This window comes from Azolla caroliniana, unplaced genomic scaffold (assembly GCF_043228905.1).
Source record: "Azolla caroliniana isolate FFs.n. ecotype wild unplaced genomic scaffold, voAzoCaro1.0.p SCAF_12, whole genome shotgun sequence".
Classification (NCBI taxonomy): domain Eukaryota; kingdom Viridiplantae; phylum Streptophyta; class Polypodiopsida; order Salviniales; family Salviniaceae; genus Azolla; species Azolla caroliniana.
In genome coordinates, this window is record NW_028230447.1 from 6536969 (window position 1) to 6681147 (window position 144179).

General features: G+C 41.6%; 6 protein-coding genes and 1 pseudogene across 8 annotated transcripts; 5 read left to right on the forward strand and 2 right to left on the reverse strand.

The window, feature by feature from the left end:
* The first annotated feature begins 853 nt into the window (after positions 1–853).
* On the forward strand, positions 854–2072 carry LOC147856973 (uncharacterized; annotated as a pseudogene).
* A 20405-nt stretch (positions 2073–22477) lies between these two features.
* Positions 22478–24050, forward strand: LOC147856974 (glyoxylase I 4-like). The gene is made up of 3 exons (XM_087328721.1): positions 22478–22802; positions 23098–23203; positions 23438–24050. Exons 1-3 carry the CDS (start codon positions 22645–22647, stop codon positions 23711–23713), a joined length of 540 nt encoding a protein of 179 aa, XP_087184847.1. The 5' UTR covers positions 22478–22644; the 3' UTR covers positions 23714–24050.
* Positions 24051–30194: 6144 nt separating this feature from the next.
* LOC147856975 (uncharacterized) lies at positions 30195–33657 on the forward strand. 3 transcript variants are annotated; one of them, XR_015530601.1, is made up of 4 exons: positions 30195–30689; positions 30792–30999; positions 31454–33488; positions 33590–33657. XR_015530601.1 is itself a non-coding variant. In XM_087328470.1 (3 exons), the coding sequence occupies exon 3, from the start codon at positions 31636–31638 to the stop codon at positions 33112–33114; it is 1479 nt and encodes a 492-aa protein (XP_087184596.1). In that variant the 5' UTR covers positions 30195–30689; positions 30792–30999; positions 31454–31635; the 3' UTR covers positions 33115–33657. The 3 variants fall into 3 exon arrangements, 2 of the variants coding, with proteins under 2 accessions (XP_087184596.1, XP_087184597.1); XM_087328470.1 differs by having other exon boundaries at positions 31454–33657; XM_087328471.1 differs by having other exon boundaries at positions 30195–30999; positions 31454–33657.
* Positions 33658–40671: 7014 nt separating this feature from the next.
* Positions 40672–51606, reverse strand: LOC147856976 (protein sym-1-like). Its single transcript, XM_087328961.1, has 7 exons — positions 51212–51606; positions 50406–50493; positions 50226–50320; positions 49974–50046; positions 49788–49880; positions 49580–49666; positions 40672–41070 (listed from the first exon to the last, which is right to left on the reverse strand). The coding sequence occupies exons 1-7, from the start codon at positions 51589–51591 to the stop codon at positions 40966–40968; spliced, it is 921 nt and encodes a 306-aa protein (XP_087185087.1). The 5' UTR covers positions 51592–51606; the 3' UTR covers positions 40672–40965.
* Positions 51607–61554: 9948 nt separating this feature from the next.
* LOC147856977 (fasciclin-like arabinogalactan protein 4) lies at positions 61555–63386 on the forward strand. Its single transcript, XM_087328899.1, has one exon. The coding sequence runs from the start codon at positions 61583–61585 to the stop codon at positions 62960–62962; it is 1380 nt and encodes a 459-aa protein (XP_087185025.1). The 5' UTR covers positions 61555–61582; the 3' UTR covers positions 62963–63386.
* A 1679-nt stretch (positions 63387–65065) lies between these two features.
* On the reverse strand, positions 65066–90331 carry ATR (Ataxia telangiectasia-mutated and RAD3-like protein). Its single transcript, XM_087328740.1, has 16 exons — positions 90165–90331; positions 89497–89641; positions 89299–89411; positions 75713–76050; positions 75485–75606; positions 75254–75398; positions 74417–75085; positions 73987–74059; positions 73624–73918; positions 72364–73542; positions 68024–71441; positions 67379–67936; positions 66302–66931; positions 65803–65997; positions 65430–65614; positions 65066–65134 (listed from the first exon to the last, which is right to left on the reverse strand). Exons 1-15 carry the CDS (start codon positions 90325–90327, stop codon positions 65447–65449), a joined length of 8211 nt encoding a protein of 2736 aa, XP_087184866.1. The 5' UTR covers positions 90328–90331; the 3' UTR covers positions 65066–65134; positions 65430–65446.
* A 2061-nt stretch (positions 90332–92392) lies between these two features.
* Positions 92393–93274, forward strand: LOC147856979 (uncharacterized). Its single transcript, XM_087328110.1, has one exon. It carries the CDS (start codon positions 92438–92440, stop codon positions 93269–93271), a length of 834 nt encoding a protein of 277 aa, XP_087184236.1. The 5' UTR covers positions 92393–92437; the 3' UTR covers positions 93272–93274.
* Positions 93275–144179: the final 50905 nt, after the last annotated feature.

A 144179-nucleotide genomic window follows, 5' to 3' on the forward strand; every position in this document is an offset into this window, starting at 1 on the left:
TCTATAGTACTATTGTCTTTTCCTTCTAGTTGTGCTTAAATTCGGCCTAAATGGTCGTGGTTGCAAATCATATTGTGGCTTTTGTGCCTTATAAAGAAATCTTGTTTGGTGAACCTTGGCTCTTCTAATTCCTTGTCATGTTAATCTTTCGCACATTGTTCCTACCCCTTTGTGCTCGGAACACCACAAGGGAGAAGCTTCAATTCCTCCTTTTACTCCCTAGTCTGAGACCCTCGTGGTCCCGCCCAAGCTGACACGTAAGCACAGATTTTCGTGACATCGTGAACCATCTATTGGAGTAGGAAACATTCGACAACACCATAAACCATCTACATGTGGCACAGTAAATATCACCATCAGCTCTATCATCTTCAGGTCCGCACATCTGATTTCTTGTGGAGAGAAGGCAAAGGTTTTCCCATATCTCTCAAGCATCATCCAAAACCTTTCTTCTTCGTCAGAGAGAAGGAAGTCCTCCATTTTGACTTAAAGTTTCCCTCTATCATGATATGACTCCAAAAAAATTCGAACCCATGACCTTATATTACATGGGTTGAACCCTTACCGTTAGACCATGCATTATAATACAAAAATTATTATTTTCATTTATTATTTCACCGTAGGAAATTCATGTATATTCCATATTACTCTAGAACATTCTAGAAACTTCAGGAGTACTCCTGAGAGTACTATAAATAGAGGCACATAGCATTATTCAGAACCAATTCGGTTCAACGCCAATCTTAAGCCTCCTAGCTACTCTTTGTATCTTCTCTTCATATAATATACCACTTGTTATCATCATTGTGTGTGTGTGTGTGTGTGTGTGTGTGTGTGTGTGTGTGTGTGTGTGTGTAATAGTACCGGATTGCTTATTGCAAATGGTGTTTCCTTATGGCTCAATACTAACGGCTTTACATGTAGAAAACACAATGGAAATAGTGTAATTGACTATGTGCTACTTTCCGAAGGTATTTTGGATCGTATACAAAAACTCTCACTGAGGGAATGGACATCGAAATCCGATCATAGGAATTTATGCATTGATCTCAAATGTATGCATAGGTTTGATTGCGAGAAGGTCATTGAAGATAGTAAACAAACGAAATTCAGCATGAATCTTAAGCGACCGCCCATGTATTCCAAGATGGTTGAGGATATGTTACAAATAAAAAAGACACAACATGGTGCCACACTAGAATGCAAATGGGAAGCTTTTAAGAATGTCATTCTCTCTTGTACAAACAAATGTTTTTCGACCAACCGCACATCATGGAAATGCACCAAGAAATGTAACAAAAAATGGTTTGATAAAGAATGTCATGAAGCTCAAAAGTGCCTTATGGTTTTGGATGTAGTTAAGGATAATGAAAATTACCAAAAGCATTTGCATGACTATAAAAGGCTTATTCAAAGAAAGAGACGAATATGGGAAGTTACTCAACAACTTCTCCAAACGCAAGAGAAAGCACATGCATGTGCTAAATTTTGGGGAAATCTAAAGGGGAAATGTGTTGAGAGTTATGGTGACTTAACTCTTCACGACTTGTCTATGCATTGTAAGAATTTATATGAGTTATCTCTTGCCGGAAAGATGATGTGTTATGGTTCTCTTTCACATATGTCTCCCTTCTTTACAATTGAAGATATATGCATAGGACTTAAGAAATTGGCCTCTCGAAAGGCAAGCGATCTTCAATGTATAAAAGTTGAAATGCTCAAATGGATGGGAAAGGAAGCACATATATGGATATGCAATATGTTTTATGATGCATTGCAACATGGTATGCCATATGATTGGACTACAAATTGGATCAAACCATTACATAAAGGTGGAGATGTAAATAATGTTAACAACTATCGAACCATCATGGTTGGCTCATTAATGGCAAAATTATTTGGATGTATAATGGAATCAAAGATAAGTGTATGGGCAGAAAAAAATGGTAAGAGAGCTTATGGACAAGCTGGTTTTCGAAAACACCATAGCACCATTGATCATCTTGTCACTCTTCGAGTATTAATGGAGGAAAGTCGCCTTAGAGGTAAAGGTCTATATTGTTGCTTTGTAGTCTTCAAGAAAGCTTTTGATATGGTACCTCATGACCACCTTTGGAAGCGAATGGAAGAACTTGAGGTGCCAAGTGAATATATGCTTGCAATTTCCCAAATATATGAGAAGGTTATATGTTGTGTGCTTATGAGAGATAGACTTTCAGATATTTTCAAAAGCACTATTGTTGTTAAGCAAGGATGCCCACTCTCACCAACATTATTTGGTCTATGCATTGATGAATTAGAAGAAATGGTTACCAACTTTGTAAAGGAAGAATGTGTTGAAGAAGTTGCCATTGGGAATGTTGTGATTATGCTTTTGTTATATGCAGATCATGTAGTGCTTTTTGCAAATACTTTAGGAGATGCACAAAAGCTTATGAAGGCATTGGAAAATTTTGCATGCATACTAGATTAAGTGTCAACAGCTCTAAAACAAAGATTATGCTTGTGAAGAGTCAAAAAAGAGATAAACCATGCATTATGTACAACAATGAGCCACTTGAATGTGTGGAAAGCTTCAAATATCTTGGCCTTGAAGTTCCTTCAAATCATAAATGGAATGAATGTGCTACACACCGCTTAGAGGCGGGTAAGCGAGCATATTATGCATTTGAGAACACATGCAGTCTTGGAGATATTAAGTGTTGGGTCCTCAAGAAATATCTTTTTGACACTTTGGTGACCCCGGTTCTTCTCTATGGGGTGGAAGTATGGGGCGGTAGCATCCCTAAATCTACATGGAAAGAGTTTGAAAATGTCCAAAACATTTTCTTACAAAGTTTCTACGAGTTAAGAAACAGACACCCTACACCCTCCTCCTTGAGACAGGATCACTTCCCATTGAGATCATGGCCATGGAAAGGGTTGTTGAATACATTCTTAAGGTTCAAAGAGGCCCCTCATATCGACTTCCTAGAATTACATGGGAAGCGAGCAAAAAGATCCAAAAGACGCATAAAAGCGAATTTTTGTGTTCCGGTTGGATGCAAGATTTAGAAAAATGGTTTGGTAGATGGGATGCAAGACACTTGCTTCATGGTGTGTCACTAGATTCCTTTGTAAATGAGGCCTTTTTGCAATGCCAATGTATCATGACATGGGACAAATGTGGTGGCACACGCTTCACACATTATATTACAAATGTTGCACTTAACTACAAAACCATATTCTTTGCGGAACAGGGAAGCCGTACACATCGATACATGTTAGAGCTCATCCCGATATCTGCCATTCGAACCATTACTTCCATGTGACTTAGCTCGCACGCATTGAGATGTGAGACAGGGTGTTGGGGCACAAGTGATGAGAGTGGCCGACTATGCACACTTTGCCCTAAACAAGTTCGAGAGTCTGAGTATCACACTTTGATACAATGCTCTGCCTTTGATCATATTCGACCATGCTTTCCACATCTCTTCGATCAAGCCCAATCCTTGCACGAATTTCTCTCACAACCACGATGTGCACTCTCGATTGCAACATTCATTGATAAAGTTCTTGAACATCAAGAGTCGCCACTCACCTTCACACGTATCATGTGAAATGTAATATTTTTGGTCTCATAGGTCATTTTGACCTCCGAAGACGAGAATATACTCTATCTATCTCTCTCTCTTAGTATTAATTCTCCTTGTCTCTAGTACTATCTTTGACATTTAGACCCGAATTTCTCATCCTCTTACCCCTCCTTCCCTTCAAACTAATCGTCTTATCCTTCCTACTAAATGGTAATTGTTAGCGCTCAAGAATACCAATCTGTTTTCTCGAAGCCCCTATGCTTAAAAGAGAAGTTTGTAGCACTAGAACAAGAAAATCAATGTTTGTTGAGGGATCTTCAATAAATAGCTCTAGAAAAACAACAACAACATGGGGCGCTAACGTTACGTGTGCAACAACTTGAAACAACTACTGTGTCACTACAATAACAGGGATTAAGCACTCAAGGGACTCCCAAAGAACCCAAGATTGGTCTTCCTATGAAGTTTGATGGAACACGAACACAATTTATAGGATTTCTTAATCAGGTAGGTTTGGTCATTCCAATGCATCCTTCTCGATATCCCACCAATGCATCACGAGTGGGACTAGTAGGCACGCTACTTAGTGGCACAACTTTTACATGGTTCGCCCCTTTATTAGAAAAAGGCTCTCCATTGTTAAATAATTTTAAAGAGTTTATTAGCGAGTTTAAAGCATGTTTTGGAGATATTGATAGCGTTAGGATGGCAATCAACAAAATCTGAAGACTGCGTCAAGGTGATCGGCCAGCCTCCGCTTATGCCGCGGATTTCCGTCTTCTCGCCACCGATATTCCCTGGGATGACCAAGCATTGATGGAGCAATTTCTCTATGGCCTACGTAATAATGTCAAGGATTTACTCTGGACTTTCCCCAAAGAACCAAAGTCGCTCACAGAAGCAATCAGTCGAGCGGTACAATGCAATAACTGCCTTTTCGAACGACGTTCAAAATGTCAGTTCCAGATCTCAAGGACAATATCAGAGCCCACCTACACCTCAGTTGTAGCAAAACCTTTTCCAAGAGAGTCATATAATGTGTCTCCAGAAAATACTCCAACTCTGATGGAAATCGACACCACACGTTGTCACGGACCATTATCAGAAGGGGAAAAGCAACAACGCCAAGCAAATCAACTATGTCTTTATTGTGGTGGACCGGGGCATATTGTAGTGAACTATCCTCATAGGCCAAGAAGATAAGTAAATCAAATAGTTGCTAGTACTAATAGTACTAAAGCCAAGTTTATTTCATTAGGAGTGTCAGATAGTCCTAATAGCACAAGCCTATCAAACAAATTTGAAGTCCTTAGTCAATTAGAAGAAGAGTTAAACAACTAAGTCCAGCCAAAATAGGAGCCGTTTGGTTGGACAGTCCTAGATCTAAGCAAGTTAGAAATGTCTTCCTAGCTCAAGTAACAATTAGTACTAAAAGTAATCCTTCAGTACATGTCTTAACACTCTTAGATTCCGGAGCCAATTCCTGCTTCATGGATAAGGATTTTGCCAAAGCTCATCAGATATCCCTAAGAAAACTCCCTTGCCCAACTTCTATAGTAGTCATTGATGGTCGCCCCATTGCTTCCAGAAATATCGTAGAAGAGTCAGAGACGATTAATGTTGTTCTAAATAATTTGGCATGTTTAGTATCATTTAATATAATTAGTAGTCCAAAGCATCCAATTGTTTTTGGGTTACCATGTTTCGAATTACACAATCCGGACGTAGATTGGAGCCACCGTGGGGACCGATCTATAACTTGTCACCTACCGAGATTGAAGTTCTTCGAGCCTACATAGAAGAAAATTTGGCAAACAAGTTCATTCGACATTCAAAATCTCTAGCCGATGCACCTATTTTCTTTGTCAAGAAAAAAAATGGATCGCTTCGTCTAGTCATGGATTACCGTGGCTTGAATAAGGTCACCAGGAATAGGTATGCACTTCCCTTGATCTCGAATCTTTTAGAAAGAATTAATGGTGCAAAGTTTTTACAAAAATCGACTTACGAGGAGCATATAACCTCGTACGGATTCAACCGGGAGACGAATGGAAGACAACTTTTCGCACCCGATATGGGCACTTCGAGTATACGTTTATGCCATTCAGCCTCACCAGTGCGCTAATGGTTTTCCATCACATGGAAAATGATATATTGTGAGATCTTTTGGACATCTGTTTGATCATCTACTTGGATGATCTGCTAATTTATTCAGAGACACAAGAGAAGCATGATTCTCATGTACTATTAGTACTAAGACGATTATAAGAACATGGTCTTTATGCAAAGCTGGAAAACTGTAGCTTTGACTGTAATCAGGTGGAAATTATAGGCTATGTCATCTCATCGGAAGGCATCTCTATGGATCCAGCTAAAGTCCAAACTATGTTGGAGTGGCAGACTCCACGTTCATTGCAAGATGTACAATGCTTTTTAGGATTCGAAAACTTCTATCGCAATTTTATACAGCACTACTCAAAGCTTAGTTTGCCGCTCACACAGCTTACAAAGAAGGGGCAATCGTTTGTTTGGACTAAGGACGCGGACACGGCTTTTGAGGGTCTCAAGAAAGCATTTACTTCACTCCTCTTTTAGCTCATGTTGATCCACAAAAACCATTTATCATTGAAGCAGACACGTCTGATTTCACACTCGATAGTATTTTGTCATAGCAAGGTGACGATGAGAAGCTACATCCCTTGGCTTTCCACTCACGCAAATTCGACGCCGCCGAAATCAACTACGAGATACACGACAATGAGCTCTTAGCAATAGTGGACTCTTTTGCAAAATGGAGGCATTTTTTAGAAGGATCTTCGTATCAAGTCACTGTATTCAATGATCACAAGAATCTTGCATACTTCTAGAATGCTAGTGTATTAAATAGACGACAAGCTCGATGGGCCCAATTCCTCACGTGTTTTGACTTCAAGATTACATATCGTCCAGGCAAGCAACAAGGGAAGTCAGATGCATTATCACGACACTCGTATCTAGCTTCTCGTCATGGTGATCTGGCCTTCAACAATAAAAAGCAAGTAATCATGGGTCCGACACGACTTCAAGCAACGTGGGTCTTTGACACTCCATTGGATTCCCGCATTATCGATACCGTACATGAAGATTTGAAGACAAATGTTTTCGCTCAAGCTATTCTAGATCAAATCAATCCTTCTCAAGCATCTTGTTCACGATCACAACAACCAGGTATAGATTATCAGCAATTGGAATGTCATAAAGGATTACTCTTCTTTAAGAAACTTTTGTATGTTCCCAATGACAAAACTGTCATGACACATATAGAGCCAGACATTTTGGTAGTACTAAAACATTGGATTTAGTACACCGATCATTTTGATGGCCTCATATGCGAAGATTTGTCGAAGACTATGTTCGGACATGTGATACATGTTGTAGAGCGAAGATGCCACGACATCATCCATATGCTTTATTGGAGCCATTACCGAACCGAAGCAAACCATGGCAATCTATTTCTCTCAATTTTATCATAGATCTTCCGGACTCAAGGGGCTTCAATGCAATCTTAATAGTGGTAGATCGATATACTAAGATGGCACATTTCGTGCCCTGTACTAAAGAAATCACTAGTAAAGAAACCGTTGGAATTGTTATGCGTGAAGTATTTCGGCATCATGGTCTTCCCGACAGTGTCATCAGTGATCGTGGACCGCAATTCCTCTCTAAATTTTGGAAGCATCTCTTTAAAATGCTCATATCACCTGCAATCTCTCCTCCGGCTATCATCCCCAAATAGATGGACAAGCAGAACGCACATATCAAACATTGGAGCAGTATCTTCTGTGTTTCCTAACTTATCAACAAGATGACTAGGCAAATATTCTACACTTTGTTGAATTTGCTTATAATAATTCTATCCACTCATCTACTAGGGTTACACCATTCTACGCTTATATCGACTATCATCCTCATTGGTGTGTGTTAGAAACTCCTGAGTTACATACAAATCCTAGTGTAGAGGATCATTTGGAGCGGTTACAACAAATTCAGGCAGAAATATCTAGGTCCCACCTACATCGCGCCCATCAAACACAGAAGGACTATGCGGATCGTCATCGGCTTCCATCCTCTTTTAATATTGGAGATCGAGTATGGCTATTACGATGGCACATCAAGACTACTTGACCATGTGACAAACTGGATTATCGGCGATTAGGCCCTTTCCGTATTAACGAAAAAAGTAATGATGTTACTTTTCGCCTTGATCTACCTCCACAACTACGGATACATCTAGTATTTCATAGTTCTCTCCTAGAACCCTACCAAGACAACACTATCCCAAATCATATTACACCACCTCCACCCCCGATTGAACTTGAAGATGGACCTCAGTACGTGGTTGTTGCCATCCTCAACTCCAAGATTGTTTGCAACAAGCTCTATTATTTGGTTGATTGGCTAGGATATAGTCCAAGCGAGCGTACTTGGGAACCAGTGACGAATTTGGCGAATGCTCGAGCTCTTCTTGAAGACTTCCATCATTGATATCCGTACAAACCAGGTCCTCAATCAAAGACGACTCGTAACACTCGTTGTTTAAAGGGGGGGAATAGAGTCATGATATGGCTCCAAAAGGATTCAAACCCATGAACTTTTGTTACATAAGTTGAACCCTTACCATTAAACTATGCATTGTAATATGAAAGGTATTATTTTCATTTATTATTTTACCATAGGAAATGCATGTATATTCGAGATTACTCTGGAACATTCTAGAAACTTCAGGAGTACTCTTGAGAGTACTATAAATAGAGGCACATAGTATTATTCAGAACCAATTCGGTTCAACGCCAGTCTTAAGCCTCCTAGCTACTCATGTATCTTCTCTTCATATAATATACCACTTGTTATCATTATTCTCTTCTCTCTCTCTCTCTCTCTCTCTCTCTCTCTCTCTCTCTCTCTCTCTCTCTTGGATGTAGTTAAGGATAAAGAGAATTACCAAAAGCATTTGCATGAGTATAAAAGGCTTATTAAAAGAAAGAGACGAATATGGGAAGTTACTCAACAATTTATCCAAATGCAAGAGCAAGCACATGCATGTGCTAAATTTTGGGGAAATCTAAAGGGAAAACGTGTTGAGAGTTATGGTGACTTAACTCTTCACGACTTGTCTATGCATTGTAAGAATTTATATGAGTTATCTCTTTCTGGAAAGATGATGTGTTATGGTTCTCTTTCACATATGCCTCCCTTCTTTACAATTGAAGATATATGCATAGGACTTAAGAAATTGGCCTCTCGAAAGGTAAGCGATCTTCAATGTATAAAGGCTGAAATGCTCAAATGGACGGGAAAGGAATCACATATATGGATAAGCGATATGTTTAATGATGCATTGCAACATGCTATGTCGTACGATTGGACTACAAATTGGATCAAACCTTTACATAAAGGTGGAGATATAAATAATGTAAACAACTATCGAACCATCATGGTTGGCTCATTAATGGCAAAATTATTTGGATGTATAATGGAATCAAAGATAAGTGTATGGGCTGAAAAAAGTGGTAAGAGAGCTTATGGACAAGTTGGCTTTCGGAAACACCATAGCACCATTGATCACCTTATCACCCTTTGAGTATTAATGGAGGAAAGTCGCCTTAGAGGTAAAGGTTTATGTTGTTGCTTTGTAGACTTCAAGAAAGCTTTTGATATGGTACCTTGTGAGCATCTTTGGAGGCGAATGGAAGAACTTGAGGTGCCAAGTGAATATATGCTTGCAATTTCCCGAATTTATGAGAAGGTTATATGTTGTGTTCGCATGAGAGATAAACTTTCAGATTTTTTCAAAAGCACTATTGATGTTAAGCAAGGATGCCCACTCTCACCAACACTATTTGGTCTATGCATTGATGAATTGGAAGAAATGGTTACCAAGTTTGCAAAGGAAGAATGTGTTGAAGAAGTTGCCATTGGGAATGTTGTGATTATGCTTTTGCTATATGCAGATCATGTAGTGCTTTTTGCAAATACTTTAGGAGATGCACAAAAGCTTATGAAGGCATTGGAAAAAAATTTGCATGCATACTAAATTAAGTGTCAATAGCTCTAAAACAAAGATTATGCTTGTGAAGAGCCAAAAAAGAGATAAACCATGCATTATGTACAACAATGAGCCACTTGAATGTGTGGAAAGCTTCAAATATCTTGGCCTTGAAGTTCCTTCAAATCATAGATGGAATGAATGTGCTACACGCCGCTTAGAGGCAGGCAAGCGAGCATACTATGCATTTGAGAACACATGCAATCTTGGAGATATTAAGTGTTGGGTCCTCAAGAAATATCTTTTCGACACTTTGGTGACACCAATTCTTCTCTATGGGGTGGAAGTATGGGGCGGTAGCATCCCTAAATCTATGTGGAAAGAGTTTGAAAATGTCCAAAAGCATTTTCTTACCAAGTTTCTACAAGTTAAGAAACAAACGCCCTACACCCTCCTCCTCCTTGAGACGGGATCACTTCCCATTGAGATCATGGCCATGGAAAGGGTTGTTGAATACATGCTTAAGGTTCAAAAAAGTCCCTCACATCGACTTCCTAGAATTGTGTGGGAAGCAAGCAAAAAGATCCAAAAGACACATGAAAGCAAAATTTTGTGTTCCAGTTCGATGCAAGATATAGAAAAATGGTTTGGTAGATGGGTTGCAAGACACTTGCTTCATGATGCATCATTAGATTGCTCTGTAAATGAGGCATTTTTGCAACGCCAATGTATCATGACATGGGACAAATGTGGAGGCTCACGCTTCACACATTATACTACACATGTTGCACCTAACTACAAAACCATATTCTTTGCGGAATAGGGAAATCGTACACATCCATACATGTTAGAGCCCATACCGTTATCTTCCATTCGAACCATTGCTTCCATGCGACTTAGCTCACATGCATTACGATGTGAAACAAGGCGTTGGGGTACAAGTGATGAGAGTGGTCGGCTATGCACACTTTGCCCTAAACAAGTTCGCGAGTCTGAGTATCACACTTTGATACAATGCTCTGCCTTTGATCATATTCGACCATGCTTTCCACATCTCTTCGATCGAGCCCAATCTTTGCATGAATTCCTCTCACAACCACAATGTGCACTCTCAATTGCAACATTCATTGGTAAAGTTCTTGAACATCGAGAGTCACTACTCACTTTCACATGTACCACGTGAAATGTAATATTTTTGGTCTCATAGGTCATATTTGACCTCCGAAGACGATAATATAATCTATCTATCTATCTATCTCTGTCGTGAGTCTCCACAGACTTTTCCCCTTCTTAGTACTAATCCTCATTCTTCCTCTCTATCTTTAGTACTAATTCTCCCTATCTCTAGTACTATCTCTAACACCCTCTTGATTCGTTAGTGATGGTATGGCTAATCCCTTTTGGGTCTCTAGGGATCTTTGGTAACTTTCTTCATCCTTTGCCAACTATCCTCCGGTAACGGAATAGCTACTAGCTTGACCTTCTTATCAATTGTTTTATATTTTGTATTTACTTTGACCAACTCCTCCATAATGCTTCATTAGCCTTCGTCGATGCCAGTATACATGTTGATGGAGTTGACTAGAATAGTATGTTGGTCATGAGGACTCATGTCCATGATATTCTCTATTTCTCCAATTGTATCGTTAAATGAGGCGTCCTCTATGACCCATGATATGTTCCCTTCTTCTTCTAATATTCCGTGTTCTTTTAATGAATCTTCAAATATTCACACTTGGCGCTTCTCTCACTCATTGATTGTAGTCATCCCACACATGCCAGTAGGTGTTACAGATAATTTTCCTTCATGCCTTCTTCTTCTTGAGGGCTTGCTTTTGGTCAAACTATCTTTGCCTCATTATTCAATAGTCCAACTTAAAAAGTTGAGCCCTCATCTCCGAGGCTATCTTGGTTCCTCTCATGATTAGTTCTCATTGTCAAGAATTGTACAAACTTTGGACCATCAAGACTCTTTACTCGAGCAAAAGCCGCTCCACTGTCGAACACCTTAGTCTCCATCCTTGATGATGTAATATAGGGTTTCCCAAGAATCACATAATGGGAAGTCGAATCTTGCAAAAAGAAGTGTTGATGGATCCCTACATCCCCAATTGTGACTTGAATGTTGGGGCATACTCCATAAAGATCTTCCATTGCCTTTGTCGTAGTACGAATCTTCCATCCATGGTTCGTGTTGATAGAACATCTTCCGTTCTTGTAGAAATTCGTTGACATGAGGTTTTATCTCCAATCCGTGTTCTATATGGGTCACAACCGTCTCTTTCTTCTCTCCAATTTTCAGCAAAGTTTTTGTTGTTGCCAATGGGGTCGTGTGTAATGAATATCCACTAGATCTTCTTCTTTCTCTTCCATTCTTGCCAGTGTTATGGCATTGGTCATCACCTTTGTTGAAATTTCCTCTTCCTCATCCGCTTGTTGTCTTTTCCATTTAATAAGATCTACGATGGTCTCATGGAACTCCTTATTTGACTTCCAAGAAATTCTCTCAACATAAGGTTAATATGTCTATTGAGCACCCTTTCTTCGAGAACCTTCCTTAAGTTAGTTTTTTGTTCTATATCCAACCTCAATTTGTATGTTGGCATGAATCTATCCTTTCCCTTCTTGGCATTCTCTTCAAATCCCATTTGCATGGTTTGAGTGGGTTCTTCGGCTCTCTTGTTTGAGCTTCCATCTTCTTGACATATGGACTTGATCATCTCTTCCTTCTTCTTAGCGCTCCTTGTGTCATGTTTCTTAGAAGGGCCTTCTTCTAGATCCATCCGCTTCCACTTCTTATCCATTGTTCGCCAAAGGCCGAACGAAGTGTGAAAGGGCCAAAGGATGAAATAATTATATTGTCAAATTATGTAAAGACGAAATATTTATGCATTGCCGAAATATGTAGATTTAATGTAAATAAATAATGGTAGATCCACAATGATGTATCTAATGACATTGTAATTTCTAGATCTGAAAAGGTATGTCCGATGGTATTTCGGATGACATTGTGACTTCGATGACTTTCCTATATAAAGGGGACATGTGAATTGTATCAAGGGGACTTAATAGAGAGATATTTTTTGGTTATACATTGTCTGTGTCTATGTTGTATTTTGATTTCATAGAATAAGTGTTGTGTTGTTATTAGCCAATTCAGCCATAGTCAATTCGACCATCAACCTGCCTATGGTTCATTACCATCTCTGCCCACTACCTTCGATGAAGGATATCTTGAGAGAAGATATCCAACCCTTGTTACTAGGGAGTAACAGTGTATGTGTATATACTTGTGTGTGGAGATATTTGTTTGGATAGTAGATGTGTATGCATAAAGAAATAATTGTAAAGGAATGTGTTGGTAAATAGTTTGTGGAATAAACATATCAACTAAACTATCAAATTTGTAATAATTGAAAGGGGATTTCGTCATTTCCAGATGAGACAGATAGAGACAAAACATACACTACAACAACCCACCTAACAATGAGACATACCCAAAAAACATATAATCAAAATGAAATAACAAAATGTTCCATCTAAAATTCTACCAACAGTGTAAACCTTGATGTCACGATCAATGTAACTATAGAACAAGGTGCTTCCATCCACGTTCCGATTCAAACTCACACAATATGGCTTCCCTATTCTAATTGCCTATGAATTATCAAATATAAGGAAAAGCGCAAGATCATTCCCACCAACAAGATATTTTGCTTACATATAGTACTTTTAGGGTATATTTGAGTTGCAAACTAAATGATATATACACAACCAAACTTATGAAAAATAATAATTACCTATCCTTTTCTTTCTTTCTTTTTTTCCAAAAAAAAACTACTTCCATTAGTTAAGCAATGTACAAAGGATAATTTACAACTCATATCTTACAAGACATCTTGCATGTCGAAGGAAAACAATATGTGTAGATGAAACAACAAAAAAAAAAACAACTCCAAAGCACCACATCATTCGATGTGTATAGCATTACTCGAACGCATATTCTCCACGTGAGCCTCATACAAATAGAATTCAACATAGATGTCCTCCATTCACTCCTCATGGCAGCACCCATCTAGATGTTAGGTACACTTGGAGGGAACAGCCACTGTGGTGGTTGATAATTCCACTTCACTTTACCATCCATTATCTGCAACATCGACAAACCGCTCCATTTCAGCAAGAAACGAGCTCTAGCTTCTTCACTTGCGTCAGATGGCCCTTGAAGACTTTCAAACTCACCTCGCAACGTAGAAATAAGATTGAACCAGATCATCATTAAATTCTCAACCGGTGGGGTTCGTTTACCTGCGAAAATCTCCTTGCACTTAGATACCCACACTTGCCAGACCGTAAGGCCGACCACTAATACCCATATGTCCACGCAGCGTTCCTGTAAGAAGAATAAACCTCCTTGCGTTGGTTGCACAGATCCTTGCATCACCTTTAAAGTGCTTATGTAGCACCATATATAAGGAGAAGTACAAGATCTCTCTCTCTCTCTCTCTCCAACCATCTCCAAAACACCACCTAAGGTTTTGGACTTTTCAGCGAAACCAATAGTTGCATGATACATGATTTGTAAACATGTGAAACAGGTAATATGTCGCATTCCCTTTTTTATATTTACGTGAGGTGTCAAGAAATACCTTTTTTTACCGATCTTTCAAGAACATATCACGCATGCATACATGATTTTTTAAGACACTGCCCAAATCTACAAGTAATAATTTTAAGAATGTAAAATCAACATTCATGTATTCAATCTATGATCAATTTATCCAATTCTTAGATAAGATAACGGGAATCCATGCAATTATAATTATATTATGCTTCATTGTATATAATGTTAAATTCGAATCCCACTTAACAAATTGACGATTTTGATACATGATTTGTAAACATTGAATTTTGATCAATATGTTGGATGAAGTATATATATAAATATAGGGGTTAGTCATTTTGTACATTATTTTGTAAAATTGGCATTGCCTATTACCTACCATTTTTGTAAAGACCTGAAATTTTGTTCACGTTAAAAAACAGTTACGCATGTGGCACCCCTTTGTGTGAAATGACTTATGATGTGCTTTTTTTATACGGAGAGTTCAAAATGTGACCCGGTATTAGAAATTGCCTCTTCTACTATCTTTGAGCATTTTGTCATGCCAATCTACATTGGAACAATGCTACTAATTTAGAGGTGTATATGCCTTGTAGCTTTTCATCACAAAGTTCAACATATTATTAACCTTAGAAGTTATGGTAAACATCTTGGGTTGTTTGTCCATACATACATATATACTTGAGTGAGGAAATGGCTAGCTAGTATCCAATAGAAGTTGTTTCTCAAACAACATTGGGGGTTGGAATAGACATCAAAGTTGCCCATAATTTCTTATGTAAGCAAGGGCATTGTCTCACATATGCACAATTAATTAGGAGCCGAGAACATGTCAAAGAGCACTTGATGGACCAATTCACTGGTTTATCATTAGGTTGTGTGATTCAAGCCAATGTAACCTAATGATAATAGGGTGGTATGGAAAACCAATGAAATTAAGGAAAACTCTTGTTGATGTGTGTTGAGCCAAATAAGCAACATTCTCGTCTTTCAAGTGAGCTAGTCGAAGATGCACATCAACCACCTCAACCAAAATAGGAATAGGTGTTTGACAATCTCGATGCCAACTTCCTCTATAGTACCCAAATCAACCAAGCAGGTTTTGTGGAGGACTGTGGAGTTGTCTTGTATTGGAACAAGGACCTTAAAACTCAATGAAGGACCAAATGTATTCTCAAAGTCTTGGCAAATGTGCATGGCTCATAGTACAACTAGATAAGCTTGTTTGTGATGGGTTGATAGGATCCAACATTGCTACTTTTTTACGACTAATGATGCAATATACTAACACATAAATTATTAGATTGTATCACATTGGTCGTGACTCCAAGTAGGACAAACAACCCAAGATTCAACATTACAACTCATATAAAAAAACATTTTATGTATGTATGGACTTTCCTTATAGTCCTAGATTTGTCAACATGATTGTGTCTAGTTTACCCAACCACAATGACAATAGATGTTATACCCACTCGAGGGGACAACATTCATAAATATGTGGGTGAACATGGCACATGAATTTCCATTGAAGGGGGTTTCAGTAATAAGGGTATAACTATAAAGGAGAAATATTGAAACTCCACTCATGGTTTTTGTTTTCTACACGTCTTTAAAGCACAAAATATAGAGATTATTGTTTTCCTTTGATAATTTAATATATATTCTCTTTTTAACTTGCTATGATGCACAAGATTTAAAGACAACAAGTCCTCTTTGTTAATTTAATATATCCCATAGAAACATTTGTAGCTACACTCCTTGTTTCGATCAAATAATTATAAGCCAATGATAAACTATACTTATAATGCAGGTTGTTAATATTTATATAGCTGTGGTAGATGCTATATAGGGACATTGCTATTATGTACATATATTTATAATATGTATAACTATAAATATGTAATAGGTATGAAAGAAAAGCATGCTTTGATTATTTTTATATAGAGGTAGGTATTGTGTGCAATCAATCAATTGTATATATTGGTCCCGTCATATCTTTTTACCAATAAATAATAAATGTAGATACCAGCCTTTACAAGTTGAAGTAATGAATGTATGAGCAAAAAATGGAATGAGCACACAAATATTAATGAAGGCATTATATATCAATAGCCATAATTGAATAATTAGGTATGCAAACCGATATGATAAGGAGTATATACATATATAAATATATATCGATAAGGATATATTATATTTTAATATATAGATAGATATTTATACTAGAGAGGAGTACATATTTGTGTAACGGAAAGGATATAGAAAATTATAAAGATATGAAATGGTGGTACATCAAAGGACGATACTTTAGACCACGTTTTTTCTTTTATTTGTGAACTCTTACATGGTGACTCATCATTGTTTATTTTTCTGGCTAGGTCTACAAATTGGGTGCTCAAATGAGCCCTTTAGTATTTACACGAAGGGCTACGTCATATGTACCCACGTGATGAACATCATTAACATACATAAATAGGTGTTGCAATATATGACCTCATTAAAAGTTGCAGAAAGCGATATATCGGCATATTGTAAACCATACAAGTTATGACTAAATTGAGTTCTTATCTTGAATGCCTTTGCATCTACACATCAAATACACCTCTAAGGCTACAACTTACAAGTTACAACCACCGTCTATGTGTCTAATACATAACCTAAATGCATAACTTCATTCCCTCAATCCTTTTCATTTTGTTTCAAAAGTAAGACATTAAGGTTTCGAGCGAGCCAAAACATCAACATATAGAGCCATTAGGAGAAGTGTGATGTGTATGTGTGAATGAGTACAAGTGCATATAGTTGATGGGGTTTACGGGGATTATTTAAAGGTTGGGACTAAGATATAAGTATGGGGTAGGTAGGTTTCTACCAAGTGATACACAACCCAAAGTAACCATGTTTTGACAATAGAGTTCTAATATAAATCTTTCTAGGCACACATAAGCATAGTATGCACAGAAAGTGGTCGACGCAAACCCAAACATGATTTTTATACCTATGGTTTATGGTTAGGTCGAGCACCACACCTTGCTAGTTGTCATGCTTGTACATGCAAGCTTCTTTATGTGCCTTCATACATTGGGCATAGAAAACTAATAAAGTAGAATAAAGACATTATCACTTTCTCAACCTTTTTTAATCTCACTTTTATGCCCCACAATGTCTCCGCTAGGAAATAAACATGTCAAGTGCTCAAAACTTCAAAAGAAAAGAATTGACCATTCCACTCCAAGTATAATATCCTATTTAATATATATATCTGAAATAATTGATTGTAAATATGAGTAGTTTAAGGTAATGCGGCATTATTGATGCTCATATATTGAAAAACAAATAGATGAAAAACCACTAGCTTGGAATGGTTTTTTTAATGCCAAATATACTGCAATAGCATTAGTCACTTGAAGACTGGAGTGTATTGTATGCCATTTATTATGTGTGAAGTGTTAATAATCTAAACAATGCTCAATAAAGCATGGGCATATATGTAATTTAAAGTTTTAATTACCACAATATTGTGATATTGTCAAGAATGGGGGTAGCTACATGGGAAGAGGGACTCTCAAAGTTGTGTCATAGCTACAGGGACGAGAACATGTTAAATCACCAATAGCCTAGACAAATACTCCATGGAGGAATGAATTTTGACTTGCTCCAATAAACAAAACTACCACATTATACTCCCTTCAGCTTTTGTAGAAATGCTCTAACTCCATGTCTACCATCAAATACAAACGCATTATTGATGTTCCAATTATGATGCAACCCCCAATATCACAAAAATAGGAAAATGATCTCCATCTCCGATTTTATGTCAATCTTTGTGAATTGTTTAAACACTCATTGTCGTCGACCCAAAAAACAATACACAACAAAACTTGTGAAGTCTAAGATATGTAACTCCAAATTTGACGAGCAATTGAACATTGTATGAAATGATGAATACCAACTTCTGCTTGAACTATGTAAAAGATGTTATTGCTAGTCCACATCTACTTAGAGCTAATCCAAAGGCAAACCTCCAATCAACACTCTCCAAATGAAGACCTTCGCGAGAAATGAACATTTGGAATGAGATCTTTTTGCAACACTAAGGTATCTTGACATGGGAGAAATGTGGAGGCTCACATTTCACACATTATACCACATATGTTGTAGCTAACTACAAAACTATATTCTTCGCCGAGCGGGAAAACTGCACACATCGATACATGTTAGAGCCCATTCTATGCAATTTGGCTCACTTGCACTATGATGTGAGATGGAGCATCAGGGCACTAGTGATAAGAATAGTTGAATATGCATTTTTTTCCTAAAACAAGTTTTTGGAGTATGAGTCACTTTTTGATACAATGTTCTACCTTTGATCACATTCAACTATGCTTTCCACACAACTTCAATCAAACCCAATCATTGCATGAATTTCTTTCACAGTTACAATGTTTACTCTCAATTGCAACATTGATTAGTAAAGTTCTTGACCATCGAGAGTCACTGCTCATAGGTCATATTTTACCTTTGAATATGAGAATACAACCTCTCTCCCTCCTTCAAATATGCAAGAGATAAGATATATGCATCACAATGCTAAGGTAATATTATGTGTATAGCATGCAACATACACTAGATTTCATATCATGGGAATATGTTATACACAATTACAAATATTCAATAATCTCTTTTTTTATTCAAGGTAAGGTCGTTAGTTAATTTGGCATGTCATGGGCATCTTTATTTTTCTCTCTCTTTCTTCTTGTCTTGCTTGCTTGTTTAAAGGTTTTCAAACATTAGCCTCTCATGGATTGGGAGATGTACTAATAAGACCATGGAAAATAGAATTTTAGCATGCTATTTGACATGCAAAATTTGTAAGGGCCTTTCACATGAAAATGGAAATTTAAACTTTATATGTCACTTGATGGGCATTTTTACTATGTGTATGTTTTTGACAAGCAAAATGGCCTTTGCCAGGCATGACACCCGTCAAATGGTCATATTTCAATATTGAGCCATCTTCGTGATTAATATAGCACTTCCATATTCATGTGTCCTTTAGTGACAAATTTTGAGTCTTCTATCCGAGTTTTATTACACTTTTTAGGGATTGCACGCACTAGCACATGCATACTTATCATTTATTTTACCATACGTTCACACTTTGTTATCTTGTCCTTTAGAGCTAGAAGTTTTGGATAGATTCTAATGACAAGACTTACATAGCAAACACTTTTTCTAGATTTGTTCAATTTAGCTTCTTTACCCAAGTCCCACACCCGAAACAATGACACACACTCATTAGAGATAACCTTCTATCTTGTATGTAATATCCGTGTTATTGAGTTGTGTGCAACATATCATTCATTTCCTAATGTAAATTATGAATGTTATCAAGACATCAAGTTGTTGCATTACCAGGTTTGGATGTACCAAGAACGCGTCATTTGTCAAGGGTGGGTGTTGTTAAGTGATATGTTGAGAAATAACCATGGCACAGACATTTGTGCTTGTTCGTCTAGCACAATATGTATCCCACTATCTCCAAATGACAATATGGCTTTGCCATATTAATTGGTGCCTCAAAATTGGTGTTAAGCCTTTCAACGGTCTCCTCTTAAGTTGACATCATCTATTGGCACTTACGAACTTATATTTTCTTTCTATTCAAACATCTTTATTTTGTTCAATGCTTTCTAGTCTTGATATATTTTTTCCATTACCTTCCTATAAGTTATTTATTCTTCAATTTTTCTAGTTTTAGTCTTTTAACATACTAATTACACATTGTTTCATATGATTCCAAACGTATCTTGTTTGGCGTGGCATATTTCATATTTTCTTCAACCCCTTTAACTTCTAATTTCATTTGATTATCTTCCTCCTCTAATCCGCCAAGGATGAAGGTTTCGATATTTATTAGTTGTTAGGCTCTTTCACTTGGATATGTTTTGCTTTGCCCATGAACTTTACTTCTTCTCCCAATCTCTTAGTTCTACATAAAACAAACATAGGATTACACTTAGCTACTCATTATTGCAGTCACCCAATGTTAAACCTTGGACCATGCGTATGACCTCAACCTCTCATCTATCCTTGGTGCATCCTATTGAAACTAGTGTTATTTGTGTCTCTATTTGTTGCAAAACTATCAATGAGCCCTTCGCTTTATACTTGTGGCATATCCTCATGTCGATAATGCCTCACATTTGCTTTTGCGTGGTTTTTGGGTTCTACATTGGATGCACTATACATATATCCATGTTTCATCCATATCTGGTTGGGAACTTTGTTCATTAGAGCGTTGATATACACTACTAAAGCCACAAAGACCTTGATATTTACTTTTTATTCAACGCATCTTTCAACTCTTACATAATCAAGGCAATATCTCCAAATACATTAAACTCAATGCGACATATTGGAATGTGTCACACAAGAGGGCAAGGTCTAAGGTTCCAATGAACATGCAACAAGTATGAATGCAATGGAAGAAAGATGTTGGCGCATTTGAATTAGTGCTTTGCAGTTGAAGAGAAATGGCAAAAGAAAATTGAGGACTAATAACCAACCAATCATTGGTCCTTGTATTAAGTGAAAATAAGTAAACAATAGGTTGAATCTTGGAAATCATATAATTAAGCAAAGCAAGGGGGAGTAGAGGAAGGGCATGCTCATTGTGTTAAGAGTATGATCCATATGTAATGAGTGTAAATTCCAGTATAATACAACATGTTATTGAGTGGTCTATTTTATTATTGAGCGAGTCACAAGTCATCTACCATGTGTGTAAAATGCATCATTTTAAGGAGGGTGTTTGTGTGTGTGTGATAGAGATATATAGTTATGATATCTTTTTAACGTCCACTATTATGATCCTTTGACTAACCAAGAGCATGACCATTGAATCAAGATATTGAATTATGCCCACCTTTGACAAACAACCTATTCTTATTAGTACTTGATGATGTAGGAACATGGTTAGTTTCCTCTAAATTGGGAGCAAGCATATGTTGTCAGAAAATTTTGGATTACTTTTCTAATCATAATCTTACGTACCATATCGAAAGCTAATTTTAATGGTATCGTATTTTAGTCCTTTATGTGACACATATTGTAGAGTTGGGCCGTCAATTCTCTATTTCCAATAAAATATCACTAGATATATTTATTTCATAGTTCCAAACTAGTGAAGAATCCTTACAAATACTTTGTATCACATCTTGCAACAATAAACAAAAACCATAAAATCCTACTCCCCCCAACTAATAATAAGACCACAAATGAAAAAGATCTTACAACGGTCGACTTTTTTCATAACACTAAATATTGTTTCAATTCAACCCCTTTACTAAACAATTTTGTTCCTTTAAAGAGCATAGAATCATCTCAATAGTCCATGTGTCATGTGACATGTGTTGTTGGTCCTCCGGTTGTCCTTGCACTGGTCTTTGTTGCAAAGTACCTCTTAATAATGTTTTGAAAGCTTTCCATCTATAAGTTTGCACCTACATCATATAATTATTAATAACACATTTAAAATATATTTTCCCACATCTGACATGAAACAAGCTTTAGATGACACTTTTTTTAGTTTAAATATCACATTTTGTCTTGATACAAGTTTGTTTTGTTCGACCATTGTACTATCGTAGAGTCTTGGATTACTTTAATAATGCACATGTCACTTATTGCATCAGTTGGAGGTCCTTTGGTTGTCCCAACTCCTTAATCTATATTACTCTTATCTTTTTCGGAAAGTAACTCTCAGCATTTTCAAAAGTGCTCCACTCAATAGGAAAGCTTGTAATAAATTGTACCATATCACGTGATCCTTAACAAAAATGAATATATATGTATAACTTCCCTAGTAATGTATATATGTAAGAGTTCCACATGAAAATCTACAAATGAAAATATCTTTTTCCTTTCATTACGTCAGAAGGTTGCATCATTTTGAGCCTCAAATCTCGATATAACATGGTGTGTCCCACATGTTAATGTATTTTTCTACACTATATTTATTTTCACAAAGATATATTGTCTTCGTATAACGTGAATTTCTCTACAAGAACTTGATACGTTAAAAAAGAAAATTATGATAAGGAAAAGAAAAAATAATTAAACTGACATGGAGATGCATGCTTTTGTCAAACCTACGTGGGATCTAGGTAAGGAAACACCTTTACAGCTAAGGTGATCTGGCCCATGTCGATCCTATTAGTTATATAATCTCTCCATCCTCTTCTTCTTCATTACAATTCATTCTCTTCTACTTCATCATCATTGTCTACATATCAGTTTAGGATATCATCTTCTTCTTAACAATTTATTGCTTTTAGTATCTAGTCATCTAATTTTCAATCGCTCACACACATTCCAAATCAGTCTTAAGATAAATTTACACTTATACTTGGAAAATGAAGACCAAAGGTGTTTCTCGTGCATTACCTCTCTCCTCGATCAACCATATTTCAGTGCTATGCTCAAGTGTAGAGAAATCGGTTGCGTTTTATGAACAAGTTCTTGGGTTTGCTCCTATTAAACGACCCGGTTCTTTCAACTTTGATGGTGCATGGTAAATATCACACAAATTTATGCTTTGCAACCAATATTAGCTACAACAATACCAATATCTTGGCATTGTATTGTAATATATGTGTTTGGGCAACACAAGCATGACATGGGATTTATAAGTTAATGAGTCTTACATTAAATTTATCATTTTTTGAATCTTTTAGTATATTTTTATGATTGTTTTGAATATTGGATATATATCTTTATTTGTTTGCTTGAATGGGTAAGTTTAGAATATGCACCTTTGTATTTTTTTCAATCAATCAAGTCAACATTGGATGTTTTGTATGTTATAGGTTGTTCAATTATGGTATTGGGATTCACTTAATCGAGGCACCTCACCCTAGCGTTCTCCCCAAAAAGTCAGATATTAATCCAAAGGATAATCACATCTCTTTCCAAGTAAGGCCGAGCACATCATGCTTTGTGTGCATACATATCTATCTATCTATATATATATATTATTGTTGAGACTCTCTTTAGTAATGAATCCTTTGAAATATTCATGTAGTCAATTGTTTAAAGTCTAAGGGACTTAGGAAACTTATCACTAACTTCTTAGAATTTAGGGAACGATTATTATTTCACATGATTTTTTAGGTCGAATGTAATAATATGACATATGACCCCTTACAGTGCCAAGAAGGTATTCAACAAGTGGAGCAAAGGCTCAAGGACTTAGGGGTTAGGTATCTAAAGCTACAAGTAATAGAAGGGGGCGTGTTAGTGGATCAAATCTTCTTCCATGATCCAGATGGTTTCATGATTGAGGTTTGCACATGTGACAACCTTCCTGTCGTGCCCCTCAATTCAACAAGTAATAATGGAGGATCAGCATGTCGTACGATGCTCTCAAGATCTTGCAGTACTACACAACTAAGTGAATTGGGTGTCGATCAACTCACTACTTAAAATTCGTGGAGACTTAACATACTAATTCAACTTTGTCAGTGGCATCTTATTCATGTGATCCCTTTCAATGAGTAGTTATTCTTGGTATAATTTCTTTGATATGTAAACTTATTTTCTCTCTTCCTCTCTCATAGGTTATAGTTATTCTAGTTGAAGGTCTTATGCAAATCCATATTGATTGTCACCCCTTCTAGTTATCTCTTACCTCTCAATTTAAACCCTTAAAACAATTGTCAATCTTTCATAGTGTTAAACCATGTCACGATCATTTTCTTGACCCCATTCTTATTTAATGTATTGGCACGTATATTCATAATACAAAACAGTTCAGAGTGAAGTTTTGGACTTCGTAATGGTAGTTTCCTTGTATTTCAATCAAACATATACTCAAATCATCATATAATTGTAGGTACTGCAGTTTTTTGGTACCACCAAAATGGAATATAAATTAATAGTGATAGTAAGTGTTGTTACAAATGATATTGTATCAATTTTTGGAGTTTTGGAAAAAGGAACATTATATTGTAATGTGTTTTGACACCAACAAATTACCATATAACTAAAATTTAAGAATCAACTCTATGGTTATGTATGCATTTCTTCACCTAAAAGAACAATATGAGAGTTCATGTTGATCCAACTAGAAACTCGTCTGGATTTAAAAAAAATGGAACCAATTATCATTTGTTGCACTACCGTGGTTTTTTTGCTATCTAGTTTGGTTGAGTGAGGAAAACCCCCATCTCAAGAAGATATGGCATAACAATTTTTTATCTTCCCCATCTCAAGAAGATAGTGCTCCATGAAGGTTATTCTTAATTTAGATGAATTTTGTTTTTTTCAAGCCTTTTTAGGTGCCAAGCGGTGATATGGCTATTTCATTAAAAATTTGAACTCAATCTTTGACCTTTTAAGGACTATGAATATTCCAATAAGTCTCATGTTTTCCAAATTAATGCTTTTCCAATGATAGGAATCGACTTCCTTTGGGAAACTTTGAAAAGTTGACGTTTATAGACATGTCACAACTTTCACATCACAAATTCAAATTGAGTCCTTTTTTCTCTTTAGTGTTCTAGAACGTTCCATTAATATTGTTTCAATTGATAGGTCATATAACATGATTTTGATAACAACCATAGTTTAAAATTTAGGCACTACGCAATTCGGAAGTACATTGATTCCATGATGTTTCTTAGACAATCTAATTTTGAGTCCAATTTTTTATTTATGTACCTCTTGTGCTTGCACCATCCACGATTGTTAGAAATATTGAGAATTGACTAGATAGGCATATAGAGTTACACTCACAAAGATGTAAGAAATGTCACAACTTTCACATCACAAATTCGAATCAAGTCCTCTCTCTTTGGTGTTCTAGAACATTCCACTAATATTATTTCAATGATAGATCAAATAACATGATTTTGGTAGCCATAGTTAAAAAATTTAGACATTATGCGATTTGGAAATACATTGAGGCCATGAGATTTCTTAGACAATCTAATTTGGAGTCCAACTTTTTATTTATGTGCCTCTTGTGCTTGCACAATCCACAATTGTTAGAAACATTGAGAATTAACTAGATAAGCATATAGAGTTAAACTCACAAAGATGTATATTAGAAAACAAACTTTTAAATGTCACATTAAATGTGCAAGTCAATTGATAATAGGTGGGCAATTCATTTCCTATCAATTGACATGTCATTTAACATGACCTACCTCTCTAGCTACAAGATAGAGCTAGATAATATTTATCTTAAAGACAATGACACATAGTTCAAGATTAAGTACATCTTAAATTGTCAATAGAGAATATTCTTCTAACAAACCTAACTAGTCAATCTTATTACCCTACTTCCCGTGTTCCTAAATACATTCTAGCCTACATTGACACATGATCCACCCATAGGGTTAGGTTGCACAGTAACTATTCCTCATATGGGGTGCTATCACACCATGTGCACTCTACGAATATAATGAGAATAAATTGACAACTTGGGGTTGATCATTCATTATATTTAACACAAATACCATGCATAAACATCAACACTATTATTTGCCTCTTTTTCTAATGGGGTGACAAGTTCAGCTTGTGACATAAACTAATAATATATGAAGATAAGTGGACCCAACCAATAAGATGAGGGTTACCTCTAGTGTTGCCTTTTGACGGTCGTTTTGAACGTTTTTTGGCAAATTTAACCGTATACGAAGGTTAATTGAAAAATGAAACCATCAATCTTGACGGGCATATGTTTTATGAAAACGTAAAAATGAAGGCTTAAAATTTCCTAAGACCGTCAAATTTTGCTAAGACCAATACAATAGTATTATAGTCCTAGCCTCTAAGAACAATGTTAACGTTCCGGACCTCGGTTACATTGGGACTTTATTTAGTTTGTATAAAAAAAAAGGTAAAAAAACAAATGTTTCTCTAGAGTCTAAATTATGAATCTCCTCTTCCCGAATCCCCATCTAAAACTTTCCTTTCCCTTTTCCCCCCTTTTCCCCCTGTTTGTTTGTTGCTCGGAGCTCCCTCAGCCCTACACCTTGCTGGAAGCTCGCTGCTCACCATCCCTACTCGAAGGTTGTTGCTCATTGCCTGCCACTCATAGATTCAACAACATACCTGTAGGAGGAGCATCTTCGTCGAATGTTGCCATGGGTTGTATCGGCTCAATCTGAGGCAGATGAACCACTAGTGCCTGATCCATGCTCTCCCCACCCTTAGACATGTCAATTGCACAACTGCTCCAATGTCTTCTAATGAAAACCCTTTAACAAATCATCAGTCAAGATGCATGCATCACACATCATTACCACTATTAGGGGAGAATTGGTTCATGACATACCTCTCTTGAGTTGGATATATCTCACCGTTATCGGAATTCAACCAGTTTTTGTACTTGGACCTAGCATCCATCTACCACCATTCAAGGAAAAGAAAACATAAGTAATCAAACATTTTCTGAATTTAATACTCAAACACACACAATATTAACTTTAATCAAGCAAAGCGTTACACCGTAAACCATTAATAATCAATAAGTTTTTGCAAGTCTATTTAATGATCAATGAGCTAAACTTGGGCCACATTCTAATATCAAGCATTAAAATCATAATATCAACCGTAAACCATTCATAATCAATATCAAGCTAATATCATAATAGCATTAATAATCAATATCAAGCTAATATCATAATAGCATTAATAATCAATATCAAGCTAATATCATAATAACATTAATAATCAATATCAAGCTAATATCATAATAACATTAATAATCAATATCAAGCTAATGTCATAATATCATTAATAATCAATATCAAGCTAATTAAATTCAGTATCAAGCTAATATTAACACACTCCAACCATAAACCATTAACATTCTAAGATCACATATCAATAAACATGTTCTAAATAGTTTCTGTGAATAAACTTATTCATTGTATCAACCAAACCCTAAACAGTTTCTACAATCATACTATCACACTAAACCCTAAACCTTCTCCCTATCATTCTAATATCAAGCCATAATATCACATTAAAATCATAATATCAACCAAAACCTTCTCCCAAACCCTAATCCCTCAACATGAAAAAGTTGACCACATAAAAAAAAAAAAATCAAAAAATGTAGAGACAAACACAAATACATACCTGAGAAATAGTAGGTCACCGATAGCAGAAGTGATTGTCTTACCCATGGCCTCTTTGTGCACACCTTGCACACATATGGAAAGAAAAGAGAAGAGCATGAGAAAGGAATGCCTGCAGAAAAATCGCTTTCCCGAAAAAAAACCCTATCAATTTTGTTTGAAAAATTGAGAGATAATGACAGGTTTTAGGGTTTTATAGTCGTCGGTTAAAAGGTTGGGCGACCACATGGCCACATTAAAACTCAGTTGGGCAACCACATGGCCACATTAAAACTCGGTTGGGTGACCAAACTAAAATGGTAGGTTGGACAACCACATTTTAACTCGGTTGGGCGACCAAACTGAAATGGCAAGTTGGGCAACCACATTTAAACTCGGTTGGGCAACCAAACTGAAATGGTAGGTTGGGCGACCACATATGTTACAGAGGTTGGGCAACCAAAATATGTAGGTTGGGTGACCTCTGACAACATTTTTGGTCGCACGTTTTTTTATTATCCAAATCGGATGGTGCAGATCGCATGCGCCATGCTTCGAGCGACCTGCATCGTCCAGGGGCGCGATTCCCTCACCAACCCTATTAATGATTTGTGTGATAATAGACACGTCGGTTATGTATGTATGCATAGAACATAATAAACGTGTTCGTGCAAGCATTCAAACGTTTGAAAACGAACATGTTTGAAAAGGAAAAAATAAATGCTATATTTAAAATGACATATTTTGGTTCAATCTCTATAGTTCATACTCATTTTTTTTTGTAAAGTTCTAAAGTGAGGAGGATAGAGATGTCTTGATTTCTTAAGAAGAAGCATCCCAAAGGAATGCATGTGATACAACACAAATATTGCAACCATGCTTATGTTGGTGGTTCATAATGGATTAGAGTCCACTTATTGGGATTGAGAGTGAATCAATATATAATATAGACCATAGTCAATCCAATCCAACTTTGAGGTGATTTACCATACACGTTTGATTGAATTATTCTCGAATGCGATTGCACGTATGATAGGTAATGGTTCATTTCGTTGGATGTAAATTATAGTACGTAATATTCGTGTTCGTTAGCCCAAACATTCGTTTTCATACGTTTGAAAACGAATGCATATGTTATTAAAACATTCTTGTGTTTTTTTTTAAACACTTTTTACCTTAACTTTCTTACCCTAAAAAACAAAATACCTTGTAATAAATCATAGATTGACATATTCACATTCGTCGGGTTTCTCATTCAAATGCAAACGAATACGAATACGAATGGGTGGTCATTTATCTTGACATTAAAAATAGTACTTCAAACTAATCATATCATCAAAGTTCATACTAATCATATTTGTATAATAAATATAAAAATATTCGTTTTTAAAAAATTAATTAATTAATTGATTGATTAAAATAAGTTTCATAAACTCTCTTGACACTCTAATCTAAATTAATGAATAATTGTCCTTTTTTTGTTGAAATATATTTATTTAAATAAATAAATAATTTTATTTTATTTTATTCCAAAAAAAAGATTATATATATATTTATTTTGCAAAACGAATGGTTTTTTAATATTCTCGGGGCCATTTTGTATTCTCGAATATTGAGAATATTGCGCATGGAGAATACCACGAATCTCACGCATGTGTTAATCTATGTAAATAAATAATGAGTGCAAAAAGTATGGTATTTACCATACTTAGAGGATGTTTTTCCATACACGAATGATACGAATGTTAAAGAATGCGAATGCTCGAATGATACGTATGGTTCATACTTGCCATGTAATATTTGCTGTTGAGGAGGCCATACAGAAGAGAGAGAGAGAAAGCAAAGCAGAAGATATTTCTTCTTCTTCTTCTTTCTGTCTGTCTAGGGTTTAGCAGGTCCCTTCAGACGCAGAGAATGGTACCTCTATCTTCTTTCCTTCTTCGTCTCCCTCGTCTTCTTCTACACAAAAGTATGTATTCATTCTCTCTCTCTCTCTCTCTCTCTCTCTCTCTCTCTCTTCCCTTATTGCATGTTTTTTTTTCTGTATCAGATGGAATTAGGGCTCATGCATTTACCGTCTCTACGCACAGCGATGTTATTTGCTTCCACAGTCTCACTTCTTCTTCTTCTTCTTCTTCTTCGTCATTGTCGTCGATTCCCCTCATTTTATCTATCACTAGATGGATCGGTTCTTTCCTTCTGAGATGAACGCTTTGTCCACGCGATTTCTTGTACTAGATCCATATGCCTCTTTCTATCTTTTCCTTACTTGTAGCCAATCGATGCTTTAATCCTTCGAGAAATCATGTAAATTTGTACATGCGTAACCTTTCTTTTTATCCATGTTTTACAACAGGACATGAAATCGCGCAAATAAAGTGCAATGATTCTTGTTTTAAAAAAATCCTGTTCTTTTCTCGTTTCTTTTGCTCAAAGTAAGAGATCAATCAATGTTTTCCATACGTGAAATGAGTGTTCACTTAAACGCAGGAAAGTACTAGCAATAAAAATGGAGTTAGAATGGATGTATCAATCTTTTATTTATTTATTTATCAATGATGAAAACCCATAGAAATTTCATTCAAAAACCTTCAATCCTTGTTCCTTACGTTGATGCCAAAAAAGTGGACAGAATCTAAAGTCCAATCTGTGGATCCCTCTGGCACACTTGAAGACATAATGTAAGGTCTTTCATAGATACTAGATACATCAGAAAACTTTATATTTTCTCACAGTAGGGTCAACTGTTATCACTAATATGGTACAAACCCGGATGATAATTGCAGAAAAATGCAAGCTTGCGTACAACGTAAGATATTGGTAGACCATGTATATGTACCACATGTTCTCGTTGAGGATGGTAGACCACGTGTAAAGAGGACATATTGCTGCTAATAGACATCTGCAAACAGTTGAGATAGTGCCACAAGTTAAACTAATGCAACGACAACAGACTAAGGTGCCAAATTATATCCAGTGGGGGATTTATGCATTTGTCAATCGAGCTCATTGAAAGTTCACACCTGAAGAGGAGTATCAGACAAGATGACCAGCACCATGGGGATAAAAGAATGTCCTTTATCTCCCACTTTCTGTAGGAATTAGATCGACGAGATTGCAAACTACATTGATGGATTGGATTGACCTTGTGCAAGTATTGCCTGAGTACTCAAACCCACATCTCTATATGCAGACGATGTATTTTGATCTTGGACTCCTCAAAAAGCCTACAAAACATCTAGATGCTCCACATTCAATTTGTAAAAGAAAAAGAAACCTCTGTGAACCTTGGTAAGATCAGGATTGTGATATTTAACACAACTCAGGCACAGGTAAATATGTGGGTCACCAATTTCTATCAAGTGGCAGCATTCAAGGAAACTATTTATCTCTGTAATTGGCATCCACTACCATAATCTCTAGTGTTTTTACAGCTTTGGGGACACTAGAGAGGCAGTTCCAGGTTATGTACGGTTTCAAGAACACGGCACCAGGATATAATTGTTCAATACATTGGTCACACCAACCCTCATGTATGGAGCAGGGATATGGGAAGCAAGTCTCCGCAATTCATAAGATGACAAAACATTGAAATGTCATTAGTTTCATATATCATTGAAGACACCCCACACTCCATCCTTGGTGGGTTCTTATAGTAGTGGTAATTGAAGTTATATTAGATAGAAGGGAAGGGGCAAGTAGCTGAGATGTATATCATAGTGACCTCAGCCTGCACACATGCCTAGAATGTTGATATAGATTTTCTTGTTTTATGATACATTATATAACAGAAATATTGTTACATACCCACACCAAGCCCTCATGTATATGTTGTACATGTCCAATACAAAACAGTTAATCTCCAATAGCATTGTGTGCAAGCATCCACTACCTCCAATTATTGGAAGACGAGTATGATAGTATGTTTTTTTATGCATGGGCAACTTGGGGAATTGATTTTTACAGTTCCAAGGGCCTAACCAGCATCTTAGGTCACTATCCAGTTGGTTGATTTCATTTAATTTCTCCTTCTACTTGTAAGCACTTCAAGTAATTTCTAAGTTCTAACATATCATTTGTAAACTTTTGGAAACAGAAATTCCAACTGTTCAGGTGTAATCAACCAGCCATTATGTGATCAAAGTAATGAATAAAACCATTTTGAAGGGAATGTGCATATCAAGCTGGCGATTTCTGACATGTTCGAGTGACATCTAATAATACTTGCCCCAGATTATTACTAAGAAGATCCTCTGTGGTTTTTCTTCTACTTACCATATGAATTCAGATAGGACCCTAACAGTGTGCCCTGTTTGCCGTGTAGTTACAGAATACAATTTAAATACTGAAATATCATGTGTACATTGCTCAGCTAGATTTACAATCCCTGAGAACTCCGACATTAATGGCAGTTTATCAGAAATTGTAGCATCAGAAGAGAGCGACCAACAAGAAGAGATGCAAATAAAACTTGAAGGATTGGAACTTGTAACACATTATTTGTCCGAAGATGGAAATCCCAGTGAATCACAAATGCCTTCAGGTATAAAAAAAAGGAAAAAGTTTAAAAGATTGAATGACCTTGTTCTAAGTGAAGGAAAAGGGTCTTTTGATGATGAAGTTGCACGGGATAAACTTGGAAACTCTGAATTTAAAAAGCTGGACGAACCTGTAATTTGTAAAGAAAACAGGAATCCCAGAGAAGTTAAAGCAACGGTAGATAATAGTGGAAACTCCTTATCAGAAGAAATGATGAGTGGATTTAAACAGGTTTTGATGGAGGAAATAAGGAAGCAAGTTCTCAATACCTTAGCCGAATCTATGGGAGATATACAGGTGGTCCGTATTGAAGAAATAAATCCATGCACAAGCAATGACCTTTATGCTGAAATCAACCAGAAGTACTGTGCTAAGATAAAACTGATGACCACGTTATCTGTACCGATCACTCTCGAAAGGAGTGAAGATGATGAAGTAGAGAAGAAGGATCGAGATGAATGTGTGGCAAGGAAGGACACTGATAATCATGTAATGAAGCATTTGGATCCACAACAACAGATGCTGAAGCATGTGACTTGTGATGATGAACTTGCTGGGTCTTTGAACAGTGAAGAAGTACCAGAAACTTGGTTTTATGACTTTGGATGTCTTAGGAGTGAGAAAATGTTTGTGAGCGGGCAAGTTTGGGTTTCTTATAACCACAGAGATGGGATGCCTAGAGACTTCTTACAGATCAAAAAAGTAGTGAATGTCAATCCTTTTAGGGTGCAAGTGACTTTACTCAAACCTGTAAACAAGATCTCAACTGAATCTCCCTCGACATGTGGGTGCTACAGAGCTGATGACAAATTAAGAATGATCAGTGACGTTGATTGCTTTTCTCATATGGTGACGTGTGTAAGTCCAAGAGGAACTACTGGAATCTATCCTGTCAAGGGTCAAGTATGGGCACTTTACAAGAACATGGAAACAAATTTGAGTGGAGGAATTAACTATGAAATTGTGGAGGTTTCTCGTGTCATGAACCATCATATTTCTCTAATTCCACTCGTGAAATATAGAAGATACAGAACAGTGTTCCTTGAACAATCGGCTATGGAATTCCAAGTATCAAAGAAAAATGAGCTTATCCGATTCTCACATGAAATACCAGCCTATAAACTTATAGGGACAATTGGTTTAGAAGGATGCTTTGAACTCGATCCAGCTGCCATTCCACCTCAACTTATTGACGATGATTTAGAAGAGATGCTTTAATTACCTCTTTCTTTTCCTACATATGAATGAAGAAATGTACTATAATGTACCTCAAATAATCTCCCTCTCTTTTTCTTCCATGCTGGCTTGATTAGTGCACACAGCCGTCCTTTTTATGATGATGTATATATACGTACATATATAGAGTTAAGAATGTTCGATGAATTGGGACAAAGGTCAAGGAGATTGCTAAAGATGGGTACGAAAGAGATCGATCTCTTGGTAATGCTTCGATAGACATGTACGCAAAATGTGCCTTGCTTATGCTATCACGACTTGTATTGAGGATCTACAAAGTCAACACCTACTTTGTGGATCAAATGCTGTGTAGTATGGAGGGGTATTCTGGTGATTTTAGGAACTTATGGATTTGGGTAATTACCAAAAACAGACGGTATTTTTGTGTTTTTCCCTAAAAGACATCATAATTAAAGAAAGACTCAGCAAACTGACCATCCCTTTTTTTCTTTTGCAGCTTTCATTCTTATGACTAAGATCTGCAGTGTATTCCAAAAGCTGAATGAAAAAGATCTTCATATTTTTTAATATTTTTACCCAGGTCTCAACGATTAATTCTGCTACTGTTATTTCATCTCAATTAGGATTAGAACTCATCCGCCAATTTAGGTTTTATTGCATATATTGATGCAAATCATTTTCCTTTTTGGAAACAAATATACTCATTTTTTTCAATCATGAAATTTGTAGACTCATTCACCAATTATAGGCTTGATTGTGTATATTGGAGCGATAAGGAGTGATGCAAATTCTTCCCTTGAAGAAAATATTTTCGATTGCTAAAATTGGTAGGTGAAGGTGGTGTTCTATTGATATGATATAATTTGTGTCTCTACACTGGAACTGGGAGTTTATAAACCATATTTGCTGATTCTTCAGAGATACCCAAGTCCATGCATCCCAGTGGTGAACACATTAGTCTGTGAGGTTTATCTTAGGGAAACTGTACAGCCTCTACAAAGAGTGGAAACCCAGAGATTCCCCATAACCAGATCACCAACGATATTCTAGATGGTAACACTACCAGGTGACACTATCAATTTTCAAACTAATTACATTTTCTCAACAAGATTGTGGACAGAAACAATGCTTTTGAAAGTCAGTTTAACTACACTTATGTGTAGTAAGTAAATGCTAGACTAGATATTTGATGCATGTAAATCATGAGTAGCATATATAGGACTGGTGACTTGAGCACTGTGTAGTTCTAGACAGTACAATAGTCAATATTATTCTGAGATGGTCAATAAGTAAATATGACAACGAAATGTTTGTGGTGGTAGATATTGACGAGAATGCGTTAACTACAGCAAATTGTCAAAGATTTACAATGTTATGGACAACCAAGAAAGTGAGTTCTGTTTCTTTTTTTTCTCACTTGTGTGGATCGCTAGCACATCTTTTCATATGCAATGACAAACCAACTGTCTTGGAATTGCTATGCTTATCTTGAACTTTAAGAGAGTTGTTTTATAACACTCGTGGCTTGTGGTTTATCAAGATAGGTGATTGATGGTGTCTCTTGATTGAGAAAGATTGTGCAAATGTGAACTTTGGGTAGGCCTCTTTAATTGATTAATCACAACCATGTGAGGAGGGACTGGTTGAATTGCATCTGTGTTTTGAATCACATCAGGATGTGGTTTAGAGCATTGCATCATTTCTTTGAAGGTGTATTCATTGCGTTGGGGTGGTGCCCACCCATGTTCGTGTGATTGTGGATAGTTGTTCCTTGTTGTGGTTGTCTCAACATGTGGTATCATTAGTTCATTGTTTGCATTTGTTTGGGAGTGACATGATTGTTGCAAGTGTTTGGGCATGTTGATGCGAGTGCAATTAGTTCTTTATTCCACTTGTATTTGCATGTAATTCAATTTCTCAAATAGTTATGCAATTTCCCCTCAATATTCTCAAGCAACTTTTTGGTTCCCATCAAGGGAGAGTAGATTAGGTAGTAAAGTATTAATGGCCAATCACAAATAATAATGTGCAAATTATTGAACATAAATCAATGAGATAAAACTAATCAAACACCTATATTCTTGCAAATATGGAGATTGGTTCAGAATTTCTTGTGGTTTGGTAAAATGGAGTGTCATCCTCAAAGTGAAATGGGATGTTATTACCTTACGTCGTTCTAAGGGAGGATTGACTATTATTGATCTAGGAGACCAATCAAGAGCATTGTTAACTAAGTTGATTGTTAGAGGATTTACTTTGGGTCATTAGATATGGAAAGTATTGTTGCTTGACCATTGTTTGGAATGCTCTCCTCGCTTAGGTACACCTTGGTCAAAGGATATAAATTGGATATCTATGGATGGGAGAAAAAATTTATTCAAAGTATTTTTTCTGCATGGAAACATGTCTTACCTAGTTTGCTCCACAATAAACCCAACCCTGTGTATTATGATGAGTATCTCAGACAAAGAGTAGTCTGGAACTCGTTGTTTACAACATTGACAAATGGTTTAGTGTCGGGTTCTAAATGGTGGTTGGCATGGGGAAAAATGGCAGGTCTTCCTAACTCAGTCAAGACCTAGTAGGTTTTTTTCTCGCACTCCTCACGCCCCTGAGAAGAGCAAAAACAAGTATTAGCTAGCATGCATTAAGGACAATTAATGTATCATCAAATTCAGGAAGCTATGAACAGAGTCACCATACCACCCAATCGCTCTTCCCATAGTTGGGTTGGTGTTTTCTCAAGAGTGGAAGTACTCTTGACTCTAAAGGGGTATTTTGAGGATAAGACCTTCACTTTTTTTATGTGGATAACGCAAATCAATTGTCTCAGTCACAGGAAATGCTAATCGATTATCCTTATGTTGTTGAACACAAGATAAGGGTAATCGGATACGTCGATCGCAAATGGTATATTGATCCACCAATAGAGGATATAAGTTCACATTAGAAGTTGTGGGTGTTGGTGGTTCATATTAGATTGGGAACTAGTTGATGATCAATGGACAAATCCATTTACTGGCAACAACTTTAATTTTTTCCAATTTTTTGTACAGTTGGTTGGAAAGATGTGCTCTCAGATAGATGGGACATGTTACCAGCTGCATTTTAATATTGGAGTCAACAAGGTATTATTCCAAAGTTTCTTGCTAAGTTTTGGGTTAACCTATGGGCAAGAAAACAACCACGACAAATACTACATGTACGGTGGTTACTTGTGCATCAAGCCTTGCTTGTTGGCACATGGCTGAGTAAGATGGGCATACCATCCAACTCGTTATCATTTACAAGCTGAAACTCAAAAACATTGTCTATGGGCCTACATTGAGTCTTAATTTTAATTAGTATGGCAATGCCTCGTTCGAATATTTGCTCACTGCTTTCCCCATTGGTATTAACATGGGGCATGGTGGTTTGGACGTCACTTGTTCCCTCTATTTTCCATTACAACGCCAAATTTATGGACCATGGTTTTCACACCAAATTAGGAAGTGTTCATGCACTTCCATTAGTGTCTATGAAGTTTTTAAGGATAAGGAAAGACGTACAACCATTATGGGAGATACCGAGTAGTACTACTTTATATACATCTAGAAAGCAATTGAATTGGTTAAAAGTATTTGGTTGGACATTTGTTCACACTTCGAAGGGTCAATGGGATTGTATTGTTGGAGATTCTGACAATAAAACTGCACGCCGCGATGAGTTTTCTTACTTACTTGGTGGACATCTACTCCACTTATAACCTTGAAGAATGGCACTCCTTTTTGGCACTTTAAAACTTTGTAAATTGTTTACAGTAATGAATGGATCTCTTTCTATAAATTAAAAAAAATAAAAAATCAAACACACATAGCAATCAAAACACATTGTAAATTGTTTACCGTAATGAATGGATATCTTTTTATAAATAAAAAATAAAAAAATCAAACACAAATAGGAATTGAAACTTAGTACTTTATGGGGAAAAAAAAGGAATCAAAACTTAGTAAATTGTTTACACCCATGAATGGATATCTTTGTATAAATCAAAAATCAAAAAACACATTGGAATGAGAACGTTGTAAATTGTTTACACCAATGAAATGAATATCTTTTTATAAATGAAAAATGAAACAATCAAACACCTCTGATCTAATTTCCCAGGTCGTTAACATGTAAATTCAGAGATCTATTCATGTAATTAGTGCCCTCCATTCTCAGATCATTAACATGTAAATTCATAGATCTATTCATGTAATCTAATGACCTTGATTTTAAGATCATTAACATGTAAATTCATAGATCTATTCATGTAATCTAATGACCTCGATTTTAAGATCATTAACATGTAAATTCATAGATCTATTAATGTAATCTAATGACCTCGATTTTAAGATCATTAACATGTAAATTCATAGATCTATTCATGTAATCTGATGACCTTGATTCTCAGATCATTGACATGTAAATTCAGAGATCTATTAATATAACTTCAATGAAGTGTCTCTCCTCTGATATCAATGAAAACATATTCCAATAGTAGAAAGATTTGAATGGGGAAACTTTTAGGGTTGATTTAGATTATATACGCATTCATTAGAGTCTGAGAGTATTAGATGTACAAGATGTGAACCATATAAACTAAGAGAAAGTCAGGCATATCCATCCAGTACGGTTAGCTTAGCTAAACCAAGGGTAATTATATGGAGGGAAGGGCACCTTTATATGAAGGGAAATTATTGGGATTTTGAAGGCTTGTTAATTGAATTTATAGCTTTCTCTTCTTCTTCTTCTTTTCTTCTTCTTTCTCTTTCTCCTTCTCCTTCTCCTTCTTCTTCTTCTTCTTCTTCTTCTTCTTCTACTTGTGCATCTTCTTGGATGGAACAAAGAATTTCCATATCCTTTTGCATATATTTGGAGCAAGACTTGTGGGTTTTCTTCTTCTTTATGGCCATTGTTGAGTGGGTTTGGGCTGTTAATGATGTCTCTTTGTTAGTCTTCTTGTTTTTGTTCTTGTTGTACTCTTCCAATTCTTCTTGATAGTAGTTGAGATGAGAGTAGAAACTAGTGTTGAGAGGAGCCCCATCATAATGTGAAATTGGGCCAAAAAAGAAGCACTCAGGGATGCCAAAGCTCATAGATCCCATGGAGGTCTTGTGGGAGAGAAGATAAGGTTGTGTAAAAAACCGAGGAAAGAGAGAGAGAGAGAGAGAGAGGATAAGGACTTACAAAGACTACAGAAAAAAACTTGAGAAATGAGAGATATGGAGATAAGGATTTATATAAGAAAAGAGTAGACTCTAGAGAAAAAAAAGGGGAGGGGGGGACAAAGAGAAGTGGGATTAGGCCTTCTTTATGAGGATAAATGTGACACATCACATCCTCTTCACTTTCTCTATCCATATACACAAAGACTAGTTTTTCTTTTCCTTTTCATTTGCTACAGCACTCGGGGATCCGCTTACAAAACAAGCGGCCCAACGAATAGGAACGAGTCCGTCCATCTCTACATATTGGACGTGGTTTCAGATAGTGATAATCAGTACAATATATATATATCTTGATTTACCATTGTATGCTTCAGTGAATCATTTGAGCCCCAACACATTTTTCCATTGAGGATTTTGCAACTTTGGTCAGGAGCAAGGAACCTACGACATAACATCATAGTTGCAAACCTTTTTTTGATACATAACAAATCGATTTATCTAAACCATACTTCCCTTTTCACTTTACACTTTGGCTTTCACATGGTATGCAATTTTGAATGGAAGAATACATAATATGTACATTGTAGTACATATTCTTCATCGCTTTAACTTTTCGTATTTTTTTGGTAATTAGGCTTCTAATCAAACAAGGTAGTAAACTAAAAATATGTAACCTTACATTGCAATTCCTTGATCTAGGCGAGAAAAATCTCCTCAAACGTCTAATATCCTTTCTTCTTTTCTTTGGAATACACTAGTGCCTCATCATTGTATATTTTTAATGCGTCCTCGAAAGAAACGTACTCATTGTTGGGCCCATTTCACACTAAAGTGGAGGAGAGGATTTTGACTTTAATACCTTGCCCACCATTGCCTCTAAAATTGGATTCAAGTATTTTTGCATCCCCCACAAAGTGCACCCTAGGTCAGGGGAAGAAGATAAACGTATTTTAAGAGACTAATTGTCACTCGTCATTGAATGCCTAAGTTACACTAAGATGCAATTGTATAGATTATTTTCACTATCCCTCACAATTCATTGCCAACTTTCTACTCTAACACACTTAACTGAAAGTCACATTAGTTGATGGAATTACTTTTAAATTCACGTTGCCAACTTTCTACTCTAACATACTTAACACAAAGTCACATTGGTTCATGGAATTATTTTTTAATTCGTTGAGTAAAATTGAGTCATACTTAAATTTATTTATTTTTCCGAAGAAAGGGTGCTTCCCATTAGTTAGGTAAAGTGTCTTTACAATCCAATATGTACACCATTAATGTAATCATAGACACTCAAAAGTTCTGTCTACCACATTACCCTATATGGCACACTCCTCTTTATTTATCATTGAACTCCTCTAAAACCAATACTAATCATGCACAGTAAAACGATATTGTAATCTTCATATATTCCAAGAGCACCAATTTGTGTTGATCATCCCGACACCTACAAAATTTCAGAAAAATACCACTTCCCTTCCTAGTTGGACTGCTAGGGCAAATATAGCCATTAAGGCGTGGCGTAACACCACTTTAGCACGCCGTTTACAAAGTCCACCAAGGGCAAGTTTGACCATGACTGTTGGAAGGAGAGTTATATATATTATATATTATAACAATTGACTTGTTCGTTAATTTTTTCAATTGATTGAATAAAATTCAGGATTCTATATATATTGGTGTGTACACTCCAAATGCCCTTAGATTTCCCCCTTTCGATGACAAAATAAATTTTGTTACTCGTAAGGGTTCTCATTTTTCTTTACTATTACTGCCTATCTATAGCATAAGCATCAACATTTTTCTTATTATTGTAAATAACATTGTTGCAATCATAATCTTCAACTCCATTCTCTCATTTTCACACCACTTTTATTGATACACCAAAATCAATGTGTGAGCATCAAAATCATTATGTATCACAACATGTTTAGTGCCCATATGGCAAGCAAGACTGTAAATAGCATGCGACAAAGGCTTATGTTAATATTTTTAATGCACATTATTTTTAGTGACCATATGAAAAGACTAACATCAATACACATTATTTTTAATGCTGAAATTTAGTAGTTACATTACTAGAAGGCTCTCTTCAGGTTTGGAGGACAACCAATAATGATTTGAAGCCCTCCTGAATTCATTACATTGTGTTCTTTCCTCTTAAGAGTATCACAAATCTCTGAATCAGATTCTTGAGGTAAGTAACACAGACACAAAATATATACACAATCACAAAAAACCAACTGCTTAGTACTATATATACACAATCACAAAAAATCAACTGCTTAGTACTAGGGTAAGAAATCTTTTGATCCTAAATGGAACTAAACGAGAGATCACAAATAGCATTAGCCCATAACTCCATCCTGATAGACACATAGAAAATAAAGATATAGATTGATTTGAGTAATGAGCACTTATAATGGAATAAGTGGTTCTAAGTGTGCAAAAATAGCTTTTATATTCCCCTCAACCATATAAAAGGGACACTTAAACCTCGCAGTAGAAAGACTCCCTCCCATATCAGAACATGTCATCTCCTCCAAAACAGAAAAGATCAAATTGTCAATCTACTCCAATCTAATACCTAAAGGCATCTATATCTCATAAAACTATTTAGCAAAAATTGCACTTGGAGCAAATAATTTCCCTTGAAATTTTATCATTATGTGGTTTATTTCTCGGAAGTTTCATCACTTTGGACAGGCAAAACATGTTTATGAGTTGCAACTGACAAATATGTATTCCATGCCAAAGCAATAACATTTGCTGCCAACACCTGGCAACCACGTAACAAAAGATTAGATGTTCTCTCTCTCTCTCTCTCTCTCTCTCTCTCTCTCTCTCTCTCTCTCTCTCTCTCTCTACGCCTTTGATCATATTCGACCATGCTTGCCATATATCTTCGACCAAGCCCAATCCTTGCACAAATTTCTCTCACAACCACAATATGCACTCTCGATTGCAACATTCATTGTTAAGTTCTGGAACATCGAGAGTCGCTACTCACTTTCACACGTATCACATGAAATGTAATATTTTTGGTCTCATAAGTCATATTTCACCTCCGAAGACGATAGTATACTCTCTCCCTCTCTCATGATGATCAGCTACAAATTGGGAAGGGCCAAGATCATGATGAATTTGTTGGTAAGCACTTTATCTATGCCCGTCACACCTTGCTCCCATCGCTAGCACACATCTTTAATAGAGCCATGTGTGAAGGTTTCCCTACTAGATGGACTCAGCACACCATTGTGCCAATCCTCAAGAGTGGAGACCCATTGATGCCAACCAACTATAGGACAATCATGATTGGCCATTACTTGGCTAAACTATATGGCTCAATTCTAGAATCAGAATTACGTATATGGGCAGAGTGGAATGGCTGCCATTCAGTTGGACAGGCAGGCTTTCCGAAGGGGTTCACAACTTTGGATCACATATTCACCCTCCGGGCCCTTATTGAGGAGGACAGAGCCCATAATAAGAGGATTTACTGCTGCTTTGTGGATTTCCGAAAAGCCTTTGACACTGTGCCACGTGCTCGGCTTATGCAGCGGCTAGAAGCCCTTGGTGTTCCTACAGATATGCAATGGGGAATCTATACACTATGAATCTGTGTCAGGAAAAGTGTGATCTCCCAAGGGTTTGTCAGAGGCTGTGGCTAGCACAATCGGAGTGAAGCCAGGATGCCCACTATCACCCACTCTCTTCGGTCTCTATATAGATGAGGTATCACATTACATAGAGAGATTGGGGGGTTTGGGAGCACGCCTAGCAGGTATAGCTATACAAATATTACTATATGTTGATGATATTGTGTTGATTTCTAACTCTCCGGAGGGACTACAAAGACATCTAAATGCCTTAAAACTATTTTGTACGGACAAAGGTTTGTCAATCAACATGGATAAAACTAACGTGATAGTGTTTAACACCACTCAAACATGGGTAACAAGATCAGAACCGGCATTCTTCTTGGGAGCAGAAAAGGTGGAATACACATACCTAGGAGTAACATTTACAAGGCCTAGGTTCTCCTTACAAGAGGCTGCTTGTGCCTGACTTTCTCATGGATATGCAACCCTTGGCGCTCTCAAGAGACAATGTGCACATCACGAACTAAGTTGTGGTTATTTGATACACTTGTCACACCAACTCTTCTCTATGGGGTAGAAACATGGGGATCGAGTGTTAACAAGGCAAATCATTGGAAAGATTTAGAGAGACCTTTAGTGTCAATGATTGCTCACATGATAAGGAGCAAATGATCGGTGCCCCACGATATAATCCAGGCAAAGATGGGAGCAGCACCTATAATCACCGAGGCATTGTTCCAATCAATGACATGTATCTAACGTCTTTGGGAGTTCCCTAAACGAAGGTACCCAATGTTGGCACTTATGTCATCAAGACAACTGGCTGAAAATGGAGACATTCATTGTTAATATGCTGAAATGCAACAATCGTTCCAGTCACATGGCATGAGTATAAATGCCCTACCCCTGTTCCAATATAGCTTGGACTGTCCTCATCTAAATATGAGCAAAGTGGAAAAGAATAGAGTGATCCGAACTGATATTATTAACTTGAAAAACAAGATAACATGGATCAGCCCCAAAATACCACTTGGTACGAAGATGGCCCACTATAAGACACACTTCTTACACACATCGGAGGATGGATTCATCATGACTCCACCTTATATGGACATACATCTATCCTATGCATTGCGTAGTGTGATAGGGCAGCTGCGAACTTCATCACATGACTACCTCTAGAAGAGAGAATTTGCCAATTGTGTCATCAAGGAGTGGAATCCGAAGAACACTATGTTTGTCATTGTAGTGTCTTTTATGCAATCAGAAGGAGACATCATTGCCTCTTTAAACAAGGCTTTGGCCCACTACGAAAGGTAATGGAATATGAGGACCAACGGTGCCTAGGACTTTTCTTGCTAGAGCTCAAGCAACATCGGGAAAAGTTGTTGAAGAATACAGCCACACAAGCTCATCCACAAAGAGCAATCACAACTTTCTTTAGCCCCATCACTCCTACTAATGCTACAAGTCAATCATGGGATACACAAATGGGCTCCTAACCAGGACATAACAAAGGGGTTACAATTGATTGGGCAATAGCAATTTCCCGTGCACGTAGGCCCCGACCCCATGGACCACAACCTCAACACCCTTGTTATTGACATATAAAAGCCATTATCTCCCACCATCGTAGGTGCTTCCCTCACTTCGAAGACATTTCCATTCCGGACCGACCTATGCTAGAGATCTTTCCGAAAACCAGATTCCCTCATCTCTTTTTATCTTATATACTTTTATATTTACAGAGTATAACTTTATTTATTTATTTGTTGTTCTCAAAGACGAGACAACACTTAAGATGTAATCTCCATTTTGGCCTCTTAAAAGACGTTAATATATCTTTCTTTCTTTCTTTCTTTCTTTCTTTCCTTCTTTCTCTCTCTCTTATTCGGTCTTATAGGCCATTTTGGCCTCTTAAAAGACATTAATATATCTTTCTTTCTTTCTTTCTCTAACTTGAGGATCTCACATGTGCCAAAAACCAGATTCCCTCATTAATTTTCTTTTCATGTTATTTACTGTGTAATATTTATTTTATTTTGATTTGTTCTCAAAGACGAGACAACACTTAAGATGTAATCTCTTATTTGGTCTTATAGGACGTTAATATTTTGGCTTCTTAAAAGACGTTAATATATCTTTCTTTCTTTCTTTCTTTCTTTTCTCTCTCTGTCTAGCTTGATTACTTGGTGATACCTTGTGAGCATCTGCAAATGGAAGAACTCAAGGTGCCGAGTGAATATATGTGTATGGTGTGTGTGTATGGGAGACAAAGAAGGCATATAAAGAGTTGCAAATTCTAGAGAGAGAAGAATGTAGGAAGAAAGAAAGAAGAAGAAAGATATATTAACGTCTTTTAAGAGGTCAATGGCCTATAAGACCAAACAAGAGATTACATCTTAAGTGTTGTCTCGTCTTTGAGAACAACAAACCAACAAATCAAGGCACAGAATTTAGAAGACTGTACAAGATTGTAGGAAGAGAGAATGTAGAAAGAAAGATTTATTCTAGGCATAGAATGTAGAAGAGAGATAATAAAGATGAAAGAGAGTACAAGTCTGGAGCTGCCACCCTCCACCTCCTCTAAGCTCTAGAATGGTGATCCAACATTGAGTTGATTGAAGAGCTTATCAATGAATTGCCTCGGAAGTGGCTTAGTAAACAAATCAGCCACATTTTCTTGAGTAGGACAATAGGCCAAATTGATGACTTATGATTTCATTAATTCACGAACAAAGTGATAGTGCACTTCAATATGTTTTGTTCTACCATGAAATGATGAGCTATGTGCCAATGCACGGGGACTTTGGCTATAAATGGAAATAACTTGGCAATAACTCTAGATCCCTAACAAATCTTCCATTTCCCATCACCAAAGGTTGTGTGAAATCCATCATCATCTAGCTGTCCTGTGCTAATCAAGCTCTTCTTGAGCTGAGGTACATGCCGTACATGCTGAAGTGTGAAAGCAGAACCATGCTGAAACTGTAATTGCACAATGCCAATACCTGCAATTTCACATGCATAGTTGTCCCCAAGATGGACAACACCATGTCGACACCCTGTGTCATCTGAAAACCACTCACAATGAGGGGTGACGTGAAAAGAAGCACCGGAATCGAGTATCCATTTTCACGTCAGTCGTCTAAAACCATTTTTAGGCTCTGATGATAACACCGTCACAATCCAAGATCTTGTAACATTAGAGAATTTTTCTTACAAACTTCATGTTCCTGAACAAATTCTTGATTCTCGTACTAAACGTTTACGTTCCAAAGAGATTCAGCTATTCAAGATCAAATGGATGGATAAACCTATTGATGATGCCACATGGGAACGCGAGCATACTCTTAAAGCATAATTTCCTCACTGCATATTGCAAGAGTGCAATCTTTTAAAGTAGCAGAGTATGTTATGTACACATAACGTTGGTGAGGGTGGTAGGTCACTAATGTTTACATTAGTGAAGGGTAATGTTCACTAATGTTAAAAACGGGGCTAATGTGATTGGATAGAAGGAATGATCGGTGCATGCACTATCATGATTTGGGCAACCAATGAATGGAGACCCTTTTAGAAAGGCACATCTATTCAAGGGGCCTAGGAAAAGGTATAATTACGAGACTTAGCTACCCTCATAAGCACATTACGTCTGAAGGCTGCTGTCTTAAACACCGGTGGTGCGGGCTAGGCTTTCGTCTCGACGATCGTGTTTATCTCTTCCAAGGTATTAGTCATCCTAATATCCGGCGGTATGGGACGTCAGTGGTAGGTTGGCTATGTCTAGATCATAGCTCGGGGGTGGTCGGTGGAACGGGTTCTTCTATCCAATCTATTTTCCTTCTTTTACTTTACTTTGGTCTATTGATTAGTAATAGACTCTTAACAGATGATGTTGGACAGCAAAATGACTCTCTTGATGGGCATATGCAGCCACCTACTCATGCTGAAAACAGGGCTGGAAATGATATACAGCAGCCCATTAACAATGAAGATGTCAATGTACCACCTGATGTAGATCCATTGCCGGATAATGTGGACCATTGGGTAAGAAGATCTACACATCCTAGGAAGCAAGTGAATAGATATGACCCTTCTATACATTACATCATGTTATCAGATGAGGGTGGGCCTCTTACTTATCAAGAGGCGAAACTATGTGAGCACAAAAAGAAGTGGGAGTTAGCCATGCAAGAAGAGAAAACCCTTGCATGCAAATGATACTTGGGATTTGGTTTATTTGTCCAAAGAGAGGAAGGCCATTCCAAACAAGTGGGTATACAAAATCAAAATTGTTGATGGCAAACTCAAGTATAAGGCAAGGCTAGTTGCTAAGGGATATGCCCAAAAAGAGGGCATTGATTTCCAAGTGGTTTTGTCTCCAATGATTAAGATGACCACACTACGTGTCTTGTTTGTTCTCATAGCCACCTTGGATTTGGAATTATTCCAAATGGATGTTAAAACTGTCTTTTTGCATGGTGATTTACACGAAGAGCTGTACATGAAACAGCCAAAAGGATATGCCATTCCTGGAAAAGAGCATCTGGTATGCAAGGTGAAAAGGAGCTTATATGGGCTGAAACAAGGCCCCAAGCAATGGTATAAGAAGTTTGATGCATTTATGCTCGAACATGGGTTCAAAACAAGCCATGTTTGAGCCATCCAACGTCTTTTCATGCGTCAAAGAATTCTTACTCCTTGCTGAAAATCTTAGCAGTCATTAACTCGTTACTCTTCACACTGATAGAGGGGGTGGGGTGAGTACATGTCTCAAGAGTTCAATGCTTTCTTGAAGGACAGAGGTATTGTCCATCAATGCACCACTCCATACAACCAACAAAATGGTTTGGCTGAGAAAAAGAATAGATCCAACCCTCGACAATCCAACCTTGGGTGACGCAAACCATCTTTTTCCTTAACAAAGAAGATGGTGCACCAACAAGGGATCTAGATTGCCAAAAGACTTTTCGCCAAATTCCCATCAATATAATCTCAAAGAGCCTCAAACTCTAATAGCAAAATATTTAAAATTGCTCCCGCAGAGGCCCTTTATTTGATTGCAAAGCAATGGGTGAATCATAAGGTTGATGCTCGAGGTATATAATGGCCTTCACACTGTTGAAGACATCTATGAATGCTTGATATTAGTCATAGTGGGGCCTCTGATAGAGAAAGAGTATAAATTGGGCGCAACGGTAACTCATTCTTTGGTTTTAGATCAATGGGACATTCATAAGGTTGATGCTTGAGTGTATTGGCCTTCAATTTGTCGAGACATCTACGAATTCTTGATTCTTGGTCAATAGTACGATCTCTGACTTGTCATCCCTTGTCGCATAACCTCCGTAGAGAGATTGTAGAGATCCAATGGGGTTCTGAATCAGACTTTGAAGTAACGGTGCACGATCTTTGTGAGACTCCTTAATTACCTGTTTCCTCCGATCAATCTCTAGCTTATGAAGTCCTCAACATTGTTCTGTAGTCCATGCCAGAATTTGTCCATCAATGCTTCATTCCATGGAATATCGCAAGCCAAAATGTGAAAATTTGTTGGGCATGCCAAGGCAAGGGAGTCCTCTCGTCAAAATCAGCGAATATTGCTGATTGCCATTGTCATCTATCTGCATCTCCAAAGCTTACTGAAAATTCCTTGATAAAACTTTCAAAAACTTCCAGCAAAGGAAACTTCTTCTCTAGCAACAATGCAAATCATGTTTGTGTCATCCTGTCAACAAAGTTCCAACTAGCCCAACTCAAGTTGCATCGGTTGGATGTTGGACTATGGATGTGAAACACTAGATGCGTCTTGTTTACGAATCATTGAAACCAGGATCGAGTACGTCAAATTTTCTTGGTAGTCTGACCTTCAATTCTTTGGATGATGTTGGTTGTCTTGAATAGATTGGAGCTTGAAGTTGATAGGCTTGGTTAACTCATCATGTTGTGTCTTTAAGGGAATTGTTGTAAATCTTCCAATTGTTTGTGGTTCTCCTACTCTAGTGCCACGAATTTATTTGTGAGGCACTCCAACTTAGAGAGAACATGCAAGTACTCTTGCCTGCTAACAACCTCCATGGTGACGAGAACTCCATAAGATTTCACAAGAAAATAAAGAAACAAACAAATATAGGGATTCCAGTTCAAACTCTGAGCCAAAGCCAAAAACTAAATTGAATAGGAAAGGAAAATAAGAAGAAAGGGAACATAAACAGAAAAGACTGTGTGGTATGAAACAAGGGCAAGATTTACAAAGGTGCATCAAAGATTGGAGTTTCACAGGATGGTTCAGACAATACAATGCCTCTTCTATATATCGTATATCATTGTGTTATGCATGGGCACCACAGGGCCGTCAAGCATGGTTATCACTTGGCTATTATGCATATATGCCACTTATCAATCATGTACAACTAGGAGATGTTACGGTAACTATTCCGCAAGAAGTCACGATACATGAGTGTGTGCCATACTATAATGAAATTATCTTAGTAAAATATTCTATTGATTGAGACTTGGAATATGTACAAAGGAGGTCATGAGTTTGAGACCCCAAATGCAACAACACATAGTCCCACAGAAATATTAATTCTGGAGCTGCCAAGAATTCAAGACGCCCTTGGAAATTATTTGGGCCATTTCGGTTCTACATGATCAAGTGACAACTTGAAATATTTGGGAGGGTGCCAACATTCTCCAAAATGCTGAGAATCTACATGGATGAAATCTCCGACTATACATTACGAGGTGGGGAAGAGGTAGCCCAATGAATACCATGCTTTACATTGACAACGATATCATGATTTCAAAGTTGCATTAAGTCTACAATGCCATTTACAGAAAGGAGGTCATGAGTTTGAGACCCCAAATGCAACAACACAGTCCCACAGAAATATTAATTCTGGAGCTGCCAAGAATTCAAGACGCCCTTGGAAATGATTTGGGCCATTTCAGTTCTACATGATCAAGTGACAACTTGAAATATTTGGGAGGGTGCCAACATTCTCCAAAATGCTGAGAATCTACATGGATGAAATCTCCGACTATACATTACGAGGTGGGGAAGAGGTAACCCAATGAATACCATGTTTTACATTGACAACGATATCATGATTTCAAAGTTGCATTAAGTCTACAATGCCATTTACAGCTCTTCATTGTGGAGAAGAGAATAATGCATTTTATCTAGAGTATGAGAGAGTCGTCACTGGATAGACCCATGTGCAAAGCATTTCCAGCCTCTAGGCCACTTGCTGAATTACCTGAGAGTGGGTCATGGTACTCACAAGTCAGAGAGTGGTTTATAAGAAATGCATAGGCTAGATGTGGAGAAACTTGCTCCCTTCTAGTCTGATTCACATTACATCCACCTCCCTCACAATGAGAGAAATACGCAGCTTTGAGTTGTTGGCATTCTCAACGCAGAGAGGATCTTTCAATGCCCAAAGAGGGCATGGAGAGTGAGGAGCATTTCATCTATAGATGCAAGCCATCAAAGGCATCAAAGGCAGATATGAGGATCTATTCTTCAGATATGCTACAGCCCTTCATGAAGTCTAGAGTTCAATCTCAGTTTGGTCACTTCTTATAGGCCATTTTGGCCTCTTAAAAGACGTTAATATATCTTTCTTTGTTTCTATTTTCCTTTTTCCAAATTCCCAAAATATTCCTCTCTCAACATACCTGAAGTTGCTGAGGAACAAGAAGGAAATTAAAAAACTGGAATGGAATCCATATTTTCCAGTTTGTTATGACAGCACTAAGCCAGTCCTATAAACAGAAATATGGAAAAACGATAAGAAAACATTAACAAGATATGTTAAGACATTTGATTATGAAAATAAGAAGAGAGAATATCAAAGAAACACAAAGACGTTTTATATCTACTAACCTGCCTCAATTTTGGAACAATTTCTTTCACATGGCCTTCCAAAACCATCAAGGATGAGAAGAATACTCCAATAAACACGGGGGAAAAAATGAACTGAGAAGGGCAGTAATGTTAAAACGGATAACTTCGTCTTCACCAAACTAAAATAAAGGACGTACTTTTGCAAAGAAAAATCTTAATGTGCACCTGATCTAGCAGGAGTCTTAGACCAGCTTTAGGTATTCCAGGCCCTGGTACTATTTTGCTCAAGGAAAGATACCTAGCAAGATAGAAACCATGTATATGTAAATGCACTTACCTAGGATATCTTTACAAGAAAACTCAATACACATTCTTTGTTGACCACATAGCTTGGGTGTGGTTGGGAAATACAGAGAAACTAAGGGTTACTTCAGAGTTTTTCCTTAAAAAAGACTTCCAAATTTTGAGGTAACATACCAGAAGTGAAGAGTGGGAGCAACTAGCACAAAACCAAGCAATGTGAAAATGCTGAGTCGCTTAATGTCTACAGTCTCACGTTTCTCAACAAGCAACTGCATTGCACCAGTAACTAACTCTGCATAAATTAAGCTTGATCAAAAATTTCTCTCGCGATTAATCGCATAATAGTTTGATTACCTGGGCAACGATATCACCAAACAAAGTTAGTAAAGCTGAAGTAAAAGCCTTTGTTGCAATTGGATGATTATTGAGCAGCACCAAATACCTATGCATTATCCATCAACCATCAGAAGATTCAAAAAGCACACGACTTACAAATCAACTACTCCATTCACGTCCATAGTAATAGCTCAATTAAGAAGAATTCATTTGGGAAAAAGATTATTATCTATAGCCTCTTACATGGTTAACTTATTAATGGAAGCTCTGCTTATAGTTCCTGTGTTTTGATTAATTTCCCCAAATACCCCTGATCAACTCCAAAGAGGGAAAACAACGGGATGAATCAGTCATACAATATCTTGAATAGCACATATAATGACTTGAGAGGGAGATTGACCAAGGGTATTAGGGGTATAAAATGACAGTGTATTTCAGTTTTTTTCCCTTTATCAATTATGTTTTGCAGCTAGTTAACTCTAATTTCCTGGATATAGACCAAACTTCAGACATGCGGTTGGAATTTTCTAAACATCCACACATTGTCTAAGTTGAGAGCTCTCTCTTATGTGTCCAGAATACAAATTCAATACATATGCATATTTCTATGTATTCAAGTGCACACACACATATATACAGACATACATACATACATAATGTATAGAAATGCACATTCGCGTACATATGCATATGTCTATGTATACATGTAGACACACACACACATATACATAAGTGTACATAACACAAACAAATACACGTACATGAGGCACCAAAGACATATTCACAGGCAAACCATACACGCATGAGTGAAACAATGGCTTTACCAGGAAAAGATAGATTTGGGAGGAGTATCATCTCCATTGTTGAAGCTACCATCTCCTCCACCGTTACCATCACCATTGCCATCACCATTGCCGTTACCATTACCATTACCATGGTCATCCCCACCTTCAGCTCTCACCTGGAACTTCCCGCTTACTGTGACGACACCACGTCTGTGAGATGCAGACACCTTCTGGGGAGAAAGGCAGTTCCAGGAGGCGATAGGGGGGTAAGGGTAAGCCGGAGAGATGGCGAGGCGGGCGAGAGAGGAAGGGAAGCATCTGGAGGGAGAAGGAGGAGGAGGAGGAGGAGGAGGAGAAGGGAAGCGAGGAAGCTTGAGAGCACGGTTCGTGGTGCAGGCCCTCGCCATAGCCATAGCCATAGCCACAGCTACAGCCAATTGGCCTTCTTCTTCTTTCTTCTTCTTGCTTCTTCTTCTTTCTTCGTTCTTCTTTCTTCTTCTTTATTCTTCTTTCTTTTGAAATCCCAAGGGAATGAGAATGTTGGTCTTGTGCCCCCCCCCCCACCAACAAACACTTTTCCGTGGGTCGTCCCGTGACCCGTCCATCCGTAACAATCGGCAACGGTTCGGTTCGAGAGTGTCAAAACCGAACCGTTTCAAATTTTTGAAACTTGACCTGACCCTGAACCGAACCGAACTACGAAAACCGTTAAAAAACATTTCAAACCCTTAAAACCACGGTTTCATGGCTCCGTTTCGGGTTTTTTTTTTTTCCCCCCCTAAAAAATATCCTCCATTGGTATTAAAATTAAAGGAAACTATATACATATATTGTGTTGCATCTGTTCAAAACTAATACAACCCCTCCTCGGTTTAAATGGTTCGGTTTCGGTTTTCAACTTAAGTCTTTTACATTTTCAAAATTTTGAAGATTTTCCTAAAATGTGAGAATAAGGTTTGAAATTTTAATTTTTAATTTTAATTTTTAATTTTAAAATAAATTTAAAAAAATCGTTTAAACCGCGGTTTCTAACTGTTGAAACCGAACCATTTAAACCGTTAAGCCATTAATTCATGGTTTTGCGGTTCGGTTCGATTCAAACCGAATCGTTGCCGATTGGTATCCATCGGTTGGTTGGTTGGTCAATTGGCCATATGATCAGTCTATAAGTCAGTGAGTTGGCCAGTCAATTTATTGATTGGCTAGTCAATTGGTCGATTAGTTGGGCGGATAGTCGATTTGTCGATTGGCAGGTCAGTTGGTTGGGTCGATTGATTGATTGCCCAAGTCGGTCGACCTTTCATTCACCATATCTAACCAATTATTACACCCCCTTGATAAAAATATCACATCCATGCTTATCAATGGCCTCGCTTGATCAATCCCATTGACCAAATAATACCCTGTGTCAACCTACCAAGCTGAATAGATACCCTACTACTCGGGCACAACCACTAAAGTAGTGTCGCCATCGTACATACCCTTGAGTTGCCTCCATCGACAATCGTATGCCTTGCATAAACAACCCTCCTCGGGGTGATCTGCCTAATTCTCACTATTTCAATTGCACTTGTCGTTCCATCACATATGTTGTTGGCCTTCTTTCGATATATTCTTCATTTAGGGTGTTAATTGAAACAACCTAGAACAACTGATTTTTATTTATTTTTTGCTATTTCATGGTTTGAACGTTTTGATAATGTAAGCACATTTTCTTCTTTTGTATACATGTTGGAAATCACCATACTATCCTAGTCAATCACAACATTACAATTGACCAATCATAGTAGTACCATGGTCAAGGAAATGGTAAGACGTACAAACTGCTCAAACACCTTATATCACATTTTGTGGTCCCAAAGTTCGATATTGAGTCTTTATTCTTCTTTGTATATATTGTATTGCCAATATTTCCAACCCCCTTGCATGAAGGAGTTTTGAATAGATGGAATATAAATAGTCAAGGATGAAAGCTCTTAATTCAAAATAAAAAACATAACATTGTTTTATATCAAATAGAACAATATTCCCATCCACATCCCCCCTGGGTAGAGTCACTTCCACGCATAGTAAAGACATGTAACATGAATGAAAATCAAGAAATTCACTACTAATTAAGGTTATAAATACCAAGAGCAACAATATATACAGTATGTAAAGAAATGGAGAGTGCAGATGACCTTGTGCAACAGATGTGTGTGTGTGTGTGTGTGTGTGTGTGTGTGCGTGCGTGCGTGTGTAAGACAAACAGAGACAAAGAACAAAAAGCTATATTAGCAAGAGATAAAATTACATCCAATAGTAACTTGGTTACAAAAGAGTCGGTTTAAATACTAACTAGCTTAGGGCAACTGCCTTTCTACTATTTACAAAACTAGCATGAACCTAGAGTGTCTATTGCTAGTGTGAAAGCCATTGCATTGGGGAAGTTGGGTTTGATTCTCAACACGCCCCTTCAAACACAACTTTTGGTCGTTGGAAGGTCGTATTGCTGTTTGGTTCATTTCGGCTTTCTGAAATCCTCGGGTCTATGTCCGCATCGTCGAACGGATCGGCTTCCTACCTCAACTGCTCCTTTGGTTGTCTTTGATAGACTGATTGGTTGTTATTTGGTTGTTGCGTTGTGCTCATCATTGTACTCCCCCTCAAGCTCAGCAATGTGGCTATCGTTAGGCCAAGGTCCAACATGAATTGCCTGAGCTTGTCAACTCCTAAGGCTTTTGTGAAGATGTCGGCAACCTAAAGGTTCATGTTGATGTATTGTAGGTCAACAGCTCCAGCCTGAACGCAATCTCAGATGAAGTGGTAGTGCACTTCGATATGCTTCGTGCGCGCATGGAACACCAAGTTCCGAGCCAAATGAATATTGCTCATGTTGTCACAGTACAAGAGAATCGGATCCTTGATGGGAACACTTAGATCCTTCAATATTCTTTTCAGCCAAACGGCTTCACATGCTGTGATAGCCACACCCCTATATTTAGCTTCTATGCTCGACAGTGTGAGTGTCAACTGCTTTTTGCTACTCCAAGAGATGGCTCTACTACCGAGGGAGAAGACGAATCCTGAAGTGGATTGTCAGTTGGCCTTGTAGCCGGCCCACTATGCATCTGTGTACCCTTCGAATCGAACGACCGTGTTCAACTTATACATGATGTTGTAATCCATCGTCCCACTAACGTACATGAGTACTCTCTTAGCGTAATCCTGACGAATATCTCGAGGCTGCTACATGAACTGGCTAAGTAGACCGACTGAATAGTTGAGGTCGAGACATGTGATGGTAAGATAGATTAAGCTACCGACCAACTGACGATATTGAGTCGGCTTGCACTCTTCTGTTCTTGAATCGGCATCAAGCTTGAGGTTTTGATCGAGAGGGGTTGTATCACACTCTGTCATCTTGAACTTGTAAAGCAAGTTGAGGGTGTAGTGTCGTTGGGAGATCATGATCCCGACTTGTGTCCGAATTACTTCTATACCGAGGAAGTAATGGAGCTCCTGCATGTCTTTCATTTCAAATCTGTCAGACATAAGTGATTTAACCTTATTAACGTCGACTAAATTCTTTCCTTCGATGACCCGATCATCCACCTACAAGATGATGACGATCAGGATTTTGGAATTGCTTCTTACGTAGAGGGAGTTGTCCGATTTCGACATTCAGAAGCCGATTTGGTGAAGATATTGAGTAATCTTCGAGTGCCAAGTACATAGTGCTTGCTTGAGTTCATACAAAAACTTCTTGAGTCGACAAACTACGGTCGGATGATTGGTCGATTCGAAACTAGGTGGTTTGAATCATGAACACCTCCTCTTCTAATTCGTCTCAAAGAAAGGCGTTATTCAAGTCCATTTGATGGAGATGCCACCCTCTAGCAACTGCGAGTGCATTGATTGTCTGAACAGTCGTCATCTTTGCCATCGGGGCAAATATCTCCTTGTAATCGACTCCATACATTTGAGCATATCCTTTTGCTACAAGTCATGCTTTGTAGCGATTTATTGAACCATCAACATTATATTTTACTTGGTAGATCCACCTGCAACCAATTGCTTTCTTGTGCAGTGAGTGGGGGACGAGATCACACGTCTCGTTCTTGCATAGCTCCTGCATTTCCTCGTTCATGGCTTCGACCCATCGTGGATCCTTGGTTGCTTCAAAAAATGTTTCCAGTTCTCAAATTGTCGCCACCTTCATCATAAAGGCATAGTGATATGTTATGTAGTCATTGTGGCCGAATCGGCTAACCAGGTTCTTCTCTCAGGTGGAGTGATGGAGTTTCTCATTTGTTGCAACTATGGCTTTCTTAACTCCATTCGTCCGAATAATTGGAGCATCAAGGCCTTCGAACTCACTATCGAGTGAGTGAGTTGATTCATTATCGTTTGGATCTTCATATTCCGGCATCTTGGCCTTCCCTTTGTCCATCTTCAGACTCAGTCGAGATGCGCTTTGATTGCTCAGAGGCTCTTCAAGTCCACTCAACCTGGTTGTAGTTGGACTTTCTTCGAACATGTGCCTCAACTGATTGTCCTCTTCTATCTCTTGGTTGGCCGAGTTCAGTTCAACTGGGGTTTGAGTTGTCTCTAGTTCGTACCATGATGTCAACTCATCGAAAATGGCGTCCCGACTCACTCGAACTTTTCGGGTAGGTGGATTATAACACTTGTATCCCTTTTGTTCGAGTGAGTACCCTATGAGGATACATTTCTCCGACTTAGGATCAAGCTTTTGTTGTTTTTTGTCAAGAATATGTACATAAGCAATTGAACCGAATATCCTGATGTGGGATAAATCCGGCTTCTTTCCGAAGAACATCTCATGGGGTGTGACACATCACAGTTGAGCAAGTTTTGATCAGACTACCACACGCTTTGATAACATGTAAAGAAATGGAGAGTGCAGATGATCTTGTGCAGTGGAAGGAACTGTGTGTGTGTGTGTAAGACAAACAGAGACAAAGAACAAGAAGTTATATTAGCAAGAGATAAAATTACATCCAACAATAACTTGGTTACAAAACGGTTGGTTTAAATACCAACTAGCTTAGGGCAACTGCCCTTTCTACTATTTACAAAACTAGCCTGAACCTAGAGTGTTTGTTGCTAGTGTGAAAGCCATTGCATTGGGGAAGTTGTGTTTGATTCTCAACACAATAGTCTATAGAGCTCATGTTCAAACAAGGCATAATTGTCTTCAACCAAAGAATCAAATCCATTAACCCATGTTGTTTAAATAGTATTTGTGATGTATATTCTTGTCAGATTGTTGATCGTGGAAAAGCTTGATATAGCAAGAACAAGTCGACAATGAACTTGAATATATATATATATTATAAATTTTTGTTGAATGAACTTGATTACAATGCTTGATAAATGATACCTCAATACAAGGCATGACAACATAAGGGATTTTGATATAAGATTACACTACAATAAAATACCTGCATGCATGAATGGATAACCTAAAAGCTCAAGATCTCAAATGACACTGGCTCACATTAGTGTAAACAAGAGGGCTTGGAGAAATATAGTACTACACGCCACATTAAAATAAGCATAATGAGAATCTTCTACAAGAAAGCAAAAGGGAGGGTAGAACCTATAATCAAACGAGTTCTAGAATATTCTAGAAAAGTTTAGGGTCTTTCATGTTTTTGACAAGACCTATTTATGAAAGGCAATACGAGCTCAAAGCTAAGTTTGGGTTGAGAAAGCAACACATAGTTGAGCCCATAACTATTGAACACTTCTTCGACCAATAAAGTATCTCATGTTAGGTAAACTCCACAAAGTATAATAGGAACCCCTTTTATTCCCATAGCCATCCTCTATTTTTCTAGGCAAATTTGTGTTCTTTTCTAGTATTCCTTGGCATCACTCTTAAGTCACGAATGGTGAACAAAAAGTGTGTGTCTTTGAATAAGAAAATAAAAGCTTTTCTGATTCAATATTTTGCCTACTATGGTTTGTATATGTGTAAGGCAATGTTGTATTGTGTTCAAAACTAGTATAACATAAATAAATTACAAAGCCATGTATGATACACAATCACTTCAAACACTTTTTCGACTCAATGTTTTGCATAGTATCGTTCATTAGCAATTTTGTTTACATTACAATATAAAGGCAAAAAGCAATTATTTCAAAGCCAAAATCTCAATGGTTTTTTATTTGTGAGCATGACATGCAATGCTTCATGTTGTTTTTTGAGTTATTTTGGCAATGTCTTGCTTGTTACACTCTATCTCTCATGGTGTGTAAAGTTTACACTTCTCGATTTGCATAAATATTTTGGTTCCTTGGTGCTTTTCTATTTTACCATTTCCTTGTGACATGCAAGGTTTGAACTTGTACGTTTCAAATGAAAGCCATCCGAATACAATGCTTGTACTTTCTAAGATGGATGTTATACATGAAAACAAAACATTTAAAGGAAAGTTAATTAGAATGCTCAAGCTACACAAATCTCAATTGTCTTCTTCTTTGCATTTGTTTGTAAGATGGGCCTAATAAAAGCTAGTGCTTGTTAAATCTTGGCGGCTTTTTTTCTTTTTGATCCTCGATGGGTCTTATTACACAATGGGTAGGAAAATGCATCACATTGTGGATGAAGAAAACCCTTTGACACCTCAGGTTTCATATGAATCATAGTGGATAGCATACTCCCTCCCTCTCTCTCAACAGCTAATGAAAACAAAAGAGGATTTCCTCTTCCACCCTAGATGATTTCCAATAAAGGTACTCCAAGCACAAGATGGTGGGCCTAGATATAAATAAGAAAACGAAACTAGTGTGAATCCACCTTTTGAAGTATGAGACTTTCGGTTGAGTCAAAACGTTCCTCTTCTTTCCTTTTGCAATAGGGTGGTTCTTGTGGCTCAACAAGTAGAATTCCTGCTTTGCAATGAGAGTTGCCAATGAGCCAAGTTGCGGATTTGGAAGAGGCATTGACAAGGCTAGCGTTTGAACCTAATTAAATGTGATCATTACTACATTTGCATAAATGCTCATGAAAATTGGTGGTAAACCGTAAGTTATCTTTGTGTAAAAGTTCCTACACTTCATAGAAACTTAATGTTAATATAGCTAACACTTTAGACAATTATTTCCAATGGAATAATTGTGGTTTTTGTATGAAATACAACAAATAGGTACATTAAAAACATGAGTACAGTATGTGTATATACGCACATAAAACTACAAAAACATTCGTTGTACTGAAAAGAGATATTGACTTGTTGGCAATTATTGAGAAAAAGGTTTTGGAGTGCCAAGGAACATGCGAGTGAGTGCATGAGTGACTTCACTCTATAATGGGGTCATAGTGTGGATTTTTCTCACCTATGCATTCAGTGCCATGGTTTTGCGAGAGTGTGTTCACCAAGGAGAGCGTAGGTTGAATCACATAGTATGGCTTCTTCTTGCCACACCATACTTAACCACGTGTTATTGTGCACTCGTGGGGTTGCAGATCCTCCCACTCAGAATCCAAACCTCTTGTAGCCGATGGTACTTAACTAATGGATTGTCTCTTATAATGCATTTAGCTTACCCTAGTGGTTAAGTTTAAAAGTTAGACTATTAAATAGTCTACCCTAAGTGTTGGGTTTGAGACCCAATTTTCTCACCTCTCTATTACTTCGTGGAGATCCTCTTAATTTAATAGAGGATGCCAATGTGGGAATGTAAGGGTTGAACCCATGGACAAACTAAGTTGTGCATTCATATGGGCTCTTCCTTTCCTATCTTGTTTTTTATATTGTAATTAGCTTACCCTATTGGTAAGTTGTTACACTACGAGCCACTACCAAATTTTACTCACCTCTCTATTATAGATACTTCACACATATCTCTTAATTTACTAGATGCCAATGTGGGAATGTAAGGGTTGAACCCATGGACAAACTAAGTTGTGCATTCATATGGGCTCTTCCTTTCCTATCTTGTTTTTTATATTGTAATTAGCTTACCCTATTGGTAAGTTGTTACACTACGAGCCACTACCATATTTTACTCACCTCTCTATTATAGATACTTCACACATATCTCTTAATTCACTAGATGCCACTGTGAAATGTAGGGGTTGAACCCATGACCTCTTGGTCTCCATTGGGCAACGTTACCAACTGAGCTACATCCATCTGGGCTCTCTCTCTCTCTCTCTCTCTCTCTCTCTCTCTCTGCCTTTGATCATATTCGACCATGCTTTCCACATCTCTTCGATCGAGCCGAATCCTTGCCCGAATTTCTCTCACAACCACAATGTGCACTCTCAATTGCAACATTCATTGGTAAAGTTCTTGAACATCAAGAGTCGCTACTCACCTTCACACGTATCACGTGAAATGTAATATTTTTGGTCTCATAGGTCATGTTTGACCTCCGAAGAAGATAATATAATCTATCTATCTATCTCTGGAATGTAGGGGTTGAACCCATGATCTTATGGTCTCCATTGCTCTAGCTACATCCATATCGTCTCTCTCTCTCTCTCTCTCTCTCTCTCTCTCGGCGCAACGAGGTTGAATATTCGGCGTTGTTTCTATTTGACCTGAAACCGATTGATCTAGCCATGAGTAGGTTGAATCGAGCTCTCCACCGAGGCCTTAGAGGACCGAACTCACGTATGTGGCAAAATACGGGGATGACTCTTGGCTAGGGGTGAATCAAAGAGCTACGACTCCGTTGTTCCTTTGTTGAAGTCTGAAGGACCACAAGAAGAGGGAAAAGGAGTCCTCCTCTGGCCTTTCGCCCCACAAGCGTGAGAACGCTTTTTCAATAACTAGCTCATAACGGTGAAACTGGCTTACCCTTTGAGAGTAATGCCCACACCGTGGGAAGTCGTGAAAGCTTCTCTCCCTTTATTGCGGTCGAGTGCCCCAGCAAGCAAGCATGCCCTCAACGACGAGGAATAAAGTGGGTCAGCCCCCAAGATGAAAGTAGGTGAAGTTTGGTAGGCGATTAGCTAATGCCAACCCGGCTTCAACAAGCAAGCAAGAATGCGCCAGGATAGGTGCCCCGGGACCAACACTTAAACAATCCAGGGTCCCACCACCAAAAGGTCTTGTTCCCACTGTCCTTGTTGCTTTATGTTGCATTCCAGAACCACCCCATCAATTCATCTATGCATGTAGAAATAACTATTTGTTACTCTAAGCTTCAACATGCCTTTCTTGAGTAATCTCGAATCCCTTTGCACGTGCCATCTCTTCCTCTCTCTCTCTCTCTCTCTCTCTCATGTAGGGGGTTGAACTCATCACCTAATGATCTCCATTGGACAACCATTGCCAACTTAAGTTGCATCCATATGGGCGCTTCCTCGCTCTCTCGAATGTAGGGGATGAACCCATCACCTAATGATCTCCATTGGGCAACCTTTGCCAACTTAAGTTGCATCCATATGGGCGCTTGCTCACACTCTAGAATGTAGGGGTTGAACCCATCACCTCATGGTCTCCATTGGGCAACCTTTGCGAACTAAGTTGCATCCATATGAGCTCTGCCTTTCTCTCTCGGTGTGGAATGTAGGGGTTGAACCCATGACCTTATGGTCTCCGTTGGGCAACCTTTACCATCTAAGTTGCATCCATATGGACACTCTATCTCTCTCCCCCCCCTCTCTCTCTCTTGTGTGTCCTCGTGAAACCTAACGTTGTTATTGCCAATGTGCTCAGACCATGCATGGGTTCTCAAAGCGCTCGCAGCGTTGCGGGAACCCTAAATAGTTTTGAGAGAAAGATTGGAGAATGGAGAATGGAGAATGGCGATGGTGGCCATCTCTCCGAAGGGCAAGGCGAACAAGGCCCGGGCGGGGGCACAAAATGCTACTGCTTGTTTGTCTATCTGGTTGTTTGTTGTGGGCATATATATACATACACACATATATGTACATATATATGATGAGATGTGTTATGTGGAGTGGAAGACACAAGACAAAAGACAGAAGACAAAGACAAAGACAGAAGACAGAAGACAAAGAAGACAAAGACAGAAGACAAAGACAAAGAAAAGACAGAGAAAGAAGAGAAACAGAGCAGCTGCAGGGAGTGAATGTCAGAGAAAACCTTTACCTCCATTTCTCTCCTCTCTTTCTGTTTGGGAAGGGAGTGAGTGGAGTCAGTCCACAACGGAAACTATCGATCGACAGGAACAAAAACACCCACACACACAAGAATCCTCAGAGAAACACCCACACAGAGAGATAGATCGATAGATAGATAGATAGATAGATAGAGAGAGATTGTGTGTGTGTAGATCTCTCTCTCTCTCTCTCTCTCTCTCTCTCTCTCTCTCTCTCTCTCTCTCCCCTTCACCCCTTCCTCCCCTTTGCTTTCTTTTCTGCTCCTTTTTATCACTCCTTTTTTGCCCCTCCTTCCTTCCTCCCTCCAACTTAACTGTTAAACTATGGGGATGGGGGGTCTAGGTCTAGGTCTATCCTCTTCTTCTTCTTCTTCTTCTTCCTCCTTTCCCTTCATCTTCATCTTCTTCTTTTGCCCCTGCCTCTGCCTCTGCCTCTCCGACCCCCAGCAGAACATAACCCTAATCCTCTCCTCCTTCCCATCCTTCTCCCTCTTCAACCGCCTGCTCTCCTCCACCAATGTGGCATCGGAGATAAACTCCCGGACCTCCATAACCGTCCTCTCCCCCGACGACGATGCGCTGTCCCCTCTCTTGGCGGGATACGAGGGGGGAGGCATCCCATTCCAACAGATCTCTGACACCCTCCGCTACCACGTGCTCCTCGAATACATGGACATCTCCTCCATGAGGGCCCGCCCGCCCGCCCAATTGGTTACTACCCTCTACCAGACCACGGGCCGCGCCGCCGGCCAATTGGGCTGGGTCAGCCTCTCACTCCAGCCTGATGGCAATGTAGGCATCGGCCTCCCCTTCCCGGGCAATTCACCCCCGAATTCTACCGTCTTGCCCACCCCTCTCCGCCTCTTCCCTTACAATATAAGTGTCCTGCAGATCGATCGGGCCCTCGTCCCACCCCAGCTCGCCCGATCCCCTCCCCCTCCCTTCCCACCCATCAATATAACTGATGCGCTCGTCCGACAAGGCAAGTTCAACACCTTTGTGGCCTTCTTGCAAGCCACGGGGGTCGACCTAATCTTCCAAGACAGCGAGAGCAAAGAAGGCATCACGATCTTCGCCCCGGCCGACGAGGCCTTCGCGGGCTTGCCCGCTTCCTCGCTCCAGAAGCTCACGGCGCAAGAGAAGATCCTGGTGCTCGAGTACCACGCGCTCAACACGTACTATGCACTCGGGACATTGAAGGAGTTCAAGAACCCAGCCGCGCCCACGGTCGCGACCTCGGATCCGAGGAGTGGTGGGGCGGGCCAATTCACCGTGAACATTACAAGTGTGGGAGGGGTGTTTACTATATACACGGGGGTGGTTGCCGCCCCGGTGGTGGGGACTATACTCGAAGAGAAGCCCGTATCTATCTTCATCATCAACAAAGTGCTGCTACCCAAGTCAATCTTTGGAGGAGGAGAAAGGCCATCAACAATGCCACCATCTCCTCCTACTCAAGGGCTTGTCACCACTTCTCCTCCTCCTCCTCCTCCATTCTCACCGCCTCTTATTCTAGAGGTACCGCCACCATCGGCTTCTTTCTCTACTCTCCCACCTCCGGCATTGAGATTAGACCCATCTTCACCAAAGCCTACTCCACAAGGGGTGTCAGCCTCTGGGGCTCTGGTTAACACCACCATGCCCACCGCATCTATTCTTTTTGCCCTCCTCTTCTTGCTCTACATGTTGGTCATATGGCATTGATGGATTCAAAATGATGTTTCTACACATCATAACAATCCCAATGCTCTAATACTATTTCTTATTCTATACAAACACACCCAACATATATTTAGGTAGGTAGACACATATCTCCAATTTACAATAGAGAGAGAGAGAGAGAGAGAACAGAGAGCCAATACCATCCCATTTTACTTCTACTATTTCTATACCTCTTTGAGGTAAGAAATTTAGTTGATAGAACAAGATCAGACAACACATCATATATATATATATTTAGATTGAAGAACAAAAGACAGGAAACGATTGTACTACTATTTATCCTTTGGTGTACAAAACCCACTCATTTTTTTGTTTAGTTTCCTGTTTATTTGGCTCAATTAGCCAGCTTGTTGATCTTGAGAAAAATGAATTTGATCCGTGGATGGTGGTGCTTCTTATTATATTCTTGACATTATCTTTCCCAACTATCTATACATATAGATGTTTATGTCGTCTCATCTTGCAGTTTAATGCATTTTGCATATATGTACGTTGGCTTATAGTTTGAAGAGGATAGAAGTGTTTCCCAAATGTTTAAAGGGATTTTTTTAAGGGCCATCTTGTATGTAACCATACACTTTTTCTTTCTTTTAAATGAAAAAAGTTTCCATCAGGTAGGTCAAAAAAGATTTGATTGGTTTGTGATGGTGTGGCACATGCATCATTAGGCATGAAGAGAGAAGGCCTTGTTTCATAAAATGAGCCGGGCCACCAAAAGTGGTGAATTAGTGTTCCTTCATGTCTGTAGACTGTGAAGTTACTCACAAGTTGGCATAAAACATTTTCTTCCTTTTTGCATAAAAGAGAAGGTCAACCAAGATAACATCTCAATTCATAACAAGCCAAAGGTGTAAACAGAGTAGTGGATGATATAGTGGGGTTTAATCCCTCTTCATTTATTCATAACGTGTGGGACTTTCACATGTTTGAATTGAATAAAAAAATCTGTCTCATGTCATACCAAATTGGATATTTATTTCTCTCAACTCTTCTGTGTTCATACTATTCTCTAACAAGACATTACACACATAAAGCACAGCATCAAAGTAAGGTACACCTAATATACACATCTTATCTCCACATGTCATGGTTGCTAATGACATCCACAACAGCAAAACTATGGTTTGAGAAAGAAGTAATTAATCAAAGGTAGAACAGTGCAGCAATCTTGGTTATTATGAAACATGAATCCATCAGAGATAACGTACATTGCATATCCAAGCAACAAATCCTATGCTAAGCTCATTGTAAACATAAACGTTTGTGTTCTCTCTAATTTAGATATCACTCACACAATTGTAATTACTGCTTTCTGTTTTTGACAATGGAAACTTGACATTTGACATTTTTCTGCTGAAAATATGGCTTACAGATTCCATTTCCACAAAGACCTGCTTGAATTAAATGCAGCGATAACGAATGGGGTATTGTTTGTACTTGTAATGGTGCTTTACAAATTCCATAGGCCTTCACAAAGTTTGAAGATCAAATTACATCAAAACTAATGTATTTTGAGATTGTTCAGAAATGTTTCACGAGTACATTGCAAGGAACAATAAATGTTTAAGAATGTACAGTTAAACTAAGTGGAGTGTTGGTATATTATTTCTTAAAAAGTTGGAGCAGCTCTATATACCGAGCATGCTTTCAAGAGATCTCGGGATTGATGAGCGGTTTATATCTCCTTTGTCTTCTTTGCATATATTTATAGCTTTACAGAAAGGATTTGCTATAGATTTCTCATCCATTATAACACCACTACGCTGACTGCTACAGTTAGTCATACAAAGCTTCTTCAGAAGCTTAGGGTTTTACCTCAATATTGTTTATTGAATCAGTTTCTCTAAGAGAATATTGGTTATCGCAGGCCACTGATAAATCCTCCCAAGCTTTGATAAATGCATGCATACACATTTTTATATCTTATGACAAGCAATAGATTGTCTTCAATCATCTGTAAGTGCATAAAGCAAAATAAATAAAGCCAGATTCAGGTTTACAAATGAAACGTGTTGCAATAGCCAAATGATACCTTATTCTCTTGCACAAATCATATATCAAACACCAAACTCAGGGCTAGGGCATCTGTACAGATGCCCTAGCCCTGAGTTTGGTGTTTGATATACTGCTCTGTAGACCTAACTTCAGTGTACACTGGAAGTGGCATGCAACAAAAATGGTTTGATCAGCTTAATTCACAGGTAGGATTATAAAACTCTTTGTTCAAATACATACAAAATGACCCTCAATGTGAAAGCAAACAAATCACCCTTCCTGTTCATCCACTGACCTGAAAATCTTTAGATGGATGGAAACGGTTGCACTCTCAGGTAGTTTGTCATACTTCAATAATGTGGGGAAAACAACATTTTCAAACTTGTTATCAATTCGCTGATCTACCCAGAGACGCTATAGATTAAATCACAAATATCTATACCAGCAAAGCCACAATCTCTCTAACAATCTCTAAAACCAAGGCATCCACCAGATGTACATTCTTCCCAAATTTTCATGAGAAACAGCCTCAGCAATCAACTGATTGGCTTGCCCCTCAACAGAAAGTGGTAAAGAGGGTGCAGCACCAACACCTACTACTACACCTTGCAATCTAGCCTTTATGTTTGCAATGGCCCTCTGCAAAACACTTGGTGATTCAGTCACACATTTAATAAAATTAGAGACTTTTGAGGTTACAATCAATCAGATGAAATAAGCTGTGAGATCGATTCCTCATATGCAAAGTGCACAAATTTGTAATCATATCAATTCAGGAGTATGCACCTAGCTATTTGGCCTTTATTTTAAGAAATCTTCAAATTTACCTGCGCATGTGGGTTTTTTACTTCAACTCCACTTGACTTGTGGGACTTGGTCCATTCCACCAGGGGATCATGAATAAATGTCTCAAGCACAGTCATAAGGGTCTCTCGGTTAGCTCTCAGTACAGATAAAGTTATCTCACACACACATGAAAAGACTCCTTCATAACCTGTGATCCCAAGTCCATCCACCATATTCTGCAAATTGCAATTAATCTACTGATGTAACACAAACTCAATGGTATGTACGGAAAAACCTACAATATACACCTGCAGTTTTCTTTCATCTCCTACAAAGGCCATAAGTTTTTGTTGTTTTCCCAAATGGCCTTGGCCAACCCCCACTGCAGCAATTATAAATGCTATTTGAGCAATACTATTTCAATGTCCTTTTTTGTCACTACTGCAGGTTGACTAGAGGCATTAGGGGAGATAAAGAGAAATACAGGGATATTTCGGCAAATTTTTCCAGCATTTATCACAAAAATGTTGATACACGTACCTGCGTCAGCCTAAAGGGGACTAGCTCTGGTTTTTCCAATTGAAGACCTTTATCAAAAAGACAACTGAAATCCACATGCACACAATCGCCAGTTGTTGAATCAAAAAGAATATTTTCTCCGTGTCGATCACCAAGGCCAACAATATGACCAACCATGGACCACACAGCAGTGGTATGAGCATAGGCTATCCGTGACTGAAACCAATTTGCAGGTTCAAAGAATGTATTCAAAAACCATTTATGAAACACAGGCGGAAACATTGGCAGTATTTCTGTCCGGAATATTTCAACTTCTGACACTTTTCCATGTTTTTCTTTTTCTTCATAGATCTGTTTTATTGTAGGATTTGTCTTCTGTCGGTCGAATTTCCCACATGAAACATATATATCCTGAAGAATGTGCCTTAAGCCTCTTGTGTGAAGCACCCATTCAACCATGCCACAATCTTCGGTTAAAGGAATAACAGCAAATGTTCGAATATAAAGCTTCCGCCTCCGACTTCTTGGATCCTTGGAAAGCAATTGGTTGATTGTGGTTGTGAACTCCATCATGCGGGCATCTTTTCTCAAATCATCCTTAGGTTTACAAAGAAATGGATATTCTCTGCCATCACTCCCTAAGAGAATCACCTGAAATGACTCCATTTGCAACAATTTAAGGATATATAACATAGACTTAAGTATGCAAGATATATTTTTATACATATTGATTATGAAAGCTTCAGAAAAATAATGAGCAAGGTATTCCTTTATATTTAATTAGCTGATTATAATGTGATTAATCAATCATTCAAGTCCATTTCAATTAACAATTAGAGAATCATAGATTACAATTTATATATGCATTTAGCAACCCATAATCATGCTAGACTATAAATCAGGAATCATGGGCCTTAGGAAATTAAAGATACAATTAGGTATGCTAAACCCTAAAACAAGAATCAGGGGAGGTCTTACAGAAACATAAATTAAAACGCTTGATAATTTTATTTAGCATTGATAAGTAAGTTTTTTGCGTAAGGTAATAAGATATGCATGTTTCTGAAAATCTTCCAATTGAACAAAAGGCACCATTACCTTCTTTGGTCTCTGTAGGGAAGCCAGTATTTCAGCTTCTTCACTTATTCCTGAAATAGTTGAGTAGTCCCCTGATGAAAAGGGATTATATGATGCATTTGTAAGTCCATCTGCTGGTAATGTAACAGTGAGTGCCCTTTGCACTGGCATGATTATTCCTACTGGCATCATTCTTTTCAATAAACCAAATTCGTTTGACAAGGTGATAGTTCGTGCCTTTGCTGAAGGTTGATGAAAACAAAGACGGATCAATTGATCGATCAGTGAGGCAAACTGAGTGAATAAAGCCTTGACAGATTCTTGTTGCAAACCATTTCTCGCAATCTTAAGGATCTCTGCAGCAGCTAGACGCCTTGCAGATACTGCAGACTTTGAAACTGCTGCCATTGTCCATAAAGCCTGTTGAGGATAAGCTTGAAGAACAGTGGTGATTATATGCTTCGCAAGGCACACCACCTCCTCATTTTTATGGCATATCCTAGAGACTAACTGTGAGAGTGCTGTCAGCCACTGATAAGTAGGAAGATCCTTTAAACAACCTCGCATAATGCTCATCACCTAGAGTAAAAGATGACAAGGTTCAATAATAGATTCATTCACTTGTAAGTTCTTTTCTCAAAGAAAATGGGAACAACGTACACATACCCTTGCATGAATGGCCTTTACAGGAGCGTTAGATGCCAACATTTCCCCATGATAATTGCTCCCAAATTCAAACCAGAGCGTAAGCAATCTTGGCAATGCCTGAAATAAGCGGCGATGCCCTTTGTGCAAACCCTTTGCATAGTAAAGGATTACATCTGGAAGCAAACTCCACCAAGGCTTTTCGTCAACTTTGTTAGCTGCCATCGACACAGATTGTTGTTTCGTAAGGAACTGTTGACTTTCCTCCTGTCTTTTTTTAGCATCTGCAAGTAAATCATCACAATATCTCGCCAAGTAGAAGTAGCTTTTTTCCCATTTTGGTTGTAATTCTTTAACCCGAGTGTACATACTAAGGACATCTTCCTTTTGTTTTTGCCCAGTGCTGTGAACCCACCTTGCAAGAAGTAGTAAAGTTTTTGCAGCATCCAGGTTATCGATTCTCTGCAATTCATTAACAAAAGAGGGTTCTTGTTCAACAGTAGATGAAGATGAAGGAATATGTAGGAGACCGCCTAGAGCAGCTGTTCTTGCGGCTCCTAAAACATGAACTGATGCTTTTGCAAGTGCTTGTTGTAACTCTGCAATGGCACGGTGACTTTTTTTCGTATCCCATAAAAGCTTTGCTAACTCAATGTGAGCATTAGGAGCACCATAAGATTTAGCCTCCAATATTGCTCTGTTTGCAGTTTCATAATGACCTGCCACACGACATAACTTTGCATATTGAAGCCAACAGTTACCTGATTCTAATGGCATATTGCTTGCAGATAGAATTAGTCTATGCAAAGCCAAAATTGGTTCTCTGGCCCACAAAGATGGTTGAGTCACTTTCATGCGTCCTTCCCAACTTTGCACCATGTCTTGTAATTTACATCCCAAATTCAAATCCTTTATACCCTCACTCCCAAAACATTCTTGGAAAATCTCCAATTCATGTAGCATATGAAGCTTGATTATCAAAGGATATGCACGAGAATATGACTCCATGCTAGCAGCAGCAAGAGGGGCAAGAAGTTCATGTCGCGACTGGATCATAGACTTTGAAAACGTGTAGTTATCTTTTCCTTGCATAGCAAGTAGCACTTTTGCAAGACTTATATCAAAAGCAATGTTGCTATCAATCATATGAGATTGATTTCCTTCACCCATTGTCCCTTGAACATATTCATCAAGAAGTTCCCACTGTCCAAGCCTCCATGCTGCTTGCACACCCCACATGCTCCACTCCTTTTTATTCTCTGCAAATCTAAGGAGTAGCCCATCTACATGTGTGACCATTGCTTGTAAATGCCCCATGTTTAAAAGGCAATTGAGAACGCCTTCATGTCTTGAAACACTTTTAGGATCCATTTGCAAAGCTTGTTCACAGCAAGTCAGCGCATCTGCCCAATTACCAGCCTTCTCATTAATAAGGACTTCATCCTGTAAACTAAGAGATTTATGCAACCTAGATAGACCACAAAGCCCATCAGGTTCATCCAAACCACTATATACCCCAAGAAGAAAACTGATATCATCATCTTCAAATGACCCACTGCTCTCTGCGGCTGGGTTCAATGCACCTGACTTTGCACGAACATGGGTTTCAAAGTAGAGCAATGCCCTAGCATAAGCTTGACACCGAAATGAAGCACCAGCAAGTGCAGTCTTTGGAACAGCTTCCAACAGCTGAGAGACATGCATATTTTGAGATATAGATTCAGGATGAGTATTATCACTATGTTTGTTCCTACTTGATTTCCCAGAACTACGTTGCCCTTTCTGACTCCCTAAAGCCTCTTTCTGGGTCAGGATATCTTGCTTACTTTCATCCAGCCATTGAGCTAAGTTATCAAGTAAAGTAAAAACTGCTTGAATGCTCACTTCACTTGGAGCTGCCCAGCTACGAGTCCCATTAGGGGGAGCTGATCCTCCATGGTTACTCAGCAATGCAGTTTCATTAACTGTAGATGCTGCTTCAGCAAGAACAGCCAGTATCTCATCTGTTACACTGGAACGAGCCTCAACAGTTCCATCACAAACTACATTTAGAACAATGTATGGAAGCAGATACAAGGCTGTGGCCATATCATGTCTTAAAATACCTTTGCATGCATTAAATATGGATGATCTGGGTCCTGTTGAAAGCAATACAAGACGGCGTACCCAAAGATACATCCATCGTCTGAATGACAAGGTAGGACGGAAAATAGTTCCAGAAAGAACCGGAGCATTTGCGTTCTTCAGCAAATACTTTGAAGTTAAGCACGGGGTAATAATATCTTTGACATCCTCTGAAAACCTACTCCAAAGCTTCTCTCCTCTTTCTACCATAGACAATGTACAACTATTATCAGACTTTTTACCAACTTTAGTGGCAGAATTCAATCTAGTTACAACTGAATCATGTGAAGAACCCAGAACCGCTTCTCTACAACCACTTAGTTTCAATAGTTCCTGGATAGCCAGAGCTGCAGCATCTTGAATATCTGTCTCCAAAGCCGCACGGAGTACTCTAACAAGATGTTTGTCAATGAGCTCAAAGATAAGATCATCATCACTTCTTTCAATCTTAGAGCGTGCACGAAGTTTCAAATTCAATTTAACTGGATCGACGGCACCCAGCTCCCCTAAGCATTCTGCACAAAGCAGCTTGAACTTCTCACTTGTCAATGATCTAGACTCTTCAACACATCCCTGTAACAGAGATATAACTAGATCGCTTACGATTGGTGCATCGGAACTGCAGTCTGCCAACAGCATAGTCATCATCTCATTTCTTCTAGAGCTCATTAGTTTCTTTAACTCACTGGAAGCCATTAAACGAACGCTAATATTCTCATGACGAATGCCGTCAGCCGCTCGACGGAGTTGACCACATAATGTGGTTATACCTCTAGCTTGCTGGAGCACAGAATTCACATTTTCAAGCTCAGGGAGACTGGGCAAAAGCGGAAGTTCACCTGCTTGGTCATCAAGTATAGTTCTATTAGTTACAATTAGTTCTTCGAGCAATTCTACAACTGCACTGAGAAGATGTCCAGACACTTCCTTTTGTCGCTCAAGGCATGGCATAACAGCAACAACAATCTGGCTGGCCACGCTCTTTAGGTTTGTAGGACACACTACAACAAGTTTCCTAATAAATGACAACCATACTTGCAAGCATTCAAATTGAAGTGCTTCATCATGAATTGCTCTTGTCAAAAGAACCATAATTTTGGGTATAAACGCACTAAGATGGCAGCCAATCATCTCAATTAATTTATTAATACATCGAAGGCCTCGCTCCTGCACATTAGCATCTGCAGATTTTAGCATTTTGCGATCAACACTATTAAGAAGCCCAACAAAATGTGTTTTGAGGAATCCTGGAAGTTCATCAGATCCTGAGACAATACAAGCAACTTCTTGTATCATCAGAGGAACTCGTGCTGACCTATAAACATAGCAAGAAATTAAGACAATGAAAAGCAAGCCATAAATTTTTGGCCCAAAATCCTAAATGTGTACATCAAGCCTTGAGGCTTGACAATCTTATCATACAGATCCTTTTTAATTTTTTATTTGTTCAGACCCCACTACCAACTTAATGTTCCTAAAAGCCAATTTATTTCCCCTTCCACAACTTGAAGATCTGACTACAAATTTTCCTTTATGATAAAGTGTAAGATAAGGTTTGCCAAAAGATCTTCTAGTGTTAGCAATGGCTCGATGGTCGCATATTTATGAAAAACGTTTACCTAGCAGCTACAGACATATCTTAGCACATGGTTGAGGTGAAGGGAATGAATCATAGTTGTTAAAAAACGCATATCTTATGTTTAGAATATGTTTTAGAATATTCTGAAGTATAAACATGTATTCTTCATTTTAGAACTGCTATTTCAAAATGTTCCACGTGTTTAACGTATTTAACAATTATATACATTTCCTAAAAATAATAAATAATAAAATTAGGCCAAAAAAACCATTGTTAGATGTGATACAAATATGATACGTAATTTAAGTATTCTATGTATTTAACATATTCTAAATATTTTATCTTTAGAATACATATTCTGAGTATTTTAAAAAAGGTAAAATGCTTTTAAAATACTTTGATACATATTCTACACATATTGTCTGCTACATACCATTGGGATGAATCAACCATACCATTGCTCAAATGGCACAATTGAAAAAAGGGCATTGGCCGAGGATGTTCAGGGAAATAACAAAACAATTGAGGAATTTCGGAGAAAACAACATGGATATTTAAGATTTTATCCCTGAGTGTAATCTATTCTGCTAAAGCCCATTGTCATTGGAAGAGAAAGAAATTAAAATTGTAGGATATAACAGTATTCCATGATCCATACCTTTTGATTGCATCCTCATCATTTACATCTCCAAGAAACTGCACAAGCTCATCGAGCAAAGCTGGTAAAACTGCAGAGAATATCTCTCGTGTATCAGAACCAATTTGTGCTTCATAGAACTGAAGTGCAGTCATCAGGTCTTTCCCATCCGCTTTCAACAATAATATTGAGAGAACTTTATGGCACCATTCCAAAAGAAGCAAAGGTAGTTCTGTCCTTAGATGATTAGACAAAGAATGGAGTATTTTCAGAGCATCATCATTATGTTCTTGCTGAATAACTAATTTTGGCAGCACAACAGGTACAATCTCTCTGATCACATCTTCAGTATGTAAGCCCAACACTGCATCAGCATAGTTTTGGACAATAAGTGGTCTGGTTACAAGACGACCACTAAGATATGCAAATAATTCAGGTTGTATTACATCAACCATCAGTTGCACTCTGTTAGGATTCCCTTCCTTAGATTGAACAGCTAAACACTTCTGTAAAAGGGTGACACTAGTGGATTGCACGGATGCATATTTGCTGTCAAGTTGTTCCAGGAGTAAAACAAACGAGAAAAAGAACAATTGCTGATGATCGGAAGCAGTGAGAACAACTGATGCAATAACTTCAAGCAAACTTTCTAAAAGATCGGGATCTTCTGTATGCACTAGAGCATGTTTAAACTTCCCCAGAACTTGAAGCTCTTTCGTAGACTTATCACTATCTAGTCCATTATCATCATCAAGCAAGCCATCAAGAACATGAGGATGGAAAAAGTGCTGGATCTGGAGGCAAAAGGTCTTTCTTACAGCTCTATGAGGATGCAATGGTAAAACATCCAAACACTTAAGCAATTCCTGTTTCATTTTATAAATACCCATTTGAGATGAATGTGTTAGGATGGAAGAAATGCTCACTATGAATGCAACCTGCACTTTCTGTGATGGTTCATCAAACAGAAGAAACTTAAACAAGGACTGCCATATATTGACAGGATAATCGTCCCCTAGTCCTAACTGATCTGACACCCAAAGACCACATCCTGGACATAATACACATCTCTCTTGATCTCCAAATGCAGTGTCTTCTGTTTTATTAATAAAAGCCTGACTTTTTCCCTTGCATGCAATATTGCCCAAAGCCTGGGCAACAGCCTCCCGAACCTGTGAAGATTTATCCATGCACATAGTCCTACACCATGAAATGAACACGCTTTATAAGCACAATGCAACAGAATGCATTTATCTGAACGAGCCTATACACATTGGACACCTGAATATTTCATATAATTCACATCTTCTTTCTCCAGAAAATATAACTGAACTGGATAATAATAGGACCATTTTGCTGCGGATGAAAGCATCTTCATCTTTCAGTGCATGAATATATAAATTCTTGAATTCTATTTCATCAATATTTGGTTTAAGTAGGAACAGTAATTTCACAGCACAGCATTTTGCTTTTTGGGTCTCTTCTCCTTCAGTAGAAAAAACTGTAGACGACAGATATTGCAGTAATTTGAGTAAATCTGGTGAGACATTTAGCCTTTGAAAGTTATTGTCTACATCTGCATCATTCACCAGAACAAGTAAGCTCATACTGCAACATGCAAAAGACTGTTGACTTAAGTTTTACCTGCACTGAGGAGTTTTTCAACTCCCTCTAAAAACAGTACCAGTTGAGCCATCGCCAGATTTCTATGTTGTACCTATAATAATTGATAGGCAGTTAAATACTCTAGAAGAACCATCAACTTGCACTCAGCATATAAATATACGGGAAGAATTTTGAAGTACCATTGAGGTTTTCTTTATTTCACCAAATGCCTCTAAGCTTTTCATGATTTCCCCAAATGTCCTGGCAGAGACTCTCCTATGCAGTTGTGTTATAGAGCTAGTATATGGTCAATCCATCCAAATTTTCTCAATTATACATACTATATGAGTAATGTAGATTCAGTGTTTGACCACAGGCGTTTAGGGAAAGAATGAAAACTCAGGGCATTTTGGTAAAATTTTGGATGTTTCAGAGTTTTTCCCAGGTTATAAAGGTGGTGAATTAAAACCTTCCCATTCATCCACGGAATCCAAAACTCCAGCAGCTTGATAAGACCTCCATAATATATACTGCATGGATGGCAAGAGAATACACTGGCAAGCACTTTAAAGGCAGACAACATGCCATCCAAGTTATTCTTACTTGATCCACAGTCATCTGGTTTTAATGTATCAATAATGTACAACATCTGTTGGTGTAAAAGAGCTGCACAACATCTTTTTTGCTCTTCAATTTCAGAAATAGAACTGAAATCCAGACCGATGTCAGGTCTGTTTGCGCAGACCAAAGGCCTATATACATCATGACTATAAAGTTCTTCAAAAATGATCTCCCCTGATCCACATGTTTCAGTTGCTTCCAACTTTTGACGCTTCACAGTTATATCCAAACTACATACTGATCTTCTTTTCCTGTTCACCAGTTCAAATTTTTCAATTGCCTGCTGATCTTTGGCTAAAATAATCTGAGTCTTATCACCTTTCACACCAGTGCAAACTGATTCTATGATTTTTGAGTTCAGTTTTATAAGGTCTAGTGTGTTAATAACATAGTCCAGACATTTGGAAATGTGCAAGCAAATTTCTGGAACAAAGAGGAGTCGAAGAAACTTATCAATTCCCCAAATCAGTGGTGGACAGTGCTTCAAAATCATCTCGAATGATAAACACAATGCGATCTGAAACAAGAATAACACAGCATTAATCAATTAATGCAAGGTTCTGCATTCTGGGAATTTTCTGCAAGGTCCAATGGCAGAGAAAGAAAGTAAGAAAGATATATTAACGTCTTCTAAGACCATATTTGGCCATAACTCGATCACTTGAACCCCAAATACCCAACTTACTTTAAGCTCTGGACTATCCATATTCAGTACAGCTTCTGGGAGAAGTGCCAGGATATGGTGGGCAGTTGATTCAATTGCTTCTCTATGCACCGATGTAAATAAGGCAGAAAAGCATGAAGCTAAAGCCATGTCGTATGAAACATCCCTGTACGAAAAATATTTGACATCAAGCATCAAAGTAAAGCCTACCATAGCAAGAGAAACCTAAAGCTTTCAGTCAAAATGACCAACCTAAATGCCTTTGATACATTTTTCTCAGAAAGGATGGTACTCATAGTGAGAGTAAGCTTCTCAATTGGTATCATTTCAACATCTACAATCGGGATCACTCTATGTAAGAGCTCAAAACAAGTCTGCAACAACATGGTCTCATTTAGTCCCTTCTATTAATTCTAATTTCAGCTTACAAGAACTCTCAATCATAGATGGATATACTGTATATAGCACAATCAAATCAACCTTTTGCAAGGAGCTATCCCCAAAGCAAATCAAGTTTCCAATGGAAGCTATAAATGATGGCGTAATTAGGCCTTCCACGTGCAGCATTCCCTCAGATAGGATCCTCATCAATAATTTCATTGTCCACTCAGCAAGAGGCTGCCAACGAGCATTCCCAGTTACATCCAAAAGTAGACCTGGACCATCTTTTGCTCTCCAATATGATGGAAGCTCGCAAAAGGATTGTTTTGAATCAGAATCGAGCTGAGCATACACTTCACAGAAGCATTTGATGCAAAGCTGAGACCTTTGCTTGGAAGAGATTGATGGCACACAAACTGATGCTACATAAACCAAATCTGAAATTAAAGAAAACATTAGCAGGACCGATGCAACACAAAAGATATTTAACTGGATAACTGACAACACCTCAGCTTAAAATAATGAATTGTATTTAATACAATGTTCAATAGTACTAAGTCTCTCAGGTTCATGTTGACATGAAAAGGGGGACGTTAAATAAGTAGTTGAACATCACATTGGAAGTGGTTGCTCTACACTACACTTTCCATCACAAAACTTAGGCAAACACCACTTTTCATCATTTATCTAAGCATTACCTTGGATGTTCTAATTTCCTTTAAGATGAGCAGATATTCTATCCCTATATCTTCAGCCTCTAACTCTAATCACTATTCTCTGGTCTGAAAAAGGTCCTCATTTCCAGATCTTTGGACTCCATCTATTGCCACTTTAAAAACATGCATACCCTTGACATTTTCCCTCAAGCTTAGCCCATGTCGTACAATACTCATGGCAAAAACAAATGTGGGACAATCTGCTTACACCTCAGGCTTCATGTTTTTGCAGAAGCTGGCATGGACTACTGACGAAGGATCCAATGCTATAAATTCAGAATCATGCAGGAAAGAATTCTGATGTTGCTAAGCATTTGCTTTGAACATTAGCCAAAGGCTGGCAAACTTTTAATCATGTCTTACACATACATCTCCTGCAAAGAGCAAACTCATGACATCCAGCATCGATAAATAATCTACTATCTCAAGTTGGGGTGAATTCTTCTTAATCTAACTCCATCTGAACTTACCGATTTGACTCTATTCTGTCTATTTCACAAACTGGTCACTTTTAGAGTCAAATTTAAAGAGACTTGACGTGCACATGTTCAAGTGTAATCCCAATAATAGAAAATTGCAAAATAGTGACACCCAAACGAACAAAACATGTTGGGGCACCTGCAAGGAATTGAAGGGATGCACCAAACCACATTCTCATCACTTGCCATTTAATGGGAGAAAGCAATCGCCCTGTTGGGTTCTTGCTTTGAATCCCAAAAAGCTTCATCACTTTAGGGTTCTAAGAGTATTTTTAGACAAGGGGAAAAAACCTCCTGAAGAGGGAAAATATGCCCATGTAGTCCTAAGTGTGTTCACACACATCATTGTCCTAAGTGTGTTCACACATTACTGTCCTAAATGTGTTCACACACATCACTATCCTAAGTGTGTTCACACATCACTGTCCTAAGTGTGTTCACACACATCACTACCAAAATATGTCAACAAATCCCCCTTAGGAGTGATGCGGTGAACAAGGAGCTGACACTCATGGTTAAACAAGTGCCAAGCTATGTGGATAGAGATGAATCCACAAATGGGATTAGGCCTAAAGCTTTGCGGAAAGCTTCAAACCTCTCCCTATGCAGAGCCTTTGTGAAGAGGTCTGCAATGTTCTCCTGCATGGGCACATAAGCCAAACTGATCTCTCCAATGGAGAACCTTTCCCTGACATAGTGATATGCACCTCAATGTGCTTAGTGCGAGCATGGAACACAGGGTTCCTCGCAACTGCCATTGCGCTTTGACTGTCAGTGAAGATGGTGGTGGCAGAAGACTAACCAACACCCAAATCAGCTAAAAGGCATCTGAGCAACACACACTCAACTGTAGCTGTGAAAGCTGCCCTATACTCAGCCTCACAACTAGAAGTGGCCACAGTAGGCTGCTTCTTGCTCAACCAAGATATCCATGAGCTACCAAGCATGAAGCAAAAACCACTTGTGAACACACAAGTGTCATAACAACCAGCCCAAAATCAGAGTCAGAAAAAGCATGCAGGTCTGGCGGTAGTGATCCCCCCTTGGGATAAAACAACCCAAGTGACCGGGTACCACTCAAGTAGCGAAAGTTGCGCTTAACTGCCTGCCAATGCTTAACTCCTGGGCAATGCATAAACCTGCTCATCTGAGAGACAGCAAACTGAATGTCAGGTCGGGTTATGCATAAGTAAATCAAGCATCCAACTGCTTGCTGATAGAGAACAGCATCAAATGCATCTCCAGCATCATGAAGGCTCAAACATAAACCTGTCTCCATGGGAGTGGCAATAGGTTTACAGTCTTCAAGGCCAAAACGCTGCAATAATGTGTCAATGTATTTCGATTGACACAAAGCTATTCCACCATCAACTTGCATAAATTGAATGCCCAAATAATGATGCAAATGCCCCAAATCTGACATCTCAAAAGAGGCATGCAAATCAGCCTTAAAGTCAGCAATATCCTTCTCATTGGGACCAGTGAGCAACATATCATCAACATACACAACCATGATCAGAAATACATCATCAGCATGCTTAACATATAAGGTGCTTTCAGTTGGACTATTCTCAAACCCAAATGCAATCAAATAGGCATGTATCTTTTCATACCAAGAATGTGGTGCTTGCTTCAAGCCATATAATGCCTTTCGCAACCTGCACACTTTGTGTTCATGCCCTTTTTGCACAAAACCACGGGGCTGGGATACATACATTCCAACCACGATGAGCTGCAATTGCACAGATGCTACAAACAGTAGTCATACGGCAGGTGGGAGCAAAGGTCTCATCAAAATCAATGCCTTTTTCTTGGGCATAACCTTTCGCAACAAGCCTAGCCTTATACCTGTCAATTGTTCCATCAAGTTTACACTTTAGCTTATATACCCACTTAGTGCCAATAGCCTTCTTGCCAGGAGGCAAGTCACATAAAGACCATGTACCAGTCTTCATAATAGCCTCATATTCTCTGAATTTTGTGCTTCATCAAAAGAAACAGGCTCACTCTCATTGCAAAGACTAGAGGCAGCCATTGCGTAACAATCTGATGCAAAAGAAGCACTATGATAACTTGAACGAGTACGGTATGGCAAAGGAAAATCGAATTTACTGTCTTGCAAAGTCTACAACAGCCATCTAGGCACAGTCTTTGCCTCCTCTATATCAGCCCTCTTAGTAATAAGTGCATCATGTAAGTCTGCATCAGAAATGGAATGATCTGCATCATTATGAGTAGCTTCCAAAGGCTGACTGAGAAGGTGCCTCAAGTGGGTCAACACTTAATTGTCCACTAGTAAACTGAGGCAACAAAGTGTCATACACATCTTTGGAGCTAACTGATGTCTCCTTCGTACATGAAAGAAGTGGCTGAATTGCATCCTCCACAAAAACAACATCACGGCTAACCAAAATGCATTTAGATTGTGGATGATATAGACGATAGCCTTTACTTTCAGAACTATTTCCTACAAAAATACATTTCACTGCTTTATCATCCAGTTTTTTGCGTTGTTGTTTAGGCACTAATGCATATGCCAAACAACCAAAAACACGTAGAGGAGCAACAGATGGCTTTTGGCCATGCCAAGCTTCATATGGAGTGATAGAGTGCAGTGCTTTAGTGGGACACCTGTTAAGTACATATGTTGCACACATGACAGCCTCAAGCCAGAAATTATGTGGTAAGGCCTAACTTTTGACCATACACCTCGCCATTTCCATGAGTGACCTGTTCTTTCTTTCAGCAACTCCATTTTGTTGAGCTGTATACGACATTGTACACTGATGTTTTATCCCACGTTCAGCCAGAAATGCATTAAACTCAGAAGACATATACTCCCCCCCACGATCAGAACAAAGGGTGCCCATTTTACATGATGACAAATTCTCCGCCAAAGCTAGAAATTGTTTGAAGCACAGAAACACTACGGACTTTGCGTTCAATGGATATACCCATGCATGCCTAGAAGAGTCATCAATGAAAGTCACAAAATAAAGATAGTTCCCAAGAGAATGTGTCTACATAGGACCACAAACATTGCTATGAACAAGCTGCAATTTCTGCGTAGCTAGAACTGAACCATCTTTTGGAATGGATGAATGGTGCATTTTGCCCAAAATGCAGCCTTCACAAACATGCTTCCGAGGTGCCTCAAGTTTGGCCAAGGAGGACACCATTTCAGATTTCTGCAGGCGAAGCAAACTTGCAAAAATAAGATGACCGAAGTGTGCATGCCAAATCTTTGCACCTGAAATAGCCTGCGAATCCTGTATATTGCACAGGCTGAATCATTTATAGATCGTTCATAATCTACGAGATTATACAGCCCACGACATAAAACGCCAGAAGCAATAATAACATCCCCATTGGACAGATCATGAAATGTAAACCTATCATCAACAAATTTAACAACCAAGCCAACCTTGGCTAATGCTGAAATTGACAACAATTTTTTCTTGATCCCTGGCACAAACAAAGCATCTGACAAGATGAAAGGACTACCATCAGCAGTAGTCAAAATGATCTTACCAACACCCATAACTGGATAAGATGAGTTGTTGGCGCATGTGACAGTATTCCCTTTAGGGGCAGGCTCCAATGAAGTGAAGAAATTGTGTTGCAAGGTAATATGTTTGGTTGCCCCACTGTCAAAGTACCAAACATCTGATTGTGCAACAAACATACATTGTTCAAGTGAAGATGGGTCAAAACTACAAACAGTAGTAAATGCGCATTCTTCATTCTGCACAAGATTTACAGACTCTATTTTTGGTGCAAAAACTTCTGCAACAACGAATCCTGCTTTTTTTTTTCTTTGCCTCTTTTGCAGCCAATTTTGGACAGTTCTTTATAATATGATCAATTCCTTTACAATATTTGCAAAATAGTTTTTGTTTCTATTCTTGTTTTTTTTCATTCACTTGTGAATTATTAGCAAATCTTTGCTTGCTAGCAAAAGAGTTCCATTTACCTTTGCCTTTCTGACTAGCTAGGAAAGCTTGATCTGCAACACGCATAATAGACCTGTTTTGCCTAGACTGATCTTCCTGTAACAAAACAGAGACTAGCTCCTCGAATGATAAGGCATTGGGATTGCCTTTCATCATTAAACAAAGAGTAAAAGTAAAACTCTAATATGAATCAGTAATACCATTTAGAATGGTCTACAAAAGTGAACTATCTGGTATCATTTCATCAACAGAAATTAATTGTTCCTTGAAATCTTTGATTTTTGTAAGAAAACCGTCCATAGAATCCCCTTCATTCATGTGCTCGCTCTGCAATTTTTTTCGGAGATAAGCAAAGGGAGCTGAGACTAGCAGTTGAAGAAGGGAAGCCGACGATCAAGGAAGGAGCGGGTGGAAAGCATCGAGCAGAAGAGAAAATATATATAGCGAGCAACGAACACAGGGGGATCTTAGAAGACTAAGCCGAGGAATAGACTAATAGAGAGTGTGTGAGTGTTTACCGATTATACTCGGTACTTGTATGCTACACGTAGTGAACATACATATATGCTTTGTGGGTAACCTTCGTGTCTATCTCATTCCTATTCATATCTCTCTATATAACGTTCGGTCTGTGTACGGATGAATATACGAATTAGTTGTAGCCGATTCCGAAGTGTGTCAATCTCATTCTCTATAAGCGATCCGATCCACGCTCATTAGTACGTCGTGACCTTGAGTCCCTTATGCACCACGATTTCTTGACCCAATTACTCAGGAGGAGTAATCGAAGGTGTTCTCCGGGAGGGAGTAACAAGAAGAAGAAAACTTGTTGCATACAAATCGATCAACATGAACACTCAGATGTGAAGCGCCCTTCCCACCGAGAAACTCGACAAAAACAACTTCGCATCTTGGGAATACAAGATGCACCAATACCTTGTCGGCCAAGGCTATTGGAGTTACATCAAAGGAGCACAAGAAAATCAACCCAACCCGGCACATGCCTACCACCCAGCTGGGAGCAAGCGGCGAGTCACATGATGTATTGCCTTGCATCATGCGTTTATGATCGTATGCTCGGCTACATCCGAGAGGCCAAAATGCCAAAAGAGGCGTGGGGAAACCTCAAAAAGATATTCGCGGCCAACACAACTACATGAAACCTTCAACTTCACCAAGAGTTGAACGGCATACAAGAGAGGGATATGTCAATCGACAGCTACACCTTGAAGATTAAGGAGCTATGCAACAATGAAATGGTGTAGATATGCCTTGGTGGCCTCACCTCAGTTCAGCGCGATAAGGTCAGTCGTCCTCGCAAGGGAGAATCCTCCCTCATTCTTTGATCTCCAATCAATGCTACTGGTTGAAGAAAATCACGTCCGAACGAGGAGCAATGTGCAAGGACACATGCTCTATTCGAACTCAGATGGAGGAAAGGGGCAAGGTCGTGGAAGACGAGGCCGATTCGGCCAAGGCTGACACAACCAAGAACAACCCCGAGAACACAACTTCTACTACTGGCAAGACATTTCAACTCACGAGGCGGAGCATCTGGAAGAAGGGGGAGCAATCATGCTGGACCCAACCGACAAAACAACTCCGTCTAGTGCGGATACTGTGGCAAATTCGGCCATCACGAGGCAAAGTGTCGAAAGAAGAAGAGTGAGTTGGCTTTCACACGCCTACAACTTACTAACTACACCTCAAATTCCAACTACGACGATCGTGGCAGAATGTTCATGATGTGGTATAGGGCAAATTTGGTGACAACATCGTGTCCGACAAGCACCTCCAACTCAGAAAATATATGGTTTGTCGACTCGGGTGCATCCAATCACATGACATCTCATGAAGATTGGTTTCGAGAGCTACGAAAGCCCGAACGACCCGGCTATGTGAAAACTAGGGATGACACAATTCACCCCATTTAGCATGTCGGTAACATCCCATTCGGCGAAGAGGGCAAAAAACCTACATCAAGAATGTCTTGCATGTTCCAACAATAACGAAGAACCTAGTCTTGATCGGCCAGATTGTGGAACAGGGCATGCAAGTTCGGTTCAATGGTGGAAGATGCTTCATCGAAAAGGAAAGCCGAATTATCGATCGTGGACGAAGAGAAGGCCGAATGTTCATCCTCGATTCTCATGAGATGAAATAGGCAATGTTTGCCAAGGGCCATAAAGTCGACATGGACATAGAGCTATGGCACAAAAGAATCGGCCACATTAATCTCCTGAAGCTCAAAGGTATGCAGTCAAAAGGAGTCGTCATCAAACTCCCGACCTTTACTAAGAAGGAAATTACAAGTGTATGCGAAGCCTAACAGTTCGGCAAACAAAATCGTTAACCGGTCCAGAAAGAGAGGAACATGATCAAAGGGATCCTGGATGTAATACATTCAGATGTATGGGGATCAACCCAAACGGCAACACTCGGTGGTTGTTGGTACTATGTGACATTCATCGACGACTTCTCTAGGCACACCTGGATCTACCCTATGCGACAAAAAAGCGAAGTGTTCAGACACTTCCAAAAATTTAAAAATGAGGTCGAAAAAGTCACAAATCGGCACGTCCGATGCCTTCAATTTGATGGGGGTAAAGAGTACTTCTCAGTTGAATTCACAGCTTATCTCCGAAAGGAAGGAATTCAACGAGAATTCTCATGCCGACACACACCTTAGCAGAACGGAGTAGCCGCACGAAAGAACCGGCATATACTCCAAGTGACACGAGCAATGATGAATGAGAAAAAATTGTTGAAATCATATTGGGCTGAAGCGGCGAACACGGCCGTCTATCTAATGAGTTAGTGCACAACATCCGGAGTGCACGATGTCATCCCCCACGAGAAGTTCTATGGAAAGAAGCCGAACCTATCCCACAGTAAGATATTCAGCTCGGTCGCGTTTGTACATATTCCCGACGAGAAGCGGCAAAAGTTTGATCCTAAGTCGGAGAAATGCATCCTCGTGGGGTACTCGCGTGAACAGAATGGGTATAAATGTTTCAACCCTGCTACCAAGAAGGTACGAGTTAGTAGGGATGTCGTATTCGACAAATCGGCATCCTAGTACACAGTCAGCCCAGCTCCACCCAATCCAATCAAAACCAATTTCGATATAGACTTGGAGGAGGATCGACTAAGGCTCCCGTCAAAGGAGAGTCCAATCTCAACTAGATTGAGCGGACCTCAAGAGCCTCCGAGCGACCAAAGCACATCGCGACGGAGTCCAAAGATGGACAAAGGAAAGGCCAAAATGCCTGAGTACGAAGATTGAGATAGAAACGAATCGAATCACTCACCAAGAAGTGAGTACAGTGGATTGGATGTTCCTAACATTAGGACACTAGGAGCTGAGAAAGTGTTCACGAAGACAAGTGAACCACCCGAGAAAAGAACATAGTTAGCCGATTCGGCTACAAAGACTACATGGCATACCACTATGCCTTTATGATGAAGGTGGCAACAATTCGGGAACCGGAAAGCTTTTCCGAAGCCGTTAAGAACCGCGATGGGTTGAAGCGATGAATGAGGAGATGCAAGCACTCTCCAAAAACGAGACATGGGATCTCGTCCCCTCCTCACCTCACCAAAAGGCAATCGATGTTGGTGGATATTCAAGGTGAAGCACAATGCCAACATCACCGTCAATCGGTATAAGGTCCGGCTTGTGGCAAAACGGTATGAGCAGACACACAGGGTCGATTATGAAGAGACCTTTGCCCCAGTGGCAAAGATGACAACAATTCGAACCGTGATCATGCTTGCGGCAGCCAAATGGTGGCACCTCCACCAAATGGACGTGAAGAACACCTTTCTCCAAGGCGAGTTCGAAGAGGTGTACATGGTACAACCACCCGGATTGAAGTCGAGCATGCATCCGACTGTTGTCTGCCGACTCAAAAAACCTCTCTACGATCTCAAGCAAGCATCTAGAGCATGGCATTCGAAGATAACTCACTATCTTCACCAAATCGGCTTCAAAATGTCCAAGTCCGGTAATTCATTGTTTCACTCCAGAGTAGGGATCGGCAACGGCTCGGCTCAAGCCTAAACCGTTTGGCTTAGCCGGCTTAACGACTTAGCGGCTCGGCTCGGTTTAGGCTTGAACTTGCCTTAATGGTTTGAGCTCGGCTCACCTTGGCTTGAGCCTCGCCAAACCGGCTCAAGCCAGCTAAGCCGTTTAAGCCGTTTATAAACTTTAGAGAGAGGGGGAGAGAGAGAAAGAGAGAGAGAGAGAGAGAGAGTGAGGGAGACTAAACAGACGATGGGAGAGAGAGTGAGGGAGGGAGAACTACACAGACGAGGAGAGAGAGAGAGAGAGAGAGAGAGAGAGAAACTACATAGAGGGGAGAGAGAGAGAGAGAGAGACTTTTTCTTTTCCATAACAACATTCGCATCGAGCGTGTCAATATTTCAAGAGCTTTCTTTGACCATGGGAGCAAAGGAAGATAATAAGATACCATAGAGACCATAATCGATTGAACCACCTTAAGCCGTACATGAAAAGGCCAAATTTGAGACCTCCAATACATAAACTTATCCTCCAACCTTTTGGACACCCACTCAATAAGTTTCACATGAGAAACTTCCACCCCAATTGGATATCCAACGTGACGAAAAATCATGCCACGATGTACTATCCTTCTTGACCACCCCAACCCCAACACATCTTGTTCTATACATGAAATGAGGGCGGATTTATGTATATTAATTCTCAACCCTGAAGCATTTGAAAACAATTCCCATACATCTCTTGTCTTACTAATATTTTCCCGATTAGGTGCCAAAAACATAATATGGTCATCTGCTAGAGCTTGAACAATACATGGCTTCCCTGATGGCAACCTTAGTCCAAGCAATTCTTCCTCCATAGCCATATTGTGTAACTTAACAAGAATAGGATGTGTCACAATAGTGAATAGGGAAAAGTGCCTTGTCGTGGTTGGCATGGGATCATGTTTGTACTCCGAAGCGTCTTGGCGGGGCATCAATATTAAATCTATATGAGCATATGGTGGCTCGCCGATTTACTTTCATTCGATTTATGCTTGAAGGTGTACAACCTTGGACAGAAATGGTGGCATACTTTATAGAGAAGAACGGAATAAAGCTTGGAAACATGAAGGTTGAAGCAAATTGGTGGAATGTAATTAATTCTGATAGGGATGTCAAATGTGCAGGGTCTATGATAGTTGATCATTTGTTGACATCATGGCAAAGTATGTTAGATTTTGTGGAATGGCATCCCCCACAAAAAAGGGGATGTGCCAATTCATTACAAATGGAGGTTTTGGCGACATCAAGGTTGTTGAAGTGGGAAGGTAAGCAAAATTTTAACCTTCAATTTAATCGGATGGCTAGATTGGGTTTGGTAACAATTAAGGATGCTATGTTGGTGTCACAAAGAAGATTAATGGCTTTTCGAACAATCAGATCAACATTTCGTATTCCAAAAGGTTATACCTTTATTTGGGATAAGTTGCAACAAATACTATCTTCGTATGAGCCAATTCCTTATTTAGATGGGCGATCTCAAGAGCTTGATTGGAGGTTTGTTGGAAATAAGAGATTGACTATGATCTCAACAAATGTTGCTTATCACACATTGATTAACAAACATAAGTGGTTGGAAGAAAGGGTTATAAAGATATGGGGGTTTCATAAGCCCATTACTTGGTGGCTTCATGTGATCAAGGCAGGTTGGTGTTCTTGATTAATGCTACGAGCCAAGGTATTTGTTTGGAGAGTTATGATTGGAGCTTTACCATTGGGGGATGCATTAAAAAAAAGAAACATTACTAAAGGATTGTGTTTCTTTTGTTTGGTAGAATTGGAACATAGTAGGCATCGATTTATTTCCTGCTTGATGGCAAGGATGGTTTGAAGGTGTATCAGTTTAGTGTGGATGTCTCTAACCGGAGTACGTCTATCTTCCTTCAATTGGGTTTTTGCACATATGGAGAACAATGAACCAATGCCACATTCTTAAATTATTTTTGAGTTCTTGAGGTATTGGGGGCTATGGTTCAATTGGAATATGCGGAATGCCTTCATTTTTTATTCGCAAGTGAGGGTGAGAAAATATGTTCTAAAGTTAAAAGGACTTCTTTTGTGGCAATTGACAGTGCTAGAGAAGTCACGAAATCTCAACCAGGAAGAGAGAGAACTCTGCAAGGTCACATATCATCATATTCGCCATTTGAATTGGTGTGTAGGGTGGCTTTGAGTTTGGTGTCGTAGTTTTCTTTAGATCCCTAGATAGAAGGGGTTCTATAGTTTGTTGTAAGTTAGTCATGGTGGTGTTTTTTCTTTCGTAATGAAAGCTATTATTTACGAAAAAGAGAGAGAGAGAGAGAGAGAGACTACACAGAGGCGAGAGAGAGAGAGACTACACAGAGGGGAGAGAGAGAGAGAGAGACTACACAGAGGGGGGAGAGAGAGAGAGGGAGAGAATCGAGACCACAGACATGAGAGAGAGAGTGGGAGGGAGAGCTTGTACAATGTATACTATATAGTATATAGTGGATCATCTGGATGACTTGGTCTCTAGAGGAGAGCACTTAGTTGATATCAATCATATCAAAAAGCTTCTCTCATGATCTCCCAACGACATTATTTCCTCAATCTTCTTTACAAGTTTGGGATGACAGAGTGTAAGCGCGTCGATACTCCTCTCGATCGAAATCTAAAACTAGATGTTGAGTTTGGCACAGAAGAGTGTGAGCCGACTTTCTATCGTCAACTAGTTGGAAGCCTTATTTATCTCACCATTACTCGGCCCAACCTTAGCTACCCGGTCAGCCTCCTTAGCCAATTTATGCAAACACCACAGAACAGTCACTTGGACTATGCTAAGCGAGTGTTACGTTATGTAAGTGGGATGACAAGCTTCGGCATCCTCTACAAATTGGCCACCAATTCGACTCAAAGGGTACACCAATGCCTATTGGGTTGGCTACAAAGCCAACAAATGATCAACATCGAGATTCGCCTTCTCCCTCGGCACCGGAGCCATATTGTGGAGCAATAAGGAGCAGCTGACAATCGCACTATCGAGCACAAAAGCCGAATGCAAGGGTGTGGCCGTCGCCGCATGTGAAGCCGTTTGGCTCAAAAGAATATTCAAGGATCTGGGCGTTCCCATCAAGGATCTGATTCTCCTGTATTAAGACAACATGAGCAGCATCCACTTGGCCCGCAACCCAATATTCCATGCTCGAACTAAGCACATTGAGGTGCATTATCATTTTATTCGAGAGCGTGTCCTAGCCAAAGATGTCAACCTGCAACACATCGGCACGAACCTGCAGACGGCTGACATCTTCACAAAGGCCCTGGGCGTAGACAAGTTGCAGCAGTTCACAATGAACCTAGGTCTCTCAATCACCGACCAACCGAGCTTGAGGAGGTATAAGGAACCGTCCGACACGACGTCAATCGGAGCAGAACCGTGAACAGTCACGTGAGTGAGCCGACCATCCGAAGCCGAAGTCGACCCGAAGACCAGTCTGAACCAACTATTCGGCGACCAGAAGTTGCGTTTGAAGGGGCGTGTTGAGAATCAAACTCAACTTCCCTAGTGTGGGAACACACCTTATGAACACCCAAGTGTGTGAACATCCCACCTCCTTTGTATCATAACTAATGTGTCATAGAAGTTAAGTCCTATGACACATATTTAGTAGGTAGTTAAGTCTCCACCTCTTTTGTAAGAGATGGTTGTAGTGAGAGAACATAAAGAGAAGGTGACTACATAAGCACCTTCTCCTCCTCTTTGTAACTGTTGGCTCATTCTTGTTCTTGTTAATACAGTTTTCTGTTTTTCTATATAACACAGTGTTTTCTCTCTCTCTCTCTCTCGACTAAACAACACATACACGCACCTTTCGCTGCACAGAATCATATCGGATTCTTTACATTTCACATAGGGAATCATCATAGTATCATGCTTTTGGGTTACACAAGGCCAATCCCAAATATGCTATAGAACATGTCATATTATGACAGCCTCCGACATGATTTTCAGGAACTTGTTCAAGTCTGCATTAACTTTCAAGAACTCCAAAGGGGGATGGAACCACCATGAATGACATTAGGAATGAACTTTGCTTGTTACTTGATCACAGAACCAAACTCATGGAAGTTACATACGGCCAAATTAGGAAACAGGCTTAGTTTCCCGTTTCAGCTTTTGCTTTTCATTTTATTTAACTATTTCAGACTTTTTCTTTTTCTTTTTGTTCTACTATCTTAAAATCCCCAACCTACATGGGGAAGAGAGTACTTTTAACAACTTTCGGTTCAGTGGGTCGGGTTGCTCCACACGGACATTACTATATCATAAGCATCATCTCCCTCTTCTTGATATATTCCATTTTTATCTTATATCCAACATGTGAATGGTGTTTCAAGTAATGGGCTGTAATTTTGATATCAAAGGTCATTTTGACCTTGGAGACACATTGATTCTGCGCTTCAATTCAACTCATTTCATTTCTCTCATGTTAGAGTTATAGTTGTCTCACCTTCGAGAAGAAGAACTGCTCCATAGAAAAGGTACCGATACACGTCCCGATCTCCATTCTTCAGAAGTGAGACAAGAGATCCTACAGTCTCGAAAAGCAGACCTAAGCGTCCACTAAAGTGATGGGTCTTATCAAAGATATGGGTTAAATGAAACAATTTCCTCATTCTGTTTTACATAGTAATGGATGGAGCAATACCTGACTGCTGGTTCGGTGAAGAATGGAAAGACTTGGCCAAATATTGGAATAACGGCAAAAGCCTTTCCACGATAAAATACTCCTGGATAATTCTTCACAGTGTGGCAAAGAAGCTTGAGGATTGCGGTAAATTCCCTTTCTTTCACTGAAAGTAACCAAAAAAGGGTTGTGGAAAAGGGAGAACGAAGGAGAAGAAAAAAAATGAGAAGAATAATGGGTTTTATCTTCTACAGATGGAAACGAGAAAAGAAGGAAGAGAGATTTCCATCACAGTGGTTATTGAAAACGTAGAAGGAAGAAGAAACACTTTATCTTCCTCAGGATAAGCATGAGAAAGAAGAAAGAAGAAACGGTTCTGCCAGAGAAACATAAGGAAAAACAGAGAAGAAGGAAGAAATGCATTACTTTTCATCATCGGGGGAAGATGAAGAAAAGAGAGACGGAATGCATCACCTTTGAGAGAATGAGAAGTAAAAAGGAAAGACGACTGACTCTTTAACCAGAGATGGATGAAGAAAGAATAAATTAAATGTACCTTCCAACAGAGCAGAATCAACAAGAATCGAGAAGAAAGAAGAAAGTGTTCATGTTTCACACTTCATTGAAGAAGAAGAAGAAGAAGAAGAAGAAGAAATAGTGGAAAGAAGAGATAGAGTGGTTTTTCTAACCTTTGTTAGGGACGAAGTAGCTATGGAGCAGATTTGGGAGAACAGACCGGAATCGAGCTTCGACGGGGTCTTCTTCATCTTGCTGAGTGCTGCAGGAAGAATCGCCATTGTTGCTCGCGAGTCTCTCTCCTAAATCCTGCAGAAGGCCGAACAAGTCCGCCATGGCTGAGGAAGAAGCTCTGAGGCGAGAGAAGAAGGAAGAAGAAGAAAAAGAAGAAGAAGAAACGGAGCCTGTATCTCTTCCCGCGCTTTATACGAATGAGAAGAAACGGGGTAGCCCCTTGGCCGTTTCGTCCGTTTCGACCAAAATTCCCAGAATACCCCTGCCGTTTCGGACAGCGTTTCACAAATCTCTTTCTTCTTCTTCTTTGCTCTATTTCTGAAATGAAAGGTGGAGAAACACAAAGAGTTCCGACAAAGAGAAAGAGAGAGAGAGAGAGAGAGAGAAGAAGAGGGTTTTTGGGGGCTCTCTCGAAGCGCCCAAAAAACGGATGTTTCCGGAAACGAAGGGGGGGGGGGGAGAAGAGAGGAGAGAAGACTTGTGGATTACCCCAAAAGAAAAAGGAAAATGGTCGAAAACCATTATCTCCTGAAAGCTTGGCCCCAACAAGAGCTTGACGGAAAGGGGTCCTAAGGAGCTAACACATGTCTCCTGAAAAAGCCCACCTCTCTCCTAACATGAGCTTCACGGAAATTATCCCGAAGAGCTAATTCATGTCTCCAGAAAAAGCCCACCTCTCCCCCAACATGAGCTTCACGGAAAGGATCCCAAGGAGCTAACGCATATTTCCGGAAAAAAACCCACTTCTCCCCCAACATGAGCTTGATGGAAAGGATCGTGAGGAGGTGAAATGATCCGAAACCGTGTCTCCTAAAAAAAGCCCACCACAACATTTGTTTCTCGAGACAAGGAAGACAAGCGTGTAGGACACATGCAAGCAAGTGATTTGGAAATGATATCATCCAAACGCCCATCAAGCCAAAACATGTTCCTAAGAGTAACAAAAGCTTTGTTTTCCTCCCGCAATATGGGTAGCATATCTATTTATTTAGTGTTATTTATGACCTTTCTTCCCTCACTAATAACTAATCTCTCATCTCCAATCTTACATTTTGTCCGATCCAATGAGTTTTTATAGGGCCTTAATTCATGTCCACCACAGACGATTGCATGCACACATTCTTTTACCTATCATGATAACATATTTCTCATGTGCCCTCGTCGTTTTTTGTGTGCCAATGCCATGTTATCTATATAATCAAACAAAGTCTTTTACTTCATAGGCCTATTATTCCACTCAAGTTTATTTCGTTTATGAACTCATGTTTTTGTATGTGTGTCCAATGATCTTATACCACATCAAAGACAAACAATCCAAAACCTCCAAAGCTATATCTCGCATTCCATGTAGAAGCCTTTCAAGCATTTGCATGCCAAAACTCAATGTCAACAACTACATTCTATGATCTCAAAATGTTATTGTGAAAAAAAAGACACAACATCACATCATCAACTTGGATCTGCATCTGGGCACTCAGGCTAAACATAACCTTACTTCATTTTCAACACTAGAGGGTTCGAAAGCACGTGTTCAGTTCATAAAGCGATCACAAAATCAGATCATCAACACAAACCTCACAAAAAACGTTATTGCATTTTGCGACACTAATGATACCGTGTTCATGCCGTTGACAAACATGGATATTATCCATCGAATCCGATAGCCTAACTTGACATTTATTTATTTTTACTTGGTGGGGCGGATGGGATTCACGAGCATATATGTCCATGATCCATCGGGCATTGGTTGACGCAAGGCAGGCAGGGGACGCATGAAACCTCATTGGCGTGGGCAGGTGGGCGATCAACGATCACTCCCGATGACAACAGGGAAGGAGGTCCGCAAGTTAAAGCAGAGTGTTTTGCAGTGCCGAGTCTGTGGTCACGTACCGATCGCCCTTGGCTTGACTGGTGGGCCTGAGTCTGTGTTCAGGAAGGATGTCAGCGAGCGAAAAGCGAATGGGTTCTGCAGTGCCGAATCTATAGTCACGTGTCGACCGCCTGGCCTGACCGGGGCCGAGTGTGTGTTCTGGTGATCCATCCAGTGAACTCCCATTGGCCAAGGAAAGGATATGGTCTCTCTCTCTCTCTCTCTCTCTCTCACTCACTCACTTCATAAGGTATGGTATGAACAAAATCGCCCAGAAAGGAGGATCAGGAAGAAAATATCTATCCATCTTTTCTCCTCTCTCTCCTTCGCCCCTGTGCAGCCATGGCTTCCATAGAAAGCTTCACAACCATAGTAGCTGCAACAGACAACAACAGCATGCAACCTCAGCTACAACAGAGGCGCCCTCTCTCAACCATATCTGCTTCATCTTCATCATTGTCTTTGTCTTCGTCGACTTCTTCTTCTTCTTCTTCGTCTTCTCGAGGTAGGCCATCTCTCTTCAAATCCTCCTTCCTTTCCTCGCTGAACACCTTGACCCAAGTCAGGAGTCATGGAAACAGTCCCAAGAGTAGTAGTTACAGTAGACATGGAAGGAAACCTTACCTGTTAAAGGCATCAAGGAGTGCCTTAATAGGGGAGGAGCCAGAATGGAGTGAAGATGACTATGTAGTACTAGGATTGGCACATTGTTTTGAGCAAGAAGAGGGAGGGAAGATCCAAGACCTATTCCTGATCGAGCCCGTGGGGGCAAGCTCCTTAGAATGTATGGATAATGGTGGGGCCACATCATACCTATATGTGACCGCGACCACATTGGGGAAGTCCCTCGCATATGACCTCTCGGTCTTGCCCCCCGAATTCTCGAAAGGCAAGTTTTGCGAGGATTTCGAGTTCCGGCTCAGGTGCACAGCCCGGACATGGAAGCGGGATCACGCGATGAAGAACCTGATGCGGCTCGCCCCCTCCGATGGCTCCGTCCGCTCCGATTTCAACTTCTCTCTTGTCGACAAACGTATCGTCAACAAGGTCTATGAAGTCACCGATGCCGATAACATCAAGCAAGACTTGAGCATCGATGTGTATGGGAGGAAGCAAGACGAGGCCGCGGCTTCGGACGAATCTTCGGCTCAAGTCGCCAGTCTCTATAATGCGTAAAAACTGCCCCCCCCCATTACCCATTACCCCTACTTGAATCTCTTTTTGGCTAGTCAATCTCTTTTCGGTCTCTCTTCTTGTTGGCCGCAAACTTTTTGATTTTATTCTAGGGAAGAGCCGTCATCGTCCTTCATCTATATGGATTTGTTCTCCTCATGGGGATACATGACATGTGTATGTGCTAAGTCAAGTTTCCAGAAAGCTCACGATTTTTTGTTGTTGTTGCTTTTTCGAGTTTTTCCATACAAGAAGATTTTATTTTTCATTGTAGTAAAGACTTTTGATTCATTATGGTGGATGTTTGTTTCCATCTGCTTGCCATGTTAGGAACTTGATCTACATGTGTACATAGCTACCTATCTACCAATTGGTCGTTTATTTTTTGTATGTTAGGATTTCATCGATGAATGTATGTGATTGTTTGTTTGTGTAATCTGCATTGTCTGAGCTCGATGCCTCATGTAATGATATTTATTGTCTTTGCCATGGGCCAAAAAATAAAACTCAATGATGAGTGGATTTGCTTGTTTCTGAAACTTGTGACAGCAAAACATTTCTTGAGCTTGTCATCATCATGTTTTGATATATATATATATATATTCCCCTGTAACCATCTTGAAAGAGATTCTGTTTTCATAGTCAGAAGGCGTTATAATCATGTGGTAATTTTTAACTTCTTATTTACTATCTTTTTCTAACCTTGTGTTCTTTTCATAGTAAAGGATATTTTTTGAGCTTGTCTCATGATGCAGTAATACTCTTGTCTTTGCCATGCTCAAATGCTAAGAAATCAACCGGTTTTGTAGTATAGGATTTACATTCGATTAGTGGATCTTAATTTTTCGAGAGGCATTTTGCTTTCTGTGATTCATTGTACTTAGATACCTACCTCCATAACTTGTTATGCATTTTGCTTTGTATGTTTCCTTTTGCTTGGGTACCTATCTCAGTAACTTGATATAAAATCTATTCATCATCCACATAGATATTGTGGATGTCAATGTATGTATGTGTTTGTTTGCGAGCTTGACATTGTTATAGCTTGTTGGCTCATGTAATTATATTTATCTTCTTTTCCATGCTCTAAGATTTTGTTTTCTTTGTGAAGGCTATCGGATTCGAACCGATAACCTGTTTTTGATTCATAACAATGAACTAGTTTCCCACTTGCCATGCTGCAAACTTGACTTGCATGCAAATACAAACATACATAGGTTGAGATTTTTGGGATATTCTTATCAACAGCCAACTAAGTGTCTTACAATATACACACTCTTTTATTGGACTTATCATCTTAGGTGCAAGAATCACACATCTTTTCGATTTTAAATTCAAGATGCTTTGCTCTTTTGCTTGTTAATACCATCATAAAGGGTGCGTCATCTAGTTGCAAAAATATGCACTCCTCTTAGTTCACCTTTGTTTGTTGGAACAAGTGTACAGACAAATGAAAGGAATGAAGGCACATAGAAAGAGTGCACAATATTAAGCAAATGCAAAAATAGTTTGGTAAACTTTGTTGTCCACAATGCTATTATATGCTATGTCCAAACCATATGAGGATAAATGATTTTTTTTATTGTGTTGATCTAACTAGTGACTCAAGAAGTTTAGCTATTCTGCTTACATCTACAAGACCAACAATTGTAAGGTATAACATATAAAGGTCATGAATCAATTTCGAAGGTGGACCTAACCACCAAACGCATAAAACCTTTTAACTCCCTTATACGATGTCCACAATACTATTATATGTTATGCCCAAATCATAAAACATATGAGGATAAATGATCTTTTCTATCATTTTGATCTACCTAGCAACTCAAGAAGTTTAGCTATTCTGTTTACATCTACAAGACCAACAACCGCAAGCCATAACATATAAAGGTCATGAATAAATTTCGAAGGCGGCCTTGACCCCTAACCACCAAATGCATAAAACCTTTTAACTCCCTCATATGATGTCTTTGTTAAAGGCCTAAGTGGAAGGAAAACATGTCTGGTCTAAGAAACAAATGGGCAAGAAAATTATGAATTTGGAGATGAGTGACTCATGTATTTTGGACATTTATGGGTCTAATGCATGACCAAATTGCTTATTGAATGAAACATTGACAATTCACGCAATGTTCTCTATTCTAAACTACATTGCTTGCATATGGTACTTGACTAGGGGAGGCAATGTTAATGTTTGCAACACTTGGATTGTGCCAAGGTAGACAAATATTACACGAATGATGGGCTACATACTAAAGGAAGCTCAAATAGGACAAATAATTGAGTCACTCGAATTATGCAAAACTTGGGAAAAACCATGTGCTCAATATGTATGGAATACACAAAGTATAGTTGATAATTGGGATTGTGTGAGGGGGTGACAACATTAGGAAGTGACATCTAGTTTGCCCTTGGTCCAAATGTAACAAAGATAGTATTTTCCTTAGAGAATGTTGTATTGGATGATGGAAATATGTAAACAATGCATTCTAGACACATTAATCACACCCATTTGGTCAAAGCCATGTAACATGATCCAATTTCCAAAGGTTAACGAAAAATAATACTTAAAATTTCGAGAAAAGATAGCTAATAGAAACTCTCGCCACAATGCATTATGTATCTTTGGATATATTCAAGTCCCTTTGTAGTCATGGATAGGTTCTATACATATGTCATCACTTCTTGCTCTCTTAATGAATACACCAAACATATAATATGATGTTTACAATAGGTTGGTTTTGCACCCTTGGGTTGTGGGACATGTATTTGCAAAGTTGTATTTGAGTAAGAAAGAGCACATTTTCATGTTATTTCAGAAGAAAAAACCATGAAGGTCTTGTGTAGGTATGGCTGATTCGGTCTTGTTGTAGCTCAATTTCTTGGCCTTGAACCAAACTGAACCAAACCATTTATACATAACAAAAACCAAATCAGTTTAAGAATCACCAATCCATTCAAACCATACTACTTAGACCCAACGCAATTAAACCAAATGATTTAAGGAAAAGGTGAAACCAATCCAAGCCGTTTGAATCAAATTAATTATACATTTGAGTTGTAAAACAATTTGATAAACTGTTAAGCAGAAATATCAAGCCATTAAACTAGAAAATTATATTGCTAAACCAAAAATTAAACCATTAAACTAGTTTTCATACATATATTATTAAAACCCAAAAAATTAAATACACACAAATTCCAACATCCAAACATGAATGCCCGAGTGCCAACACTTGAAAGTTGAACACTTGAACACTTGAGCACCTAAACGTGAACATCCTGTTGGCATAAAAGGCCGACTCCTTCCAAATTGTATCCTTAAGTGTGAACACGTCCTCAAGTTAGGGCTTGAGTATATATAAGCTCAAATGTAACATTGTAGAGAGAGAGTGAGAGTTACAGAAGAGAATAACAAGTTTCCATTAGAGCTTCATTTGAGTTCTCTTAGTTCTCACATTCCTTCATATTGTGCACATTCTCTTTGTCTTGTACATGTTGTTTGTCTGACATCATCTTGCAGGTCCTCAAATATTCTTCCACATATCACCTTCAACATTTGGTATTAGAGTGACCTTGTTGACCAGTGGCAACGAATAGTAGAAAGCTGAAAAAAGAAAAGACCATGCCAACAAAACCTCACTTCCAAAATATGGCTTCTACATTCGACACAAACGTGGAAATCCGGAAGTCTGACGGAAAGAACTTTGCTCTATGGAAGGAGATGATGCAGGATGTACTGATCATCCGACGTCAAATCGAGATACGACACAACAACAAGCCGACCTCGATCACAACAGACGAATGGTGCTCCTTGGACGAGATAGCCAGGTCTATCATTCGAATGCACCTGGCCAAAAACGTCTATTTCAACATGGCCAAGGAGATAACGACATTCTCTTTGTGGGAGAAACTTCAAGCCGTTTAGGAGAAGAAGTCTTCCTCGTCCTTGCCCTCATGTCGAGCTTGTCAGCGAGTTGGGAGGTTGTTACGGGATATTATATGGTCATGCCCGTAACATAATATCCTGTGGTGAGAATTTACCGTAGTATTCTATACACATGGATAAAGTATGGTCATGCATGTAACAGAGGTATTTTGCATGACATTTGCCAACAACTGTCCAAAATTGAATCTAGACGAAATGATCGGACAAGTCCTCAATGAGGATATTCGCCGAAAATTGATGGGTCTCACCATCAATGATTTAGTAGAAGCCCATCACTCGATTGAGTCCACGGAGAGAGCCAACCGAAGTCCCAATTGATTGAGAAGGAGGGATAATCGACAATGGTCGAAGTCGAGGAATAGTCGATCAAGTGTTTTCTACACCCATTGCCGAAACCCTGGTCACAATGTTTCCGATTGCTGGTCAATAAAAAGAAAGTAGAATGTTCGACGATTTGATCAAACACAAGGACACTCCAATTCGAACCGTTCTATTGCTAGAAACCAAGTAAATGTTGCTGACTCCCGATCGAATGCACCTAGCTGAAAATGTCTATTTCAACATGGCCAAGGAGACAACGTGATTCTCTTTGTAGGAGAAGCTTCAGACCGTTTAGGAGAAGAAGTCTTCCTCGTCGAAATGCATATTGATTCGATAATGGTTCAATATGAAGACGAGAGAGACGGATTCGATGACCTCCCACATTAACAAATTCAACCGAGTGTTGTTTGAGCTCTTCTCCCAAGGGATTAACTTCAAAGAAGTTAAAGCCCTTGCCCTCATGTCGAGGATTCTGCACGACATTCGCCAACAATAGTCAAAAATTGAATCTGGACAAAACGATCGGACATGTCCTCACTGAGGATATTCAACGAAAATCGATGGGTCTCACCATCAATGATTCAGGATAATCCCCTCACTCGACCAAGTTAGTAGAGAGAGCCAATTGAAGTCCCAACTAATTGAGAAGAAGGGATAATCGGCAATGGTCAAAGTTGAGGAATAGTCGATCAAGTGTTTTCTGCACCAATTGTAGAAAGCTTGGTCACAATGTTTCCATCTTTTGGTCAATAAAAAGAAAAGAGAACGGTCAGTGATTTGATCGGACACAAGGACACTCCGATTCAAACCGTTCTACTACTAGCAACCAAGTAAATGTTGCTGACTCCCGATAAGGAGAAATCCTTTCTCTAGAGGACGCTACGATCAGAGAAGTCTTATATAGTGCACATTATGCATCAACATGGTTGTTGGACTCCGGTGTCACCTTTCACGTGACCTTGGATATCGAATGGTTTTCGAAATATTCGGCCGGAGCCGGCGGCATAGTTCGACTCAGAAATGGGCAAGAATGTGCAATAGCAGGGATTGGCGAGATCCCCATTCAATTACCAAACGACAATTCAATCATCTTGCACCAAGTATGGCATGTACTTGAGCTAAAAAGGAGCCTGATCTCCATTGGCATGCTAGCTGAAGCCAAGTATCCAATAACTCTAAGTGAGTCATCATGGATGATCAACCGAGGAAATATGAAAATCGCATGCGAATACAGTTACAACAACTTGTATCCGCTGATGGCGATAAGTTCAGATGGGGTTGTGAATGTAGCCGATTTGTCATATGTCCCAAGCCGGACTCGACCAACTAATGATGATTGGCTACATCTTGAAGCTCTAGATAAAGACGGAATTCTGCGAGCATTGTCGTTACGGGGAAACATACTCGAAGTCCGCACTCTCTCCATTACCAGACGACAAGAAAACCCCTAGAATTGGTCCACAACGATACATGTGGGCCGATGCATGAAAGGTCACTAGGAGGCTCCCGATACTTCATCACGTTCGTAGATGATTGTACACGGAAGGTTTGGGCTTACTCGATTAAGTCTAAAGATGAAGCACTCAAGGTCTTCTCTGGGTGGTTAGCTAAAGTGGAGTACCGATCATGACACTGATTGAAGACACTCTGATCCGACAACGGAGGTGAATACACCTCTCGAGCCTTCAAACAATACATGTCCAACAAAGGAATCCGACATCAGAAGAATGTTCCATATACTCCCATGTAGAATGGCATGGCAGAACAAATGAACAGGACAATCCAAGAGAGAGTGCCGATAGTGCTCAAGGAATCCAGACTAAAGCTAGAATTTTGGGCCGAAGATCTATCTTATAAATTTGTCGTCGTCAAGAGCAATCTGGCTCGAAGTGCCACATACACTATGGTCTGGCAAAACACCAACCTATGATAGGCTTCGAATTTTCGGAAGTGAGGCCTACGCATTCATCCCTAGGGATAAAAGAACCAAGTTGGTACCCCATGCACTTAAGTGCATATTTCTTAGCGGTGGCATAAACGGGAACTTTGGCTATTGGCTATGGGATCCGGAGAACCGGAAATTGATTCGGAGTAGCGACGTAGTCTTCAATGAAGACTCAATACTCTATGACCAAATCTAGACAAAGAAAATCTATAAAAAGGTCTCATTTGACCTTGATAGATCGACTGTAGAAGGGCCGACCGACTGACTGAATCGACAATTTGACAAATAATCGAAGACGACTGAGTGTTGAGTGGACAAGCTCAACAGAATTCGGATCGGTATTCGGAACAAAGAGCCGGATCGGTGTTCGGAATTGTGTCCTGCTCGGAACTGAGAAGCTTGATAGAAATAATTACGCATCTTGGTCATACAAGATGCACCAGTGCCTGTGCGGACACGGATACTGGAGTTATGTCGATGGAGCGAACGAAGTAGCGCTGGAGTCGGCACACAAGGACTTCCTAGCATGGGAACAAGGAGCGAGCAGGGTGTTGTATTGCCTCACATCATGTGTGCATGATCAGATGCTCAATTACATCAAAGACGCGAAGTTGCCGAAAGAAGTCTGGGAAAATCTGAAAAAGATTTTCACCACTAGTACGACAACTTGTAAGTTGCAGCTCCGACAAGAACTCAACAACATCCGGCAAAGGGACATGTCGGTTACCGACTATACCATGAAGATAAAGAAGATCTGCGATGCACTAGGGTCCATCAACGTGAGGGTTGACAAAGACGAGATGGTGCAGATCTGCCTCGGGGGTTTAGCGCAAAGTTACGAGCCTATCTAGACGGAAATTTGCACCCAGGAGAAGCCACCATCCTTCTTCGACTTGCAATCGATACTGATGGTCGAAGAAAACCACACGAGTGTTAGGAGCAGTACTGAGACAGAGAAGTACTATCAGGAACAATACTAAAACAGAGAAGGAATTAGTACTAAAAGATGAGGAATAGTACTAAGGGAGGTGTAGAACTCTCGAGAGAAGGAAAGAGTGAGTGAGAGAGAGAGAGATAGAGAGAGAGAGAGAATGAGGATAACAAAAGATATATATTATGTTAAGGGAATATACAATAGTAGCTAGGAGGCTTAAGACTGGCGTTGAACCGATTTGGTTCGAAATAATGCCTTGGGCCTCCTTTTATAGTGTTCTCAGGAGTACTCCTGAAGTTTCTAGAATGTTCTAGAGAAATCTGGAATATACATCAATTTTCTATAGTAAAACTTAAATGAAAATAATATTTTTCGTATTACAACATATAGTCTAATGGTTAAGAGCTCGACCCATGTAACATAAGGTCATGGGTTCGGGTCTTGCCATATCATGACACTATCCCCCTTTTAAAATGACGAGTGTCACGAGTCGTTTTGGATTGAGGATCCAGTTTGTCTGGATATTGACGATGGAAGTCTTCAAGAAGAGCACGAGCATTGGTCACATTCTCTATTGGTTCCCAAGTATGCTCGTTGGGACTATATCCTAGCCAATCGACTAAATAGTAGAGCTTGCTGTGAACAATCTTGGAATCGAGGATGGCGGCAACCTCGTACTCAGGTCCATCTTCAAGCTCGATTGGGGGTGGAGGTTGTTTAATACGACCTAGGATGGTGCTGTCTTGATAGGGTTCGAGGAGAGAACTATGAAACACCGAATGTATCCGATGTTGTGGAGGTAGGTCGAGACGAAAAGTGACATCATTAATTTTTCCGATAATACGGAAAGGACCTAATCGCCGGTAATCCAACTTCTCGCATGGGTGAGTAGTCTTGATGTGTCATCGTAGTAGCCACACTTGATCTCCAATGTCAAACTGGATGGAAACTGATGACGATCCGCGTAAACCTTGTGTGTTTGTTGAGATTGTTGTAGATGAGTAGATAAATCCGCTTGTATCTTACGTAGCCGCTCCAAACGATCTTCTGCACAAGGATTTGTAGGTAACTTTGGGGTTTCAAATACACACCACCGGGGGTAACAACTTGTGTAAGCATAAAATGGTGTCACCTTTGTCGATGAGTGGACAGAGTTATTATACGCAAATTTGGCAAAGTGGAGAATATTCGCCCAGTCACCTTGATGATAGCTTAAAAAGCACCGAAGATATTGCTCCAACGTTTGATTTGTTCGTTCTGCTTGGCCATCTGCTTGCAGGTGGTAGCAGGAGGAGAGTTTACAAGTGACCTTAAGCATTTTAAGGAGGTGCTTCCAGAACTTCAAGACGAACTGGGGTCCACGGTTGCTGATGATACTATCGGGAAGGCCATGATGCCGACATACTTCACACATGACCATTTCGGCAGTTTCTTCACTAGAGATTTCCTTAGTACATGGTAGGAAATGGGCCCGCCGAGCTTGACGTCGATTTAACACACGAGCATTCTGAAAGTAGGCAAGGTTTTTGTGATCACTGAATACGATGACTTGATGAGAAGACCCCTCTAGAAAATGCCTCCATTGCGTAAAAGAGTCCACTATTGCTAATAGCTCCTTATCATGAATTTCATAGTTGATTTCTGCGGCGTCAAACTTGCGTGAATGGAAAGCCACAATGATAGGAACTGCACGCTCCCTATGCGCAACGCTCGGCCACAACCAAGCTTAGAATCATACATAGAAAACGGGAAATGAAAGCACGACACAATGGAGAGAGGAGTACACAGGATGTTAGCGTGGAAAAACCCAAACTAGGGAAAAAAAACCATGGCAGCCCACAGACTGCAAACTATCACTATATCAGAATGTACAATAGTGAGCTCACGGAGGCAACGACCTCATGCTCACGATCTTCGCCACAGGCAGTGGTTACAACAGAGGCAACGACCTCTTCCTCTCTCTCTCTCTCTCTCTCTCTCTATACACTGTTACACGCTCTCAAGTCTTGCACCAGTTCAAGAATGACAACAACACTATTCTCTGTTTGCCCTAAGTCATATTTATACTAATATGACTTTTCGGCTATTTACAAATATAGCCCTGATAGACTCTCAGAGACATATTTACAAATATGTCCCTTCATCTGGTGAGCACTTCTCACTGGGCCTTCCCCATCCGGCTCTTGCCGGGTACTCCTCATCCGGTTCACACCGGGTCTTCCATAGCCGGGTACTCCTCATCCGGCGCTTGCCGGGTACACCACATCCGGTTCTCACCGGGTCTTCCATAGCCGGGTACTCCTCATCCGGTTTCGGCCTTGGCCTATCGGCCTTGACCGAGTTTGCTCATCAGTATTGTTCTTCTCACTTCCCATCTGGAGGGACCTATTTCCTAACAAACTCCCCCTTCACTCCGACATGGGATGTCTCACTAGTCCGATCCGCTTCCAGCATGCATCCAGCTTGTCGGGTATAAGTACTTTGGGCAACATATCTGACCCGTTCTCGGCTGTGTGGATCTTCGTCAGCGCGAACTCCTGGTCATCTACTCTTTCCCGGATCCAGTGATACCTTCGTTGGATATGCTTCATCCGGGAATGGTAGGCCGCGTTCTTAGCAAGGTGGATGACACTTTGACTGTCGCAATAGAGCTGATATTCGTCTTGCCGGATACCAAGCTCTCTGATGAAGTCCTTCATCCATAATATTTCCTTGCCGGCTTCCACAACTGCCATGTACTCCGCCTCCGTGGTTGATAACACAACCGTGTTACCGGCCGGCAAAGGAGTCCAGAGTGGGAAACAGAGAGTTAATTGAGTAGTAGGAATGTGGTTGTAATTAAGCTATGAGTGTGGACGGACGGACCGGAATCGGTATGCCGTTCCGGATCCGGACCGATCCCGAACAGGTGCGGATGGCATCGTTTTGTAATACAGACCGGAAACCTATTTAAAGGCCCGGGTACAATGTAATGAAGGGCGGTGAATTAATAAAGGCTTAGCGTTGTTATCTATCTGTGTTAATTGCCATTCTGTCTTAATTGTTATATTTTACGCGTGTAATTATGAAAGACGATCATGTTAAGTAACTTAATTAAGTTGGATTAAGCGTTGGGTCTAATCCGGTTGCCGTAACACCCTTTGGTGAAGTGTCTTCCGTAGACACCCTGTGTTAGGCCATTGTCCGGCCCTAAGAGTTAACAAACCGTCTTCTGCAGCCTCGACTACCACGAAACAACTCCCCCTGCATATGTCATTACATACCCGGATGTAGACCGGCTGGTATCCACATCAACCGACATGTCCGAATCGGTAAAACCGTCAAGTTGAGGTTTACCGGAGCTGAATTGGAGACACATATTTGAAGTGCCCTTCAAGTACCGGAGTATCCATTTGACCACGTTCCAGTGCTCCTTGCTGGGATTGCTCATAAACTGGCTCACCACTCCGGCTGCGTATCCTATATCTGGTCGGGTACAAACCATTGCATACGTTAAGCTCCCGACGGCAGAGGAATATGGAACCTTCATCATATCCGCCTTCTTTGCTTTCGTCTTTGGGCTTTGCTTACCGGATAACCTGCAGTTTGCCGGAAGTGTCGATCCGACCGGTTTCGCATCTGACATGTTGAACCGTTGAAGCACCTTTGTAACGTATTTGTCCTATGACAGCCATAGTTGCTTCGCTGGCCGGTTCCGGATGATATGCATCCCCAACATCCCAAGTCTTTCATTGAGAAGGTCCGGTTGAGAGCCTTCTTCAGCATTCGTATTTTGGCTTGGTCCCGTCCGACAATCAACATGTCGTCCATGTACAGAAGGAGTATCAGGAAGTCGCCTCTTTCGAACTTCTTCACAAACACGCAGTGATCGGCCTGCGTCTTGTGGTACCCTTGATCGGTCATGAAGGAGTCGAAATGTCAAGATTCGAACTCTTGACACGACCATGTTATAATCTAGTATTATGAGTTAACCAAGATATCTAGTACTAGTTATGTATGTAATTGGTCCTTATTATTTTGCTAGCATCATGTGCATAGTTGCTCCCTTGTAGTATTTACACTTGGCACATGCATGCATACCTACATGCTCTATTGTAGATTCACATGCGTGCAACAAGTATGCATGCCATGTAGTATAAATAGAGGAGTTCACCTTGAAGGAATTCAAGGTGAACAACACCAGTTATGGAGTCTTTCCTTTAATACTATCTTCTTTCTTGTCCATTTGGTTATCTTCTTGCTTGTCTCTTGAGTTTATGATCCGTGACAGTTTGTTCACCTTGCCATCCTCATAGCTCTCCCTCTCATAAGCCATAGCTATGTCCGACTCAACTAGTGAGTTAGGCCAAATAATGGTAGCCTTACGACAACTACAGCTTGAAAATGAAGCTCTTCAAAATTCTTTACAAGAACTTCAAGTCGGTACCTCCCTATCCTCACAACCTCCGAACCCTAGTCTCCCACAACAACCTAGCATAGAGCCCGATCTTCTACCAACATCTAGCCTAGCTTCGTCACAGTTTCTTGAGCTTCCCAGAAAAATTTGATGGAACGAGGTCGCGTTTCTGAGGGTTCATCATCCAAGTTCGACTTATCATTCGGCTACAACCTCAACGTTATGGAGATGGTCTTCGACAAGTCGGCCTTGTGGGCACCCTTCTCTCCGGTCCGGCCCAAGCTTGGTTTGCACCATTGGTAGAAACCTCATCACCTTTATTGGAGGACTTTCCTGCCTTCCTCGCCGAGTTAGAGGCCACATTTGGAGAGACGGACCGATGACGTACAGCTCTTAACAAGATTTATGCACTCGAACAAGGTTCACGTGCATCTTCGGTCTATGCTTCCGAATTTCGACAACTAGCATGCGACGTCAATTGGGATGATCAAGCTTTAGCTGATCACTTTCGGTGCGGTCTTCGAAGCAATGTCAAGAATCTTCTCTTAAACTTTCCGGAGCCCACCTCGTTATCCCAAGCGATTTCACAAGCAGTCCATTGTGACAATCGTCTTTTCGAATTTTGCCAAGAAGAGCGCCAAACTTGGGTTCCACCTCATTCACTTCTACGCCACGCCCCGGTCATACAACCCCAAGCATCCTCACACTCGCCTACTTCGGCAGATGCTCCTGTCCCCATGGAAATTGATCAAGCCCGATTTCGGCCATTGACTGATGTTGAACGACAATTTCGGCGGGCTAATGGCTTGTGCATGTATTGTGGCGCCTCCGGTCATGTCGTTCGCCATTTCCTAGGAGTACTCGCCCACAATTCCATCGAGCTAATGGACCCCAACATCTGGAAAACGACATCGTTCGGTTGCAGTAGGAGCCATGCAACTGGACATCTCCCGTCGCCCACATTCTCTTGGTTCCATTGCCGGACCATCAGGCAATTTCACATTGGAGGTATGGCTTTCGTTTAACTCTAGTTCCATTCAGTCTGTTGCTTTACTTGATTCTGGGGCATCTTCTTGCTTCATCGACGTTGCGTTTGCCCAAGCACATGGCGTACCTATTGTTGGCCTCTCAAAACCCATTCCAGTTGAAGCCATTGACGGGTGCGTCCTCTCGTCAGGTGCAATTACTCAAGCTACAACCCCATTAGGGCTTCGGGTGGGCTCACACCAAGAGGAGCTCACCTTTTACCTCATCGCATCTCCTTGACATTCGATCGTCTTAGGACTAACGTGGTTGGAGGCGCACAATCCAATAGTGGATTGGTGCAACCGCTCGATCACATTTAGCAAGCCAAGATGCTCGTGCAAAACTATGAAGGTAAATTCAGTTTCCCATCCTTCGGAGACGGTTGACTCCGAATTGACTACCCCATCATCGGTCCAAGATGGGTTTGTTTGTGGCGTCATTTCTAACACACTCCATGTTATTCCCGAAAAATACCAACACTTCTCCGACGTATTTGAAAAATGTAATGCTGATCGTTTGCCGGAACACCGGCTCTACGACTGTCCGATTGATCTTCAAGAAGGTGCGTGTCCACCCTTTGGTCCTCTATATGCGTTGTCTGCACCAGAGTTGAAGGCCCTTCGTGTGTATCTCGATGAGAACCTCGAGAAAGGCTTTATTCAACCTTTTAAGTCACCAGCTGGGGCCCCCATTTTATTTGTGAAGAAGAAGGACGGCTCTCTACGCTTATGCGTCGACTACCGAGGTCTCAACAAACTCACTGTGCGCAACCGCTATCCGCTACCTCTGATCCCCGAACTCCTTGATCGGCTCCGAGTTGCGCGTGTCTTCTCCAAAGTTGATCTACGTGGAGCGTACAATCTAGTACGCATCAAGCCGGAGGATGAATGGAAAGCCGCATTTCGAACACGGTATGGGCATTTCGAATACAAGGTAATGCCTTTTGGTCTTACTAACGCTCCCGCAGTTTTTCAACATATGATGAACGATATTTTCCGGGAATATCTTGATCTTTTTGTTGTCATTTACCTCGATGATATTCTCATTTTCTCGCCAAACATGGAGGAGCACACTCGCCAAGTCCGATTAGTTCTTGCCAAACTTCGCGAGCATGGCCTTTATGCCAAAGGCGAGAAATGCGAGTTCGACCGTACCTCGATCGAATTTCTGGGCTATATCATCTCGCCCACTGGCATCACCATGGATATGAAGAAGGTCTCTGTCATTCAGGCGTGGGCGACTCCAAGGCGACTTAAAGCTGTGCAATCCTTCCTCGGCTTCGCGAATTTTTACCGTCGCTTCATCAAGGGGTTTTCCACCCTAGCACAACCTCTTATCGTTCTCACCCATAAAGGCACTCCATTTTTATGGACCTTGGAGGCACAAAATGCGTTCGACTCACTCAAACATGCATTGATCACTGCCCCGGTGCTGCTACATGCCGACCCCACAAAACCCTTCCAAGTCGAAACCGATGCCTCTGACTTTGCCATTGACGCCATCTTATCCCAGGCAGACGACAACAACCTAATGCACCGAGTGGCTTACTATTCTCGAAAATTTACGGCATCCGAAATCAATTATCCCATTTACGACAAGGAGCTTGCTGCTATCATTGCTGCCTTTGAAGAATGGCGACCCTACTTGGCCGGCGCACAACATTGTGTCCAGGTAGTGACTGATCATAAAAATTTAGTTTATTTTTCCACCACTCGTACTTTGAATCGAAGGCAGGCCCGTTGGTCGACATTTCTCGCCGACTACGATTTTGAGATCGTATTTCGACCTGGTGGCCAACATGGGAAGGCTTATGCCCTTTCTCGCCGAGCCGACCTTGCACTCCGCCCTGGGGATGCTGCTTATGCTCAACAATCTAGACGTTTGTTGAAACCCGACCAATTGCATCTTTTTGCCACTTGTATGTTGCAGGACAATTCTTTACTCCAACAAATCACTAATGCGTCCAAGACCGATGCGTTCGCCAACGAGATTCGAGATAGTCTGCAAAACCACTCCAAGGCGACCAAAAGGAAGGATCTTGACACCTTCACCATACAAGAGGGTTTGTTGTTCCGAGATCATCTCTTATACGTCCCAGAGGGCCCATGTCGCACCCGGGTGTTGCGGGAATGCCACGATGACCCACTTGCAGGTCATTTCGGGGTCGCGAAAACCCTCGAGCTAATCTCTCGGGGGTATTGGTGGCCACAACCATGGAAGCTGGTCAAAGAATACATAAAGATTTGTGAGGTTTGTGCTCGCTCCAAAGCCATTCATCATCGGCCATACGGCTTACTACAGCCGCTTCCATGTCCTCGTCGTCCTTGGGCCTCTATCTGTATGGACTTGATAACTGATCTACCCTTGGTCAATAGCAATGACTCGGTGTTGGTCGTTGTCGATCGGTTTACGAAGATGGCTCACTTCACTCCATGCTCCAAAACCATTTCCGGAGAAGGAATGGTGCATCTCCTACTCAACAATGTGGTACGCTTGCATGGACTCCCCGATGATGTCATCTCGGATCGCGGACCCCTGTTTGTCTCTCACTTCTGGCAGCGCCTGCTACAAACTTTAGGCATCTCTGTCAAGTTGTCCTCCGCTTATCACCCCCAAACTGACGGGCAAACGGAACGTGTCAACCAAATCCTTGAGCAGTATCTTCGGTGCTTGGTTAGTTACCAACAAGATGATTGTGTCAACTTACTTTCGCTCGCGGAATTCGCCTACAATAATTCTCTCCATGCATCGACTGGCGTCACTCCCTTCTTTGCCAACTACGTTTTACATCCTCGCTTCAACATTTCCCTTCCTACCACTTCCGTGAACCCTTCGGCGGAGGATCGCGCCCGCATTTTGGAAGAACTACATCATGATTTATCCTTGGAGCTTAGTCTTGCTAATGAATGATACAAGAAGCAGGCTGATCGCCATCGATCTTCCACTCAACACTTTGTCGTTGGAGACATGGTCTGGTTGTTACGTCGACACATCTCTACTACTCGTCCATGTGCGAAACTTGATTACAAGAAGTTGGGACCATTCCATATCATCGAGTGTATCAATCCCGTCGCCTTCCGGCTCGCCCTTCCATCCCACTTCCGGATTCACAATGTTTTTCATGTCTCCCTCCTTGAACCCCATTATGCTTCACAACTCCCAGGATGTCAAGCCCCACCACCACCACCTGTGCAATTGACGACAGGGGAGGAATACGAGGTCGATCAAATTCTTGATTCGCGTTGGCACCGTCGACACTTGCAATACCTCGTCCTATGGAGGGGTTACCCCATGTCTGAGGCCACCTGGGAACCATCGGCAAATTTACAAAATGCCCCAGAGGTCGTCCAAGAATTTCATCACCGATATCCCCACAAACCAGCGGTCGATTTGGGAAGGCGGCGTAAGAGGGGGGATAATGTCAAGATTCGAACTCTTGACACGACCGTGTTATAATCTAGTATTATGAGTTAACCAAGATATCTAGTACTAGTTATGTATGTAATTGGTCCTTATTATTTTGCTAGCATCATGTGCATAGTTGCTCCCTTGTAGTATTTACACTTGGCACATGCATGCATACCTACATGCTCTATTGTAGATTCACATGCGTGCAACAAGTATGCATGCCATGTAGTATAAATAGAGGAGTTCACCTTGAAGGAATTCAAGGTGAACAACACCAGTTATGGAGTCTTTCCTTTAATACTATCTTCTTTCTTGTCCATTTGGTTATCTTCTTGCTTGTCTCTTGAGTTTATGATCCGTGACACGAACTTCCGGTACCATTGCCGGGGAGCCTGCTTCAGTCCAAAACTTCTTGGGTAGTTTTGTATGCGCCAACATACTCCGGACCCTCTCCATTACGGTCCGGTTCATCCTCTCGGCCAGCCCGTTTAGTTTCGACGTCTTCGGCATGGTAAATTCGAGCCGGATTCCCTTCGAGCGGCAGTACTCCTCGAACTGCCCCCGGTATTCACCTCCGTTATCTGCTCGAACCGCCTTCAACTTTCGGCCGGTTTCTCTTTCCACTCTCGCGTGGAGCTCTTTGAAGACGGATAACACCTGATCCTTCGTCTTCAACGGTGCCCACAGCTTCCGGCTGTGGTCATCTATGAACGTCACCAAGTACTGCGATCTTGCATGTGACTTCGTGTCCACTTGACACACATCAGTATGCACCAACTCCAGTGGTGCATTACGTCTCATCGGTGGCCTCGATCAGAAGGAGGTCCGGTTTTGCTTTCCGGCCAGACAATCAGTGCACTTCTCCAAGTGCACGTTCTTCACTGGAATGAGGTTGTCGTCTGCAAGCCTCTTCATCCCCTTCTCGCTCATGTGACACAGCCTTTTGTGCCACAGCTCACCGGCAGTGTCGGATGCCACGTTCACTTCCTCCAGACATAACCGGGCAATCATCAGGTACAACGTGTTTACCTTCCGGGCCGGAGCCACAATCAGGCTCCCTTTGCTGAACTTCATAACACCGTTCCGGATGCTACCCGTGTAGCCTTCATCATCTAGCCGACCGGTGTCGTGAAGATCCGTCACTACACGCGGATCGTGAGGCGGAACCGCCGGGGTTCTGGACCGGAAGGATTTAGAGTCGATACAAGCTTTGGCGAGAAAGTACTTAAGATAGATTGGGAAAGAGAGAAGTTGAGATTACACAATTGATTTAATAACGAATTTCTTCCTCTTAATTTTCATACCAAAAAAAACCATGTTTTTCTCCTCCCCCTTCCCTCTTTTATAGATGCTCTCATGCATATGATGCATGTGAGGGTACAAGACATGCATAAATTGCATGTTTGCCATTTGGCGCTTAAGTATTACATGTGGTGCATGCTAACCATGTCACTCATTTTAGCACTCATGGATGAGAATTTACATTTAAAAGTACAATGATAGAAATATAATTTCAACTAAATACTATGGCTTAATGGTAAGCCATTTGACTCCTAACTTGGAGGTGCAAGGTTCGAATCCATACTTGCCCTCCTTGTATATGTAAATATGTATATATTTTTATATATTTATTTTATCTAGTCGCCGGTTCGCCGGATGCCGCCGCCGGATTGCGGTCGGATCACCGGCTCCATCGCCGGTCCGGTTTTGGTTGGCCAAAACCCTTTTCGAGTAGCTAGCCACCTCCACTCTAAGTTCAAGTTACCTTGAACTCTCTATGCTCCACACATAGACATAAAGATAATATCTTTTGCTCCACCTTATATATGATGAGAGCTGTATTTGTCGTGCCTATGTGGGATATCTCACAATTTTCTCTTTTCTTTTCACAAACTTTATACCCTCATATCTTGACATTTAGTTGTCCATTTCTCGTGTAATAAAGTGCATTCAAAACCTCCATCATTTTGTACTTAGATATTAAAAATGTTATCTTCACAATTATTGTATTACATGATTCATACTCGATTTTGTACGTTTTATGGGATTTTCACACGATTGCCGAAAATCTTCACGACATCCACCCCCACCAAACCGCACGTCCTCCGGTACGTGCCAAGAAGAGAAGAAGTGAGATTTCGGCTACGATGATCAATTAGATTCCTCCATGTCTTCATTTTCATCCGGCCTATTATGTTCATCGTCGAGGTAATCGAGGTCAGGATCCTTGTCTTGTCTTTTCTTGAAAAGCTTTACTCTTTTTCCCGCAATGGGTACGACCAACCTTGATCCGTCTAGTTCCGCAAGGTGGTATGTGGCATTATCGTTGGCACTTGTCACCACATACGGCCCGAACCATCTTCTTGCGAACTTCCTTGTTGTACTATGTTGATTGTCAAGGGTGCTGTCGTAGACCAAAACCCAATCCCCTTCTTCAATCTTCTTGGGACGAAGTCGATGCGTGTTGTCGAACCGAACTTTGTTCTTTACTCGGGTTGCCTTCATCATCTTTCGCGCTTTTTCTAAATCTTCAGGTCTTCTTTCAAGTTGCCTTATCCGCGCCGCTAATAACTCTTCTCGGCTCATCTCGTTCTCCCACGGTATCGCTACCCATGAGGCGATCGTCCTTTCGATGGGCATAATCGGCTTTTGTCCATACATAAGCTCCGTCGGCATATACCCTGTCACCGAGCTATGTGTCGTTCTATCGGCCCACAAGGCATAGGGTAATAGTCGTGGCCAATTCCCGACTCGACCGTTGCATGCCCGTACGATGGCTTTAACGATAGGTCCATGCCCTCGCTCGATCTTCCCATTTGCTTCCGGATTGTAGGCAGTCGTGAGGGAGAGCTTCACGCCTAGTCTTTCGAAGAGCTCCGTCGCTTCGTGCATGTCCAACTCCCCTCGGTCGGCCACTATCTTCCCTACACATCCATATCGGCAAACAACATCTTCAAGTAAAAATTTACAAACGGCTGAAGTCATCTTATTTGTCAAGGCTCGTCCTTCCACTTGATTTGTCAAGTCTTCCCTTGCGAGCGCTAAGTACTTCATTTGTCCCACTCCCATTGGCATCGAGACCAGATCCACCATCCATTTGAAGTGAATGGTGAGTGGGTATGTCGGCTTTAACTCATCACGATGACGTATATTTGAATATACTTGGCAAGTTTCGCATGTGGACACGAAATGGAGTACATCTTTGTACATGCTTGGCCACCAGTACTTCTCCTTCAACTTTTCGAACGTCGCCCATGTTCCTCTATGACCTGCCCAAGCACTCTCATGGAATTCGGTCATCAGCGTCTCTTGCTCTTCTTTCTTTATCACCACTCGACGTGGTATTCCTGTCCTTCTTTTTGGATGTCGCCAAAGGAATCCTCCCTTCAAGAAGTATCGGTAAGCTTTCTTTCGGATTCGTAGGGACTCCTCCTTTGTCAACGAAGCATCTGTCGTCAATGTTCTTAGGAATCTACCGATCAGTAACCATTCTCCTTCGTACTCGTTCTCGTTGAAGGCGTGGAGGGTTTGCGTGTCCTGGTCTTCCGCCGACAATCGAGCCATCTTGAAGAAGTCGAGGGCGACATCTTCATCTTCCGAAACCATGTTACTTCCATTTGAAAATCTTGCCCTCGACAGCATGTCAGCCATGGCGTTCTTCTTCCCTGCGATGTGACGGATCTCTGGGTTTAAAGACTTGATGTAGGCAATCCACCTTAGCATATCAAGATCTGGGGTCGCACATCCCGAGACCATTCCGAGAATTGGGAGACAATCTGTCTCTACTATCACTTCTGATCCGATCAGGTAATCTTTGTCCGTCTTCACTGCCGACACAATACCCCAAAGTTCCCGCTTGACTTGGGCATATCTTTGTTGCCGTTCGCTGAGAACCTTTGCTCCGAACCGGACGGCATATCGCGCATTATCTTCACCTTCTTGATTGATGACCCACCCGATTCCGGTTGGGTTCGTATCTACGGTCACGTAAATTGGTTTCCCTTCGGCATAGTCGGCCTTAGTGCCGGAGCTTCAAGAAGCAGTTTCTTTAATCTTCGCATCGCCTCTGTGTGCTCGTCTCGCCATTCGAACTTTATTCTTTTCTTTAGTAATCCATATAACGGTTCGGCGACATGAGCGTAGTGAGGAATCCATATATGATAAAACGCGCACGCTCCAAGGAACCTTCGAACCTCCGTTTGGTTTTCGCATTCTTCTTTCATGTCTTGGATTGCGTTCACTTTGGATGGCGAGGGCTTCCGGCCGTATGCTCCACACAAGTGACCTACCACCAAGATCTCCGGTTGCCCGAATGCGGATTTTTCTCCCGAAAATGTCAAATTCGCATCTTCGAGCCTTTGAAGCACCTTCTCGCAATCTTTCATATGATCCGCAACGAACTTTCTACAACCTTCCTTATCTTTCGATTCATCTTTCTCCTCATCTGAACATCCTTTTATCGGAATATCATCCAAGAATGGCATCGTGATGTCCGGAATGCAATCCTTCAAGACTTTATTCATGGCATTCACCATATGAGCCACTGAGTTCGTTGCTCCTTGGGGTAAGGTACACATTCGCACAAGCCCGATCGGAGTCCTCATGGTTGTAATGTCCCGACTGTCGATCGCCAATTGGAATTGGTCATATCCGGAGTAGAGATCGCCAATGGAGTTGATGGACCGGCCCGCAAATGCTTCGGCAAATTCGTCCACGCTCGGACCGATTCCGGCATTTCGAATTGTCACCTTGTTGACGGGTTGAAGATCTTGGATGAATCGCAATGATCCATTCTTCTTCGGCACCGTGAACCACCTATTGGAATAAGGAGCATTCGACGGTTCTAGAATTCCCATACTCACCTTCTCCTTTAAGAGCTCGATCAGCTTCGGAAGGTGTGCTCTCGGAACCGGTATCGGTTTCAAGTTCCAAGGCACATGAGGCACCGTGAAGATCACCATTGGCTCTATAATCTTTGGGTCGGCGCATCCGATTTCTCGTGGGAAGAATGCGAAAGCCTTCCCATGTCTCTCAAGCATATCGCGAAACATTCGCTCCTCTTCAGGGAGAAGGAAATCCTCCTTTCCAACTCGTAGCTTCCCCTTCGTCTCTTTGGTGAAGTCATGACCTATCTTCTTCGGATCTCTTAAGCTTGTATCGTTAGCGACTTCCTTCATCTTTTGCCAGCTATCTTCCGGTAGCGGAACCGCAACTGGCTTGATCTTCTTATCCACTGTTTTATATTTCGTGTTGATGTCAGCTTCATTCATCGAGATGCCACGACGGTATTCATCGATGATAGCGTACATGTTGACGGAGTTAACCGAAATCACACGTTGGTTGTGAAGATAGCTCAAGTCCACGACGTCCTCGATTTCGCCGATGGTGTCGTTAAATGAGGCTTCTTCCATAATATGAGTCACGAACTCTCCTTCTTCTATGATGTTCTCTTCTTTCAGCAACTTCTCGAATTCTTGTATCCGGCGCTTGTGCTTCTTGTCGGGTAGTACTAGTTTACATGCGCCACTAGGTGTGACACATGTTGCTTCTCCTTGCAATCCACGCGCTCTTCTTTCTTGTGGGGTCTTGTGATTGCTCGGACTATTTGTGCCCCATGCTTCAATAGTCCGCTCTAAAAATCCGAGGATTCGCCTCCGAGACTATCTCAATTCCTTTCATGATTGGCTCGCACTGTTAGGAATTGGACCGATCTTTGGTTGTCAAGACTCTTTATTCGTGCGAAGGCTGCTCCATTATCGAACACTTTGGTCTCCATCCGAGATGATGTGATATAAGGTTGCCCTAGGATGACAGGATGCGACGCCGATTCTTGTACGAAGAAGTGTTGATCCATCTCCACATCCCCGATCGTGACTTTGACATTGGGACAAGCTCCGTACAAGTCCTCCGTAGACTTTGTTGCCGCGCGAATCTTCCATCCGTGGTTTGTATTGATCGGCCATCTTCCCTTTTTGTAGAAGTCGGTTGACATGAGGTTGATCTCCGAGCCGTGGTCGATCAAGGCTACGACGGTCTCTTTCTTCTCCCCGATCTTCACCGGCGTCTCCGTTGTCGCTCGTGCCCAATGAGGTCGAGTGTAGTGGCTGTCCACCATATCTTCATCGATTTCGTCTCTTGCCATCGTTATGGCATTCGTTTTTGCTTTCTGCGGCTTCTCTTCTTCCTCGTCCGATTGTTGTCTCTTTCTCTTTACAAGGTCCACGATCGTGTCATGGAACTCCTTCTTCGTAATGCCAAGCAATTCCCTCAAGGACAAAGTTATGTGGCTATCAAGAACTCGTTCTTCGAGAATCTTCTTTAGGTCCGTCGTCTGCTCTATGTCCGACCTTAGCTTATAGGTAAGTATGGTCCTTGTCCTCCGAGCGGGGTCTTCGACACCAACCTTCACGGGCCGAACCGTTTCTTCAACTCGTATGCTCGGCTCCCCTTTTCGGCTTGATTCTCGTTCCTCCGTTTGTAAAGGTCGACTCGTCTCCGCATCGTCCTTCTTTTTCGCGTTCCTTGTTTCATGTCTTTTTGATGGCTCTTGCTCTTCTATTCTCTTTCTCTTCTCTTCGACGAACACCTCGTGGTTGTCGCACATCACCTCCGCGAGTATGGTGTTGTCGTCCACCGGATCCGACCACCCGGTTATGTTTTGCACGCTTCGGTCCGCAAGCTCTACCTCGTTCGATGTGACTTTTCCCTTCTTCTCATATTCGAGAACGGAAGTCCAAAACTTTGCTCCCGCTCTAGCAGCTCAGTCTTGTCTTTCCCGACTCTTATTCCGGCCGACGTAGCATAGTGCATCGCATCCACATGAGTCGCATCGGCATCCTCCATAGATTTCTTCATTCCTCCTCTTCCGAAATTCACCCGTAGGGGTCTTCTAGTCTCGCTTGAGCAGATCATGTTGTCCTCTATGTATACGATATTTTGTCGAATCGCCTCTCGAAGGCTCGCACAATCCCTTCTCATGTGGTCCATGCTATCGCACCACACGCATCTAAAGGGTTCTTTTCCTTTAGGGCCCCGACGATTCATGTTGGCTAGCGTGACCTTCTCGAACTTTTTCGCTAGCTCTTCAATGATGTCGTCATCAATCTTCTTTTCTTCCATGTTACTTTGTCTCGGCGGCTTAGCTACTTTCGGCGGTCTTGCTTTCTCCGTGGTAGTCGGTCCCATCAAGTCGGTGTCCTCAACCCATTGGCGACGCTTGTCGAGCCTATTGCATGCCCGCTTCACCGCGATCCAGTCCGCTATGAGCCCATTTGCTTGGGTATCATCTTCGAGAAGAGTCCCCAACTCCCGTCTATCCTTTATGTCCACGTCCTTCAAGAAGTACAAAGTCTTGTCCTCTTCAAGCAATACTTGGTCCGTATTGGGGAGACGACTAAACATCTGGTCGAATTCGTCGTACACCCTCGAGACGCTCATCTTCTTATTCTTCTTCTCTATCCACTTCATCAGGGCATGTCGAGTCATCCTCGTTGAGTCTTCAGTCACGAACTCCGCTAGTATCGTTTTCTCGAACTCGGATCATGTTGTCTTTCCTTCTTGAAGCTCGATGACGCGTCTTTGGATGTTGTTGGCGACAACTCTCTTGAAGCTTGCGATTTGAGGTGCCTCGGACACGTCCCTTTGATTCATCTCCCTCTTATATGCATCAAGGAACTTCGTAACGTTCCTTCCATCGAATTGGCCCTCGAGCTCTACGACACGATCAACAGTCTTCTCCACGCTCGCGTCATTGTCTCGAGATCTCATCATTTGCTCGACGATTAGCATCATCCTTTCGAGCTCTCCCGCTTGGTTGCTTGAGGACGCCATCTCCAAGTATTAATCTCAACTTGATCCTTCCTACCGCCTCTTTCACGTCGGGTTCACCACTTGATTATGTCGTGAAGATCCGTCACTACACGCGGATCGTGAGGCGGAACCGCCGGGGTTCTGGACCGGAAGGATTTAGAGTCGATACAAGCTTTGGCGAGAAAGTACTTAAGATAGATTGGGAAAGAGAGAAGTTGAGATTACACAATTGATTTGATAACGAATTTCTTCCTCTTAATTTTCATACAAAAAAAAACTATGTTTTTCTCCTCCCCCTTCCCTCTTTTATAGATGCTCTCATGCATATGATGCATGTGAGGGTACAAGACATGCATAAATTGCATGTTTGCCATTTGGCGCTTAAGTATTATATGTGGTGCATGCTAACCATGCCACTCATTTTAGCACTCATGGATGAGAATTTACATGTAAAAGTACAATGATAGAAATATAATTTCAACTAAATACTATGGTTTAATGGTAAGCCATTTGACTCCTAACTTGGAGGTGCAAGGTTCGAATCCATACTTGCCCTCCTTGTATATGTAAATATGTATATATTTTTATATATTTATTTTATCTAGTCGCCGGTTCGCCGGATACCGTCGTCGGATGCCGTCGTCGGATACCGGTGCCGCCGCCGACGCCGGATACCGGTGCCGATGCCGACGCCGGATGCCGCCGCCGGATGCCGACGCCGCCGCCGGATTGTGGTCGGATCACCGGCTCCATCGCCGGTCCGGTTTTGGTTGGCCAAAACCCTTTTCGAGTAGCTAGCCACCTCCACTCTAAGTTCAAGTTACCTTGACTCTCTATGCTCCACACATAGACACAAAGATAATATCTTTTGCTCCACCTTATATATGATGAGAGCCGTATTTGTCGTGCCTATGTGGGATATCTCACAATTTTCTCTTTTCTTTTCACAAACTTTATACCCTCATATCTTGACATTTAGTTGTCCATTTCTCGTGTAATAAAGTGCATTCGAAACCTCCATCATTTTGTACTTAGATATTAAAAATATTATCTTCACAATTATTGTATTACATGATTCATACTCGATTTTGTACGTTTTATGGGATTTTCACACGATTGCCGAAAATCTTCACGACACCGGTTGATATCAGATTCAGACGAATTTCCGGAATGTGTCGGACATCCTTCAACAGCAGCTTGCATCCGGTTGGTGTTGACAACCACACGTCTCCTATGCCGACAATTCGGCATGTACCTTCATTCCCCTTCCGAACACAACCGTGATCAATGGCTGAGTAGGATGAGAAACATTTCCGGTCCGGGGTAAGGTGGAACGACGCTCCGGAGTCGACCACCCAGGTCATCTCATCGCCAACAAGGTTTATCTCACTCTCCTCGGTGATGAGCATCAACTCTTCTTCACTTGCCGCAATTGCCGTCGTTCCCTTCCGGTCCGCCCCCCTCCGGTCTTTACCGTTCCGGTCCGGTGTCCGCTTCGAATTGGTACCATTGGTTTCCTTGTCTTTTCGGAAATGCCGACAGTTCTTCTGGAAGTGTCCCGGCTTGCCGCAATAGAAGCAAGTAGGCCTCCCCCTTGACTTTGACCGCGTCCCCGACTTTTCCTGGTTCTGGGGACTACGGTTTCTATGTCTTCCGCGTTCTGATTCGGTAAGGAGCGCTTTGGAGTCGGAGCTCGTATCCTTATCTTTCCGACACGCCTCCTCATCTAACAATCTCGACTTCACTCTTGCTAGGGATAACCGTTTCCCTTCCGGCCCGGCGTTGCTCAAAGTGACAACCAACGTCTCCCAGCTATCCGGGAGGGAACCGAGCAGGAGTAGTGCTAGTACCTCATCGGCGAGAGGTACTTCCAATGATGTTGCCTGGTGGATCAGCCCCTAGAAGGCATTCATGTGCTCTGCCATGTTGGAGCCATGTTGGTACCAGAGTCTTACTAGCTTCTGGAATACCGAAACCTGATTAACATCATTTTTTTTTTGAAACATAATGCCGATCTTCTCCCAGAGCTCATGAGCCTTGCTCTCTTCATTGAAGTTATTGTATAGGCTCATGTCGATGAAGCACCGTATGTACGCCGTTGTCTTCATGTGCATCACCTCCCATATCGTGGCGTCAATTTTGTCCGGTCTCTTGTCCCCAAACTGAACTGGCAACCAAAGATCTTTAACCACGAGCATGTCCCTCATCTTCGACTTCCACACCGAATAGTTGGATCTGGTGAGCTTGAACATGGCTCCCAACGAATCGTCCATTTTCTGTGTCGTTTCGCTCTGATACCACTTTGACAGGAACTGCACGCTCCCTATGCGCAACGCTCGGCCACAACAGAGCTTAGAATCATACACAAGAAAAGGGAAATGAAAGCATGACACAATGGAGAGAGGAGTACACAGGATGTTAGCGTGGAAAAACCCAAACTAGGGAAAAAAAACCACGACAGTCCACAGACTGCAAACTATCACTATATCAGAATGTACAATAGTGAGCTCACGGAGGCAACGACCTCGTGGTCACGATCTTCGCCACAGGCAGTGGTTACAACAGAGGCAACGACCTCTTCCTCTCTCTCTCTCTATATATATATATACATACACTGTTACACACTCTCAGGTCTTGCACCAACAAGAATGACAACAACACTATTCTCTGTTTGCCCTAAGTCATATTTATACCAATATGACTTTTCGGTTATTTACAAATATAGCCCTGATGGACTCTTAGAGACATATTTACAAATATGTCCCTTCATCCGGTGAGCACTTCTCACGGGGCCTTCACCATCCGGCTCTTGCCTGGTACTCCTCATCCGGTTCACACCGGGTCTTCCGTAGCCGGGTACTCCTCATCCGGCGCTTGCCGGGTACACCACATCCGGTTCTCACCGGGTCTTCCGTAGCCGGGTACTTCTCACCGAGTTTGCTCATCAGTATTGTTCTTCTCACTTCTCATCTGGAGGGACCTGTTTCCTAACACACAGGATGTAGCTTTTCATCATCACCTTGTTGAGACAGAATGCTACCCAAGGCGAAATCCGACGCATCTGCTTCAATGATGAATGGTTTTTCTGGATCAACATGAGCTAAAACAGGAGCTGATGTAAATGCCTTCTTAAGACTCTCAAAAGCAATGTCCGCTTCTTCAGACCAAACGAACGATTTTCCCTTCTTGGTAAGTTGTGTGAGAGGCAGAACAAGCTTTGAGTAATCCTATATGAACTTGCGGTAAAAATTGGCAAAGCCGAAAAAGCATTGCACATCTCACAACGAACGCGGAGTCTGCCACTCTACCACCATTTTGACCTTAGCTAGATCCATGGAGATGCCTTCTGAGGAAATGACATAACCCAAAAATTCTACATGGTTGCACCCGAAACTACATTTTTCTAGTTTTGTATAAAGACCATGTTCTCGAAGTTGTTTTAGTACTAACAGTACATGAGAATCATGCTCTTCTTGGGTCTTTGAATAAACCAGTAGATCATCCAAATAGATGATCAAAAATCATCCAAGAGATCTCGGAATATATCATTTGCCATTAGTGAGGCCGAATGGCATGAGTGTATACTCGAAGTGCCCATATCTGGTGCGAAACGCAGTCTTCCATTCATCTCCTGGTTGGATCCGTACGAGGTTATACACTCCTCGTAAGTCAATCTTTGTGAAGAACCTTGCACCATTGATCCGTTCTAAAAGACTTGAGATAAGGGGAAGTGCATACCCATCCTGATGGTTATTTTTTTCAACCCACGGTAATCTACGACGAGACGAAGTGATCCATCCTTTTTCTTGATGAAGAAAATGGGTGCACCGGCTGGAGATTTCGAATGTCGAATGAAACCATTTGCCAAATTCTCCTCTATATAGGCTCGAAGGACTTCTAGCTCGGTTGGTGACAAATTGTAGATCGGTCCCCATGGTGGCTCTTTTCCCGGTTTTAAATCGATGGGGCAATCATACAGTCGATGGTGAGGAAGCGTATTAGCTCGTATTTTATCGAACACATCGGCATAATGACGATACTTCTCTGGAAGTTGAACAACGGACTCCTTTTTATTGATACCGGAGGGGTTTACTGATATTGCGAAGAGAAACATTTCTTCCTTATGTCCTTCCTCACGCAACTGATGTAGCGAAATGGTTGCAATATTATGAGTAGATCCTCGGGTTTGTCGACACCATATTTCTCTTGTTCTCCAATCTATGGCTGGGTTATGTAATTCAAACCATGGTAATCCCAAAACAATGGGATGTTCTGGGATACTAATTATATTAAATGGTACTACACACACTAAGTTATTTAGGACAATATTAACGGGTTCTAACTCTTCTATAATATTCCCGGAAGCAATGGGACGATCATCAATGACTACTACAGAGGCTGGACATGGGAGTTTCTTTAGGGATATCTGATGAGCTTGGGCAAAATTCTTATCCATGAATCAAGAGTTGGCTCCGAAATCTAAGAGTGCTAAGACATGTATTGGAGGAGTACTTTTAGTACTAACCATTACCTAAACTAAGAACACATTGCTAACTTGCTTAGAGGAAATGGAACCACTAATGGGCTGCACAGATCTAGGGTTGTCCAACCAAACGGCTCCTATTTTGGATGGACTTAATCGTTTAACTCTTCTTCTAGTTGACTAAGGATTTCAAATTTTTTTGAAAGACTTGGGCTATTAGGACTATCAGACACACCTAGAGGAATAGACTTGGGTTTAGTACTATTAGTACTAGTGGTTATTTGATTTACCTGCCTTTTCGACCAATGGGGGCAGTTCACTGCAATATGCCCCGGTCCACCGTAATAAAGACATAATCAATTTGCCCTGCGTCGTTGCTTTTCTTCTTCCGATAGTGGTCCACGACGACATGTGGTGTCGATTTCCATTGGAGTCGGAGTATTTGTTGGAGACGTATTGAATGACTCCCTTGGGAAAGACTTTGCTACGATTGAAGCGTAGGTGGGCTCCGATCTTGTTCGTGGCATTTGGAACTGAGGTTCTGAACATCGTTCGAAGAGGCGATTATCGCATCGCACTGCACGACTGATTGCTTCTGTCAATGACTTTGGCTCCTCGGGGAAAGTTAAGAGTAAATCTTTAACATTGTTACGTAGGCCAAAACGAAATTGCTCCATTAGTGCATGGTCATCCCAGGGAATAATGGTGGTGAGAAGACGGAAATCTGCAGGATAAGCCGAGGCCGGCCTCACCTTGGCGCAATCTTCGGATTTTGTTGATTGCTGTTCTAACACTGTCGGTATCTCCAAAACAGGCTTTAAACTCCGTAATAAACTCTTTGAAATTATTTAACAAGGGAGAGCTTTTTTCTAATAGGGGGGCGAACCATGCCAAAGCCATGCCACGAAGTAGAGTGCCTACTAGTCCCACTCGTGATGCATCGATGGGATATCAAGAAGGATGCATTTGAATGACTAATCGTACCTGATTAAGGAATCCTCTAAACTACGATCGCGTTCCATCGAATTTCATGGGAAGGCCAATCTTGGGTTCTTTATGAATCCCTTGCGTACTGGGTCCTTGTTGTTGCATCGCTACTAAGGTTGCTTTAAGTTGTTGCACGCGTACCACTAGTTCCCCATGTTGTTGTTGTGTCTACTGCTTTTCTAAGGATATTTGTTGAAGATCCCCCAACAACCGTTGATTTTCTTGTTCCAAAGCTAGGAACTTCTCTTTCAAGCGTTAACAGCGGCCATAGTATGAGAGAAAACAGATTGATATTCTTGAGCGTTAATAGTGGCCATAGTATGAGAGAAAAGAGGAATAAGAGATTAGTATGAAGGGAGGGAGAAGTAAGAAGATAAAGGAAGAGAAGGAAGGAGAGGAAAATCGGTTCAAACTGTAAGGCGCAATACTAAAACAGAGAAGGAATTAGTACTAATTGTTGTTCACCCGGTAAGGTCCGAACGGTTCAGTTTGCATCCTACTTTACGTTGATGATTTAGTCATCACCGGACCTGGACTCAATGAAATCGGTCGAGTAAAGTCCCAGTTGTCGGACGCATTTGAAATGAAGGTCCTGGGGAACCTTCATTACTTTATTGGGATTGAGGTGATCCGAACCCTCGACGGCATATTGCTCTCACAACGACACTATGTGTTGAATATGCTATACAAGTTCAGTATGACGGAGTGCCGACCTGTCTCCACACCTCTGGACCGGAACCAGAAGCTCTGTCCCAACTCCGGACTGCCCTGCGATGAGAAACGGTTCCAACAAATCGTAAGCCTAATATACTTGACAATCACTTGACCCGACCTCAGTTACCCGGTCGGAGTGATCAGCCAGTTCATGAAGAAGCCGACCACCGAGCATCTTCAGTTCGCTGTCGTGAAGAAAATCAGCCATAGGCGGAATCGGAGAGAAAGCACGTAAACCGGCCCCTACACGGATGTGACTACTAAGCCACACACATTTATTAGAGGGGGATATTGCGTATCCCAAAGGGGGACAGGGAATAAAAGGCAAGAGGGGAAGGGAAAAAGGATATCGCGCGCGAGGAAGAAGAAAAAGCTCTGTTGCAGAAGGGAAGCAGAGCTCTCTCTCTACTCCTCGAGCCGTCGTTCTTTGTGGGTCCATCGCCGCCTGTGGGAGTGCGCTGCCTCTGCTTCGTGGACAGCCCGTGTGCTTCCAGCAGAGTCGCTCCCTTTTCCCTTTGTTTCTTGGAGTCGGGTGACTGTTGTTGGTGTGCGTGAGTAGGGTCCCCGTGTCGGGTCCGTCGCCGCCTCGTCGGTTGTAACTGTTAGGGATTGTAATCTCTTGTCATTATAATTAAGTGTTACGATTCTATCTCTTTCCTTCTCGCTTTTCGTGTCGGTGAATCTCTCAGTCTTTGTCTTTGTCTCTCTCGTCCTTCGGTCCAAGACCCCCGTGGTCCTGCCCCCTTTCACATGTACGCGCATAATAACGTGACATATTTGGTGAACCCGACGTGAACAGGCGGCAGAGGAGTCGAAAGATGAGGGGATCGGAGCTAGCAGAGGCAATGGCGGTGGCCGTTGACCGGCTGGTGAGCGCTCGTGAGGGAACGGGTACCCTCGACAGAGCCATTGAATCGATCGTCGGCTCTATAGGCCGTATCGGAGGGAAAGACACCACAAGTTATTTGGAGGCTTTCCGGGCCGAAATGATCATGAGGGATATCTAGGTGGACAGGCGGCTGTCCGGATTCCCTCGGGTGGTGACGTCGGGCATCCATGGGGAGGTGCTCGAGGTGCTAGCCGGATGCCAGACTTGGGAGGAGTTCGAGCTGCAGCTCCTCCAGAAGTATGGGTTTGACGACTCGCTCCGGCTGTTGAGGCGGGGCTTCATGGCGTGGGTGGAAAGCCCCGGAAAAGGGAGGAACACGTCGGTGCTCCTCCAGGAGTTTGAAAAACGGTTCGCGCGACTGTCGACGCTGGACCGGACGGTGCTCGAAACAAGTCAAGTACTGCTATTTGTCAAGTCGGTGGATGCGCTCGATAGGGAAAAGGTGGGGCCCCTATTGGAAACGGAAAAAGGGCTCACGACGGATTGGGCCGTGGTAAAACAGGTCAGCAACCGTTTCGACAAACAGCGCGATTGGAGCGACGGAAGCACGTCGGGGTCGGGGCCGGTCCTGGGGAGGAGGTTCGAGGAGCCGGTTTCGGTGCCGGCTGGGAGGAAGGAAGAGACCCGAATCTGGCCGGAGTTGGGATCGGCATCAAACGACGTGGTCAGAGGCCCATCCGGAGGAGCGGCTCTAGAGGAGCTAACACAGATGGTGCGCGACCTTCAGATCGCGCAGGTCCGGAGAGACAACAGTGAACAACCTCGCGACCGGAGGCCGCCGGCTGGGCAACGGTGCATGTGGTGTGACACGATCGGTCACATTCGGAAGGATTGCGCGGATTTCACCGACGCACTCAGGACCAATGTGGTGTACCTCTGGAACGTGCAGGTGCACGCGAGCGAGACCCAGAGAGCCCTGGAACTGAATACGGGGCACGACGGAATGAAGAGGTTAATGGAAGAGGTCGCGGCACGACACGTCGAGGCCGTTAACTACTCAGTGTCGGCAGGAATTCGGGTCGGGGGTGATGAGACCCGGAAGGCGAAGGACTTTGGATTCTGGCCGCTAGTGCTAGAAGGCCTCTCCGGAGTTCGGCTGAGGAAGGAAGAGGCAGACTGCGCGGAACAGCAGGTCCAGGAGGTCACCGGTTGGGATGATCCGGTCGAAGAGCAAACGGGCTTCGTAGAAGCTGCTTGCCAGAAGTACGAGGTTCTGGTGGAGGACAAACGGGCCGGAAAGGCTGGAGGGGTTGGCCCCCCGAGGTATGAGACCCGGTTGGACCGAAACCGACCAGTGCCAGCAACCCAGGCGTACCGGACGGGAAAAAGCAGGCGGGGTTTCTGTTGAGCACCGAAATTGAGAGAGCAACGGACCTACGGAGGGTCCTTGAAGAGCGAATCCTCGACAGTAAGGTGGAGCTGTCGTTGCAGGAGGTGCTGGGAATTGTGTTAAGAGTCTATTACTAATCAATAGACCAAATCAAGTAAAAAGGAAGAAAATAGATTGGATAGAAGAACCCGTTCCACCCGACCACCCCCGAGCTATGATCTAGACATAGCCAACCTACCACCGACGTCCCATACCGCCGGATATTAGGATGACTAATACCTTGGAAGAGATAAACACGATCGTCGAGACGAAAGCCTAGCCCGCACCACCGGTGTCTACGACAGCAGCCTTCCGACGTGGTTCCTATGAGGGTAGCTAAGCCTCATATTTATACCTTTTCCTAGGCCCCTTGAATAGATGTGCCTTTCTAAAAGGCTCTCTATTCATTGGTTGTCTAAATCATGATAGTGCATGCACATATCATTCATTCTATCCAATCATTAGTCCCCTTTTTAATAATAGTGAACATACCCTTCACTAATGTAAATATTAGTGACCTACCCTCACCAACGTTATGTGTACATAACATACTCCCCTACTTCAAAAGATTGCACTCTTGCAATATAAAGTGAGGAAATTGTGCCTTAAGCGAATGCTCGCGTTCCCATGTGGCATCATCAATAGGTTTATCCATCCATTTGATCTTGAATAGCCGAATCTCTTTAGAACGTAAACGTTTAGTACGAGAATCAAGAATTCGTTCAGGAACATGAGGTTTGTAAGAAAAATCCTCTAATGTTACAAGATCTTGGATTGTGATGGTGTTATCACCAGAGCCTAAAAATGGTTTTAGACGACTGACGTGAAAAACAGGATGAATACCAACGTTACGAGGTAAGGCAAGGTGATAAGCAGATGACCCAACTCGCTTAAGGATTTCAAATGGGCCACAATATCGTGGGGCCAACTTAGCGCACTTGCCCGTAGATAATGACGTAGAATCAGTCGGGACACGCAAAAAAACTTTTTGACCAATAGTAAATGCACGAGGACGTCTATCCTGATCAGCATAAAATCGAGCACGATCTTGAGCTGTCTTGACATTTTCTTTGGCAATATGCAACATTTGGTTCATGTCTTGCAAAAAATTGCGTGTACTGTCTAATGTATCACGATGAATCGTGACATCAACTGGGGCACGTGGCTGAAAACCATACATCAACATAAAAGGACTATATCCAGTGGATGTATGTTTAGAGCTATTATAGGCAAATTCTAAGATAGGAAGGTATTGCTCCCACTTAGAAGGGGTTTTTGCTACATAAGCTCGAAGCATGTCCTCAATAATTTGATTAACTCGTTCAGTTTGTCCATCAGACTGAGGATGATCTGCGGAACTCATGCTCAACGTAGTTTCTAGTTTCTTAAAGACCTGAGTCCAAAAGTCACTAGTAAACTTGGAATCTCGATCACTAACAATATCCATCGGTAATCCATAAAAACGAAATAACTCATCAACAAATTGATAAGCCAACTGTTGAGCGGTTACCGTGGTTTTTGTAGGAATAAATCTAGCTAATTTTGTTAGCCTGTCAACGACAACCCATATGGCATCATGACCCCTCTGTGTACGAGGTAAACTAACAATAAAATCCATCGAGATACTTTCCCATTTATTGTTGGGAATATCTAAGGGATGTAAAAGACCAGCAGCTTTAAGTCGTTCCGACTTATTAATCTGACATTGTAAGCATTGAGTTACGTATTTATGCACGTCAGAGCGCATCTTAGGCCAGAAAAAAGTACACGAGATGAGAACGAGTGTGCGTTATATTCCAGGATGACCAGCAGATGGTGCATCATGACATTCATGAAAAATTTTCTGTTTAACATTTGGTAAATCTGGAACACAGACCTTTCCACTACGGTAGAGCAAACCGTTTGTAATGTGAAAGGTCGCCTTCGAGGGTAGGGTGCTAGTATCGGCATCTAAACCAGATTCGGCTTTCGTCCAGTATTTTGAGAAATAACTGTCATCAAGGTATTTCCCTCGAAGGTGATCTAAAAGATCAGATTTTATTTCCGTGAAGCTAAGCATGTTAACTTCTTTAATGCGACTAAGAGCATCAGCAACGGTGTTCATAGAACCCTTGCGATATCGTATGGAAAAATCAAAATCTTGCATAAGGTCAGCCCAACGGCCTTTACGACCAACAAGATCGGGCTGGTCACAAAAATACTTTAATGATTGATGGTCTGTTGTAACCACAAATTTATTTCCATAGAGATAGTGCCTCCATGTTTTAAGTGCGTGTATCACCGCAAACAACTCTTTCTCTTGAACCGAATACCGAGATTGAGCAGCATCAAGCTTCTTACTTTCAAAAGCAATAGGGTGACCACCTTGATAAAGAACGGCACCAATAGCATAATCTCTAGCATCGGTTTCAATTGAGAAAGGCTTAGAAGGGTCTGGTAATAGAAGAGTGGGAGCCTGACACACATGCTCCTTGAGTGTCTCAAATGATTTGTCAAGTTGTTCATTCCATGAAATTGGTTTGACAGACTTACGTGGATGACCTTTTAAAAGGTCAGTTAATGGTGTAGTCAATTTGGAATAGTTACGAATTGATTTTCGTAAAAATCCAACAAACCCTAAGAATGATCTAAGTTCACGAATATTACGAGGAATGGGCCAAAGTTTAACCTTTTCAATACAAGAAGGTTCAATTTCAACGCCCTTTTCTGTAATTAAATGACCTAGGTACACAATAGATTTTTGGAAGAAGTCACATTTTGAATGTTTTGCATAGAAAGAGTTGTCACGCAACTTTCGCAAAACAAATCGAACATGTTGAACATGATCTTGCAAGGTACGGCTATATATCAAAATATCATCCAAGAAGACGACAACAAAATCACCGAGTTGATCTCGGAAAACATCATTCATCGCTTGTTGGAATGTGGCTGGAGCATTAGTCAACCCAAACGGCATGACTAAAAACTCATAATGGCCATAGCGCATACGAAAAGCGGTTTTAGGAATATCATCCTCGGCGATGCGAATTTGATGATAACCAGTTCGTAAGTCAATTTTCGTAAAATATCGAGCTCCGTGCAAACGATCAATCAAATCATCGGCACGAGGTAATGGATATGCATTCTTAATTGTCATTTTATTCAAACGGCGATAATTGATACACATTCGCCACGAACCTTCCTTCTTCTTGACTAATAGAACTGGCGCACCCCAAGGTGATTTACTATACCTAATGTGGCCCATACTCAAGTATTCCTTAAGTTGTTTAGCGATCTCATCCTCTTCTAATCGACTAAGTCGGTAAGGTGGAATCCTCACAGGAGCAGCCCCAGGGATGAGTTCAATTTGATGGTCCACATTACGTTTAGGTGGTAAAGTAAGCGGTAATTCAGTAGGAAACACATCTTGAAAATCCTCTAAAATAGAGTCGAGTAATCGTTGCTCAAAATGTGGTAATTGTGTGGCGTCAATATTAAAATAATAAAATTGAACCGCAGGATCAATTACACACGAATAAATTAATGAACTAGAATACTCATTTAAAGATTTAGAAGACACAAGTGAATGAGAAGGAAGTTTGGAACATTGAATAAAATGTTTACAATTATTAAGTTCAAATGTGATTGAGTGATTAACCCAATCAATGGACAAAGAAGGGTTTTTATTAAAAAACCAAGGATATCCTAAAATGACATCTGCGGATTGTAATTTCATAACATGAAAGTCAAGCTTCTCCAAATAAGTATCTATTTGAATTGGCAGTTGACAAACAATGCCACTGATGTATTGAACGTTTCCATTTGCCATGTGAACTTGATAGATATGATCACTTGCGTTTATGTGGAGCTCCATTTGCTGCACAAAGTGATCATTAAGAAAATTGTGAGAACTACCGGAATCAAACAAGAAATGTGCTTGTGTTCCATTGATATATCCGACTGCTTGGAGTAAATCATTAGGTCCAAGTAAATGTGAAGGAAAAGTGCATTCACATAAACTTAAGTGATTGGTATGAACTTCAACAATATCAAAAGACTCACCTGTGTGACTCGTAGATTTGTCTTGAGGAGGGGTGTTCATTGACTTCCTCTCAAGACGACGACAGGTATCCTTTGTGTGGCCCCGCTTCTTGCAATATGCACAGAAGAGGTTCGGTTTCTTTGAGTCGCGGTCAAGAGTGTCATTGGATTGCTTACGTTTCCCAATGAACTTGACATTCGGAGTTTTGGCGAACTCAGGTTTATTGTGGTCTTTCTTGGAAGTCCTATGGTATCGCAGCACAATGTTGACGGCTTCCTCGAAAGTTGTGGGGTCCTTGTCATGGACAATCCAATGATAATCCCCATTGGGAATACCATTCAAAAAACAAGCGACAAACCATTTCTCACCCGTAAGTCCCGATTTTTGGATCTGTGTCCGAGCGTGATGCACATAATCCTCGAGAGAGGTAAATGGCTTACTAGACAATGTGAGCAAGTGTTGCGCTTGTTCGGTTTGAGAAGGTGGCTGCAAGAATTGTTTCTTAAAAACATCAACGAAACCTTCCCAAGTTGTGGGTAAGTTTTTTGCGGTCCTTAGGCCACGCCACCAAGCAGCAGCTCGGCCACCTAACTCACGACCGACATAACCAATTTTTACTGCATCGGGCTTGGGATGAAGCTCAAAGTGAGACTCCCAACGACCAAGCCAAGTGCTAATGGCCTCCTCGGTTCTTTCTTTCTTATCTCCCTTGAAAGGCGTGACTACGAAGGAAGGTTCACCTTCTTTCTTGGACTCAATAGTTAATTCGTGGAATTTCTTTTCCAATGCCATATTGGCCTGTCTCATTTCGGCCAATTGATTCAAGGTAGTAGTGAGCAATTGCTCAATAGTGATCTCAGCTTGTGTGCGAGATGCGGATTGGGGTTGAGAGGTCTCATTTGGAGAGATCGTTCCAACTGCGTTCAAAACTTGTTCCATGATGCACGCTGTGGGTATGCAATAAAATAAGGAGGTTCAGAAAATACACAAGCAAAATGAATGCTTGAAATTTTGATTGAAAGAACTTTATCCAAGAAAGTATCTCATGTCTTTACCCCTCTAGACATATGAGATGTGATTCGAGATCCGATAACTATGGTAACACTATGGTGTTTTAAAAACCATGGGGGAAAACATAGCTAAGATGTATTTCTCGGATCTCTATCTTGAGTAATCATGGCGGCTCCCCGAGGCTCAACCATGGTTCTTACATCAATGAAATTTCCTAGATAGCCTTATATTAATGCCAACCCATCATGTATTATATGGTCGAGAAAGTGTATTACGTGAAAAAACAAGTGCACTCACAAGTAATATTCTAGTCTTGCGAGCAATAAGCAAACGTGATGATAAAATGATAAAATAAGGCACTACTCATAAGAGTTAAGTAGTGACGAAAACAAGGGTAAAAAAAAGAACCCATGTGTTACCTACGAAAAAAACAATGTCACAAATAAATGGGAAGTGCAAGGTATGCACATATACATCCCAATATGATTGTTATAACTTGCACAATTGTGACATAAGCCACAAATTGATACAAGTGATGACGGTGTTGTGCGCAAAGATGTAATACTCAAATCCATGAGTAAAACATCAATAAGGGAACTCATATGGTTTTACTCGTTTTCTAAGGCTTGATGATAAGAGTTAAACCTAGATGACCCGTTGAAAAAAAATCGTTCAACAAGCCACTCCATACGAAAAAAATAGTCTACACGTAAAGGTTACATTAAAAATAAACGATGTAAATACTTTATACATGAAAAGGAAGTGGAAAAAGGAGAGTTAATTGTGGGCGGGTAAATAATAATTACTAGAAAATCATATAAGTGAAACAATACTTATGAAATTAAAATTTAATTAGAATAATCAACAATTAGGTGTATGGAATCAAACATGCCCTAAGATACGAAACCCTAGGGTAGTTGACATGCACCTCCTCAAGACCACCATATATCCCTAGAATCGGCCAAGTAATGGCTAATTAAAGAGGAAAGTGGCATAGGTAAGTGACATATACCTCGTCAAGGCCACAACATCCCTTAGAATCGGCCAATTGATGGCTAATTAAAAAGGAAAGTGGCATATGTAAGCTACATATACCTTGTCAAGGCCACAACATCCCATAGAATCGGCCAATTGATGGCTTAATAGAGAGTAGAGTGGCATAGGTAGGCAACATACACCTCGTCAAGGCCACATCATCCCTTAGAATCGGCCAAGTGATGGCTCAATAGAGGGGAAGAGTGGTATACTCAACATCATATGCAAAACGGCCATGAGATAAGCGTGTGCGATTAGAGCAAACACGCTCGACCCAATGCACAAGAATAATTATTATCGTAAGAGTTCAAGAGAGGAGAGAGTGGGATATATATCGCAATATGCAAAAGGCCATGAGTTGAGCGTGTGCGATTAGTGCAAACACGCTCGGCCCAATACATAATAATAAGTAAAATCGTAGCGTAGTAGGAGGTAGAAAGAAAGAGAATAAAACGTAATACCAATTTGATTCGACCATAAAGAACGCATAATAGAAAAAGAGAAGAGATCAAAAAAGAAGAATACCGGGTTTAGAGTGTTGTTTTGATCCTGAGAAGAGCATGACGAGCCTTGTTAGATCCCCCTCGCTCACACGCAAAAAACATCAAAACAACAAAAAAATTGTTAGTAAAAGCTCTGATACCACTGTTAAGAGTCTATTACTAATCAATAGACCAAATCAAGTAAAAAGGAAGAAAATAGATTGGATAGAAGAACCCGTTCCACCCGACCACCCCCGAGCTATGATCTAGACATAGCCAACCTACCACCGACGTCCCATACCGCCGGATATTAGGATGACTAATACCTTGGAAGAGATAAACACGATCGTCGAGACGAAAGCCTAGCCCGCACCACCGGTGTCTACGACAGCAGCCTTCCGACGTGGTTCCTATGAGGGTAGCTAAGCCTCATATTTATACCTTTTCCTAGGCCCCTTGAATAGATGTGCCTTTCTAAAAGGCTCTCTATTCATTGGTTGTCTAAATCATGATAGTGCATGCACATATCATTCATTCTATCCAATCATTAGTCCCCTTTTTAATAATAGTGAACATACCCTTCACTAATGTAAATATTAGTGACCTACCCTCACCAACGTTATGTGTACATAACAAATTGCCAAGAGGGAGTTCCACGACTCTATCGTAGACTTGGTGAAGCGGAAGAGGCTCTCGACGGAGCCGGAACCGGAGAAACCGGTGGAAGTGCGGACCACGCACCTGGAAGATGGAGCCCTGGAAGATGAGTTGGCGGGAAGCCATTACACGAAGCTGCATTGGGCCAGGGCGACTACGGAAACCCCTGTACGGATCGGCAACGTTCTGGAATTGGTGGTGGCGTTGGTAGACCATGGATCCAAATTCAACCTGATGTCCATGGATTTCTACAAGAGGGGTAAATGGCCGATCAACACCAAGCATGGCTGGAAGATACGGGCAACGACGCGCGCCACGGAAGAACTACATGGGGCCTGTCCGAACGTACGGGTGAAAATCGGCGATGTCGAGATCGGCCAACACTTCTTCGTGCAGGAGATGTCCTCGCATCTGGTTATACTGGGAGAGCCATATATCACGGCGGCACAGATGGAGAACAAGGTGCTGGACAACGGTTCAGCCTATGCAAGAGTCAAGAGCCAGGACGGGCGTCACTCGGTCCAGTTCCTAACGGTGCGACCAAACCACGAGCGTAACTGCGAGGCCCTTGGCAGCGAAACCTGAGGGGATTTTTAGAGAGGGCTGTCAAGGCGTGGGGCCGTGATAGTCCGGACACCCGGGAAGAACCCCACAAATGTACAGTACGGAAGAAGACCTGTACCATAGGTAGGAAATTTTGGTTCTCCGATAGCAGAGGTTACACTATGACCAGCGTCAGTGGCAGGGAGAGGAAGCGAGCAGAGGAGCGGCTCAGGGGATGCGGAGTCCTCTTCCCCGACGAGGGCATCAGTGGCGCCGTGGAGGCGGTCTCTTTTGATGACACCTTGGGCGAACTATGAAAGGTGATCGGTGAAGACCTTAGAGAAGACCGGACCGTTCCGGTGGGGTCAATGGGAATGTACGAAGTCATCGCAGACTTCGGGGAAAGGATCGGGTCGGATCGGGCGGCCTGCGTGGATACGAAATACAAGATTGTGGACTGGAAGTTGAGGCCAGTCGCGGCACCCTTGCCGGAGGGCAGCGAGGAGCGGATAAAGGGGGTCGCGTCGGACCCGAGTTTGCGAAATCCGGATGGCATAGGGCACCGGTTCACCGACATAACGCTATGGGAGCTCAAGGTCGGTGGGGGCGGCTTCCTACTGCCTGTGGAGGAGGACCGGTTTCGGATAATGCTCGGGAGGCACGGGAAGGCTTTCGCATTCTCACCGGAGGAGATCGGGTGGGTAGACCCGACAGTTGTCGAACCGATGGTGATCTTCACGGTACTGCATGTACCGTGGAATCTCAAGCCGATTCCGGTGCCAAGAGCTCACATCCCGAAGTTGATGGAGCTCCTAAAGAAAAAGGTGGAGATGGGCATCCTCGAACCATCGAGTGCCTCGTATTCGAATCGGTGGTTTACGGTGCCAAAGAAGAACGGCACGTTGTGCTTCATCCAGGACCTACAACCGGTCAACAAGGTGACCATCCGTAATGCAGGGATTGGACCGACCATAGACGAGTTCGCGGAGGCCTTCGCTGGAAGGTCGATCTATTCTGTCGGTGATCTGTACTCGGGGTACGATCAGTTCCAACTAGCTGGGGAGAGCAGAGACATTACGACGATGCGGACTCCTCTCGGCCTGGTGCGGATGTGTACCCTACCACAAGGAGGGACGAACTCAGTGGCTCACATGGTGAACGCGATGAACAAAGTGCTCAGGGATTGTATCCCGGACATCACCATGCCGTTCTTAGACGACATCCCGATCAAGGGGTGCCCGGTGGAGAAAAGGGATGAGGCAATCGTGGCGTCCCACATCGATGACTGCGAGAAGGTGTTGCAGAGACTAGAGCGCGCGAGGCTCACCTTCTCCGGGGAAAAGTCGGCCTTCGGACAGTCGGAAATCTTGGTGGTCGGACACCTGTGCGGGCCTTACGGTAGGAAACCGTCTCCGGCAAAGGTAGAGGCCATCTCCGCGATGAGGAACGTTTGCGGGTCGGTCACGGAGGTCCGCAGATTCTTGGGGGCATGTGCGTTCTACCACATCTGGATCCCGCACTACGCACATGTCGCGGAACCCCTCTACGCGTAGCTTTGAGTGGAGGACGGAGCACACGGAGTCGGTTCGGAGACTAAAGGAGGCGCTTACGGCAGCGCCGACTCTCTCCGTAAAGCGGTTTACGGCAAGGATGTTCCCATCTGCGTAACGGTGGACACCAGCCCGACCGGGATTGGGTGGGTAATCAGTCAGGAGGACAAGGGCGGCGTACGATTCCCGATTTGGTTCGGGGCGAAGGTATTGAGCGAGCGGCAGCGAGGGTACGCCCAAGTTAAGCGCGAACTTTGGGGTGTCGTTTCGGCGGTCAAGGCCGACAAGGATTATCTGATCGGGACGGAGGTGATTATCGAGACGGACTGCCTGCCGATACTCGGCATGGTTTCCGGATGCGCGACGCAGGACCTAGCAATGCTCCGGTGGATAACGTACATTAAGTCCTTGAACCCGGAGATACGACACATCTCTAGAAAGGACAACACCATGGCCGACATGCTTTCGAGGGCAAGGTTCAACGACGAAGACGGCATGGTTTCGGAAGACGAAGAAGTCGGCGAGAACTTCTTCGGGTCGGCTAACGTAACGACGAGGAAAGGGAACACTCCAGCGCTTAACGAATTTGACGAAAGCAGGTACGACGGGGAGTGGCTCCAAATCGGGAGGTTCCTACGGACGATGATGCCGGACGCAGCATGGGCGAGAGAGGAGGCGAGCCGGATATAGAGGAAGGCGTACCGATTCTTCCTGCGGGACGGGTGCATATGGAGGCACCCAAAGAAGAGAAGTGGCATTCCACTCCGAGTAGTGGCAAAGAAAGAAGAACAGGGGAAATTACTGACGGCATTTCACGAGAGCCCCTGGGCCGGACACCGCGGAACGTGGGCGACTTTCGAGAAGCTGAAGGAGAAGTACTGGTGGCCGGGGTTGTACCAGGACGTGCATCGGTTCGTAACGACTTGCGAGAGTTGTCAGATGCACTCCATAGTCCGACACTGGGACGAGTTACACCCGACCTACCCGCCTACGGTTCATTTCAAGTGGATGGTGGACTTGGTGACGATGCCGATGGGGGTAGGACAGATGCAATACCTGGTGCTTGCATGGGAAGACTTAACGAACTAGGCGGAAGGACGTGCATTGCAAAGCAAGACAACCGCGGCGGTATGCCGGTTCCTGATCGAAGAGGTGGTGTGTCGGTCCGGGTGCGTCGGGAGGATCGTGGTGGACCGGGGAGAGCTGGATGCACGGGAGGCTGAGGAGCTGTTCAACTGGCTAGGCGTCAAACTCTCCCTCACCACGGCGTACAATCCGGAGGCGATCGGAAAGGTGGAACATGGGCACGGACCGATTGTAAAGGCGTTGGTGCGTGCATGCGGTGGGCAGGTCGGGAATTGGCCGCGACTCCTTACGCGCTATGGGCGGACCGGACTACGCACAGTTCGGTGACACGGTTCATGCCGGCGGAGCTAATGTACGGACAAAAGCCGATCATGCCGGTGGAACGGACGGTTTCTTCGTGGGCGGCGGTAGATTGGAAGGACGAAATGAGCCGGGAAGAGTTGCTGGCGGCGCGGATTCGGCAACTCGAGCAGAGGCCGGAGGATGTGATACAAGCGAAGGAAAAGCTACGAGTGGCGAGGGAGCGGAACAAGACCCGGTTCAACCGGACGCACCGGTTGCGACCAAAGAAGATCGAGGAAGGCGACTGGGTCTTGGTATACGACAGCAACCTCGACAATCGGCACAAGGCAGTGCGAAAATTTGCTAGGAGATGGTTCGGGCCCTACATGGTGACGAGCGCGAACGGCAATGACACGTACCACCTCGCGGAGCTCGACGGGACACGGTTAGCGGTGCTGGTGGCCGGAAAGCGGATCAAAGCTTTCAAAAAGCGGTTCAAAGATGAGTCAGAGCCTGCGAGTGGGAGCGACAACAACGACCAGTTTGGGTCCGGCGGAGAACCGGAGAGCAAGGAGTGAGGCCGGGTTTCTTCGATATCTACCCGTCTTTGGCGCATACCGGTGGATGCGCGGTTTTCTCTTTCCTTCTCCCTTTTGCCATGGAAAGGGTTGTTGAATACATGCTTAAGGTTCAAAAAAGTCCCTCACATCGACTTCCTAGAATTGCGTGGGAAGCAAGCAAAAAGATCCAAAAGACGCATAAAAGCAAAATTTTGTGTTCCGGTTGGATGCAAGATATAGAAAAATGGTTTGGTAGATGGGATGCGAGACACTTGCTTCATGATGCATCATTAGATTCCTCTGTAAATGAGGCATTTTTACAACGCCAATGTATCATGACATGGGACAAATGTGGAGGCTCACGCTTCACACATTATACTACACATGGTGCACCTAACTACAAAACCATATTCTTCGCGGAACGGGGAAATCGTACACATCCATACATGTTAGAGCCCATACCGTTATCTTCCATTCGAACCATTGCTTCCATGCGACTTAGCTCACATGCATTGCGATGTGAAACAGGGCGTTGGGGTACAAGTGATGAGAGTGGTCGGCTATGCGCACTTTGCCCTAAACAAGTTCGCGAGTCTGAGTATCACACTTTGATACAATGCTCTGCCTTTGATCATATTCGACCATGCTTTACACATCTCTTCGATCGAGCCCAATCTTTGCATGAATTCCTCTCACAACCACAATGTGCACTCTCGATTGCAACATTCATTGGTAAAGTTCTTGAACATCGAGAGTCACTACTCACTTTCACACATATCACGTGAAATGTAATATTTTTGGTCTCATAGGTCATATTTGACCTCCGAAGACGATAATATAATCTATCTATCTATCTCTCGCTCCTTGGTTCAAGGCCCTCGTGGTTCCGCCTCTTTCTACACGCACACACGTAACAACGCGACACCGTGTTCCATGCTCGGACAAAGCACATAGAAGTCTGTGAAAATGAAGGTGCGAAAGCGTTAGACAACCGGCTTAGCCGGATAGCAACACAGAGAGAGAGATTAACACATAGAAGGTACGCAGGAGAGACAGAGAAAGAGTTGAACACTTAAATCTGTTATCAACCACTCTGTAAAATTCTCTTTACATACAACGTGCTCAACAACACTATTTATACAAGTCCTAAGAGGACTGATAGAAGTACGGTGTACTTCAATGCTCACACGAGCGTCTGACACAAACTATGAGACATTAACTACCTAGTAGTTTAGGTTGCTACTAGGCTTCCGATTACTGCTGGATCCGACTAACCGGCTCCCCAGCTCACCGACTCACTTGCTCACCGGCTCACCGATCCACCTCAGGCTTATTCAGCTGATCCGGATCCGGTTGAGCTTGCCATTCAACAGTTCCTCTACAACTCAACTTGAGGTCGAAGCGTAGTGTCAGTCTCCATGGCAGCTGGTCCTTCCATCCGGCTCCTTCTGGCGTCACTCTGCCTTACTCGCACTCCTCGTCCGGTTCGGTCCTGTTTGCCGCGACCCTTTTGATTCTGCGCAGCTCGACCTCCTCGGTCAGCTTGTCTGCTATACAGGCCCAATTCAGCTCCCTCACTGCTGTGATTTTGGCACTTGCCGATTCACCGATTCCCTCGTGTCGGTGTCGACTTTCGCTGCCTTCTCGTCCTCTTGGCCTTGAATTGATCCGATTCTTCCGAATCCATCGGTTGAACTGAATCATCTATCTCCGATTCGTTCCAGCTCTTGTCCGAATAGGTCGCTCCCGATTCGTCTTCCGATTCCAGGCCCTTCACTACATAGGACCATGTCCGGGTCTTGGCCTTCTTCTTCCGGTCGGCTTTGTCCTTCTTGATTCTGCCGTCATTGCCGCTTGTTTCGACTTGTTCGGATGTTTCAACTTCCTTTGTCAACTCGGCTCATTCCTTCGTCTTGTCTCTCCCTTTGTCGGTTCTTCCCTCACCGGCGCAATCGACAACTTCTTTGCCTTTCCCCATTCTCCCCTTGAGGTGTGGCACGTCGAGATGTTGAACACCAAGCATCTCGGTGAAGTGCTGCAACTTGTCCGACCCGAGCAGTTTGGTGAAGATGTCGGCAACTTGCCGATCCGTATGAACATACCGAAGTTCGACTTCACCGCTCAGGATATGCTCATGCATGAAGTGGTAGTGCACTTCTATGTTCTTTGTGTGAGCATGGAATACGGGGTTCTTGGTGAGCTGCATGCTGCTTATGTTGTGGCAGTAGATCAGGATCGGGGTCGGCACCTCGATCCATAGGTCTTGTAGCAGTTCACGAAGCCAAATGGCCTCACAGGTGGCAACGATAGCGCCTTGGTATTTAACCTCAATGCTCGAAAGGGCCACCGTTGGCTGCTTTTTGCTACTCCATGCAACAACCGCACTACCAAGGGAAAACATATAGCCGGAGGTGGATCGGGGATCCGATGCATTGCCGGCCTAGTCGACATCGGTGTAGCCGGACTAACTCTTCGGTTGTACGATGTCGGTATAACAGTCCCCGGTCCTTCGTGCCGCCCACATATCGCAAAATTCGATGCACGCACTGAAGGTGTTCCACGGTCGGCTTCTGCATGAATCGGCTGATCACTCCGACCAGATAACTGATGTCGGGTCGGGTTATTGTCAAATATATAAGGCTTCCGACGATTTGTCGGAACCACTTCTCATCGCAGGTTGGTCCGGAGTCGGGACAAAGCTTCTGGTTCCGGTCTAGGGCGTGGAGATTGGTTGGCATTTTGTCATGCCGAACTTGTACAACATATTCAACACATAGTGTCTTTGTGAGAGCAATATGCCGTCGGGGGTTCGGATCACCTCCATCCCAAGGAATAGTGAAGGTCCCCCAGGTCCTTCATCTCAAATGCGTCCAATAGCTAGGACTTGACTCGGCTGATTTCATCGAGTCTGGGTCCGGTGATGACTAGATCATCAACATACAGCAAGATGCAAACCTGACCGTCCAGACCTTGCCGGATGAACAACGAAGAGTCGGACTTGGAGGCCGCAAACCTCATCTTACGCAACCGGTGCGTGATCTTCGCATTCCAAGCTCGGGGGGCTTCCTTCAGGCCATAATGTGACTTCTTCAGCTGGCATACCGACGACTTGTTCATCTCCGACTGGAAACTGGGGGTTGGGTCATAAAGACGTCTTCTTCAAGAATGCCTTGAAGAAATGCATCTGGAGTGAACCGCCAACATCACACGAACCGCCAACACCACACGAACCGTCGTCATCTTCGCTACTGGAGTGAAGGTCTCGTTGTAGTCGATTCCGTGGGTCTGCGCGTATCCCTTCGCGACTAACCGTCAATATTGTAGTTTACCTTGTACACCCACTTACATCCGATTGGTTTATGTTGAGATACAAGCTCAACATTGGCCGGATCGGATGTGCAAGCCGAGAACCGGATCGGTTGGGATCAATCGGTTAGGCCGGACCAGTGCGTAAATAGGTGCGTAAACCGGTGCGCAGACTAGTATGCAACGAGAAGCCGTAGCGGTGCGTAAACCGCGAGGCCGTTGGAAAGATATTCCGCATAGGAATATATTTTTAGGAGTTAGTGTAGAGCTCAGTTATGAGCATTGAAGTACGTGTCAGTACTTCTGTCAGTCTGTATGGACTTGTATAAAAGTGCTCACTGAGCACATTCTATGTAGAGATTGAGTATTATTTTGAATTGAGTTTCTGTGTCTTCTCTCTCTCTCTCTCTCTCTCTCTCTCTCTGTTTCTCTGTCTCTCCCGCGTACTGTGTATATTCAAGCTCTTCATTAAACTTGCGTATTTTCTGTATTCGGTTTTCTACTTGCTTCCACACGTTATTCTTTACATGGTATCAGAGCGCGAGGGTTGAGAACCTTTGCAGCTGACAAAGCTTGGAAAACCAATCAAGAAGAACAAGTAAAACCAATCAAGAAGAACAAGTAAAACCAATGGATAGAGGCATGGCTAGCTCACTTCCGATAGAGAAGCTCGATAGAAACAACTACGCGTCTTGGTCCTACAAGATGCACCAGTACCTGCTCGGGCACGGCTACTGGAGCTATGTCGATGGAGCAAATGACACAACACCCGAATCGACACACAGAGATTTCCCGGCATGGGAACAGTTGGCGAGTAGAGTACTATACTGCTTTGCATCTTGTGTGGACGAACAGATTCTAAGCTACATTCGGGATGCAAAAACGCCGAAAGATGCTTGGGGAAATCTGTAAAAGATTTTCGCCACAAGCACTATAGCCAGGAAGCTTCAACTCCGACAGGAGCTGAGCAACCTACGACAACGAGACTTGTCAGTGGCTGATTACACTTCGAAGATCAAAGAGATATGCGATTCCTTAGCCTCTATCGATGTGAACGTCGAGGAAAGTGAGATGGTGCAGATTTGTCTCGGGGGACTAGCGTCAAAGTTTGGAGCATTCCGAACTGTAAACGATTACTTGCGGAAGCGTTAGAAAATAGAGAAGGTAGGGAATATATAGAGTACACGGGAGAGACAGAGAGAGCAGAACTTCAAGTCTATATTCAAAAACGATAAAAACACTCTGTACATACAACTATGCTCAGTAGCATTATTTATACAAGTCCTCGTGGGACTGACAGAAGTACCGCGTACTTCAATGCTCACACGAGCATCTGACACTTACTACGAGACTATAATTGCCTAGTAGTCTACACTAGTACTAGGCTTCCGGTTACTAATTGGATCCGGCAAACCGGCTCCCCAGCTCATCGGCTTTGTTGCTTGCCGGCTCGGTTGCTCACAGCTTACCGATCCGTCTCGCTTGCCGACTCAGGCTTATTCAGCCGATCCGGCTCCAGTTGAGCTTGCCGCTCAACACTCCCCCGCAAGCTCAACTTGAGGTTGGATCTTAGTGTCTGTCGGTTCTTCCAACTGACTTCTCCTAGCGTCGCTTTGCCTTGTTCGCGCTCCTCGTCCGGTCCGGTCCTGTTTGCCATGACCCTTCTGGTTCTGCGCGCCTCAACCTTCTTGGTCGGCATGTCTGCTCAATAGGCCCCTCTCAGCTCCTTTGCTGCTATGACTCCGGCGCTTGCCGATCCGTCGGTTCCTCCGCGATTGCATCGACTTTCGTTGCATCCGTGTCTGCTTGGCCATGAATTGATCCGGTTCTTCCGAATTTGTCTTTTGAACCGAATCGATTGTCTTCGATTCGTTCCAGCTCTTGTCCGAATCGGTTGCTCCCGATTCGTCTTCTGGTTCCAAGCCCTTCACCACATCAGACCATGTCCGGGTCTTGGCCTTCTTCCTTTAGTCGGCTCTGTCCTTCTTGACTCTGCCGCCTTCTTTTCTTCCCTCACCGGCGCAATCTCTTTGCCTTTGCCCGTTCCGGTGTCTTTGCTTGTTCTCCCCCTCAAGTGTGGCACGTCGAGATGCCGAACGCCAAGCATTTCGGTGAAGTGCTGCAACTTGTCCGATCCGAGTGGCTTGGTGAAGATGTCGGCTACTTGCTGATCCGTGTGAACATACCGTCGTTCAACTTCACCGCTCACGACCCGATCACGCACAAAGTGATAATGCACTTCTATATGCTTTGTGCGAGCATGGAACACAAGGTTCTTGGTGAGTTGCATGCTACTTATGTTGTCGCAGTAGACCAGAATCGGGGTCGGTACCTCGATCCGTAAGTCTTGCAGCCGTCGCCGAAGCCAGATGGCTTCACAGGTGGCAATGGTAGCGCCCCGATACTCAGCCTCAGTGTTTGACAGAGCAACTGTTGGCTGCTTTTTGCTGCTCCATGCAACAACCACGCTACCTAGGGAAAACATGTAACCGGAGGTTGATCGGCGATCTGATGCATCACCGGCCCAGTCGGCATTTGTGTAACCGACCAGCTCTTTGGGTATACCGTGCCGGTATAACAGACCCCAGTCCTTTACATATCGCAGTATCCACTGCGCACACTGAAGGTGCTCCACGGTCGGCTTCTGCATGAATTGACTTATCATTCCGAGCGGATAACTGATGTCGGGTCGTGTGATAGTCAAGTAAATAAGGCTTTCGACGATTTGTCGGAACCGTTTCTCATTGCAGTCCGGTCCGGAGTTGGGACGAAGCTTCTAGTTCCGGTCCAAGGGTGTGGAGACAGGTCGACATTCTGTCATGCTGAACTTGTACAACATATTCAAGACGTAATGTCGTTGTGAGAGTAATATGCCGTCGGGGGTTCGGATCACCTCGATCCCTAGAAAACAATGAAGTTCCCCCTGGTCCTTCATCTCAAATGCATCCGACAACAGGGACTTGACGCGGGTGATTTCTGGAACACCCGGTCCGGTGATGCCTAGATCATCAACATACAGCAGGATACATACCGGACTAGCTGAGCCTTGCCGGATGAACAATGAAGAGTCCGACTTGGAGGCCACAAACCCCATCTTACGCAACCGGTGCGTGATCTTCGCATTCCAAGCTCGAGGGGCTTGCTTCAGGCCGTACAACGACTTCTTCAGCCGGCATACCGCCGACTTGTTCATCTCCGATTCAAAGCCGGGGGACTGAGTCATAAAGAATTCTTCTTCAAGATCACCCTGAAGAAACAGATTCTTCACATCCATCTGGTGAAAATTCGGCTTACATCCGAAATACAACTCGTGAGCTGACACCTTGTCACCGATCCGGTTCTGGATGTAGACAGCTGTTCGGACTGCCTCTGCCCAATAGAATTTGGGAATGCTCTTCTCCTCCAGCATTTCCCTTGCCGCATCAATAAGTGACCGGTTCTTCCTTTCGGCAACAACGTTCTGTTGCGGTGTGTATCTGCAGCTGAACTCTCGCCAAATTCCCTTTTGCTACAGATAACTGTTGAATTGGCCGGAAAAGTACTCTTTTCCGCCATCCGACCGCAGGCATTTGATCTTCCTCTCCGATTCCCGTTGTCATGATATGGCAAGACTCGAACCCATGACCTTAGGTTATATGGGTCGAGCTCTTGACCATTATATCATCTATTGTAATACATAAGATATTATTTTCATTTACATTTTGTTATAGGAAATCAATGTATATTCCAGATTTCTCTGGAACATTCTAGAAGCTTCAGGATTACTCCTGAGAACACTATAAAAGAGGGCACTAGGCATTATGTTGAACCAAATTGGTTCAACGCCAGTCTTTAGCCTCATAGCCCTTTTGTACTTACTCTTCTTATAATATATAATATGTTATCATCATCTCTCGTCCTCGCTATCTCTCTCTCTCTCTCTCTCTCTCTCTCTCCTCTGTTCTCTTCCTCTCTTGGGAGTCTTACGCAGTCCCGTCCCCTTAGTTCTAATAGTACTTCCCTTCTCTCTCTGTTTAGTACTAATCCTATCTCTATTTAGTACTATTCCTGACAGTTTGAACCAATTTCCTTCTGTCTCTCTCCCTTCATACTAATCTCTTATTTCTCTTTTCTTTTCATCCCATGGCCACAGTTAGCGCTCAGGAATA

Bases quoted from the DNA above. Each gene is read 5' to 3' on its own strand.
- ATR (XM_087328740.1), bottom strand. From the start codon at position 90,327: ATGGCGGACTTGTTCGGCCTTCTGCAGGATTTAGGAGAGAGACTCGCG. The intron at 75,086-75,253 runs GTAAGTTGGGTA...TTCTTGTTTCAG, and splicing joins TGGATAGTCCAGAGCTTAAA to ATCGCATTGTGTTTATCATT. The intron at 65,998-66,301 runs GTACGTGTATCA...TGCAATTTGCAG, and splicing joins TCCCCTTTAGGCTGACGCAG to AATATGGTGGATGGACTTGG.
- LOC147856974 (XM_087328721.1), top strand. From the start codon at position 22,645: ATGAAGACCAAAGGTGTTTCTCGTGCATTACCTCTCTCCTCGATCAAC. The intron at 22,803-23,097 runs GTAAATATCACA...TGTATGTTATAG, and splicing joins TTCAACTTTGATGGTGCATG to GTTGTTCAATTATGGTATTG. The intron at 23,204-23,437 runs GTAAGGCCGAGC...GACCCCTTACAG, and splicing joins ATAATCACATCTCTTTCCAA to TGCCAAGAAGGTATTCAACA.
- LOC147856979 (XM_087328110.1), top strand. From the start codon at position 92,438: ATGGCTTCCATAGAAAGCTTCACAACCATAGTAGCTGCAACAGACAAC.
- LOC147856976 (XM_087328961.1), bottom strand. From the start codon at position 51,591: ATGGCTATGGCTATGGCGAGGGCCTGCACCACGAACCGTGCTCTCAAG. The intron at 50,047-50,225 runs GTATGTTACCTC...CTATCTTGCTAG, and splicing joins GCTCCCACTCTTCACTTCTG to GTATCTTTCCTTGAGCAAAA. The intron at 49,667-49,787 runs GTTAGTAGATAT...TTCTGTTTATAG, and splicing joins TTGTTCCAAAATTGAGGCAG to GACTGGCTTAGTGCTGTCAT.
- LOC147856977 (XM_087328899.1), top strand. From the start codon at position 61,583: ATGGGGATGGGGGGTCTAGGTCTAGGTCTATCCTCTTCTTCTTCTTCT.
- LOC147856975 (XM_087328471.1), top strand. From the start codon at position 31,636: ATGAATTCAGATAGGACCCTAACAGTGTGCCCTGTTTGCCGTGTAGTT.